This window comes from Oncorhynchus nerka, linkage group LG7, assembly GCF_034236695.1.
Source record: "Oncorhynchus nerka isolate Pitt River linkage group LG7, Oner_Uvic_2.0, whole genome shotgun sequence".
NCBI classification, from domain to species: Eukaryota; Metazoa; Chordata; class Actinopteri; order Salmoniformes; family Salmonidae; genus Oncorhynchus; species Oncorhynchus nerka.
The window spans coordinates 45,521,907-45,666,085 of NC_088402.1; the positions used below are offsets into that span (position 1 = coordinate 45,521,907).

General features: G+C 42.5%; 1 protein-coding gene across 1 annotated transcript; it reads right to left on the reverse strand.

Moving 5' to 3' along the window:
- Positions 1–8,904: 8,904 nt before the first annotated feature.
- On the reverse strand, positions 8,905–98,480 carry LOC115131784 (ephrin-A3-like). The gene is made up of 5 exons (XM_029663769.2): positions 97,729–98,480; positions 30,975–31,285; positions 28,081–28,146; positions 20,330–20,404; positions 8,905–10,750 (listed from the first exon to the last, which is right to left on the reverse strand). Exons 1-5 carry the CDS (start codon positions 97,836–97,838, stop codon positions 10,632–10,634), a joined length of 681 nt encoding a protein of 226 aa, XP_029519629.1. The 5' UTR covers positions 97,839–98,480; the 3' UTR covers positions 8,905–10,631.
- Between the last annotated feature and the right edge of the window lie 45,699 nt (positions 98,481–144,179).

Sequence of the window (144,179 nt, forward strand, 5' to 3'; positions counted from 1 at the left end):
TAAGCTATCATCACCAAATCAATGTTAAGAGGTTCAGACTGGTCTAAATGATATGGCTTGTCAAAAGAAATGTAATACTATCCATACTTTTGGAACCATAACCATTTAAAATGTGCATAAATTAACATGGGTTTGAATGAGAACCATAGGAATTCAGTGGTTGCTATTCAAAATGGTCCTGCTCGTTGGTTAATTAAGATACAAGACCAACTTGTACCAAATACTCTAAAACAGTGGTAATCAACCTTTTTGAATAAAGATCACAGTTTTTTTTTTTACATTACTTAAAAAACGTAAGCCTATGCAACATTAACCTATTAAAAATAGTATTGTAGTAATGAGGTTTGTGCAGTAGGGTATAGGCCCAAAACATTATCACCGCATATTGACTTTGCTTGAATTGCCCTGCCAGTGCATTGTTGTTCTTCTCAGACCATTTAAAAATATATATATTTCAGGTAGGAACATTTGAGGTAGGATATGATCACACCGGTAATAAAGCAGTTGTTGTATTACTTGTGAGGCACAGCTGATTGAGCATATATTTTAATAATTAGCTTTTACATTTTTTACTGGGCTGATAGAGTCTGCATCTGACACTGACCAAAAAGAGATACCGTCTTCAAGCTGATGGCGAAACTCGAGTCAGACAGCATTATTTCTGCCTCATGCACAAATTAATGTTGTTACTCCTATGACCACAGAAAATGAAAGATTCCTTGATATTAAAATTACCCAAGCTGTTAATAATCACAATAACACAAGCTGCAGCTGCAGTGCTGGTGCTGTAGCTGCAGTGCTGGTTTTAGCGTGAGTGCAAGTAGGGTGAACGCGCATTTTATGGTTTACATAAAAATGGTTGGCCGTGCTGAATTAAAACATGAACTCACTCATAAAAACAGCAGCTCTTTGCTGTATTTGTTGACAGTCTCTCTCTAGTCATGGTTTTAAAAATGTAGAAATCTCACAGTATCAACTTTGCTGTAGCTTTCTTTTACACATGCTACGTTACTGCAGACACTGAAATCTGAGGCATCCAATTGGTCAGTGGTAGGCCTATAGTGCACTTGATTTGCTCCCCTGGGCCTGCCGGGAAGGCAGTTTGTACCTTTAGAAGTATGAAATGGTTCAAACTGGGAACACGTCGCCTAACTATAGAAATTGGCATACATTTGCATAATATAACTCACCAACAGTAACTCTTGAACTGTTCAATCTAGAGAACCAAACCAACTTCATCATGTTCAGGTTATCCTAAATTCAAAATCTTAAAAGGTTTTATCAACTATAACTATAAAAAAGTATCAATTAGCACAAATTGACTCACCAACAGTAACTCGAGACACGCTATCACAGTCGGTACAGCAAGCTGGTTTCTTCACCCATCGCGCCGACAGAAACAAGCATCTTTCTGGTAAGAAGAAGTATGCCTTATGATTAACGAGACATGGTGTGATCATAACAACATACAGGAACTCAAGTCCTTCTGTTCACCTGACTTAGAATTCCTCACAATCAAATGTCAACCGCATTATCTACCAAGAGAATTCTCTTCGATTATAATCACAGCCGCATTCCCCCAAGCAGACACATCGATGGCCCTGAACGAACTTCATTTGACTCTATGTAAACTGGAAACCACATGTCCTGAGGCTGCATTCATTGTAGCTGGGGATTTTAACCAGGCCAATGTGAAAACAAGACTCCCTCAATTCTATCAGCATATCGATTGTGCAACCAGGGCTGGTAAAACCCTGGATCATTGTTATTCTAACTTCCGCGACGCATATAAGGCCCTCCCCCGCCCTCCCTTCGGAAAAGCTGACCACGACTCCATTTTGTTGCTTCCAGCCTCTAGACAGAAACTAAAACAGGAAACTCCAAACCAAAGTTGAAATGTTCAGAATGGCCCAACTTAGATTGCTTGACAAAGGATTTTTGATACAATTTATACTTTTTGACTATAGTGGAAATTAGCATAAATGTGTATACGTCATGGATTCAATGCCAAAACACCGGAACATTTTTTATGCTACCGCTCTTAACCATTTCAGCCAAAAAAGCATTAAAACATTAAGATTTTCAAAACCATAAATACATTAAACAAGAGCTTCAACGATTTAAGATATTCAATGAAACCAACTTCCAAATGTGCAGACTACCCCAACTTAGATTTCCTTGAGAATTGTTTAAAATATAATTTATACTTTTTAAACTATAACAATATTTAAATGAGATCAAAATCTGTTTTGATGGTGAAAAAAGAGCCATAGACTTGAATGTAAAAAAAACTCCAAACCGTCGTTGAGATGTTCAGAATGGCCCAACTTTTGATTGCTTGTCAAAGGATTTTTGATACTTTTTGAACTACACCCATTTTAAATATACATCATTTGAAAGAGAGATATAGGAATACAGTGTTAGCTTTTCAAAATGGTCCTGCTCCCTGGCCAACTAATCTACAAGACGAACTTTAAAACATTCAGCCTATCCTAATTTCAACATCTTTAATATCTTTATAAACTATAACTATATAAATGTGCATACATTAGCATAATACAACCCACCAACAATAACCCTTTAACCGTTCAATCAAGAGACACTAATTCTACTTTCACATGTTCAGGATCTCCTAACGTCAAATTCGTTTATCAACTATAGCTATATAAATTTGCAGAAATTAGCATAATATCACTCAACAACAGTGACTCTTGAACCGTTCAGCTAGAGACACAAAACAAACTTTTACATGTTCAAGTTATCCTGTCCTATCCAATCAATCAATCAGCCAATCAATCAATACACGATTAAATAAAGCGTGGATAAAGCATACTTAAGTATTTTCTTATTATGAGTTATTATTATGAGAGGAAATAGGGGTCTTTCAGCAATGTTGAAATGTGTTTGTCTTTCATTTATAAGGTGCTTTGGCCACACAAATGGGGACATATTATTTTTATATTCTAAAAAGGAGGTGATCCATGTGAGAGGCCCTTTAATGATCAATTATCCCTGTCAATGAGCTGTAAAGACATCTGATTTGATGAGTTGTGAATGTGTGAAAAGCCCCCACTCTCGTTTATACAGAGACTTAAGGCGATTCACTGTTTTATATGTTGATTTCGAACATTATGGACATAGTTAATCATAGCAAACTGTAGTTGGTGGCTGGTGACAGAAGTTCCATTTGATATTCTGTGATAAGGGTCTTCCGCTTTTCAACACATTGGGCTCAACTGATCCAGAGGATTGTCAGGAACCCAAATTAATGCGCACAAAAGCCCTCGAGGAATTGATCTTAACGCCTTTCTAATTAAGATACACATTGATATTTCCCCGCTCCGAGCTTCCAGACTGTAGGCCCTTTACAGCAGCATTTCCTTGAAGAACCTAGCTCTACAAATAAAGCCCTTAAATTTAGCCCAAAGCTGTTCGGATGCCATGCCTACCTGGCTGATTCCGCCATGTCAGCTGTTCTTGTAGTCCACTGCCTCCATCATCCATTCATCCTCAACTGTGCCACTCAGAGGATTGGCATCTGTCCAAAGGGTCAGGCACCTCAGTCTGTGACCATGTGTGTGAACTAGCTAACAACAAGGAGACAAGCATGAGACAAAGCATGAAAAACATGATCATCCAAACATGATAACCCCAACCATTCCTACACATGTATTGTGTGAAAAGACTCAAGAATTAGCAAGTGGCCTTTTTCTGTTTTGAAAGCGCTTTTGAAATTGACTGTGTTGTCACTCTCTATAATAGCCTACTGGTATGGTTTAAGATTGAGGCTCGAGGTTGAACAGCCAAAACATTATAAAGGTTTTCCTCAAGGCGTTTTTAATGTAGACGGATGTTTGCTTTCATAAGCGGCTCATGCTTCCTGCCGGACTATGGGCGGGAAGCACGAGTCGCGTAGCCTAGGCCAACATGTAAAATAAATGAGAGGGATGATGGAGGCTGATTTTTGACAGTTAGGTTCTAAATTCTGTCCAGTTGACAATATATTATCACAATAGTGATACAATAGCCTAGGGCTATTTGGTTAACCACCTATGAATAATTAGCAAATTCTTCAGTTATAAAAAATAAATACATTTGAGCAGTTGCCAAATAAACAACAGGCCTACCTACAGCTGGAACCAGCCTTCCATCCGACCAGCCCCATTTTGAAGCATGCTGACGAGATTCTTCATTGATGTCATACGCTCTTACAAGTTCTCAGTGGAACTAGAGTCATTTCATTGTCGGGACCAGACGGTGCAGGTTGTCTAGGGAATTCTACCCGGGGTCCGCCATGCACCCAGTAGGCTAGGTTACAGATGGTTTATCTCACAATAAATGACTCAGAAAACAATAAATGTGTCCAAATCACCTAAAGATTATCTCCCTTTACTAATGGAATGTCACATACAATTGTGAAATACCCTTTTTTTAAGGAGTATAATGTCAATGGATTAGGCTATAGCACTCCCTTGGTAAGCTCTTTTGAAAATCAAACTAACATTAATCATCATTTCCAACGTTCTCCAAACATGCAATCCTCAGGCTAATGTCAAGCAATAACTGATGGTGGCACACACATGAGCTATCATTTTACTTACTCGCAGATGGCGATATTGAGTCGTTTCATCTTACCGTCCAAAGGGAATGTATTCAGCCGGCTATACACTCGTATCCCACGTGGACAGGTTTGTACATCACCATTCAGGCTGCAAAGGCATCGATGTACTCTTTAATTATATTTAATGGCAAAAAGGTGGAAAGAAATGGAGAAAATATGCATACTTTCTTTGGCTAATGCTACTTCCTGACATTGCGTACAGCGTTCAGACCAAGGGTAAACAACAGACTGTTGCAACTTGACTGGCTGAACGCGATACACAACATCCAAGACTAGCATTTAGACGCTAGCATGGTGGAGGAAAATGGTGTTTCATAAAGAAAGCATGGAGGGTTTCTATGTTTTTTCCCACATTCTCATTAAATTGAGTTAAGGAGGACATCGACACCTTTGCAGCCTGAATGGGGAATGTTTTATGTACGAACCGGTCCACGGGGGATACGAGTGTAAAGCCTGCTGCATATATTCCCTTTGGATGGGAAGATGAGGCATTTATTCTTGAAGTGATGATTTATCTTATAACCAGTGTAGCCCAAAGAGCTACAGTACATCCTACCGCTACCCCCAGAAAACATAAATAAATCATACAAAATGTAAGTATTAAATGAATGTACAAGTTTAAAGGAGACTGACTAAGATCCCAAAAGCATGTGCATGCAGAGAGCCAAGGTGACAACTATCTATCTTTCAATTAAACCCATAAATGTCAGATATAATCAGGTTTTAATATCTATAATTGCAACAAGACACCACTTAACGTTCCTCTGCACCTTTTTCACCTCCAGCTCAACAGCTTTGTATTTGGAGTGAAAATCAGGAGAGAGAAAGAGAAAGAGAAAGAGAGAAATAAAGCTAGAAGCACAATCATTCCCAAACCTCATCCTGAGGACACAAAGAAGTGCACTTAGCACTAAGTAACACTTGATTCAACGAATAAACTTATCATCAAGCCTTTCGTTGAATCAGGTGTGTTACAGTAGTCCCAGGGAAAAAACAAACATGCACCTTTTTGGGTGCCCAGGACCTGGATTGGGAAACAGTGATGTAAAACATGAAAGAGAAATTTAACTTGCCCTCTTTTCTCTCTAATGTGGACATTACTGCATCTGATATACAGTTGAAGACGGAGGTTTACATACACCTTAGCCAAATACATTTAAACTCAGTTTTTCACAATTCCTGACATTTAATGCTAGCAAAAATTCCCTGTCTTAGGTCAGTTAGGATCACCACTTTATTTTAAGAATGTGAAATGTCAGAATAATAGTAGAGAGAATGATTTATTTCAGCTTTTATTTCTTTTATCACATTCCCCGGGGGTCAGAAGTTGACATACATTCAATTAGTATTTGGTAACATTGTCTTTAAATTGTTAAACTTGGGTCAAACGTTTCGGGTAGCCTTCCACAAGCTTCCCACAATAAGTTGGGGGAATTTTGGCCCATTCCTCCTGACAGAGCTGGTGTAACTGAGTCAGGTTTATAGGCCTCCTTGCTCGCACACGCTTTTTTAGTTCTGCCAACCAATTTTCTATAGGATTGAGGTCAGGGCTTTGTGATGGCCACTCCAATACCTTGACTTTGTTGTCCTTAAGCCATTTTGCCACAACTTTGGAAGTATGCTTGGTGTCATTGTCCATTTGGAAGACCCATTTGTGACCAAGTTTTAACTTCCTGACTGATGTCTTGAGATGTTGCTTCAATATATCCACATCATTTTCCTTCCTCATGACACCATCTATTTTGTGAAGTGCACCAGTCCCTCCTGCAGAAAAGCACCCCCAAAACATGATGCTGCCACCCCCGTGCTTCATGGTTGGGATGGTGTTCTTCGGCATGCAAGCCTCCCCCTTCTTCCTCCAAACATAACGATGGTCATTATGGCCAAACAGTTCTATTTTTGTTTCATCAGACCAGAGGACATTTCTCCAAAAAGTACGATCTTTGTCCCCATGTGCAGTTGTAAAACATAGTCTGGCTTTTTTATGGCGGTTTTGGAGCAGTGGATTCTTCCTTGTTGAGCGGCCTTTCAGGTTATGTCAATATAGGACTGTGGATATAGATACTTGTGTACTTGTGTACCTGTTTCCTCCAGCATCTTCGTAAGGTCCTTTGCTGTTGTTCTGGGATTGATTTGCACTTTTCGCACCAAAGAACACGTCTCCTTCCTGAGCGGTGACGGCTGCTTGGTCCCATGGTGTTCATACTTGCGTACTATTGTTTGTACAGATGAACGTGGTACCTTCAGGCATTTGGAAATTGCTCCCAAGGATGAACGAGACTTGTGGAGGTCTTGGCTGATTTCTTTTGATTTTCCCATGATGTCAAGCAAAGAGGCACTGGGTTTGAAGGTAGGCCTTGAAATACATCCACAGGTACACCTCCTATTGACTCAAATTATGTCAAATAGCCTATCAGAAGCGTCTAAAGCCATGACATCATTTTCTGGAATTTCCAAGCTGGTAACGAGTGGAGGAGAGAGGAGCCTCTTAAAGAAGAAGTTACAGGTCTGTGAAAGCCAGAAATCTTGCTTGTTTGTAGGTGACCAAATACTTATTTTCCACCATAATTTGCTAATAAATTCATTAAAAATCCTACAATGTGATTTTCTGGATTTTTTTCTCATTTCGTCTGTCATAGTTGAAGTGCACCTATGATGAAAATTACAGGCCTCTCTCATATTTTTAAGTGGGAGAACTTGCACAATTGGTGGCTGACTAAATACTTTTTTGCCCCACTGTAGGTGTATGTAAACTTCCGACTTCAACTGTATGTGTCAGTCCCTTTTGTAGACTTCTCCGGTTAGCGTACCAAGATTAGAGAGAAACTGACAGGGGCACAGGGAGCGAGGGGTGGAGGGGCGGGGAGAAAGACTGAGGGAGATGGAGATGTGTGGAGACATGAATGGCTTGCAGGTGTTTTGTGGGGAGGAGAGCGAGAGAATGGGGGATGGATAGAGAGACAGAGATGGAGCAGTAGGTTGGTTTTCCCCACGTTGTCATTATGTTTTATGGGTGCTGCGTTTGTGCTCTCAAGTGGAGATATATTACTGTAAGCACAGGCCATGTGATGAAGGTGTTAGTGTGGATGAGTGGGTTGTGCGTGTCAGTATGTAGGATGGAAATAGTTCAAATGAGTATACGAGAGAGGGAATGGATTTTAACAGGAAAAGACAAGGACCAAACAGAAAGGGAAGATAAACACACAAACTGTAAGAGTAAGAGAAAGTTTAGGGCAAGGTAAGGTGGAGGTGAGATAGAAGATCAAAGACGAAAAAGAAACATAAATGGAGACTGAAAGGTCGTGCTAAATCCAACAAGCTCTCACAGTCTGTCAGAATTAGACATTCATCCATGTTTCTCAAATGTCAAGTGTTTAGTAACTTCTCCGTATCATTCCAAGGTTAAGTTTAGGCATTAACTCATCATTCTTAAGGTTAGGAATGAACTACAAATGGTTACGGTAAGGGTTAAGGTTAGGGATAGGCTTACATTTTTTTTTTTTTTAAGCAACTTTCTATCGCTGGATTCGAACATGCAACCTTTGGAACCCCTCTAGCAAAACCAAAGCCTCCTTGAAGGTAACAACGCTCACTGCTGCTCCTAGTGGCTGGTTTCCACGTCATCTCCCAACGTCCTTAGACATGGATGGACATCAAATACTGAATTGTATCACGGGTGACGTGCCTGGCTAAATCATTCTTATAAAGAACGTTCCTGACAAAACAACTTAGCAACTGAATCATTTAACTTAGGATATAGATGTATAAAGACTTTTGCTGAAAGTATGATTTTTATTGTCATCATTTTAATCATTGTCATTCTTAGTTCAATTTACATGTTTTTAAATTGATTCTTGTCAAAGGTAAACACAATTCTTGTTGTTGTCTCCAACATTAGTAAATGCTTTTTTAAAATCCCCCCGGCCTCTAACATAAGCTAACATTACTGAAGCACATACTCTCTATCTCTCATACACTCCTGCATATTCAGATCCTACAAACAAGTCCCTCAACGAATACGAAAAGTCTAAAATGCACACATACTCGAAAAGCGCGGACAGTCACACTCCTTATACCTCCATACGCACAACAATGTGTTTTTCTCTCTCAATAATGCCTTTTCTCTCTCACTCTCTCTGACACACCCACACACACACACACAAATCCAGCACCTACCAGCACGTTTATAAAGTTATATTACAATGCACTATCGTCATTTCTCATGTCAAGAATTTTAAGTGCAGCACTGGAGGAGTGATGTTTTTTATCCAGTATCACCTCTCCTCTTATTTCCCCCGTGCTGCTGGCATAAATGCTATGGTTAAATGTAATGCTTTATAACATGTGAGAAGAATAGTTACACCTCTCCTCAAAAGTCTTAACTGGCATACATCCATGTACTGTACTTAACAGAAGCAAATGCTTTAGCAAAAATAAAAAAGTAAAAAAAATTTGGTACAATAGCTTAATGAAAAAATACTTGGAAATGTACATGGATAAACAAGCAAATCAATAAATAATGTAAATACATTTGTAAATAAATGTTAATAAACCATACAGCATTGTCATCGAAAATGCAATCCTAATATTGTCAGACTTTATAGTATAAAACAGTAAATCTGTGGACTGCTGTCTGTCTGCAAATTCACACGTTTACAAAATGGAGACTAGAGTAATCTGTGACACAAATCACAGTTTCCTCAGGCACCTGCCGCACTGTGACTACTGTATTTGGTAGTTACCACAGTGACTGAGATTGTAATAATGAACAGCCCTGATTCGGTAACCTTTGAAAGTGATGGAGGAAAAAATAATAATAATCAGGTCTGGATTTGTAGGGTATTTGTTGTTATGACATGTTTAATATTGTAATTTGTGGCAATAGAAACCATTCTGTTGACTATAGATACAAGATTGCTACCTGGAACCCAGACAAAGTGTTATGGGTAGATGCATCAGGCAAAAACACAGATCTGTGCTTCTGGAAATGCCCTTAAAGCACAGGTGCAGAGTCTCTTTAATTCCAGTTAATAAGGTTTGAAGGCAGATATGAAAACAGATCTTGAAGGGCACCGTCTATTTTGTCTTTGACATGTGGGCTTTGGACCTTTCTATGCACCACAAAGCCACAGTTAGAGTACATCTAGAGGAGATGGATAAGGGCTCTCGAAAGCCTTATAGAGATTCTCTTAAAATATTTCTGTCTTCTGGTCAACATCATTAACACTTGGGCCTCAGTGTGACCAACTCGTATCTATGACAGTAAAAGATGGGTTAACATCCGGTAGAATGGCAGCAGTGTAGAGAAATGGCTGCAAGTATATGGCACAGCACAGTACAGTGAATCTTGGCAGAGTCCAGCATGGTCCACAGTATTGCAGCACCGCCAAGTCCAGTTGAGTCCCGTCCATCAAAGCCTATTGGACAGTCCATTGGTCAGGCTCAGTGGAGCCCAGTCCAGTTATGGCCATCCTACTCCACAGAGCTCAAAGGTCCTTCATATTGGGACAAGCTGAAGACAATGTCATACGAGTTCCTTCGCAGATAGACAGGCAGCCATACTCCCATTACAAATCCCACTGCACATGCCCTACTTTAACCGTGTGTGTGTAGCCAGAGGCAGCCTAGGCATGACGGCTGTATCATGTCTAAGTCTGAATGCCATTTTCTGCTTTGGTCCGTGTGGTGGCACACCAAATGCATGAAATGCAGTGGCACATATGCACGTAGTGTATGTCCGACAATGCATGGACCAAAGACGTCGCACAAACTGTGTATCAACAGTGACTACAGGTGAGTTAAGATAGAATTGAGTGAGTACGATTTGAGAGTAAGTCCTGTTTTTTATGGTTGTGTCAAATTGTTTGTAATTCTGGCTTTTGATTGGTTGAATTGTGTGACATTTACTTGGTTCCCTCTCACTTTCTAATTGAACCCGGGGTCAATGGATACAGAGCCCTTCAGTCTAAGCAGTTCAGATATCCATGTGATGTCACTCGGGGGACAGTCGCTAGGAAACCAGGAGGGCGGAGATGAGCAGTGTTGCCACGGTGAGCAGAAGGCGATCGCGTGATCGGCTGCTGCCACTGACGCTCTTCTCCAGTTTGGGAATTTCAGGGTTAAATTCATCTGTGGAGAGAGAGAAAAAGAGAGAGAGAGACAGAGGGAGCGAGAGAGACAGACAGAGACAGACCGAGAGAGTGCGAGAGAGAGAGAGAGAGAGAGAGAGAGAGAGAGAGAGAGGGTGAGAGAAACCATCAAATGACACATTAACTCAATCAATCTACAGCCGATGTTGTGCAATGCATACAAATAATGCACATCCACATGTAGAGAACAAACAGAGAAATGTAACAAAAATCGGCAATTATCACCTGTGCTGCTACATATGATGCCATATTCCCTCTTGGGAGGAGGAATAAACACACTTTGTTGTTCATCTTTTAAAATGTATGCATATTTTTATTCTAATGATTCGGCTTCATCTAGCAGGATTTGCAATTAAATGAAATGAACATAGAACAAACCCATTGATTAGGCACAATCCTGCATTAGCTGGAGAGCAAGAGAAAGAGAGAACAGGGAAAAAATACATCTCATTCTCAAAGTAAGCTTGGGATGTGTGACCAGAATCCTGAGCCTCCCTATAGGCAGGTAGCCTAGTGGTTTGAGCATTGGGCCAGTAACCGAAAGGCTGCTGGATTGAATCCCCGAGCTGACAAGGTAAAAGTCGTTCTGCCCCCGAACAAGGCAGTTAACCCACTGTTCCCTGGTAGGCCGTCATTATAAATAAGTATTTGTTCTTAATTGACTTGACTAGTTAAATAAAAGGTGAAAAAAATAAAATAAATAGGCCACTATGGGGACAGACAGTGAAGAGTCAACGAACTAAGAGAGACACACACACAAGATGTGACACTGATACGACGAATGACACGTGGCAGCAGACTTTTCCCCCTCGTTGACTCAAGAGAAAGAACAACATCCAACTCGACCGGTTTGTCTGTGCGCGTCTGACACGTCAAAACCATTCTTAGAAATATTAGGAAACATGTCTGTCGGCTACGACGATGACACAACCCTGACATCTACACCAGTGACATGGTCAAATAAAGTAATATGGTAAAGTGATAGGGCAGAGTCCAGTTGAGTACATGTGGTAAACTGAGACTGTTCCAGCTGACAGCCCATAAAGTTAGATAGAGGACTCCAGATGGATATAACCCATTTTAGCATGCCATTGAGGGCCTCTACCCTTTTAAAGCAGTCAACTGGGTGGGGATTCCTATGGATTTTGATCAATCAGCCAAGGATCAGAGCATGGTCTTCTTCAAATTGGATGGCCTATGGTCAGTTAATGGCTTTAAGCTAAATCACCACCATCTATTCTCAACAATAAACACACAAGATTTGATTCAGGACTCCAGCACTGCAGGTGCTCCAATATTAGCTTTACACTTCTTTCAAACACAAAAGAAAAAGACCATTGACTACTTGGAGCCTCAATAGCAATGTCCATGCTGTCACAGATGCCACAATTGCACAAATAAAAATATGAGTTCTTTATTTAACTCTATGAGATTAGCTGACAAGGTATTCATCAATATGTTATCTCAGACAGGGAGGGGCATTGAGTGAGTTTGTTCCATATAAACTGTAAGTGAGTTTTAACCTGAACAGGAAGTTAGTATGCTGCAAAGTTAGAGAATATTGACACGGCATTAGGTGGAATAGTGTCCCTGATTGTGTAAAGTAGTGTTTAAAAAAAAAAGAGATCAGCTTTAATATGGAAGATAGATTGTGACTTCTATCAATGTCATTCTCTGCATCACTTCCAATACACCACATATCTTTGTTGTAAATATATACTGAACAAAAATTTAAACGCAACACGCAGCAATTTCAAATATTTTAATGAGTTCATGTAAGGAAGTCAGTCAAATGAAATAAATTCATTAGGCCCTAATCTATGGATTTCACATGCCTGGGAATACAGATATATATCTGTTGGTCACAGATAACTTTAAAAAAAAAAAAAAGGTTGTGGCGTGATCAGTAAACCAGTCAGTATCTGGTGTGACCACCATTTGCCTCATGCAGCGCAGGACATGTCGTTCTCATAGAGTTGATCAGGCTGTTCATTGTGGCCTGTGGAATGTTGTCCCACTCCTCTACAATGGCTGTGCGAAGTTGCTAGATATTGGTGGGAAATGGTACATTGAGTATGCAGGCCATTGGAGAACTGGGACATTTTGAGCTTCCAGGAAATGTGTACAGATCCTTGCGACATGGGGCCGTGCATTATGATGCTGAAACATGAGGTGATGGCGGCGGATGAATGGCACAACAATGGGCCTCAGGATCTCGTCACGTTATCTCTATTGACATCGATAAAATGCAATTGTGTTGTCCGTAGCTTATGCCTGCCCATACCACAACCCCCACCGCCACCAAGGTGCACTCTGTTCACACATCACATGACGTCAGCAAACTGCTAGCCCACACGACACGGTTGTGAGGCCGGTTCTCCAAAACGACGTTGGAGGTGGCTTATGGTAGAGAAATTAACATTCAATTATCTGGCAACAGCTCTGGTGGACATTTCCACGCTCTCTCAAAACTTGAGACATCTGCGGCATTATGTTGTGTGACGAAACTGCACATTTTAGAGTGGCCTTTAATTGTCCTCAGCACATTACCTGTGCAATGATCATGCTGCTGAATCAGCTTCTTGATTTGCCACACCATTCAGGTGAATGGATTATTTTGCAAAGGAGAAATCTTCACTAACAGCGATGTAAACACATTTATGCACATTTGAGAGAAATTAGCTTTTTGTGCTAATGGAATTTTCTGGGAACTTTTAACATGGGACCAACACTTTACATGTTGTGTTTATATTTTTGTTCAGTATATATATATGTATATATAAAGAATATATTTTAATATATTCCCATTCTTTATTATTTTTCGCAACTCCTACCACTCCTCTCTAATTGGAGTAAACGAATACTTAGGCTTCTACATCCAGCTTATACATACCATATACATTTTACGGACACATTATATTTTACATTAGTTATATTTTTTGTTTGTTTTTAGTCCCACTCTCCAGCTACCCACAACCCCTCCCATATATCTCTGAAGGCCATCCAGTTTTGATTTATAATTGCAATATATTTTCCCACTGTGCTGTGATGTTTCACAACATTTCGGAACCTTTCTATTCTCATAGTTTCTACAGATTTTAAATTAAAGACAAACATTTTTTCTAAGACTATTCTTATGTTATTCATCAATTGACTATGACTTTTCAAATCACGTAGCAGTGCTATATGCAGAGTTAGCTCCAGGTAAATGCTACAATTCTTCAGCCATTGCTGAACCTATGACCAAAAACAAGCTACATATGGGCAGTACCAAAACAAGTGACCTAATGATTCTGTCTTGTCGCAGCAAAATCTGCAGAGCTGGGATGATTGTATCCCCCATATACATACAGTGCATTCGGATAGTATTCAGATCTCTTCACTTTTTCCACATTTTGTTACGTTACAGCCTTAATCATTTTTTTCTCATCAATCTACACACAATACCCAATAATGTCAAAGCAAAAACAGGTTTTTAGAAATTTTAGCAAATATATTAATAATAAAACAGAAATACCTTAAGTATTCAGATCCTTTGCTATGACACTTAAAATTGAACTCATGTGCATCCTGTTTCCATTGATCATCCTTGAGATGTTTCTATAATTGATTGGACATGACTTGGAGGCCCACATATGTCTATATAAAGGTCCCACTGTTGACAGTGCATGTCAGAGCAAAAAACAAGCCATGATGTCAAAAGAACTGTCCGCAGAGCTCTGAGACAGGATTGTGTCGAGGCACAGATCTGGGGAAGGGTACCAAAAAATGTCTACAGCATTGAAGGTCCCCAAGAACACGGTAGCCTCCATCATTCTTAAATGGAAGAAGCTTAGAACCACCAAGACTCTTCCTAGAGCTGGCCACCCAGTCAAACTGAGCAATCGGGGGAGAAGGACCTTGGTCAGAGAGATGACCAAGAACCCAATGGTCACTCTGACAGAGCTCCAGAGATCCTCTGTGGAGATGGGGGAACCTTCTAGAAGGACAACCATCTCTGCAGCACTCCACCAATCAGGGCTTTATGGTGGAGTGTCCAGACGGAAGCCACTCCTCAGTAAAAGGCACATGACAGCAAGCTTGTAGTTTGCCAAAAAAAAACTAAACGACTCTCAGTCCATGAGAAACAAGATTCTCTGGTCTGATGAAACTAAGATTGAACTCTTTGGCCAAGCGTCACGTCTGGAGTAAACATGGCACTATCCCTACGGGGAAGCATGGTGGTGGCAGAATCATGCTGTGGGGATGTTTTTCAGCAGCTGGGACTGGGAGACTTGTCAGGATCGAAGGAAAGATGAAGCAAGCAAAGTACAGAGAGAACATTGATAAAACAAACCTGTTCCAGAGTGCCCAAGACCTCAGACTGGGGCGAAGGTTCACCTTCCAACAGGACAACTACCCTAAGCACACAGCCAATACAACGCAGGAGTGGCTTTGGGACAATGCTCTGAAAGTCATTGAGTGGCCCTGCCAGAGCCCAGACTTGAACTTGATCGAACAGCCCTGCAGAGACCTGAAAATAGCTGTGCAGCGATTTTCCCCATCCAACCTGACAGAGCTTGAGAGGATGTGCAGAGAAGAATGGGAGAAACTCCACAAATACAGGCATGCCAAGCTTGTAGCGTCATACCCAAGAAGACTCGAGGCTGTAATCGCTGCCAAAGGTGCTTCAACAGAGTTTTTTTTATTTTATTTTAATAAATGTGCAAAAATGTCTAAATATAGGGTACTGTCTGTAGACTGATGAGGGATAAAAAAATATATATTTTATATATAAGGCTGTAACATAACAAAAATTCAAGGGGTCTGTCACGCGTACTCCCACTCCCCCACTCGATGTTGCCGGTGTACTACTAACCACCAGTCCTGGCAATCATCATTACGCACATCTGCCCCCATCGTTACGCACACCTGGACCTCATCATCACCTTGATTTACTCTCCCTTTATTTTGCTCTCAGTAGCCCCAGTCATCAGGCAGTATTGGTTTTGTTCACATTCAGTACACTCATGTTTTTTTTTTTTTTCCTTTTCATTAAACTTACCTTCTGCACCTGCTTCCAGTGTATACTTTACAGGGTCTGAATAATTTCCAAATGCACTGCATACATTTATTTATCTATCTCTATGCTGTATATACAGTATATCACACAAGTGAGTACACCCCTCACACACTGAAGAAATGACACTTTGCTACAATGTAAAGTAGTGAGTGTACAGCTTGTATAACTGTACATTTGCTGTCCCCTCAAAATAACTCAACACACAGCCATTAATGTGAGTACACCCCTAAGTGAAAATTTCCAAATTGGGCCCAATTAGCTATTTTCCCTCCCCGGTGTCATGTGACTCCTTCATGGTCGACCAAAGAAGTTGAGTGCACGTGCTCAGCGTCATATCCAGAGGTTGTCTTTGGGAAATAGACGTATGAGTGCTGCCAGCATTGCTGCAGAGGTTGGGGTGGGGGGTCAGCCTGTCCGTGCTCAGACCATACGCCGTACATTGCATCAAATTGGTCTGCATGGCTGTCGTCCCAGAAGGAAGCCTCTTCTAAAGATGATGCACAAGAAAGCCCGCAAACAGTTTGCTGAAGACAAGCAGACTAAGGACATGGATTACTGGAACCATGTCCTGTGGTCTGATGAGACCAAGATAAACTTATTTGGTTCAGATGGTGTCAAGCGTGTGTGGCGGCAACCAGGTGAGGAGTACAAAGACAAGTGTGTCTTGCCTACAGTCGAGCATGGTGGTGGGAGTGTCATGGTCTGGGGCTGCATGGGTGCTGCCGGCACTGGGGAGCTACAGTTCATTGAGGGAACCATGAATGCCAACATGTACTGTGACATACTGAAGCAGAGCATGATCCCCCTCCCTTCGGAGACTGGGCCGCAGGGCAGTATTCCAACATGATAACAACCCCAAACACACATCCAAGACGACCACTGCCTTGCTAAAGAAGCTGAGGGTAAAGGTGATGGACTGGCCAAGCATGTCTCCATTCCTAAACCCTATTGAGCATCTGTGGGACATCCTCAAACGGAAGGTGGAGGAGTGCAAGGTCTCTAACATCCACCAGCTCTGTGATGTCGTCATGGAGGAGTGGAAGAGGACTCCAGTGGCAACCTGTGAAGCTCTGGTGAACTCCATGCCCAAGAGGGTTAAGGCAGTGCTGGAAAATGATGGTGGCCACACAAAATATTGACACTTTGGGTCCAATTTGGGCATTTTCACTTAGGGGTGTTCTCACGTTTGTTGCCAGCGGTTTATACATTAATGGCTGTGTGTTGAGTTATTTTGAGGGGACAGCAAATTTACAGTTATACAAGCTGTACACTCACTACTTTACATTGTAGCAAAGTGTCATTTCTTCAGTGTTGTCACATGAAAATATATACTCAAATATTTACAAAAATGTGAGGGGTGTACTCACTTTTGTGATATACTGTATATAACATTCTATTGGTTGCAAGTTTTGAATCAGGCGTCGTCTTGTGTATCAGCAATGTGCCACGGAATTGGTCAATCGAAAATCTCTTCCCAACTATTTTCAACCTGTTTGGCGCAGCTGTTGTTTGGCAGTTGTTGTCCTTAAATACTATGCTTTTTTATTTATCACAATTTTCTTTAACCAAATTTTGGTCTTTAATGCAGGGCCAACAGACAAGTTCATTACTACCTCCCCCTTCCATTGCAGTAATGCTGCAATCAGTTGGTTGTAATTTTGGATAGAGCAGACATTTCCATATATTTTTGTTAACTGCATGTTCAAAAGTTTGGGGTCACTTAGAAATGTCCTTGTTTTTTAAAGAAAATCAAAAAATATTGTCGATTAAAATAACATCAAATTGATCAGAAAAACAGTGTAGACATTGTTAATGTTGTAAATGACTATTGTAGCTTGATACAGCTCATATTTAATGGAATATCTACATAGGCATACAGAGGCGTATTATCAGCAACCATCACTCCCGTGTTCCAATGCAACGTTGTGTTAACTAATCCAAGATTATAATTTTAAACGGCTAATTGATCTTTAGAAAACCCATTTGCAATTGTTAGCGCAGCTGAAACTGTTGTCCTGATTAAAGAAGCAATACAACTGCCATCCTTTAGACTGGTTGAGTATCTGGAGCGTCAGCATTTGTGGGTTCGATTACAGGCTTAAAATGGCCAAAAACAAGGTACTTTCTTCTGAAACTCATCAGTCTAATCTTGTTCTGAATGAGGAGTGATGGGGAGTGAGGAGTGATGGTTGCTGATAATGGGCTTCTGTACGCCTATGTAGATATTCCATTAAAAATCTGCCGTTTCCCACTACAATAGTAATTTACAACATTAACAATGGCTACACTGTATTTCTGATCAATTTGATGTTATTTTAAATGGACAAAAAATGTGTTTTTCTTTCAAAAACAAGGACATTTCTAAGTGACCCCAAACTTTTGAACGGTAGTGTAACTCCACCAGTCCTATTTTTTTTAAATGTAAAAACAACAACAACAAAAAAACAATCCATTTGTTAATTCTGGTGCTTAAACTGAAATTGCAACCAGATTTCTATAGCTTCAACATGGCCAGCGAGGCCATCAGGGTTGCACAAGTGTTTATGGGTTATGACTTCTATTGTGTCCTCTTTCTGTTGATGCCACTAATCCATAAAGTACAGAAAGATGCATCAGGAGGTCCCAAGGCATTTGGGTTGTTTGGACTATGTGTGTTTACTGTATTTATTTATTTTCCTCCATAAACTCGGTCATGAGCCATCCGGCCACCATTGAACAACTGTGTGTGTGTGTGGTTGTATGTGTTTGTGACAGACAGAGAAAAAGAAAGAAAGAGAAATATAATGTGTGTGAGTGTGTGCCTAGCAAGGTGGTATTCAGAACTAGAGGTCAACCGATTAATCGGAATGGCCGATTAATTGGGGCCGAATTCAAGTTTTCATAACAATCTGAAATATGTATTTTTTTTACACCTTTATTTAACTAGGCAAGTCAGTTAAGAACACATTCTTATTTTCAATGACGGCCTAGGAACGGTGGGTTAACTGCCTCGTTCAGGGGCAGAACGACAGATTCTTACCTTGTCAGCTCGGGGATTCAATCTTGCAACCTTAAAGTTAACTAGTCCAACGCTCTAACCACCTGACTACATTGCACTCCACGAGGAGCCTGCCTGTTACGCGAATGCAGTAAGCCAAGGTAAGTTGCTAGCTAGCATTAAATTGATCTTATAAAAAACAATCAATCAATCATAATCACTAGTTAACTACACATGGTTGATGATATTACTAGTTTATCTAGCGTGTCCTGCGTTGCATATAATCGATGCGGTGCGTATTCGCGAATAAGGAATGTCGTTGCTCCAATGTGTACCTAACCATAAACATCAATGTCTTTCTTAAAATAAATATACAGAAGTATATATTTTTAAACCTGCATATTTAGCTAAAGACATCCAGGTTAGCAGGCAATATTAACCAGGTGAAATTGTGTCACGTCTCTTGCGTTCACTGCACACAGAGTCAGTGTATATGCAACAGTTTGGGCCGCTTAATTTGCCAAAATGTTACGTAATTATGACATTACATTGAAGGTTGTGCAATGTAACAGGAATATTTAGACTTATGGATGCCACCCGTTAGATAAAATACGTAACGGTTCCGTATTTCACTGAAAGAATAAACGTCTTGTTTTCAAGAGGATAGTTTCCGGATTCGACCATATTAATGACCTAAAGTTCGTATTTCTGTGTGTTATTATGTTATAACTAAGTCTATGATTTGATAGAGCAGTCTGACTGAGCGGTGGTAGGCACCAGCAGGCTCGTAAGCATTCATTCAAACAGCACTTTAGTGCGTTTGCCAGCAGCTGTTTATGACTTCAATCCTATCAACTTCCGAGATTAGGCTCGTGTAACCGATGTGAAATGGCTAGCTAGTGAGTGTGGGACGGAAGCTATACTGTTACACTGGCAATACCAAAGTGACTATAAGAACATCCAATATTCAAAGGTTAATGAAATACAAATGGTATAGAGAGAAATAGTCCTATAATTCCTATAATAACTACAACATAAAACGTCTTACCTGGGAATATTGAAGACTCATGTTAAAAGGAACCACCAGCTTTCATATGTTCTCATGTTCTGAGCAAGGAACTTAAACGTTAGCTTTTTTATTGCACTTTTACTTTCTTCTCCAACACTTTGTTTTTGCATTATTTAAACCAAATTGAACATGTTTCATTATTTATTTGAGGCTAAATTTATTTTATTGATGTATTATATTAAGTTAAAATAAGCGTTCATTCAGTAGTGTTGTAATTGTCATTATTACAAATAAAATAAAAAAATTGTCAGTTTAATCGGTAGCGGCTTTTTTTGGTCCTCCAATAATCGGTATCGGTATTGGCGTTGAAAAATCTTAATCGGTCGACCTCTATTCAGAACCCATATAAATAATATTATGCCATTACTGAGGGAGAAAAAGAAAGGGGGGGCAGCAAGAGCGGGGGAAAGCGTCAGAGAGAGCACATCAGGATAGAATTGAGAGCACTCACCAATGTTGTGTATTTTGATATTGGGCCTGACTGTGTAGTCAGGTGGAGTCTGACTGGAATCATCACCATGGGAGACTTAGAGAGAGAGGAACACAAATATGCAAAGTCATTAAATTGCCCACACTACTTATTTTACACAGAAACTTCCCTATAAAGTACACTACCTTTGACCAGAGAGCGGGTTCCGTCTCAAACGGCATCCTATTCCCTATATAGTGCACTACTTACAGTGCCTTCAGAAATGATTTACACCACTTTACTTTTTCCCAATTTTATTGTGTTACAAAGTGGGATTAAAATTGATTGTCATTTTTTTGTAAACAACTTACACAAAACGCTGTAATGTCAAAGTGGATGAAAAACTCATACATGTTTTTTTTTTTTTTTTTTTACAAATGTATGAAAAATAAAACGCTAATATATCTTGATTAGATAACTATTCAAGTCAATACATGTTAGATTCACCTTTGGCAGCGATTACAGTGAGTCTTTCTGGGTAAGTCTCTAAGAGCTTTCCACACGTGGATTGTGCAACATTTTCCCATTATTCTTTTCAAAATTCTTTAAGCTCTATCAGATTGGATGTTGATCATTGATAAACAACTATTTTGAGGTATTGCCAACTCCAACGAAGATTTGGCCTTGTGTTTTGGGTTATTGTCCTGCTGAAAGGTGAATTCATCTCCCAGTGTCTGGTGAAAAGCAGACTAAACCAGATTTGGCCTGTGCTTAGCTCCATTTAATTAATGTTTTATCCTGAAAAACTCCCCAGTCCTTAAGGATTATAAACATACCCATAATATGATGCAGCCACCACTATGATTGAAAATATGGAGGAGTAATGTTTTATATTGGATTTGCCCCAAACACAACACTTTGTATTCAGGACTAAAAGTTAATTGCTTTGCCAAATGTTTTGCAGTATTACTTTAGTTCCATGTTGCAACATTTTTATTCTGTACATACTTCCTCCTATTTATTCTGTCAATTAAGTTAGTATAGCGGAGTGACGACAATATTGCTGATCCATTCTCAGTTTTCTCCTATCACAGCCATTAAACTTCGCCCCCATCATCCTCATGGTGAAATCCCTGAACGATTATTTTAAAAAAAATTTTTTTTTTTGACTAAGTCAACAAAAAACAAATTCTTATTTACAATAACGGCCTATTCAGGTTGTTACACAACAAGTGTGGAAATAGTCAAGGGGACTGAACACATTCTGAAGGCAGTGTTTACATTTACATTTAAGTCATTTAGCAGACGCTCTTATCCAGAGCGACTTACAAATTGGTGCATTCACCTTATGACATCCAGTGGAACAGTAGTGCATCTAAATCTTTTAAGGGGGGTGAGAGGGATTACTTTATCCTATCCTAGGTATTCCTTAAAGAGGTGGGGTTTCAGGTGTCTCCGGAAGGTGGTGATTGACTCCGCTGTCCTGGCGTCGTGAGGGAGTTTGTTCCACCATTGGGGGGCCAGAGCAGCGAACAGTTTTGACTGGGCTGAGCGGGAACTGTACTTCCTCAGTGGTAGGGAGGCGAGCAGGCCAGAGGTGGATGAACGCAGTGCCCTTGTCTGGGTGTAGGGCCTGATCAGAGCCTGGAGGTACTGAGGTGCCGTTCCCCTCACAGCTCCGTAGGCAAGCACCATGGTCTTGTAGCGGATGCGAGCTTCAACTGGAAGCCAGTGGAGAGAGCGGAGGAGCGGGGTGACGTGAGAGAACTTGGGAAGGTTGAACACCAGACGGGCTGCGGCGTTCTGGATGAGTTGTAGGGGTTTAATGGCACAGGCAGGGAGCCCAGCCAACAGCGAGTTGCAGTAATCCAGACGGGAGATGACGAGTGCCTGGATTAGGACCTGCGCCGCTTCCTGTGTGAGGCAGGGTCGTACTCTGCGGATGTTGTAGAGCATGAACCTACAGGAACGGGCCACCGCCTTGATGTTAGTTGAGAACGACAGGGTGTTGTCCAGGATCACGCCAAGGTTCTTAGCGCTCTGGGAGGAGGACACAATGGAGTTGTCAACCGTGATGGCGAGATCATGGAACGGGCAGTCCTTCCCGGGAGGAAGAGCAGCTCCGTCTTGCCGAGGTTCAGCTTGAGGTGGTGATCCGTCATCCACACTGATATGTCTGCCAGACATGCAGAGATGCGATTCGCCACCTGATCATCAGAAGGGGGAAAGGAGAAGATTAATTGTGTGTCGTCTGCATAGCAATGATAGGAGAGACCATGTGAGGTTATGACAGAGCCAAGTGACTTGGTGTATAGCGAGAATAGGAGAGGGCCTAGAACAGAGCCCTGGGGGACACCAGTGGTGAGAGCACGTGGTGTGGAGACGGATTCTCGCCACGCCACCTGGTAGGAGCGACCTGTCAGGTAGGACGCAATCCAAGCGTGGGCCGCGCCGGAGATGCCCAACTCGGAGAGGGTGGAGAGGAGGATCTGATGGTTCACAGTATCGAAGGCAGCCGATAGGTCTAGAAGGATGAGAGCAGAGGAGAGAGAGTTAGCTTTAGCAGTGCGGAGGGCCTCCGTGATACAGAGAAGAGCAGTCTCAGTTGAATGACTAGTCTTGAAACCTGACTGATTTGGATCAAGAAGGTCATTCTGAGAGAGATAGCGGGAGAGCTGGCCAAGGACGGCACGTTCAAGAGTTTTGGAGAGAAAAGAAAGAAGGGATACTGGTCTGTAGTTGTTGACATCGGAGGGATCGAGTGTAGGTTTTTCAGAAGGGGTGCAACTCTCGCTCTCTTGAAGACGGAAGGGACGTAGCCAGCGGTCAGGGATGAGTTGATGAGCGAGGTGAGGTAAGGGAGAAGGTCTCCGGAAATGGTCTGGAGAAGAGAGGAGGGGATAGGGTCAAGCGGGCAGGTTGTTGGGCGGCCGGCCGTCACAAGACGCGAGATTTCATCTGGAGAGAGGGGGAGAAAGAGGTCAGAGCATAGGGTAGGGCAGTGTGAGCAGAACCAGCGGTGTCGTTTGACTTAGCAAACGAGGATCGGATGTCGTCGACCTTCTTTTCAAAATGGTTGACGAAGTCATCTGCAGAGAGGGAGGAGGGGGGAGGGGAGGAGGATTCAGGAGGGAGGAGAAGGTTGCAAAGAGCTTCCTAGGGTTAGAGGCAGATGCTTGGAATTTAGAGTGGTAGAAAGTGGCTTTAGCAGCAGAGAGAAAGAGGAAAATGTAGAGAGGAGGGAGTGAAAGGATGTCAGGTCCGCAGGGAGGCGAGTTTTCCTCCATTTCCGCTCGGCTGCCCGGAGCCCTGTTCTGTGAGCTCGCAATGAGTCGTTGAGCCACGGAGCGGGAGGGGAGGACCGAGCCGGCCTGGAGGATAGGGGACATAGAGAGTCAAAGGATGCAGAAAGGGAGGAGAGGAGGGTTGAGGAGGCAGAATCAGGAGATAGGTTGGAGAAGGTTTGAGCAGAGGGAAGAGATGATAGGATGGAAGAGGAGAGAGTAGCGGGGAGAGAGAGCGAAGGTTGGGACGGCGCGATACCATCCGAGTAGGGGCAGTGTGGGAAGTGTTGGATGAGAGCGAGAGGGAGAAGGATACAAGGTAGTGGTCGGAGACTTGGAGGGAGTTGCAATGAGGTTAGTGGAAGAACAGCATCTAGTAAAGATGAGGTCGAGCGTATTTCCTGCCTTGTGAGTAGGGGGAAGGTGAGAGGGTGAGGTCAAAAGAGGAGAGGAGTGGAAAGAAGGAGGCAGAGAGGAATGAGTCAAAGGTAGACGTGGGGAGGTTAAAGTCGCCCAGAACTGTGAGAGGTGAGCCGTCCTCAGGAAAGGAGCTTATCAAGGCATCAAGCTCATTGATGAACTCTCCGAGGGAACCTGGAGGGCGATAAATGATAAGGATGTTAAGCTTGAAAGGGCTGGTAACTGTGACAGCATGGAATTCAAAGGAGGCGATAGACAGATGGGTAAGGGGAGAAAGAGAGAATGACCACTTGGGAGAGATGAGGATCCCGGTGCCACCACCCCGCTGACCAGAAGCTCTCGGGGTGTGCGAGAACACGTGGGCAGACGAAGAGAGAGCAGTAGGAGTAGCAGTGTTGTCTGTGGTGATCCATGTTTCCGTCAGTGCCAAGAAGTCGAGGGACTGGAGGGAGGCATAGGCTGAGATGAACTCTGCCTTGTTGGCCGCAGATCGGCAGTTCCAGAGGCTACCGGAGACCTGGAACTCCACGTGGGTCGTGCGCGCTGGGACCACCAGATTAGGGTGGCTGCGGCCACGCGGTGTGGAGCGTTTGTATGGTCTGTGCAGAGAGGAGAGAACAGGGATAGACAGACACATAGTTGACAGGCTACACAAGAGGCTACGCTAATGCAAAGGAGATTGGAATGACAAGGGGACTACACGTCTCGAGTGTTCAGAAAGTTAAGCTTACGTAGCAAGAATCTTATTGACTAAAATGATTCAAATGATACAGTACTGCTGAAGTAGGCTAGCTGGCAGAGGCTGCGTTGTTGACTATGTAGGCTAGCTGGCAGTGTCTGCGTTGTTGACACTACACTAATCAAGTCGTTCCGTTGAGTGTAATGGTTTCTACTGTGCTACTGTGCTGCTATTCGGGGCTAGCTGGCTAGCTAGCAGTGTTGATTTACGTTACGTTGCGTTAAAAGAACGACAATAGCTGGCTAGCTAACCTAGGAAATCGCTCAAGACTACACAATTATCTTTGATACAAAGACGGCTATGTAGCTAGCTATGTAGCTAGCTACGATCAAACAACTCAAGCCGTTGTACTGTAATGAAATGAAAAATGTGATACTACCTGTGGAGCGAAGCGAAATGCGACCGGATGTTGAGTGCGGAAGTTCTGTTACGTTAAGGACGATGAATAGCTGGCTAGCTAACCTTGGTAAATTAAGATAATCACTCTAAAACTACACACTCTAAACTACACAATTATCTTGGATACGAAGACAGCAAAGACAACTATGTTGAAGCCCCTTTGAAGCCCCTTTGGCAGATCTGCAGCACTCCACTTATCAGGCCTTTGTGGTAGAGTGGGCAGACAGAAGCCACTCCTCAATAAAAGGCAAATGACATTCTCGTCTGATGGCAGGCAGTGCCTGATGGCAGGCAGGCAGTGCCTTCAGAAAGTGTTCAGACCCCTTGACTTTTTCCACATTTGTCAATCTACACACAACACTCCATAATGACGAAGCAAAAACAAGTTTAGACATTTTTGCTAATTTATTCAAAATAAAAAACAGAAATATCACATTTACATAAGTATTCAGAACCTTTACTCAGTACTTTGTTGAAGCCCCTTTGGCAGCGATTACAGCCTTGAGTCTTCTTGGGTATGATGCTACAAGCTTGGCACACCTGTATTTGGGGAGTTTCTCCCATTCTTCTCTGCAGATCTTCTCAAGCTCTGTCAGGTTAGATGGTGAGCATCACTGCACAGCTATTTTCAGGTCTCTCCAGAGCTGTTCGATCGAGTTCAAGTCCGGGCTCTGGCAGGACCACTCAACACCATTTAGAGACTTGCTCCGAAGCCACTCCTCCGTTGTCCTGGCTGTGTGCTTAGGGTGATTGTCCTGTTGGAAGGTGAACCTTCGCCCCAGTCAAGGTCCTGAGCGCTCTGGAGCAAGTTTTCATCAAGGATTTCTCCGTTCATCATTCCGTCTATCCTGACAAGTCTCCCAGTCCCTGCCACTGAAAAACATCCTCACAGCATGATGCCGCCACCACCATGCTTCACAGTAGGGATGGTGCCAGGTTTCCTCCAGACGTGACACTTGGCATTCAGGCCAAATAGCTACATCTTGGTTTCATCAGACGAGAATGTCATTTGCCTTTTATTGAGGAGTGGCTTCTGTCTGCCCACTCTACCACAAAGGCCTGATTAGTGGAGTGCTGCAGATCTGGTTGTCCTTCTGGAAAGTACTCCCATCTCCACAGAGGAACTCTGGAGCTCTGTCAGAGTGACCATCGGGTTCTTGGTCACCTCCCTGACCAAGGCCCTTCTCCCCCGATTGCTCAGTTTGACTGGGCAGCCAGCTCTAGGAGGAGTCTTGGTGGTTCCAATCTTCTTCCATTGATGGAGGCCACTGTGTTGTTGGGAACCTTCAATGCGGCAAACATTTTTGGTACCCTTCCCCAGATCTGTTCTTCAACACAATCCTGTCTCGGAACACTACGGACAATTCCTTCGACCTCATGGCTTGGTTTTTGCTCTGACATACACTGTCAACTGTGGGACCTTCCATAGACAGGTGTGTGCCTTTCCAAGTCCATTGTATTGAATTTACCACATCGACTCCAATCAAGTTTAAGAAACATCTTATGTAAATAAGATATGTTTTTATTTTGATTAAATTTGCAAAAAAATCTAAAAAGCTGTTTTCGATTTGTCATTATGGGGTATGGTGTGTAGATTGATGAGGAAATGTTTTAATTTAAACCATTTTACAATAAGGCTGTAACATAAGAAAATGTGGAAAAAGGGAAGGGGTTGAATTCTCTCTGAATGCACTTTATATAGTGCTACAGTTTATAGTACACCGTATAGGCCTAGGTCAGAAGTAATGCACTATAAAGGGAATGCGTGCCATTTGGGACACATCTTGTGTGAATGCCAGGATACTCCAGTCCAGTATATAAAGATATCCTATGAGGTGAAGCTATCGAGCAGAAGATGGAGGCATATTCACTGAGAGGGAAAGTATTACACACACTGATAGTCTAGACTTGGCATTACATTAACATCAGCTCAGTGAGGTTTTACATGAGAATGCACATTGCTTATCCATATTCTATTGCACTGCAAAGAGGGATGTAGCATATGGCACAAGATACGAGGCATATGGTAAGTATGTGTATTTGTAGAGAAAAATGGTCTCAAAACAAAAGGGATAGGGCAGAGATAATGAATGGAGTGGAATGAGTGGAATGAGAATAGCAATTGGGTTCAGATGATAGCTAGGCTACTAAGCAGACCTTGCAGAGTAACGGTTGTCGTTTGTAAAGTAAACACTATCACACACATTGGAAAACACACGGACACACACGGACACACTTTATATCCACTTTATGCCCCCCCCCCCCAAGTGGACACTTCAATAGATTAGCCCTGACACTCAGAGAGGAGGTTAAGGTGATGTGTACACAGAAGCTGACACTGGCCTGGGTGTGGGATGTATTAATGCTGACAAGGTTAGAGAAGTAGGGAGAGCTTTCAGCACAGGGCTTTGATCAAAGGCCTGCAGGGGAGAGAGGCTACTGGAGTAAAAATAACACAGAATGTCACTATCAGAGAGAGAATCAACTATCAGAGCGATGGGGAGAGGAGAGAGGGGGGCAAGAGAGGAGTGAGCGAGAAAATGAGAGAGATAGAGAGAGAGAAATAAAGAGAGAGATAGAGAGGGAGAGAACGAGAGAGGAGAGCGGCTGAGAAAGGGGGAAAGCATCAGAGGGAGAGAGCACATCAGGATAGAAGAGAGATTTACCTATCAAACGCTATTAGAGCACTGAGACCCAGAATAACACTGTACATTACTACCAATGCCCTGGAACACAGAATAACATCATACAACCCTGGAACACAGTGAGATAGAAATAACCTCACTATAAGAACACTGGGAAATCACTGTCAAAACATGTAGCCTCAGGTCTCCAGTGTCAACTGTGTGTGTGCGTGTGTGCATGTGACTGAGTGTGTGTATACGAGAGAGAGAGAGAGAGAGAGAGAGAGAGAGAGAGAGAGAGAGAGAGAGAGAGAGAGCGAGACCCACCCGTGGAGCAGCAGACGTAGACTCTCAGTCTCAGGCAGCTGTGGCCGTGGTGATGGGTGGGCGTGGCTTCAACAGAACACATATACAGGTCAGCCATGTGCCATCTAGAGGCCAGTCTATGAACTAAAAAGTGTAGTACATAGGGAATAGGGTGCCAAATGGGATGCAACCAAAGTGAAATGTTCATTATAGTTTATTACAGCAGTTTAACAGTTACTGTATAGTGGTACGTTTATTCACAAAGAACAAATAATATTTAGGAATGTGGTGTAAGAGTTAAATGACCTAAAGTAGTTTAATGACTCACAAATTGAATGCTGTAATAGTCCAACTCTAACTTACTAAGGTATGTGGGTGAGTGCTACACATGGCTAATGGCTGAAGCGAATTTCCACTTACGACGTAAAGTACCTGCACTTGGGAAAGCGCTATATAGATAGCCCATGCAACCTATTGTCATTACTCGACTATGCCACTATGTAGAGAACGAGTATCAGCTCCTTACTTATCATTACATCATTATTATACACTACCGGTCCAAACTTTTAGAACACCTACTAAATCAAGGGTTTTCCTTTCTTTTTACTATTTTCTACAAGACATCAAAATGATGAAATAACACATATGGAATCATGTAGTAACCAAAAAAGTGTTAAAAATTAAAATACATTTTAGATTAATCAAAGTAGCCACTATTTGCCTTGATGACAGCTTTGCACAATCTTGGCATTCCCTTAACCAGCTTCACCTGGAATGCTTTTCAAACAGTCTTGAAGGAGTTTCCACATAATGCTGAGCACTTGTTGGCTGCTTTTCTTTCACTCTGCGGTCCGACTCATCCCAAACCATCTCATTTTGGTTGAGGTCAGGGGATTGTGGAGGCCAGGTCATCTGATGCAGTCTAGGATACTGCATCTCAGTGCAAGAGGCGTCAATACAGTCCCTGATTCGTATCCAGGCTGTATCACATGATACAGTGATTTGGAGTCCTATAGGGCGGCGCATAATTGGCCCAGCGTCGTCTGGGTTTGCCCGGGGTAGGTCATCATTGTAAATAATAATTTGTTCTTAACTGACTTGCCTAGTAAAACAAAGGTAAAAATAATAATGCAGCACTCCATCACTCTCCTTGATAAATAGCCCTTCCACAGCCTGGAGGTGTGCTGGGTCATTGTCCTGTTGAAAAACAAATGATTGTCCCACTAAGCCCAAACCAGAAGGGATGGCGTATACCTGCAGAATGCTGTGGTAGCCATGCTGGTTAAGTGTACCATGAATTCTAAATAAATAACAGACAGTGTCACCAGCAAAGCACCCCCACACCATAACATCTCCTGCTCCATGCTTTACGGTGGGAAATACACACGCAGAGATCATTCGTTCACCCACACCGCATCTCACAAAGACACGGCGGTTGGAACCAAAAATCTCAAATTTGGACTCCAGACCAAAGGACACATTTCCACCGGTCTAATGTGCATTGTTCATGGTTCTTGGCCCAAGAAAGTCTTGGTGTCATTTAGTAGTGGTTTCTTTGCAGCAATTTGACCGTGAAGGCCTGATTCACACAGTCTCCTCTGAACAGTTGATGTTGAGATGTGTCTGATACTTGAAGTCCGTGAAGAATTTATTTGGGCTGCAATTTTTGAACTTATCCTCTGCAGGTCTTCCATTCCCGTGGGAGTCCTCCTCATGAGTCCTCATGAGAGCCAGTTTCATCAAAGCACTTGATGGTTTTTGCGACTGCACTTGAAGAAACTTTCAAAGGTCTTGAAATGTTCCGTATTGACTGACCTTCATGTCTTACAGTAATGATGGACTGTTGTTTCTCTTTGCTTATTTGAGCTGTTCTTGCCATAATATGGACTTGGTCTTTTACCAAATAGGGGTATCTTCTGTATACCACTCCTACCTTGTCACAACACAACTGATTAGCTCAAATGCTTTAAGGAAAGAAATTCAACAAATTAACTTTTAACCTCTCTAGGCTAGGGGGCGGTATTTTCACGTCCGGATGAATTTTCACGTCCGTCACACTCTTTTCTTTGTGGATCTTGATTTCTAAGGTACTTGCTTGCAGTTCCTATCGCTTCCACTGGATGTCAACAGTCTTTAGAAATTGGTTGATGTGTTTCCTTTGAGAAATGAAGAAGTAGGGCTGTTCAGAACGAGGGTCGAGTCGACCTGAAAGCTCGCTCCACTTTGTTTTTATCTGCTATTGAACACAGTTTATCCCGTCTTAAATTTTATAGATTATTTACGTAAAAAAATACCTAAAGTTGGATTAGGAAAGTTGTTTGAAATGTTTGGACAAAGATTACAGGTAACTTATTACATATTTTGGAGTCATGTTGCACGAGTTGGAACTGGAGTTTTTCTGGATCAAACGCGCCAAATAAATGGACATAATCGCATAATTTGCTTTCGCCGTAAAGCCTTTTTGAAATCTGACACCTTGGCTGGATTAACAAGAAGTTAAGCCTTATTTTGACATATTGCATGTGTATTTTCAAGAATGTTAAATATTTACAATTCTGTAGTTTGAATTTGGCGCCCTGCACTTTCACTGGATGTTGGTCAGGTGGGACGGTAGCGTCCTATCTAGCCTAGAGAGGTTAAGAAGGCACACCTGTTAATTGAAATGCATTCCAGGTGACCACCTCATGAAGCAGGTTGAGAGAATTCCAAGAGTGTGCAAAGCTGTCATCAAGGCAATGGGTGGCAATTTGATTAACACTTTTTTGGTTACTACATGATTCCATATGTGTTATTTCATAGTTTGTCTTCACTAATATTCTGCAATGTAAAAATAAAGAATGATTGAGTAGGTGTTCTAAATCTTTTGACCAGTAGTGGACTTCTATATACATTTAGAATATAAATATTCCACTCACATATGTAGTAGTACTCATGACCCACGTTGAACTCGTAGCCCAGGGAGAAGGCACTGTAGCGCTGGAACTTCTCAGAGAACTTGATGGGTGCGTGGGGCGCGTGCGGCCGGTTGCACTCCCAGCGCTTGAAGCCCATCTGGGGGTCGCAGGTGCGGTAGCCGCGGTAGCTGACCATGTAGAGGACGTACTGCTCGGCCACAGTGCGCTCCAGTGTCCCCCGCTGGCTGGCGGCGGTAGTGTTGTAGTGTGGGCAGTAGATGTCCAGGTAGTCGTTCACCGCCACCTGCACCGTGTAGCCCTCCCTCCGTAAACTGGCGAGAGAGGTTGGAGAGGAAGAAGAGAAAGGTGGAGGGAGATGAAGGAAGAAGAAAAAAAGAAAAGAAAAAGAGAATAAAAAATACAACGATGAGTAACAGCATAGTATAAAACTCTTATCAGGGAGGGACTACTTTACCTGTGCATACAAATAGTAATGTTCTCACTCTATTCCCAGTCCCAAAACCAACCAGGGTTGCTGCAGAAAATAATACCCAATCCTTCAAGCCTACTGTTATTCCCATGAGCATGACATAGTCTAGGTCAGTGAGGCGGAAGGAGATCATGCCATTGTAGACATGTAGCTCTTCTACCACAGGGAGGAGGGATACCCTAACATGTGAAGGGTCCCATGCACCCACGGCGACCGAACAGTGTACCAGTGTGTTAGAAAGTACCGAAGGTCAGTCTAGGGTTGGGACATGTGAAGTGTGTGTGCGTGCGTGTGTATATAGTCAACGCTTTAGCCTTAGGTGAGGAAATGAGGTGACATGATTTAACACCCTACCCAATAACATGGCAGTTAACAATACTATGTACAGTTGAAGTAACATGGCAGTTAACCCACTGTTCCTAGGCCGTCATTGAAAATAAGAAATTGTTCTTAACTGATTTGCCTAGTTAAATAAAGGTAAAATAAAATAAAATAAATTAAAAAGTTGGAAGTTTACATACTCTTAGGTTGGATTCATTAAAACTCGTATTTTCAACCACTCCACAAATGTCCCGTTAATTAACAAACTATAGTTTTGGCAAGTCGGTTAGGACATCTACTGAAATGTTTCCAACAATTGTTTACAGACAGATTATTTCACTTATAATTCACTGTATCACAATTCCAGTGGGTCAGAAGTTTACATACACTAAGTTGACTGTGTCTTTAAACAGCTTGGAACATTTCAGAAAATGATGTCATAAGGGTACCATGTTCATCTGTACAAACAATAGTACGCAAGTATAAACACCATGGGACCAAGCAGCTGTCATACCGCTCAGGAAGGAGACGCGTTCTGTCTCCTAGAGATGAACGTACTTTGGTGCGGAAAGTGCAAATCAATCCCAGAACAACAGCAAAGGACCTTGTGAAGATGCTGGAGGAAACAGGTACAAAAGTATCTATATCCACAGTAAAACGAGTCCTATATCAACATAACCTGAAAGGCCACTCAGCAAGGAAGAAGCCACTGCTCCAAAACCGCCATAAAAAAGCCAGACTATGGTTTGCAACTGCACATGGGGACAAAGATCGTACTTTTTGGAGAAATGTCCTCTGGTTTGATGAAACAAAAATAGAACTGTTTGGCCATAATGACCAATGTTATGTTTGGAGGAAATAGGGGGAGGCTTGCAAGCCGAAGAACACCCATCCCAACTGTGAAGCACGGGGGTGGCAGCACAATGTTGTGTGTGTGTGTGTGGGGGGGGGGTGCTTTGCTGCAGGAGGGACTGGTGCACTTCACAAAGTAGATGGCATGATGAGGAAGGGAAATTATGTGGACATATTGAAACAACTTCTCAAGACAAGGTATTGGAGTGGCCATCACAAAGCCCTGACCTCAATCCTATAGAAAATTTACATTTACATTTAAGTCATTTAGCAGACGCTCTTATCCAGAGCGACTTACAAATTGGTGCGTTCACCTTAAGACATCCAGTGGAACAGACACTTTACAATAGTGCATCTAAATATTTTAAGGGGGGGGGGGGGGGGGTGAGAAGGATTACTTTATCCTATCCTAGGTATTCCTGAAAGAGGTGGGGTTTCAGGTGTCTCCGGAAGGTGGTGCCTCCGTGATACAGAGAAGAGCAGTCTCAGTTGAATGACTAGTCTTGAAACCTGACTGATTTGGATCAAGAAGGTCATTCTGAGAGAGATAGCGGGAGAGCTGGCCAAGGACGGCACGTTCGAGAGTTTTGGAGAGAAAAGAAAGAAGGGATACTGGTCTGTAGTTGTTGACATCGGAGGGATCGAGTGTAGGTTTTTTCAGAAGGGGTGCAACTCTCGCTCTCTTGAAGACAGAAGGGACGTAGCCAGCGGTCAGGGATGAGTTGATGAGCGAGGTGAGGTAAGGGAGAAGGTCTCCGGAAATGGTCTGGAGAAGAGAGGAGGGAATAGGGTCAAGCGGGCAGGTTGTTGGGCGGCCGGCCGTCACAAGACGCGAGATTTCATCTGGAGAGAGAGGGGAGAAAGAGGTCAGAGCACAGGGTAGGGCAGTGTGAGCAGAACCAGCGGTGTCGTTTGACTTAGCAAACGAGGATCGGATGTCGTCGACCTTCTTTTCAAAATGGTTGACGAAGTCATCTGCAGAGAGGGAGGATTTTTTGTTGGCAGAACTGAAAAAGCGTGTGCAGGCAAGGAGGCCTATAAACCTGACTCAGTTACACCAGCTCTGTCAGGAGCAATGGGCCCAAATTCACCCAGCTTATGCTTGGGAAGCTTGTGAAAGGCTACCCGAAACGTTTGACCCAAGTTAAACAATTTAAAGGCAATGCTACCAAATACTAATTGATTGTATGTGAACTTCTGACCCACTAGGAATGTGATGAAATAAATAAAAGCTGAAAGAAATCATTCTCTCTGCTATTATTCTGGTATTTCACATTCTTAAAATAAAGTTGTGATCCTAACTGACCAAAGACAGGGAATTGTTACTCGGATTAAATGTCAGGAATTGTGAAAAACTGAGTTTAAATGTATTTGGCTAAGGTGTATGTAAACTTCCGACTTCAACTGTACACTCATTATCATAATTGTACAAAGTATTATTATACAAACTTATTATGCTTATCTTGAAGAGATGGAAAGGACAATTGATGAGATGTCCTTAGCTGTGTCAGGATAAATGGCAGGGGAAAACTGCAACAACTGGAGCGGTATTTACTACTATGTAACATTAGGCGGCAGTATTGCGTTGCATTCAGCCCTAGGGTTTTCTCTCTCACCCTCTTCTTTCTCGCACTCTTTCTCTCAATTACAATCTCTCTCTCTCACACACACACACACACACACACACACACACACACACACACACAGAAAATGAGCAAACGCACACATGAGTGAACAGTCACACACATGCACACACGCACAGACACAATACTAGGTCAGGTCTCAAGGGAGATTATTATTCAATTACAAAATGAGGATCACCTCGCTCTCTCTCTCCCTCCCTCTCATTATAGTGTAGTAACATTTCTCCTTTTCTGGGTATTTTTCTCTACCACAATCGATACCTCTGTCTTTTCCCTTCTCTTTGTTTGCATTACACATATGCATAGAGAGAAGAATATCATATCCCTTAACCACTGTTCTTTCCCTGGCATCAATCTTATCTCATCGCTCGTACCCCACTCCTCTCTCAGATGTTGGATGACAGATTTTTGTCTCGCAGTGTTGTAAAAAGAAACACAGCCATGCTTCAAAGGGACTATATTTAGAGAGAGTGGGAGAGACGGGAGGGAAGAAAACGAGAGAGGGGAAAGAGAGAGAAAGCAGGAATGAGATGGAGAGAGGGGGGGAGAAGAGAGAGGAGACTAGAGTAAGAGATAGTAAAAGAGGGAAAGGAAGAGGAATGATGGAGAATGTGATGACGGGGAAGCTTGGATGCAAATGGGGTATAAATACATAGGGAAAGGAGCTTCTGTCATTGAGAGAGTAGGCAGAAAGGAATGAGTGAGGGTGTGCATTTACAAGTGGGTGTGTATATCATGTGTGCATGTGGGTGTGTGTGAGTGAGTGTTGAACACAGAGGCTTTAGTAGCACACTACGCATAACACATAACACAAGGACAGAATGTTAGATCACAGTTCTGTCATAAAGGCACAGAAAGAGTCAGAGGAGGGAAGAGGATGCTTTGTAGGTGTGTTGAATCACAGGCTTTATATACAAAACAAAAATATGAATGCAACAATTGTATTGATTTTACTGAGTAACAGTTCATATGAGGATATCAGTCAATTGAAACAAATTCATTAGGCCCTGATTTCACATGACTGGGAATACAGATATGCATCTGTTGGTCACAGATGGGCCTCAAGATCTCGTCACTGTATTTTTATTAATTCAAATTTCAATCGATAAAATGCAATTGTGTTTGTTTTCCGTAGTGTATGCCTGCCCATACCATAACCCCACCGCTCACCCACTCAACGCCATGGATTATCTTGCCAATGCTCACTAACAGGGATATAAACAAATTTGTGCACAACATTTGAGAGAAATAATCTTTATGTGCATATGGAGCATTTCTGGGGATCTTTTATTTCAGCTCATGAAACATGGGACCTACATATTTTATATTTTTGTTCAGTGTATAAGCAGTCCACTTAGTGACCCATGACACTTTAGGTGGTGGGGCAAGGACGGGTGGGGAGAAGGGAGGAAGATTTAACAACAGAGAAAGTGAGAAAGTGAGAAAAAGAGGAAGCAGAGGAGGGTTAGTGGGGGAATCTAAGCAGGACAAAGAGAGGAAAACACAGTAAATGATGACAAACACGTGAATAAAATGGAGAGTAAGTGAGGCAGAGGGAGAGACAGAGATATAGTGCACCCCAGGGATACACGTAGATGTAGTAGTGCAGGGGGGAAAAGAGTGATGGTGCCTTTCTTTCGCATCCTGCTCACTCTCTCTCTCTCCCCGCTGTGCATTGTATCTGTGTCGTTTCTGCTGTATCATCATCATTTTCCTATGAGTGTGAAAGCACTTCTCGTTAGTACAGCCGGCAGAAGCTGGTGAAGACAGCCTAGCAAGGGGGGAGCGAGGGAGAGAGGGGAGTGACAAAGACAAAGATAGCACCACTGTACCTTGCACCACTAAAACAAGTATTTTGAGAATACATCCGCTATCAATAAATAACAAAGATACTGTAAAAGAAAGAGACCACAGTGGACAGAAACTAGCGGTCTGTTCTGCAGTGGAAGATCTAAACAAAATCCAATTTCCAACCAAACCAACCTCTATTGTGAACGAGCATAAACAAAATGTCCATTACCGTTACATCACAGACAATAATACTGTTAGAGTAACAGCATTGACTGTTAGTAATAGTAGATCTACATGCTGTTTACATGCAGGCTGCTGTTTGACCATCATATGCAACCAAACCTCTCCATTGTGGATGAGTATAAACAATATGGTCATTACCTTTACATCACTGTCAATACTATCACAGTTAAAGCATTGACTGTTAGTAATAGTAGATCACTAGACCTACACGCTGTTCACATGCACGCTGCTGTCTGACCTAGCCTGACGACTCACACTAAAATTATTCCGTTGCTCTATCATTCACTTCATACTTTAGTCTGAGATTGCCATCGCACACATAAAATGGTCAATACCGTTACATGATTCATTATGTTACATAGTTCATGTCATTATGTTACATTCATGTCCCTGCTGTTACAGTAACAGCATTGGCTGTTAGTATTAGTAGTGTTAGTTTTGATCCCATGTTTCATGAGCTGAAATAAAAGATCCAAGAAATGAAAGAAATGTCCCACAAAAAAGCTTATTTCTCTCAAATGTTGTGCACAAATTTGTTTACATCCCTGTTAGTGAGCTTTTCTCCTTTGCCAAGATAATCAATCCACCTGACAGGTGTGGCATATAAGGAAGCTGATTCAACAGCATGACCATTACACAGGTGCACCTTGTGTTGGGGACAATCAAAGGCCACTTTAAAATGTTCAGTTTTGTCACACAACACAATGCCATACATGTCTCAAGTTGAGGGAGTGGTGCAGTTGACATGCTGCCTGCAGGAATGTCAACCAGAGCTGTTGCCAGAGAATTTAATGTTAATTTCTCTACCATAAGCCGCAGCCAATATCATTTTAGAGAATTTGGCAGTACGTCCATACCATTCCTGCCAAACTATAATCAAAGAACAGAACAGGACCATGTTTTGGTGTGGTTTGCATTCATCAGTGAGCAAATGTTGCAAGATATTGAAGAAAATGAAGATAATATTAGAAGTCCAAAAGGCCTCACAACCGCTGACCATGTCTAACCGTGCAAGTGCAGGACCTCCACATCCGGCTTCTTCACCTGCGGGATCGTCTGAGACCAGCCACCAGAACAGCTGATGAAGCTCAGTAGTATTTCTGTCTGTAATAAATGCCTTTTGTGTGGAAAAACTCATTCTGATTGGCTGGGCTTATGCCCTCCCAGGCCCACCCATGGCTGCGCCCCTTCCCAGTCTTGTGATATCCATAGATTAGGGCCTAATGAATTTATTTCAATTGACTGATTTTATTATATAAACTGTAACTCAGTAAAATCGTTAAAATTGGTGCATGTTGCATTTCTATTTTTGTTCTGTATACATGCCACTCACATTCAGGTTGGTTTCTTAGTCTGACCATCAAACAACCTTCATTCAATCCCAATACAAACATCTTTACATTTTCAATCATCTCCCTCAAGGTCACCATTAAGGATTTACAGTTGAAACACAGGTGCAATCATGGAATAAATGTACCAGTAACATAGTGATGCACAATCAGTTTCTTCCTCTGATTTCTCCAATCGTCGAACTAATAAAAGACCGACAGGCCCCTCTAGCTGCGGGACGAGACAGGGACAGGCTCTGCTGCTTTTCCCCGTACCTTAGCACTAAAAGTCATTACATCGTCTCCAAGTAAAAGTACAAACAGTCTCCAGCAAATCCTCCCTCCACTGATTGGGTTAGCCTCGTAATTAGCACACGGTTTACTGTGTTCCGATCCAAAATGGAGGCTGAAAATAAATGCTGACGCGTGGGGGAAAAAAAGAGCTAGATGCTACAGCCTTTCAGGTCTGGGATTGGCCCTGGATCTGACTGGAGTATACTGTAGTGATGATTCAGAGATGACTCAGAATAGTGGTGGTGGGTGCTGCTCTACACATTACACACACTACACACCACCAGTCTCTGTAATTCAGTCTGACTGCACACATTAGGGAAACAGGTCCCCATAATGGAGCCAAGTCTGGCTGCAGATTGGAGCTACTAAATGAATACCGTCCGATGACTGTAGTGATTCCAGCATGTGACAGTCACTATCTCAGGCAAAACAGCCAATAGAGGGAGTAGGTGGAAACTGTCCGCTCTCTGATTGGTGGAGAGCTGATAGTGAAAGACCACCAAGTGATGTCACACAACAACAAATAAATACCAGACTTTGAAGTACATTCTTTAGAGTGTACTTCAGAAGTACAGAACTACTAGCCTATAATAACTTATGTTCTATCAACAGAGGCATGAAAGGAGAGTGTGCCAGCATCCCAAATGGCACCCTATTCACTATTTTGTGTACTACTTTTGACCAGGGCCCGGTTTCCCAAAAGCTAAGTTCATCACTATTGGATCCTATGTTCTAACAATGAACTTAGCCTTAAGATGCCTTTGGGAAACCGGGCTCTGGTCAAAAGTAGTGCACTGTAAGGAATGGGGAGCCATTTGGGACACAGCCCCATCTCTGAAGGTGAGTCTCTAATTGTGAGTGGATATTAAAAGGCCTCGGTCTCACCTTTACTCATTCTCAAAGTGCCTCCTGATGAAAAGCAGATCTCATTCTCCCTCTCTCTTTCTTCATCTAATACCTCATTCTCTCAGAAGAGCTGTATTGATACCAATACAAAAAGCTGTGGTGCGGACGAGCCTCGCTCTGCTCGCTCTCTGAGAGCGCACAGTAAATGGGTTCTGTCAGAGAATGGAGACTCTCATCACAGTGCATTCTCCACAGTGCCCATCTCAGTGGGAATGTCAGGCACATGTGTAGCGGCGAAGGCATACGAGAACACAGTGCTTATCTTGTAGACATTCCTCCTCTCAGGCTACAGGCCACATTGATGAGACAACGGTGTAGAAGAGCCAAGGGGTAAGAGGACTCCCGGAGGAGGTATGTGGACACGCATGCACGCACAGACACGTGCGCACAATAGGACACACAGACGCACTCTAGCAGCACTAACGCATGCAAACACACACACAAATATGAAATACTTTTTTTGAATCCACAAATCACATTACACTCGAGAAGGATTCCAACATTTCTAAGGACACGGATATTTGGACACTTATGGATATAGATAGCATCTCCTTCTCCACAGAGCTAGGCTGCCCATGACTGCTGACACGGAGCAGTACCTCGTTAGCTGCTTTGCCTCGGTCTTCTGCAGGACTGAAATCTGAAGACCATGTACTCTCAGCCTATGTAGATGGCCGAGATTCCCAAATATCAGCACCACAAGCTTGCACTTTCTAACTTTCTAAGGCTGTTCAGGCGTGACACTGAGGGGCTGGTATTTCAGTAACTTGTCAGCAAAGGTCTGCTCCATGTAAGAGTAAAAAGAGCAACTCACTTCCAAAATGAGCACCTCCCTCTGGCGTCCCCCCTCAACAATAATATCTGCCATAGTTGGTATACAAGAAAACACATCATCGTCAACATCGAACCAGCCTCCAATGACAAGAGAATGTTTGTGAATGTGTGCTGTCGGTGAGGCTACCGGTCTCACCTCAGTACCTATCAAGTCGACAAGGCAGTCATGGCTAGCTATGTACAGGTCTTGTACGAACGGCAACCATTAACAACATGTGCAACAGACTCCATTGCATTTGACTTGTGTAAGACACACACACACACACACACACACACACACACACACACACACACACACACACACACACACACACACACACACACACACAGTCAACAGACAAGCACATGTATAGAAGAACAAAGATTGCCAGCGAACAGCCCGAGGAATAAAAAAGTAAACCCAGGAAGAAATACACTGAAGCCATAAGACAACAGAACCATACCTACTTCTAAGGTTTCAAAGAGCAGTGTCTGAGCTTTGAAGTGTGGGGTGTGAGCAGCTCTCATAGGAAGTCTGCTACAGTGGGGTGTTAGCTTTCACAAACCTAACTCTTTAAGCCTCTCCTTTGGGTTCGCACAGAGAGTGAGACAGAGGATGGAGAGGGAGAATGATGAGAGAGAGTATGAGAGAGCAAGAGAAAGGGAGAGAGGAAGAGAGTGAGAGAGAGGGATAGAACGGAAGAGAGGAAATTGGAGAGAAGTAGAAAGGGAGAGAGAGAGAGAGAGCGAGAGAAAGGAGAAAAGAATGCTACTCATATTGTCTGGGCCTTCAACAGTGCCAGCCTCAGCAAGCCCAATAGAGTACGGTGAACTTTATGTCTGAGCCAGAGTAACTGCAGCGATTTATGCAAACGTACACACACACACAGCTCCATTTTGTTTATTATTTGTCCTGAAACTCCCCAGTCCTTAATTTACAAGCATACCCATAACATGATGCAGCCACCACGATGCTTCAGAATATGCAGATTGGTACTCAGTAATGTGTTGTATTGGATTTGACCCAAACATAACATTTTGTATTCAGGAAATAAAGTAAATTTCTTTGCAATATTACTTTAGTGCCTTGTCACAAACAGGATGAATGTTTTGGAATATTTGTATTCTGTACAGGCATCCTTCTTTTCACTCTGTCAATTAGGTTAGTATTGTGGAGTAACTACAATGTTTTTGATCCATCCTCGGATTTAAACTCTGGAACTGTTTTAATGGTGAAATCCTGAGAGCGGTTTCCTTCCTCTCTGGCAACTGAGATAGGAAGGACGTCTGTATCTTTGTAATGACTGGGTGTATTGATACACCAATGTAATTAATAACTTCAGCATGCTCAAAGGGATTTTCAATGTCTTATTTTGACCCATCTACCAATAGGTGCCCTTCTTTGCGAGGCAGTGGTTGAATCTGTGTTTGAAATTGACTGCTGGACTGAGGGCCCTTACAGATAATTGTACATGTGGGGTATAAAGATGAGGTAGTCATTCAAAAATCATGTTAAACACTATCACACCCTTTGCCATAACAAAGGGGTTGAATACTTATTGAATGAACACATTTCAGCTTTTCATTTTCTATTAACTTGCAGAATAAAAAAACAAACATAATTCCACTTTAACATTATGGGGTATTGTGTGTATGCCAGGGGTGTGAATACTTTCTGAAGGCACTGTATATCACTGTATATATAAAATAATTACAACATACACATACAGAAACAGCAGAAAAGAAAAACACTATGTATGCTCCAGAGAAGGCCTCTTTCTGCCTGGAGCAGTACTGAGGACACTGGGGCAGTGCTGAGGAAAATTCAAGTATCGGCTAAATCTATATCCTGATATGAGTCGGTGCCATACAGGTTTAGAGTAGCAAAAGCAGAGCGGCGGATGATGGACCATGTTTTACTTCCTAAATTGACTGGCACAATAACATTTGGTATCTCTCTTTGTTTATTCCATCTCTCGCGCTCTCAGGGCCATGACTTGGGCGGCAGGTACATAAAGACCTTATCTTAGAGAATACATACAGTCAAGGTATTCTCTGTGATAAATCATTGAAGTGAGTGAACCTATGTCAAGGTCTTTTTTTAAAAATCTTTATTTAACTAGGCAAGTCAATTAAGAACAAATTCTTATTTTCAATGACGGCCTAGGAACAGTGGGTTAACTGCCTGTTCAGGGGCAGAACGTCAGATTTGTACCTTGTCAGCTCGGGGATATGAACTTGCAACCTTTCAGTTACTAGTCCAACACTCTAACCACTAGGCTACCCTGCCACCCCTTCTCCAAAGTAAGTTCCTTATTTTGACTGTCTATGTAATACCCAGACAAAGATGGTCTGCAAGTTTACTGCAAGTTTACTGACTATTTTTCTTCTAATATGGATTCAAGGTTCTTATGAATGGAAATAAGGGACCACAATGTAAATAAGTAATTGACTGTCATCCCTGACAAGTGTTAAAATGTGCGTGTTTTGACAAGACAATAACCAAAAATGTTAAATTGTCAAATAAAATCAATGAACAGTTCATTGGCTGGCTCGTCAAGGACAGCCAACTATATTGAGAAGACAAAGATGGGCATTAGCTGGAATTACATGGCAGAGGAAGTAAACTCAGCAAAGAAAAGGCCCATTTTCAGGACCCTGTCTTTCAAAGAAATTCGTAAAAATCTAGATACCTTCACAGACCTTCATTGTAAACTCTTTCCCATGCTTGTTCAATGAACCATAAACAATTAATGAACATGCACCTGTGGAACGGTCGTTAAGACACTAACAGCTTACAGACTGTGGGCAATTAAGGTCACAGTTATGAAAACGTAGGACACTAAAGAGGCCTTTCTACTGACTCTGAAAAACACCAAAAGAAAGATGCCCAGGGTCCCTGCTCATCTGCGTGAAAGTGCCTTAGGCATGCTGCAAGGAGGCATGAGGACTGCAGATGTGGCCAGCGCAATAAATAGCAATGTCCGTACTGTGAGACGCCTAAGACAGCGCTACTGGGATACAGGATGGACAACTGATCGTCCTCGCAGTGGCAGACCACATGTAACAACACCTGCACAGGATCTGTACATCCAAACATCACACCTGTGGGACAGGTACAGGATGGCAACAACAACTGCCCGAGTTACACCAGGTACGTGCAATTCCTCCATCAGACTGTCCGCAATAGGCTGAGAGAGGCTGGACTGAGGGCTTGTAGGCTTGTTGTAAGGCAGGTCCTCACCAGACATCACCGGCAACAACGTCGCGTATGGGCACAAACCCAACGTCGCTGGACCAGACAGGACTGGCAAAAGTGCTCTTAACTGAAAAGTCACGGTTTTGTCTCACCAGGGGTGATGGTTGGATTCGCGTTTATCGCTTATGGAATGAGCCTGAGGCCTGTACTCTGGAGCAGGATCAATTTGGAGGTGGAGGGTCCATCATGGTCTGGGGCGGTGTGTCACAGCATCATCGTACTGAGCTTGGTGTCATTGTAGGCAATCTCAATGCTGTGCGTTACAGGGAAGACATCCTCCTCCCTCATGTGGTACCCTTCCTGCAGGCTCATTCTGACATCTCATACTTTCCAAATTCACAGAACCCACCATCATTGAAATCCCACTCCAGAACTGGTTGTTACGTTCCCCACCTAGAAAACCAAAAAATGTCACTCAAACAGAAGGGTGAACTAACAAAGAGTCACTGACAACAACCAAAACAGGTGGGGTTATAGGAGGGGTTCCGGAGTCCAACCTCAAAACATACATGGAAAAACCAAAGCCTGTAACACTGGTCATAGAGCACAATGTATAATCTTGTACTATCCTAAAATCGAATGTATTAAGTCCATGTTGTAGTTTGTAGCCTGTACCTATGGTGATCATATTAATGAATGTGTATGCTTTGCCATCTCATCATGGAAAAGCCCAGCCCCCAAACTACAGCACAGTGGCTGTGTCCGAAATGGTACACTATCCCCTCCTTAGTGCATCACTTTTGACCAGAGCCCTATGGAGCATTATTCACTATAAAGGGAATAGGGTGCCATTTCAGACATACCTAGTGACATCAGCTGAGAAGCAGCAGATTACAGCAGATTAAAATGATAGACCACGACAAGTGCCCAGCAGAGATAGAGGCGAGAGAGAGGTAGCCTCCCATCTCTCCTCTCTAGTTGTTGGAAAGTGGCTGGCAGCAGATTCCTGCCTGGCGCGTTGTCACACCTCGGTATCGAGGAGTGTTTGAAGACGATTGCAACAAAGCCTTGGCTGTGTCGTCTGCCTTTGCTCTAGGGCCCAACCTGTGCTGGCCTGGCCTGGGCTGTAGTACCGTGGCCCAGACAACACAAACACTTTATATAGGATAGCCATATCTGTCTGGCTATATTTGGGATGATACAGCTCTGAGCTCTCTCTCTCTTCCTCCTACCCCCACCTTCTGTGTCTCCAGCTCTGTCTCTCTTCCACTCCCTCCCTCACTCTCTCTCCTCCGCTCTCCCCCCCAGAGTGGATGGTACTGCAGCTCAGCAATGTGCTGGTGCCTTTTCATAATTAATATAGTTTTTCTTAGATTTGGGTCTGAATCTGTGCAGCTGAAAGAGTCACTTAACCAAAAACACCCCATGCAGTCAGGGGCTTGGTGTGGCTGAGGGCATCATGCTCGATCCACCATACAGTGGATGCGTCCCAATCGACACCCTATTCCCTATATAGTGCAATAATAAGGGTGCACTATGCAAGACTACATGGGCAACACTTTCAATGGGCAGAATAAACACTTTAACGTAGCCTAATATGGGACCATATCTATTTTGAAGGACAAAATAGCATAGTAGTTTTTTTTTTTTACAGACTGCATTGATATTGGTTAAAAACTGGGGTGGTGTTCATCTGTGAAGGTGGTGTTTATGGAAACAAGACAAGGTGAGAATGAGACAAAGGGGAAAACACACATGCACACGGGAGTGAGCACACACACACAGGCACACACACACATGCGCACACAAGAACAAACACACACACAGAACCATCTGAACTGCCAAGATCCCACAGCTGTGCCTCTCCCTACTCTGACACCCTGGCCAGATGATTGACACTTTCACAGTCTAACACACACCCAGTCTCACATGCACACATACCCACCGGGTGTTTCACACACACACACACGCACGCACACAGTTGTGTCTTACTACTGTATACTTGTGAGGACTTTTAGGGAACCAACTATTGATTCCCATTCAAAATCCTATTTTCCCTAACCCCTAACCCTAACCTTAGCCCCTAACTCCCAACTCCTAACCCTAATTCTAACGCACACACACACGCACGCACGCACACACACACACACACACACACACACACACACACACACACACACACACACACACACACACACACCCTAACCCCTAACCTTAGCCTCTAACTCCCAACTCCTAACTACTAACCCCTAACCCTAATTCTAACCCTAATTTTGGGGACTGGAAAAATGTTCTAAATTCTCTGAATTTTTGCTGGTTTACTATTCTTGTGAGGACTTTTGGTACTAGTAAAATGTCTACACACCGACACTGAATGAGTGTAACTACTTTAATCAGTGTTCATCACTGCAGACTCTCATCTCACTCTCAGACAGACCATATAACAAAGAAGAGAGAGAGAAGAAGAGAAGGGGGGTGAGAGAGAGAGAGAGAGAGAGAGTGAGAGGAAGAGAGAGGGGTGGGAGAGGAAGAGAGAGGAAGGTGGAGAAAAAGGGGCACAGAAACAGCTTGTAAAAATGTGGAATGGTGTCTAAAAGTTTACAGTGCCTACAGAGTCCGAGACCGTGGCAGTTTTGATGTACTTTATCGTATACTTCAAGGTTTATTTCTTAGGCCCATATGGCTGGGCCTTGGCGGGAGAGGTGGACAGGCCAAGCCATCATGGTCAGGTTTTAATTTCAGTCAGGGCCAGGGGGACAGCACAGAGGGTGGGGAGCGAGGGACCACGGAATGCAGAGCGAGTCAGGCAGAGAGATAGAGAAGAGGTGAGGTAAAGAAGGAGAGATGAAGGGATATAGGGGGAAGAGATAAGGGGAGAGGGGGAGGCAGTGGGGGGGATGAGAAAGGAATGGCAGCACAGAAATGGAGATAGAGGAGAGGTGATGTGCTTTACACAGAGGAGAAGAAAGAGAGGCCAAGACGGAGGGAGGCAAAGGGGGAAAATTGAAAGATAAGAGGGAGAGATTATTAAGAAAAGACGGGTAATGTATAAATAAACTTGGAGCGAAACGGGGAAAGGCAGTCAAAGAGAGAGAGGTGGAGGGAGAGAGTTGAGATTCGTATTATTTGTGGATAAACACAATGTGTTTTTTTTTTAAAGAAATGGCTTTGGCCTTCACGTTTTAACCTAAACTTTGTAGAAAGCTTAGCTGCCTGCATAGCAGGAATAGTCATCATAATAGTAATTACTGTGTTTGGTGATTAGAATTTCAGATAGCCTGAGCAGCTGGAGTTCAGGGAGAGACTATTTTGCGAGGCCCTAATGCAGCCAGTTTGTTCAGTGGAGCATGCAGGAACTCAATGTGACCTTATGTGCGTAAAGATAGAAACACAGTTGATGTTGTATGCTATTTAAACAAGCATGTGAGCGTACGAATGGCATGTTTAGGCGTGCATTCAAATGTGCAGCTGGAGCATAATAATCGTAACGTAATCGTGCGTAACATAGGCTACCCTACAGAACACACTGGAGTGTGTGTGGCTCGAGACTTGCCAAACAGCACTAGTGAGGGTTAAGTGTTTCAGATTTGTGTGATCTGCTAGCCAACATGCTTTGTGCTCTGGTGGGCTAGTGTTTATACAGTACAGGACACTTATGTGAGGTAGTGCCTGGTGGATACATACAGACACACACACGGAAAGCCAAACACACACACACGTACACACACAGGTCACAACAACTCCCTGCTCCTGCTACCTTGGCAGTGTGTGTGCACGCGTGTGTGTGATTGACATCTGTCAAACGACAGAGCACCAGGAGGAGGAAAAGAAGAGAGGGAGAGGTGTCAGAGTATATGTGAAAGCCAGATGGAATGACAAAGATAAGGGAATAAGAAACACAGAGGGGAAAGATAGGGATGAGGGATGGATAGATGGATAGATGAGGGATAGATGGATAGATGAGGGATGGATGGAGGGAAGAAGGGCGTGCCCCCCCCCTTCCCTCTGTCAGTGTCTGTGATCATCTATTCCTACTGTTCTGTATATCAGTGACTTAGTAACCCTCAGCACAAGACCCAAGTTGAGATGATGAATTGAGACGCATACAGGAGAAAGGACAGAGATTAGGAACCACAGACAGATGATGAAAAATGACAAACAGAGAGAGGAGGCTTGGAGACAAGGAGAGGAGGAGAGAGGAAAGTGGAAGAGAGAGGGCAAGGTGACATTGAGAGAAGTGTAGAGGTGACTGCTCCTGGCTTTTAGCTGGAGGACGGACACAAGATGACATTAGTGTAACACACTTTGGCTACACCTGCTGTGAGAGAGGCCCACACACACATGCACAGACAGAGACACACACACACACACAGGTAAAAATAAGCATTTTAGGCAGATTCCATACTTAACCTGTGGAGGATCTTGCCTCCCAATCACCTATATTCTAGTAACTACCTATAAACTTCCCATGTGCAGTACAATATATGGTCCCCAAAAACAGTGATGGTAGTTTCTGAAAAGAGTAACCTGATTAAATAAACTATCATTACTCTTTGGGGTGGTTTTCCATACACAGATTAAGCATACTCCTGGATTTAAAAGGATTTTCAATTGAATTTGCTTTTTAGTCCAGGACTAGGCTTAATCTGAGTCTGGAAAACAGTCTCCGTATGTGGTTATAGCCAATACATGGACATTCTTATCGACCATTTTATCTTCATGTCGGTCACATTTTAGTGGATGTGTTGTTTAAACAGTTTAAAACACAAAAAAACATCCATCTCAGATAATGTCATCATCTTCTACTGTTTACCTTCACAGGCTCAATACACCTGGGATTGATAGTAAATGGAAGTGAAGACGCTGGTGGCCATACAAAACACGTGGTCTACCGATGAGGCTGAAATTGGAATTTAGAACGTCCTCTAAAAAACACAACACTACCAAAACAACATTTTCTGAGGGGTACCCTGTAATGGTGACCATGCTTGGTGGAGTGAAAACCAAAGACCTGCCACAAGTCACACGCCAGAGTTTACATGGAGCAGAAATAGAGGGGGAGTAGAAAGATGGGAGGGAGGTGGAAAAACGAGATGGAGAGGACAAAGGAAAAGGGAAAATGAGGAAGAGGGTGGAAAAAAGATGCATTCAATGATGAAAAGAGCATTATTGCCCCCCCTCCCCTCCCCCACACAAACACAGTGGCCTTTACCTCTCCCTCGAAGCGAGACATAAACGAGTGGAATGACAGACAGAGAGAGCCAACGGGCCCCCTCCCCAGAGGGTAAACGCACTCATCCATACTGATCTTAAAACAACAGCCTCACCCCCTCTCTCTCCCTCTTCCTCCCTCCCTCGCCCCTCTCTCCCCTGACTCACGACCTCCCACCCTCTCTCTCTCTCTCTCTCTTCTACACCCTTTCATTCATTCTTCCTTCTCTTCTCCCTTTGTCTCTTTTGTTTATCTATTTAACCACTTTTTTGCATTTGCAATGCTTTCTCATCATCCTTCCATGTCTCCCTCTACTGCTGTGCTTTACCGCAAAGTCAGTCCGAATTATCGTCTTCCTCCTTTATATCCTGTCTTTACATATACCCATTCTTCTGAGTCTCTTTCTCCACATTCTCATCTATCGATCTTTCTTGCGATACACTTTTCAGTCTCATAAGAGTTTGACCCTGTGTCATCCGACTCTTTCACCACAAGCTTCTCTGCCTCCTTTAACGTTCTCTTGTGTTTTCCTCTTCCACTTCAGAATCAATTTGTTACATGAGCTCTCCAAATGGTGAACTTATTTTTCATTGTAAAGCCCGCATTTAACATGGAGCACAGTCAATCTCCTCAACGCTGAGTCACATCTATACTCAGACAAAATAAGAAATCATTTCTCGACTCTGACACCGGTGAAATGCTGCTGATGCATCTCAGCGGTAGACAAATGAGGCAACAAATTGACTTCTCTGAAGCATTCGGAAACAATAAAACACCCAAAGCAAATCTCACTTAACTAAACACTGGAAGAAATCGCACAATAGGACTGGGGGCTTATCACACATTATTTAATTCTCTCCCTTCCTGTCTTTCCTCCTAATCTCCCTATCCCCTCTTTCTCTCTTTCCCATCTCTCTCCCCATCCCTGTTTCCAGTGGTTTGTGCCCAGACGTACATTGACCCTAGCGCTGTGGACCCAGTAGGAGGCCTTGTTCCTCTGCGTCGCTCCACTGCACATGACTGACGTTCTTTGTAAGGGAGGGAGAAATGGAGGGAAGGAAGGAGGGTGGGAGGAAGATGGAGGGAGGAAAGCATAGCAGAGTGCTAGCTGCGCTGAGGGAGGAGAGGGAGCTGAATGTGATTTATGATCAATGGGGCTTCTCCAATTACATTCCAATTAAAGTAGCGTCTCGAGCATGGCTCTAGTACAACGACAGAAGGGCTTTTGTATGGGCATGCTACTATGCCCATAATAATGGGCAACTGCACACAGTCATAAATACACACAAATGTACGCACGGACGACGTATGTATACGCGCACCCCCCCAGAATAAGTCTCTCTCCAATAGTGTTGGTTTGTGTGCGTGTGCTTGTGTGTGGGTGCCTACGAGAGAATGCAGCCCCCCTTATGAGTTTATATAAAGTCAGATTAAGGGCAGTTCAAAGTAGAGGTCGACCGATTATGATTTTTCAACGCCGATGCCGATACCGATTATTGGAGGACCCAAAAAAAAAAACGCTACCGATTAATCGGACAATTTTTAAATAAATAATGAAATATGTTCAATTTGGTTTAAATAATGCAAAAACAAAGTGTTGGAGAAGTGCAATATGTGCCATGTTGTCAAGTCCTGACCTAAATTCCTTTTTTATGTCTCCATTTTGTTTGGTGAGGGTGTGAGTTGGGGTGGGCATTCTATGTTTTGTTCTAGGTTTTGTACTTCTATGTGTTTGGTCTGGTATGGTTCCCAATCAGAGGCAGCTGTCAATCGTGTGCGTGTGCAACACAAAACAGAAAAACAACACAAAACAGAAAACAACTACCCACAAACACAGGTGGGAACAGGCTACGGACTGACGCCTGTCCGGCGCCGCCAGAGTCTCCCTCCTGTTCGGGGCCCCCTGTTCGGGTCCCCAGTCCGGGGTTGGCCACTCCAGAGGCGCCACATAAGTGGGCCAAGACTAAGGTGGAGTGGGGTCTACGTCCCGCACCAGAGCCGCCACCACGGTGAAATGCCCACCCAGACCCTCCTCTATAGGTTCAGGTTTTGACCTGTGCCTTTTTTATGTCTCTATTTTGTTTGGTCAGGGCGTGAGTTGGGGTGGACATTCTCGGTTTTGTTCTAGGTTTTTTACTTCTATGTGTTTGGCCTGGTATGGTTCCCAATCAGAGGCAGCTGTCAATCATTGTCTCTGAATGAGAAACATACTTAGGTAGCCTGTTCCCACCTGTGTTTGTGGGTAGTTGTTTTCTATTTTGTGTTGTTTCACCTGACAGGACTGTTTCATTTCTTACATTCTCGTTGTTATTTTTGTTTCGAGTTTTGTTATATTAAAATATTAACATGGACACTTACCACGCTGGGTGTTGGTTCGATCTTGACTACTCTTCCTCAGACGAAGAGAAGAAAGCTAATGTTTAAGTTCCTTGCTCAGAACATGAGAACATATGAAAGCTGGTGGTTCCTTTTAACACAAGTCTTCAATATTCCCAGGTAAGAGTTTTAGGTTGTAGTTATTATAGGAATTATAGGACTATTTATCTCTATACCATTTGTATTTGATTAACCTTTGACTATTGGATGTTCTTATAGGCACTTTAGTATTGCCAGTGTAACAGTATAGCTTCCGTCCCTCTCCTCGCCCCTACCTGGGCTCGAACCAGGAACACAACGACAACAGCCACCCTCGAAGCAGCATTACCCATGCAGAGCGAGGGGAATAACCACTCCAAGTCTCAGAGCGAGAGACGTTTGAAACGCTATTAGCGCGCACCCCGCTAACTAGCTAGCCATTTCACATCGGTTACACCAGCCTAATCTTGGGAGTTGATAGGCTTGAAGTCATAAACAGCGCAATGCTTGACGCACAACGAAGAGCTGCTGGCAAAATGCACAAAAGTGCTGTTTGAATGAATGCTTACGAGCCTGCTGCTCAGACTGCTCTATCAAATCATAGACTTAGTTATAACATAATAACACACAGAAATACGAGCCTTAGGTCATTAATATGGTCGAATCCGGAAACTATCATCTCGAAAACAAGACGTTTATTCTTTCAGAGTAATACGGAACCGTTCCGTATTTTATCTAAGGGGTGGCATCCATTAGTCTAAATATTCCTGTTACATTGCACAACCTTCTATGTTTTGTCATAATTACGTAAAATTTTGGCAAATTAGGCGGCCCAAACTGTTGCATAAACACGGACTCTGCGTGCAATAAACGCAAGAGAAGTGACACAATTTCACCTGGTTAATATAGCCTACTAACCTGGATTTCTTTTAGCGAAATATGCAGGTTTAAAAGTATATACTTCTGTGTATTGATTTTAAGAAAGGCATTGATGTTCATGGTTAGGTACACATTGGAGCAACGATACGCACTGCATCGATTATATGCAACGCAGGACACGCTAGTTAAACTAGTAATATCATCAACCATGTGTAGTTAACTATTGATTATGATTGATTGATTGTTTTTTACCTTGGCTTACTGCATTCGCGTAACAGGCAGTCTCATCGTGGAGTGCAATGAGAGGCAGGTGGTTAGAGTGTTGGACTAGTTAACTGTAAGGTTGCAAGATTGAATCCCCCGAGCTGACAAGGTGAAAATCTGTCGTTCTGCCCCTGAAAGAGGCAGTTAACCCACCGTTCCTAGGCCGTCATTGAAAATAAGAATGTTTTTAACTGACTTGCCTAGTTAAAAAAAAGATTAGATAAAGGTGTAAATAATAATAATAATAATAATTTTTAAAAATCGGCCAACCGATTTCTGATTGTTATTAAAACTTGAAATCGGCCCTAATTAATCGACCATTCCGATTAATAGGTCGATCTCTAGTTCAAAGGGCTAATGCCCATGATTACATTGATGCTAGTTTAACACACCCGTACACTCTACAGTCAATAAAGAACAAGGGAGAAAGAGGGGAGAGGGCAGCTGACCAGATCAAGGCTGGCTGGAGACTGGAAGTTAGACTGGGGAAAATAAATGGATGTCGAAGACTGTAGCATAGCTTCAACCTGTTTTTTCTGTCTCTCTCTGATTTCAACATGCTACTCACTAAATGTTGCAGTGCATGTAGATTTTGATTGGCATGTTCAATGCATGCGTATTCAGCGGAAATAATCACTCCAAGTTTACCGTGGTACAACCAACCAACAAAGCATTAGGGACTGCACTAGTATGTGGTAGAAACCAGTAATTATTTGTGACAACATGTTAGTCATCACAAACGTCCACTTGGCAATTTGCACTCTAGCATATTGGCATTAGTAACACATAATCATTGGCGTTAATTACAACAAGCAACCTGTAATAATGTTCCAAGATGGCACCGACAGAGGGCTGCCTCGCTTCAAGTCCTTACGAAACTTTGCAGTATTTAGTTTTTTTATGTATTATTTCTTACAAATGTTAGCCCAGAAAATCTTAAGTGTTATTACACTCAGCTGGGAAGAACCATTGGATATCAGAGCAACGTCAACTTACCAGGAATAGGACTTTCCCGAAGAGGATCCTTTGTCTGAACGACCCAGGGCATCTGAACTGATTCCAGAGGCTGACACAAAACAACGCTGCAGGAGAAAAGGAAGATGGAGCGATCTTCTGGTCAGACTTCGGAGGAGTGCACAGCACCTACCGCTTCCAAGTATATTACTCTCTAATGTCTGGTCTCTAAATAATAAGGTCAACGAAATCAGGGCAAGGGTTGCTTTCCAGAGAGACATCAGGGATTGTAACATACTCTGTTGCTGTCGGAGTCGGTACAGCCACCTGGATTCTTTGTGCGTCGCGCCGACAGGTATAAACATTTCTCAGGGAAGAAGAATGATTAATGACTTGTGTAATTGTAACAACATACAGGAACTCAAGTCCTTTTGTTAGAATTCCTCACAATCAAATGCCGAACGTATTATCTCCCAAACAAATTATCTTCAGTTATTGTCACAGCAGTGTATATCCCATTTTGCTCCTCCCTTGCAAAAGGCAGAAACTCAAACAGGATGTACCTATGACAAGGACTATTCAACGCTGGTTTGACCAAATCGGAATCCACGCTTCAAGACTGTTTTGATCAAGCGGACTGGGATATGTTCCAGGTAGCCTCAGAGAATAATATCGACGTCTACGCTGATTCGGTGAGTGAGTTTATAAGGAAGTGTATAGGAGATGTGGTACCCACTGTGACTATTAAAACCTATCCTAACCATAAACTGTGGATAGATGGCGGAATTCGCGCAAAACAAAGCTCGAACCACCGCATTTAACCATGGAAAGGTGACTGGGAATATGGTTGAATACAAACAGTGTAGTTATTCCCTCCGCAAGGCAATCAAACAAGCAGAATATCAGTATAGAGACAAAGTGGAGTCGCAATTCAACGGCTCAGACACGAAACGTATGTGACAGACTACAAAAGGAAAACCAGCCACGTCACGGACACCGACGTCTTGCTTCCAGACAAACTAAACACCTTCTTTGCTCGCTTTGAGGATAATACAGTGCCACCGACGTGGCCCACTATCCAGGACTGTGGGCTCTCCTTCTCCGTGGCTGATGTGAATAAGATATTTAAACGTGTTAACCCTTGCAAGGCTCCTGGCCCAGACAGTATCCCTAGCCGTGTCCTCAGAGCATACGCAGACCAGCTGGCTGGTGTGTTTACGGACATATTCAATCTCTCCCTACCCCACTCTGCTGTCCCTACATGCTTCAAGATGGCCACCATTGTTCCTGTACCCAAGAAAGCAAAGGTAACTGAAGTAAATGACTATCACCCCGTAGCACTTACTGCTGTCATCAAGAAGTGCTTTGAGAAACTAGTCACGGATCATATCACCTCCACCTTACCGGTCATCCTAGATCCACTTTGATTTGCTAACGACCCCAAATAGGTTCACAAACGATGCAATCGTCATCACACTGCCCTATCCCATCTGGACAAGAGGAATACCTATGTAAGAATGCTGTTCGTTGACTATACAGTGAGGGGAAAAAGTATTTGATCCCCTGCTGATTTTGTACGTTTGCCCAATGACAAAGAAATGATCAGTCAATAATTTTAAAGGTAGGTTTATTTGAACAGTGCGGCAGGGTAGCCTAGTGGTTAGAGCGTTGGACTAGTAACCGGAAGGTTGCTGACATGGTAAAAATCTGTCGTTTTACCTCTGAACAGGCAGTTAACCCATCATTGAACCCGTCATTGAAAATAAGAATTTGTTCTTAACTGACTTGCCTGGTTAAATAAAGATAAAATAAATAAATACAAATAAATAAAAGAATAACAACAAAAAATCCGGAAAAACGCATGTCAAAAATGTTATAAACTGATTTGCATTTTAATGAGGGAAATAAGTATTTGACCCCCTCTCAATCAGAAAGATTTCTGGCTCCCAGGTGTCTTTTATACAGGTAACGATCTGAGATTAGGAGCACACTCTTAACCTCTTACAGCTCCCCCCCCTACTTTGTGCAATTTCCGCCTGAAGACATACCCAAATCTAACAGCCTGTAGCTCAGGCACAGAACCAAGGATATGCATATTCTTGGTACCATTTGAAAGAATACACTCTGAAGTTTGTGTACATGTGAATTGAATGTAGGAGAATATAACACAATAGATCTGGTTTAGATAAACAATGAAAAAAAAACATGTTTTTTATTTTTATATCATTAAAATGAACAAGATAAAACATACATTCAGATAGGATGATGGGGACAATTTCAGTGAAAAATATAAGAAGGCAACAGTACATGTGCAAAGTTTAACTTCCAAAATGAGTGTGCTACATGACATTGATCATGAAGTCACCCAGGTGTCCCACACAAGTAGCCCAAATGTACCCAAGTGGCCAAATTGGTGAAGGTATACATTTTGAAACAAATAACTATATACAAAATACCAGAATGGTATTCTAACACCCCAAAAAAATGGAGAAAAAAAATGGAAAAAATAATAATTATTGATTAAAAAATATATGAATATATATATATATATATACATTTACAAAATAACATGGGTAACTATTTACATACTTTCAATATTTGGAAGTCCTCTATCAAATCAAATCAATTTATATAGCCCCAGCCTAAAACCCCAAACAGCAAGCAATGCAGGTGTAGAAGCACGGTGGCTAGGAAAAACTCCCTAGAAAGGCAAAAACCTAGGAAGAAACCTAGAGAGGAACCAGGCTATGAGGGGTGGTCAGTCCTCTTCTGGTTGTGCCAGGTGGAGATCACAGTGGTTGTAGAGGGTGCAACAGGACAGCATCTCAAGAGTAAAAATTAACAGTTTAGGGTTCCATAGCCGCAGGCAGAACAGTTGAAACTGGAACAGCGACAAGGCCAGGTGGACTGGGGACACAAGGAGTCATCATGCCAGGTAGTCCTGACGCATGGTCCTAGGGCTCAAGTCCTCCAAGAGAGAGAAAGAGAGAATTAGAGAGAGCATACTTAAATTCACACAGGACACCGGATAAGACTCCCATTCGGAGTCAGTGTCACTGTGAAATAAAATATTCAGTTAGAATAGATTCACATATGAGCCCTGTATCAACAGGTATAATAAACAGATATATATATATAGAGAGTTGAAGGTTGAATATATTAAGTTGAATATATTATTATTACCTGCTAGATCTACTGTCTCTTTTATATTATGACATTTCAGCTAGATCTACCGTCTCTATTATATTATGACAGATCAGCTAGATCTACTGTCTTTATTATATTACAACAGACCAGCTGTATCTACCTTCTCCATTTCACTTTGGCCATTGATGTGGTCCTGCCCTCTCCTCAACAGCCTCAAATAGGCTATTTCATGTGGGTTGGGGTGGGGCGGCATACACACGCATCTCACATTTCATGACATTACATGTTTTTATATTGCTTCTAAAAAATAAAAAAAAATCACAAATAATATTTTATATTATTAATTTCAAACAAGAGCATTAGCATGATAAGAACTTACCAGTCCAAAACGATGTCCTCTCCCGTTCAAAGAATATTCCTCAATCGCTAAATGAAGCATCCTACAACAATCTCTGTCTCACTTTCCCAATCAATTTATTCTAAAATTGTGTGTACATCTGTATATCTAGACTTAGATTTAGCTTTCCCTGACTTAGTCGCCATAATGATTGATATATAAACAGCTGAATCTGCGTGTTCACCAAACAATGCAGTGCGTAATATGTGCTTCTCTTTCCGGTATGAAACTTCAATAGCGAATAACTCTTGTTACGCTGGAGCTTACTACATGAGTTGGTCTTGCAACACATAAACATGGCGTATTGCCATTTAGCTCAGCTCATTGGCTATCTACCCAGCTAGATTTCAAGACGATCAGTGGTCATTGGGTTAAAAGACAGTCAATCAACGAAACAGCGGGCAAATCATTGGTGCACAATGATGTCATGACTTGTTGTCTTCAAATCGGTTTATTACAGTCAATACGTCCCGCGAAATGGCCCATCACGTTTGATTGTGTTACAAACAAACCAGTTGATTGCAGTGAAACCAAACATGACTGGAAAAGTCACGTTCTGTGTGGGTTATTTACCTGGAATGTGTCGTCGAAAATTGAATGAGACGGAATTCACGACACAAGAGGTTCACAAAATGTTTCGTGTTAGGCTATAAAAACGGATTTGATCAAACAAAAGATAATTCATTGTGTAACAATGAGCATTGGAATTGCAAACAGACGAAGATCGTCAAAGATAAACAATTTATTTTATGCAGTTTGTGATTATGTTACGCCTGTGCTGGTTAAAAAAAATGTATGGGGCTCTATGCTCAGATAATCGCATCGTATTCTTTCGCAGTAAATCCTTTTTTAAATCTGACAACGCAGTTGGATTAGCAAGATTCTAGGCTTTCGATACGTGAGACACTTGTATTTTCATGAATGTTTAATATGACTATTTATGTAGCGATCACCGTATGTTGTGGAATTTCAGCCCGCTAGCGGGTTCCGTGCGCAGAGAGGTTAAAGGGAGTGCTCCTAATCTCAGTTTGTCACCTGTATAAAAGTCACCTGTCCACAGAAGCAATCAATCAATCTGATTCCAAACTCTCCACCATGGCCAAGACCAAAGAGCTCTCCAAGGATGCCATGGACAAGATTGTAGACCTACACAAGCCTGGAATGGGCTACAAGACCATCGCCATGCAGCTTGGTGAGAAGGTAACAACAGTTGGTGCGCTTATTCGCAAATGGAAGAAACACAAAAGAACTGTCAATCTCCTTCAGTCTGGGGCTCCATGCAAGATCTCACCTCGTGGAGTTGCAATGATCATGAGAACGGTGAGGAATCAGCCCAGAACTACACGGGAGGATCTTGTCAATGATCTCAAGGCAGCTGGGACCATAGTCATCAAGAAAACAATTGGTAACACACTACGCCGTGAAAGACTGAAATCCTGCAGCGCCCGCAAGGTCCCCCTGCTCAAGAAAGCACATATACATGCCCGTCTGAAGTTTGCCAATGAGCATCTGAATGATTCAGAGGACAACTGGATGAAAGTGTTGTGGTCAGATGAGACCAAAATGGAACTCTTTGGCATCAACTCAACTCGCCGTGTTTGGAGGAGGAGGAATGCTGCCCACCGTCAAACATGGAGGTGGAAACACTATGCTTTGGGGCTGTTTTTCTGCTAAGAGGACAGGACAACTTCACAGCATCAAAGGGACGATGGACAGGGCCATGTACCGTCAAATCACGGGTGAGAACCTCCTTGGATGGGTATTCCAGGATGACAACGACCCAAAACACATGGCCAAGGCAACAAAGGAGTGGCTCAAGAAAAAGTCTGAAAATCTGTGGAGGGAGCTGAAGGGTCGAGTTGCCAAACGTCAGCCTCGAAACCTTAATGACTTGGAGAAGATCTGCAAAGAGGAGTGGGACAAAATCCCTCCTGAGATGTGTGCAAACCTGGTGGCCAACTACAAGAAACGTCTGACCTCTGTGATTGCCAACAAGGGTTTTGCCACCAAGTACTAAGTCATGTTTTGCAGAGGGGTCAAAAACGTATTTCCCTCATTAAAATGCAAATACATTTGTAACATTTTTGACATGCGTTTTTCTGGATTTTTTTGTTGTTATTCTGTCTCTCACTGTTCAAATAAACCTACCATTAAAATTATAGACTGATCATTTCTTTGTCAGTGGATAAACGTACAAAATCAGCAGGGGATCAAATACTTTTTCCCTCACTGTAGCTCAGCATTCAACACCATAGTACCCTCCAAGCTTATCAGGTGGTCCTGGGTCTCAACCCCACCCTGTGCAATTGGGTCCTGGACTTCCTGACGGGAGGAAACTAGGGAGTTTTTCCAAGCCAACATGCTTCTACACCTGCATTGCTTGCTGTTTGGGGTTATAGGCTGGGTTTCTGTATAGCACTTTGCGACATCAGCTGATGTAAGAAGGGCTTCATAAATAAATTTGATTAATTGATCTTGCCTAAGCCTCTCTGTCATTGCTCATCCATATATTCATATATTCTTATTCCATTCCTTTACTTAGATTTGTGTGTATTTATTTATTTATTTGATTTAATGCAATTAATTAATGATCAAAAACAACATGAGTCATTCATCAGCAGTGTTGCGAAAGGCACCATTTTCCCTACATAATAAACTACTTTTGACCAGAGCCCTATGGGTCCTGTTCAAAAGTAATGCACTATATAGAGATTAGGCGCCATTTGGGACGCAGACAAATCAGACCTGACCAGGCCAGGGAGTTTGTCGGTCTGAATGCTTAGGTTCCATCCCAAATGACACTCTATTCCCTATATAGGGATATCCATTAGAAATACCTTAGTAACCCAACTGCTGCTTCCAATTCTAGACTATGGTGAAATCTATTAAAACAGGCTTACTTTGCGAAATATATGTAATTTATTACAATCTTTGCAGATTCAATTTTTGGAAGCTATAATAAGACCATAAGTGCACAATGTATGGATCCCTAAATTGTCTGTCATGCAAACAGAAGACAACTGCATTGGTACTAATTTATTTTTAAATGTATCAACTTAAATGTCCCTGTATATACAGTACTAAGGAACACCTAACTTAAAAATAAAAATAAATCACACTACTACTTTCAACAACAGCAGCAATTACACATTCAAAGGGTACATCATGAGGTGAGAGTAAGATTTTTCAAATACAAAAGGCCCAAATGACTGGAATCATCTACCTACAAAAATCATGGCATTACAATCACACACTGAATTCAAGAAAGCCCTTTTTCAAATGTTAACAAACAAAATATTTGTAGAAACATCACCATGTGAAGACATTTGTCAATATGGATGTGTGTATAGTACCAGTCAAAAGTTTGGACACCTACTCATTCAAGGGGTTTTTCTTTATTTTTACTATTTCTTCATTGCAGAACAATAGTGAAGACATCAAAACTCTGAAATAACACATTTGGAATCATGCAGTAACCAAAAAAGTGTTAAACAAATCAAAATATATTTGAGACTGTTCTAAGTAGCCACCCTTTAGCTTAATGACAGATTTGCACACTCTTGGCATTCTCTCCACCAGCTTCACCTGGGATGCTTTGCCAACAGTCTTGAAGGAGTTTCCACATATGCTGAGCACTTGTTGGCTGCTTTTCCTTCACTCTGCAGTCCAACTCATCCCAAACCATCTCAATTGGGTTGATGTCAGGTGATTGTTGAGGCCATCTGATGCAGTAACGCCATCACTCTCATTCTTGGTCAAATAGCCATTACACAGCCTGGAGGTGGATTGGGTCATTGTTCTGTTGAAAAACAAATGAAAGTCAAACCAGATGGGATGGCGTATCGCTGCAGAATGCTGTGGAGCCATGCTGGTTAAGTGTGCCTTAAATTCTAAATAAATCACAGACAGTGTCACCAGCAAAGCACCCCCACACCTCCTACTCCATGCTTCATGGTGGGAACCACACATGCAGAGATCATCCGTTCAACTACCCTGCATCTCACAAAGACACGGTGGTTGGAACCAAAAATCTCCAATTTGGACTCATCAGACCAAAGGACAGATTTCCACCGGTCTAATGTCCATTGCTTGTGTTTCTTGGCCCAAGCAAGTCTCTTCTTATTATTGGTGTCCTTTAGTAGTGATTTCTTTGCAACAATTCGACCATGAATGTCTGATTCACGCAATGAACTTATCCTCTGCAGCAGAGGTAACTCTGGGTCTTCCTTTCCTGTGGAGGTCCTCATGAGAGCCAGTTTCATCATAGCGCTTGATGGTTTTTGCGACTGCACTTGAAGAAACTGTCTTAAAGTAATGATGGACTGTCATTTCTGTTTGCTTATTTGAGCTTTTCTTGGCATAATATGGACTTGGTATTTTACCAAATAGGGCTATATTCTGCATACCACCCATACCATGTCACAATACAACTGACTGGCTCAAACGCATTACCAAATTAACTTTTAAGAAGGCACACCTGTTAATTGAAATGCATTCTAGGTGATTACCTCATGAAGCTGGTTGAGAGAATGTCAAGAGTGTGTTTAAGGCAAAGAAGAGCTGTCATCAAGGCAAAGAATTGCTACTTTGAAGAAGCTAAAATATAAAATAAACTATTTTTTAGTTACTACATGATGTCTTCACTATTATGTGAAGACAGGTATGTGTTATGTTATAGTTTTGATGTCTTCACTATTATTCTACAATGCAGAAAATAGTCAAAATAATTGAATGAGTAGGTGTGTCCAAACTTTTGACTGGTACTGTATATTTTATAGATACTTAGTCTTATTAATTGTATTAGTAGTTGTAGCAGTAGTTTGTATTATTTGTAGGACTATTAGTAGTTAGTAGTTGTACATCAACTTTTTTATGCTGTTAATGTAATAAAACAGTAGTTGAATAAATTCTTGTAATTGTTTGTATTTTTTAAACATTCTTGAAAACAAGATGGTGCATCTTAAGAGAATTCATCTTGCAAAATGTCAAGCTTTAAAAAAATATATATAGTGCAATACTTTTGGCCAGGTTCTATAGAGCACTGATCAGCAGTACTGCACTATAATAGTAAATATAGTTCTAATAGTTCTCCATGCTCCCATCTGGCAATACTCAGACCAACAGACTCCGAAACAGCTTATATTTAAGCCTGTTAAATGGCTAACAACTACACAAGTTACTAAGTAGAAACATACAGGGTTCTTCGGTTTGGCCCCATAAGGGGAACCATTCTATGGTATATGGTAAATGGTTCTACCAAGAACCCTCTATGTTAGGAATCTCCTGGTTTACAGGCCACATCAGGCCTGCAAGTCACATTATGCTAGCTTGCAAAGTGATGTGTAATTCCTATTGAAATCCAGCCAGAGTTAGGATATCCAACAAGTGGAATTGTTAATCACCCGGATCCTGCATTCAGAATCACTGCCAGGGTAGGGAAGATTGAATACTGAGACAACCTCAACCTCAAGACAACCTATAGGGAGAAGGTCAGAGACCTGGCCGTGTGGTGCCAGGACAACAACCTCTCCCTCAACGTGATCAAGACAAAGGACATGATTGTGGACTACAGGAAAAGGAGGACCGAGCACGCCCCCATTCTTCTCGACTGGGCTGTAGTGGAGCAGGTTGAGAGCTTCAAATTCCTTGATGTCCACATCACCAACAAACTAACATGGTCCAAGCACTCCAAGATAGTCGTGAAGAGGGCACAACAATTCACAACAACAACCTATTCCCCCTCAGAAGAATGAAAAGATTTGGCATGGGTCCTCAGATCCACCATCGAGAGCCTCCTGACTAGTTGCATCACTGCCTGGTATGGCAACTGCTCGGCCTCCGACCACAAGGCACTACAGAGGGTAGTGTGTACGGCCCAGTTTCCTGCCATCCAGGACCTCTATACCAGGCAGTGTCAGAGGAAGGCCCTAAAAATGGTCAAAGACCCCAGCCACATCAGTCTTAGACTGTCCTCTCAGATTCCGCATGGCAAGTGGTACAGGAGCGCCAAGTCTAGGTCCAAGAGGCTTCTAAACAGCTTCTACCCCTCAAGTTATAAGACTCCTGAACATCTAATCAAATGGCTACCCGGACTATTTGCATTGCCCCTCCCCCCTTTTACGCCGCAGCTACTCTTTTTATCTATGTATTGTCGCTGTAATATCTCTACCTACATGCACATATTACCTCAATTACCTCGACTAACCAGTGCCCCCGCACATTGACTCTGTACCGGTACCCCCTGTATATAGTATCGCTATTATTTTACTGCTGCTCTTTAATTTTTTTTTATTTTTTTTAACTGCATTGTTGGTTAGGGGCTTGTAAGTAAGCATTTCACTGTCTACTACACCTGTTGTATTCGGCGCATGTGACTAATAAAATTTGATTTGACCTAAACTGGAACAACCATCTCAGTAACTGGTACAATAAATCTAATTACTAACAGATTGGATTAGTTTAGAAAAATGTATGTGTAGCATAACATTTATCAATCAATCAATCAATGTAGAACCAATCATTGTAAAAACACAGATTACATTCAAACAAATAATTGTAGAAAATCTCCCTTCAATAGAGCATGTTGGGAAATATTATATTACATAAAATGTATTGATATATTACTGCCACCAATCACTTTTCAGCCCTGTTTACATGTATTTTGTACTTTTTATGTATAAACCCACATCAACCACTCCAGTGCCCCTGCACATTAAATAAGGTACTGACCTGTATATACTATTCTCATGTTTCTTTAACTCACATTGTAGTTATTGTGTTTTATTTTATTATACTTTCTATTATTATCTATATTATTACCACTGCAATGTTGGGAAAGAACTCTCAAGGTAAGAATTTCACTCTACTGTTTTACACCTGTTGTGCACATGGCGAATAAACTTTGAAACTTGAATAGGGAATAGAGTGTAATTTGGGAAACAGATTAAATCAGGCCTGGCTGGTCCAGAGATGGATTGTGTAGAGGCTGAATTTATTGGTCACTCAGAGTACTGTAGTGTTTACTGGCCAGTCATTACTGATGACTAAGGTGAACAGGGCTCTGATTCAAGGGGAAATTGCAGCCAGTTCTAGCCGGTTGGTCACAGTAGAGTAACAGTAGGGCAACAGTAGAGTAGCTACTATATAACCTGGAGGCTATAGATGGGGGCCACGATTCTCTGGACCGAATAACAGTTGGACATGGTCTGTTAGATATATTATGTACGTGATAAATATGTAGCAAATACTGTAGTATTGAAATATAATATTTAATGACTGGTAGCTAGGTAATTTCTTTGACTACTTGGTAAGTGATATCACAATATTGTGTTGACTGCTGTTAGGTTCTTATTTTTTAGAGTATATAACCCACGGACACTAGAGAAGCTTGAACCAAGTTTAATTCTTCCTAAAGGTTCTGTACAGCTGTAATCAGACAGCAAAACATTTCTCACATGACAGTTTATATACATCCTACTTAAGACACTCCCTCTCTCCAATCCTTAGTTTATGCCTAAGATTACTCCCTTAAGGGGAACTGACCTCACCCCTCACCCTTGATCCAGATATCCATATGTCTTCCCTATATCAACACGGTGCTCTGATCCCGTCCCCCAACACATTCCACAGCTATCTGTCCTTCTACAGAGAACCCTTAACTTTCTATTTTGATTCTATGCTTCTTTCTCTATCACTTATTTAATATCTCAATGTTCAAAATGTCAAACCCTACACTAGTGATATAGGCTATTGTCATGGGGATTACTGGGACCAATTCATTTCATGCCTGCCGATTCATTCAATCAATCACCGTTGAGTTTACCTCTTTGCATTAGCAAGTGTTTGTGTGGAGACACAGCAATGAAAGTGTTTCCTCAATCTCTGATTATTGAGTGTTGGATAAAACATTTACACATAATCCAAGGTTTAGGCAACTGTAATGAATCTCAGATCCTATCTAGGATTATTGGATCCCAGACCACATTAATCTCTTTATAATGATATGGAGATGACCTAGGGCACTGAAGATAATCTATTTACTCACTGCTGCCCAGGAAAATATTAATACTGTATTCTTACAGACCGTCACTATTCAGCACCACCAACAGAGAGTACACATCTCTAGCTTGGACTCCTACAAACAGACTGATACATTATATAATTAAGATTGATATTATTTAGAGATTATAATATATCTATTATTTTTGGTTAATAATCCAAGACTCTCGTTGCAGGTTTTGTCTGTCAGTTGAAACCAACGGCCCTTTCAAATGGAGAGAGAATGATTAAAACTCCATTTAATTTCAAAACCCTCCCATTTCATTTCCTATGTCCGCAGGTGCCTCTTTCATGCTCGCTGCCTTTTTACCTCTTGCCCTCCCGATTTCTATTCCTCTGCTCTCCTTGAATTCAATTAAATGCAATTGCATTGAACACAAATTGCTTCATTGGCATGACAAAAGAACATTTTGTGTTGCCAAAGCGTGAACAGAAACAAACAAATTGAGCTCAGAAACAATAAGGGAGAACAATAAGTGGTAATTATGAGGCCCAATTAAAGCTGTAATCCAATGAATGAGGTATATGACAATTACAGTGGAAAAAAGGTCCCGACGGGTCGGCTGTTTTTGCGGTACCTGCTGCTTTTTCAGGTTGTGACAGGTGGCTGCGTGCTATGCTGCCATTCCAGCACACCTCTATACCCCCTCTCCAGAGAGCTTGGGAATTAGTGATAAATTCATATTACAGTTATTTGCAGTTTGAGCACAGCCACTGTTCTCGGCGAGGGGCAAATCATCCTCTTTGTGCGGCTGACAGATAGGGACAAATAATAAACGCCTACACTACAGCCACAATATGTAAACAATGGCACACCATCCCCACACAACTCATCTAAACACAGGCGCGCATACGCATGCACGCACACACACACACACACACACTAGCAATGCGCCATGCCCCACCCAACTGAGGATCTGACTTTTTCAGTGTATTTTCTGTGTTTGAGAGGTACGAAACCCACTTGTCACTTAAATCTTGCTGGATTGATTGCTTTCATTTTACTCCTGTGACTCTTTCATACTCTTTCTTGTGCCTGTGTTTTTCCCCATTAACGTTACCACCGTGGAAATGATTCTAATGACCTGTCAAACACACCCCGGTAATGGCTGAAATGGGCTCAATGGGATACATTGGCTTTCCGTTGGGATTTAATGCACCGTCTCGACACATACAGTTGAAGTTGGAAGTTTACAAACACTTAGGTTGGAGTCATTAAAACTCGTTTTTCAACCACTCCACAAATTTCCTGTTAACATTTACATTACATTTAAGTCATTTAGCAGACGCTCTTATCCAGAGCGACTTACAAATTGGTGCGTTCACCTTAAGACATCCAGTGGAACAGCCACTTTACAATAGTGCATCTAAATCTTTTAAGGGGGGGGGGTGAGAAGGATTACTTTATCCTATCCTAGGTATTCCTAGGTCTGCATTAAAAAGTAGACGTTTATTCCATGCCATAAAATTGCCTTTTACACTGTCTATTCACTCACTGGTAAATGTAAATAGAAAATTTGACTTAATTTGACTTGTTAACAAACTATAGTTTTGGCAAGTCGGTTAGGACATCTACTTTGTGCATGACACAAGTATTTTTTCCAACAATTGTTTACAGACAGATTATTTCACTTATAATTCACTGTATCACAATTCCAGTGGGTCAGAAGTTTACATACACTAAGTTGACTGTGCCTTCAAACAGCTTGGAAAATTCCAGAAAATGGTGTAATGGCATGGGAAATAAGGAAACTGGAATTGTCACATGAAGGGAAGATGCTTAATGCTGAAACAAGCAAGAAACACAGACACAAAGAGCAAAGCAAATAGGCATTTTGAGGAATATTAAATATTGCAAGCCGTTTCACATTGTTGGCTAGTCACTCGCTGCTAACAAGGCACAGATCTTTCTATAGGCTTAGGAGCTTAGGAAAGGAAGAATGCAAACAGGCAAAAAGAGGTACGGTTGTAGCCAATTGCTTTGGCATTTGTCAGGGAGAGTTTGGATGTGGTGTTTCATTAAAGGAATTGCTTTGGTCAATTGATTTTTACACCGTGTCTGCAGTTTAGCCGTGTGTGAATTAAGTGAGGCACTCCTTTATGGTAGTACTCCACTGATCCCCTCTTCCCGGCCAGTTCTCTTATTCCCTGAATGAGCGTGCATCTAGATAGTCAGACATTCAGCCCCCCAACGATTTCAATAGCATCCCTTTGATCAGTCGAGTGTAGAGGTCGACCGATTAATCGGAATGGCCGATTAATTAGGGCCGATTTGAAGTTTTCATAGCAATCGGAAATTGGTATCTTTGGACACCGATTTGTTTTTTTTGTTTTTTTACACCTTTATTTAATCTTTATTTAACTAGGCAAGTCAGTTAAGAACACATTCTTATTTTCAATGACGGCCTAGGAACGGTGGGTTAACTGCCACGTTCAGGGGCAGAACAACAGATTTTCACCTTGTCAGCTCGGGGGATCCAATCTTGCAACCTTACAGTTAACTAGTCCAACGCTATAACCACCTGCCTCTCGTTTCACTCCACAAGGAGCCTGCCTGTTACGCGAATGCAGTAAGCCAAGGTAAGTTGCTAGCTAGCATTAAACTTATCTTATAAAAAAACAATCAATCAATCATAATCACTAGTTAACTACACATGGTTGATGATATTACTAGATATTATCTAGCGTGTCCTGCGTTGCATATAATCTGACTGAGCATACAAGCATACAAGTATCTAAGTATCTGACTGAGCGGTGGTAGGCAGAAGCAGGCTCATAAGCATTCATTCAAACAGCACTTTCGTGCGTTTTGCCAGCAGCTCTTCACATATTGCACTTTTACTCTCTTCTCCAACACTTTGTTTTTGCATTATTTAAACCAAATTGAACATGTTTCATTATTTATTTGAGGCTAAATTGATTTTATTGATGTATTATATTAAGTTAAAATTAGTGTTCATTCAGTATTGTTGTAATTGTCATTATTACAAATAAATAAATATAAATCGGCCGAATAATCGGTATCTGCTTTTTTGGTCCTCCAATAATCGTTATCGGTGTTGAAAAATCATAATCGGGTTTCCAGCTAAACTTTTGTTGCAGAACTTCACGGGACGTCTGGAACAATTGTGTGTTTGTTTTACTTTCTGAGGCACAGAATAGAGACTCGCTGCTAATGCGAATTTGCCCTGGGCCCCGAAATTTCCTCCAACACTTCTTAGAGGTGTGAATCATTGTGACCAGGGCCATTAAGGGCTTATCAGCCTCCACTGTGCTACTGTGCTGCTGCAGCCCACTCTTCTCTCACCCTCCTGTGTGCTTTTGAACAGTGGCAGAGTGCCCGCCTGCTCTCTCTCTCGCTTTCTCCCGTTTGACCCCCGTCGCGTCACCGGTAACTCCAGCTCGCCTTACAGAATGTGCTTTATTTGAATGGCAGTGGCGTCCTGGGTCCGGGAGCTTTCAAGATATGTCAGAATGGCCTAATTTATTTCTGTACTATTCACTGCTAATACGCGAGGGGCAGTGGGGCGGCGGAGCAGAGGGGACTTGGGGTGGGGGGTTAAGGGACGTGATAATGGCCTTGGATCAAACTGTTGCACATTTCTCTTGCCACCTACTTTAACCTTTAATCCTCTTTCCCTCCTCTCTCCGTCCTCTGGCCTCCCACGCACCGCCTTTCCCCACAGACTTCCTTAACAGTCACAATTGGCCCTCGTCACCCAGACGGGGAAAGGAGATTTTAGGAACCTCTGCCAATTCTGCCATGGCAACACATAATTTAAAACACCTGTGCTATCAGACAGGTTTCATTAAGTAATGATGTGGTTATGTAGGAGTCAGTCAACTGAATAAGTGCAACAGCAGTCTAGGGATGGTTCGATACACCGCTTGAGTCCAATTTGAATGTGGAATCTTACAGCACTAGTCTCTCTTAGAACATTTGAAACAAAGTTACCCCTCTCTCTCTCTGCAGATGAAGTCAGCCAATTGTCTTTCATCGGCTCTATTCCTGTGTGTGACCCAATCTAGTCTTTGACTCTGGACCTCAAGATTTTACATGCTGAGTCTCTGATACGCCTAACTCTACATCAGATGTTTTAAAAGCCGGTAGTTCAAACTAATCATGTTTATTCGAAAACCATTTTGTCTGGACCACACAATATTCAAACAAGGAATCTCAATCCCTATAATGAAACTATGTATGACAGGGGACTTTAACTAGTATGAACCCAATAATATGTTTCTTCCCTCTGCTCTTTCCAACCTGTTCTTGCCTCTTCCTCCTTTCACCATATTCTTCAAATCAAAGTTTATTTGTCACGTGTCCAGAATAAAACAGGTGTAGACCTTACAGTGAAATGCTTACTTACAGGCTCTAACCAATAATGCAAAAAAAAGTATTAGGCAAACAATAGGTAAGTAAAGAAATAAAACAACAGTAAAGATATAAAACAACAGTAAAAAGACAGGCTGTATACAGTAGCGAAGCTATAAAAGTAGCGAGGCTACATACAGACACCAGTTAGTCAGGCTGATTGAGGTAGTATGTACATGTACAGAGAGTAGCAGTAGCGTAAAAGAGGGGTTGGCGGGTGGTGGGTAGCGGGACACAATGCAGATAGCCAGGTTAGCCAATGTGCGGGAGCACTGGCAATTATTATTATTTGACCCTGCTGGTCATCTATGAACATATAACATCTTGGCCATGTTCTGTTATAATCTCCACCCGGCACAGCCAGAAGAGGACTGGCCACCCCTCATAGCCGGCTTCCTCTAGGTTTCTTCCTAGGTTCTGGCTTTTCTAGGGAGTTTTTCCTAGCCACCGTGCTTCTAAACCAGCATTGCTTGCTGTTTGGGGTTTTATGCTGGGTTTCTGAACAGCACTTTGAGATATCAGCTGATGTAAGAAGGGTTTTATAAATACATTTGATTTGAGGTAGTATGTACATGAATGTATAGTTAAAGTGACAATGCATATATGATAAACCGAGAGTAGCAGCAGCGTAAAAAGAGGGGTTGGGGGGGCACACAATGCAAATAGTCCGGGTAGCCATTTGATTATCTGTTCAGGATTCTTATGGCTTGGGGGTAAAAACTGTTGAAAAGCCTTTTTATCCTAGACTTGGCACTCCGGTACCGCTTGCCGTGCAGTAGTAGAGAGAACAATCTATGACTGGGGTGGCTGGAGTCTTTGACAATATTTAGGGCCTTCCTCTGACACCACCTGGTGTAGAGGTCCTGGATGGCAGGCAGCTTAGCTCCCGTGATGTACTGGGCCGTACGCACTACCCTCTGTAGTGCCTTGCGGTCAGAGGCCGAGCAATTGCCATACCGGGCAGTGATGCAACCAGTCAGGATGCTCTCGACGTTGCAGCTGTAGAACCTCAGTTACCTGAGGGGGAATAGGCTTTGTCGTGCCCTCTGCACAACTGTCTTGGTGTGCTTGGACCATGATAGTTTGTTGGTGATGTGAACACCAAGGAACTTGAAGCTCTCAACCTGCTCCACTACAGCCCCGTTGATGAGAATAGGGGCGTGCTCGGTCCTCCTTTTCCTGTAGTCCACAATCATCTCCTTAGTCTTGGTTACGTTGAGGGATAGGTTGTTATTCTGGCACCACCCGGCCAGGTCTCTGACCTCCTCCCTATAGGCTGTCTCGTCATTGTCGGTGATCAGGCCTACCACTCTTTTGTCAAATGCAAACTTAATGATGATGTTGGAGTCGTGCCTGGCCATGCAGTCGTGGGTGAACAGGGAGTACAGGAGGGGACTGTGCACGCACCTCTGTGGAGCTCCGGTGTTGAGGATCAGCGTGGCAGATGTGTTGCTACCTACCCTCACCACCTGGTGGCGGCCCGTCAGGAAGTCCAGGATCCAGTTGCAGAGGGAAGTGTTTAGTCCCGGGATCCTTAGTTTTGTGATGCGCTTTGAAGGTACTATGGTGTTGAACGCTAAGCTGTAGACAATGAATAGCATTCTCACATAAGTTCCTTTTTTCCAGGTGGGAAAGGGCAGTGTGGAGTGCAATAGAAATGGCATCATCTGTGAATCTGTTCGGGCGGTATGCAAATTGGAGTGGGTCTAGGGTTTCTGGGATGATGGTGTTGATGTGAGCCATTACAAACCTTTCAAAGCACTTCATGGCTACGGACGTGAGTGCTACGGGTCTGTAGTCATTTAGGCAGGTTGCCTTTGTGTTCTTGGGCACAGGGTGGTCAAGAACCACCACTATGGTGGTCTGCTTGAAACATGTTGGTATTACAGACTCAATCAGGGACATGTTGAAAATGTCAGCGAAGACACCTGCCAGTTGGTCAGCACATGCCTGGAGCACACGTCCTGGTAATCCGTCTGGCCCCGCAGCCTGGTGTATGTTGACCTGTTTAAAGGTCTTACTCACGTCGGCTACAGAGAGCATGATCACACAGTCGTCCGGAACAGCTGATGCTCTCATGCATGCCTCAGTGTTGCTTGCCTCGAAGCATGCATAGAGGTGATTTAGTTCGTCTGGTAGGCTCGTGTCACTGGGCAGCTCGCGGCTGTGCTTCCCTTTGTAGTCTGTAATAGTTTGCAAGCCCTGCCACATAAGACGAGCATCGGAGACGGTATAGTATGATTCAGTCTTAGCCCTGTATTGACGCTTTGCCTGTTTGATGGTTCGTCGCAGGGCATAGCATCTGACTGAATGCGGTCAGATGCGGTCCCAGTGCCAGCATCTGTCTGTGGTGGTAAATAAACAGCCACGAAAAGTATAGCTGAAAACTCTCTAGGCAAGTAGTGTGGCCTGCAATTTATCACATTATACTCTAGTTCAGGCGAGACAAATCTAGAGACTTCCTTAGATTTCGTGCACCAGCTGTTGTTTACAAATATAAACAACCCCCCTCCCCCCTCGTCTAACCGGAGTGTGCTGTTCTATCTTGCCCGTGCAGCGTATATCCCGCTAGCTGAATATCCATGTCGTCATTCAGCCACGATTCCGTGAAACATAGGATATTACAGTTCTTAATGTCCCGTTGGTAGGATATGCGTGATCGTACCTCGTCTAATTTATTGTCCAATTATTGCATGTTGGCGAGTAGTATTGACAGTAACGGCAGCTTTCCCAGTCACCTTCTCTGGGTCCTGACCAGGCATCCGGCTCCTTGTCCTCTGTACCTGCGTCCTCTTACAAATAACGGGGATGTCGGCCCTTGTTGTAGAAAAAAATCTTTGTCTAATCCGGGGTGAGTGATCGCTGTCCTGATATCCAGAAGCTCTTCTTTGTCATAAGGTACGTTGCAGAAACATTATGTACAAAATAAGTTACAAATAACGCGAAAAAACCCCACATAATAGCACAATTGGTTGGGCGCCCGTAAAATTTCTTCCAGCGCCATTTTAACTCTTTGGATAACACCTTTATGTCTTCCTTCCTTCCCTTCACTTTCCTATCCTTCAATATCTCATCTCTCCTCTCTCACTCTCTTTCATCCTCCCTAAGCCTCCCTAAATCCATCACTCATTCACTTCTTCCCCTTCCACCCAAACAGTCCTCCTTTCAGATCTCTCTATCCTCCTCGGTTGTGATGGACTACAGCACCGTCACATATGAGTGATATCAGTGATTACTCTCTTGAAGGCCTGGCTGCAGCCCAGTGCCATGCTTCATATTTCACTGTGATGATCGCCTCCGTTATTAGAGAGAGACTGGCCTCGGGGACAGTGAGGTACAGTGACAGCAGCGGTATCAGCCCTCCATATTGGGGCCTGTGTCCCAAATGGCACCCGATTCCCTACGTAGTGCAATACTTTTGACCAGGGCCCTATTGGGCTCTGGTCAAAAGTAGTGCACACTGTAGGGAATAGGGTGTCATTTGCGACCCACCCTCTGATAACAGCTTAATGTGATTTCCAATAGGCATCCATTATGTTGTCCCTGTTTCAGTGCCCCATCACTGGATGCTGTAGGATTTTAGGGGAGATGGTTGCAGCCTCGATTCCTCAGACATGAAGTACATTTTCTCCATCTTGACATCTGTGCAGCTTGGAAGGATGGCAGGACTGTAATTTAGCTGAAAATATCTATTGATCGGGCCGTTTTAGCTCGTTAATGAATCTTTTCTCTCATTCTTTTGTTTTATGTCTTTTTCCACATGCTTGATTCCTTCCAGGCTGGTTAGTTTGTAGCACAAGCTATTCTTTGGTTAGTATTAGGGCTTATCATTGAGAAATGCACTAGTATGGTTCCACTAAATCCATTATGAATTTCACACTTTCTGTGCATGTGGGTAGTAGACTTTATGCTGACACAATAGAAACGAGACCAAAACATCCTCTTTCTATCTCTCTATTCACCATAATGGACAACACAAGTCACGTATGCATTTTCTGATTGTCAGTATCAGCCTACAGTATACATGCCAGCCATCATAGAGGGGTCATATATTTTTGAGAGGCTGATGAGGTGCACAGAGGACAGCCTTCACCACTCCCTCTCATTTACCATTTTCCTCATTACCTGTCAGTCAACAACTCCAAGGTGTTTTCTCGTTTGTCTACCATAGTATACCGGAATATCAGTCAGCCCAAATCTTTGCATATTTTTGCGTGATAATTAAGAGAAGATTGCGACGTGACGCAGACGATCAATCTGCAAATCAACAGACCAGAATTAATCCAAATTCCAACTCTGTTCGCAGATGGCAAACTAAACAGCCTAAACTGACAGGGCTGTATTCGGGTGGCAGGAAGGACCCCCCCTGCCAGGAAGAGAGGCCCATGTCAGTGCCTGTGTGTAATTTGGAATTAATGGGACGGTAAAACTTTTAATTCAAAATCCCAGCCTTGGGGACAAACACATTTGCATACAAATGAACACAATTTCCTGTTTGTTCGGTATGCAAATGAAAAACAGAAGAAACTTACAGGGGGCTGCAAGCCAATGCCGCAGCTCTTGTCGAGTGCAGAATGCAGGCACCCAACCGAGCACTTCAAACACAGCCCTGTTTGAGATATAAGGCTGGGGCAGAGGGTGAGCAGTGCTACTCCTGGAGGAACACAGCAATCTGTGGGGTTCGGAGAAACCTCTCTCTCTTCAACTAATTTACACCTGGAAATAACAGGTGAGGTGACTTCCTCTCAACATGGAATCCAATTATATGACTACCAATTAGAGGTGGGAAAAAACTATTTTAAAGGCGTTACTTTTCACAGTGTAATTATCAAATTACACTGTTGCGTTTTCTTGTTTTGATACCCTATATGACGCTCTACTCGAAATACACTGAGCGTACAAAAGATTAAGGACACCACTTTCCATGACATAGGGTAACCATATGAATCCAGGTGAAAGCTATGATCCCTTATTAATGTCACTTGTTAAATCCACTTTAATTAGTGTAGATGAGGGGGAGGAGACAGGTCAATGAGACAAATGACACACGGATTGTGTATGTGTGCCATTCAGTGGGTGAATGGGCAAGATAAAAGATTTAAGTGCCTTTGAACGGGGCATGGTAGTACATTAGGTGCCAGGCGCACCGGGTTGTGTCAATAACTGCAACTCTGCTGGATTTTTAAAGCTCAACAGTTTCCCATGTGTATCAAGAATGGTCCACCACCCAAAAGACATCAAGCCAACTTGACACAACTGTGGGAAGCATTGGAAACAGCATCCCTGTGGAACACTTTCAGCACTTTGTCGTCAATGCCCCAACGAATTGAGGCTGTTCTAGGCGCAAAGGGAAGGTGTTCTTAATGTTTTGTACACTTAGTGCATGTCTGTTGCTATTTCTGAGTTTTCACACAAACCACGCTAAAAAATGATCAAATGCTACTAGTTTCTGAATCTTTTATTCAAAGCCTCAGCTATGCCCTGAATCAAAATAGTAAATAGGGAAAAAAGGGCACGATTTGATAGCAAAACAGAATTCATCACAACCAACATGAAAGAGACTGTTGAGGCAAAACATGTTTACATTAAGATGCTGTAAGTGACTGAAGTGTTGAATGGGACACAAACCAACAGCTTATTGAAAAATTACAGGGAGAGGGCTGCCAGCTTGGAATTGATTTAGAGACTAAACTGTGCACTTAATGCTGCCGAGTGTTTACACTGTGTGAGATGTGGGTAATCAAGGTGATATTTACAGTACATGAGGAAGTGCCATAATGTCATTTTCACAGCAATCACACATACACATAAACATAGCCCACCAAGCTATATAAAATTGCAACATTTGTAATCACTGCTTTCCTCGTAATTTAAAACAACCCTACGTATCAGGATAATTTGAAATAAAGCGTCTCCAACAACCACTTATTAATAGGCCTAGCAGCATCTAGCAATTCTCCCCAGAAACTCTGAAGGTGACACAGCACTTTCAGGGGACCTTGATGGGCCACTGGGGAGCTGTATTTCAGATCATATAAGTGCTTCTCCACGGTGGAGGATGCTTTTACAATCAGCCACAACCATTACGGACAGGTCTCTCTCTGGCACAGAAAGGGTGTTTTCTGTCTCTTCTACGTCCTAAACCGGAGAGGCTTGTGTTGTCTGCCAGTAAATTAAAGATGAAACTCTTCCAGATCGTTTTAGCCCTGCTGCACATATAATCCAATCACTAAATCATTCATTAATCAAGTGTTTACATCAACAGTAAATCACGCCTCTCTCCCAAAGGAACGTCCTTGTGTCTCAAGCCTCCTCAGCAACTTAACACACTAAATCAGCAGGTTAGGGGATGTTTGAAGGGGCTTCACCGTCTTCACACAGAAAGGGAGAAGAAAATAAGAAATCAGAAAGTGAGTGAGAAGGGTAATTGCTCATTAAAAAGCTAACTGTCCAGGAATATTTGTATGGACTCCGGCCCAATTTACAAGTCAGAATCAGGGCCTCCTCCCTCTGTCTCGCCCACAAGGCCAATCCTCTGTTACCGGGCTGGAAACCCACGGCAACCCGGCCCACACCGACAAGCCTTCAGTTAACAGGCATTCCGTATTCACATCCCGACTGCCGGCCTGATTAAATCTGTATTTAATTGGATAAAATGTAGTCGTGATGGAGCTCTCCCCCCAGTGTTTAACCCACAGTCCTCTGTCAAGCAAAATATAAAAAAAAAAAAATACTATTGGGGAATTAAGAGCGAGAAATGAATACCAATGATAGCAGTTGCTAATAGTAAGCTGCTCTGGAGGTGAGGACCACGCCTGCAGGTTGGTGCTGGGAATCAGAGGAACTGGATTCTTGGAATCAGAGGTAACTGCATCGAAATGATACCCTTTGCATTTATAGTGCACTACATGAAATCAGATGTAGCTGGCATCTTGGAGTGTGGTCTGGAGTGTTGGGGTAAACAGCTGGATATGTATTGGCACGAGTCCCACTAAATTGCTCCAGTGATTGAGCCTAGATGCTGTGTGGAAGACGGACAGGACTAAAAAGTGTGAAGGGACTGATGTGGTTACTAAAAAGGTGTTGGGTCTGGATGGAGATCAGGGGTAGCCTAGTTCCTCCCACAATGACTGACAAATCTAATTCAAGATTTCAGCAAAAGGAATCAGAACAGAAGTCAAATTGTGATGTTACATGCTATCTACGTAATGCTTTGTTTTGTGCTTCTACATATAAGCCCAAATCCATTGTGTTCAGTTTCTCTAAATCCAGTGGTTGACAGAAGTAAACCTAGACATACTGGGAAAATAATCCAAACAGTAGCATTAGCTACAATACAGCGGCTAGCTAACGTGGGCCTCTGTCACTCCACCTGGGTCCATGCATGAGCCTGGAGTTGAGTGATTAAAGGTGTCATTTCATGAGGTCACCTTGGTGGTCAATGGAACACTGGGCAAGGCTGAGGTATCGAGTGCCTGTGAATGAACTCAAGGTTGATTGAAAAATTGACATTTGCATACAAGGCTATTGAGTGGCTGATAGCGAACTAACCGGCTCTGTGCAGTAGTAGGAATAAGTCCTTGTTATGAAGTAGAAAAGCATAATTTGCTTAGGCACCGAGCACTTCTACACAATAGCCTAACACTAAGGCTCAAATGTACTGAAAACTAAATAAGGAACCTGCAGTGTGTTTACAATTAATGTAGTTCTGCTAATAAATAATACATGTGCTGATAGATTGCTGATGAGCTGTCTAATGAGGTGGGGGGGCTTGTTGCTTAAGAACTGCAATTACATTTTTGGGGGGTGGGGGATTAAAAACTGGAACCTTGTATGCAAAGCACGAAGCAAGAATACTAATGGTGTTGGCATTTTATAATGAGACTGGTATCTTCCTCGTGTCATGTATCAGATATTACATTTATTCTACTGAGAACTAGCTGCACTACATATACTGTATATGTCATCTAGGATGCACATTTCGGTACATTTTGCTTCTGACTAACTGACCTGCATTAACTGGTCAACAAACTGTAAAAAGATGTGACTAACATAAAACACTTTGCATGCATACAAGGAATGAACAATTTTCATTAAGAGTTTAAAGTATGCAACAACAGCAAGCCTATTGTCTTACAGTCAAAAGGCTATAGCCTATTATTAAACATGCAACTGCTTTAATGAAGCAACTAATAATACAAATTAAAAAACATAACTTTCAAACGGTTGCCAAAATGCAACCGTTCCGTGGGAAAACACCATTCTAAACCTCGCACCTAATGTGACACAGATGAAAATCTGTTAGAAACATAGAAAGAGGGGAAAGATACAACAACTAGGATGGGTTGTTAATATGACTAGAATTGAGACTTTGGCTTCTGGACAACGTAAGAAAGTTATTTAATGGCATGAGGAAGTCTTTATAAAATAATTGCTTCCATATTTCTATGGTTGGATTTTGGCTACGCTACTTTGAAGCAAGGTAAGACAATCATCATTATTTTGCAGTAAAGTAAATCGTTTAGGTTTCAAACAATTATACTGCCTCAAGCTCATATTGTAAAGTGGTGGGTGTCGCGCCCACAAATGTACTTGAATGGCGAATGGGAAGCCAATGTACTTGAATGGTGAATGGGAAGCAGGTTTTAATTAATAAGTTAATAAGTTGAGATTGAGAAATAAAAATAGAAGCTCTTTTAATCAAGGCCATCAAAACAGTTTTAACATGTGATTGCATTTAGATTGGTTATTTGTTGCGCAATGACTGGGCTTATAAAAGCATGTTTCATTCCAGTACCAGCTTTTTGAGGAGCTGCTCTCACGCCATCTGACAGGTGATACATCAATCCGCTCCTCAACCAAGCGTTGTATGCTGTGAGCGTGTGATAAATAAGATACATGACGACTAACGGAAATACAAATGCAACCAATTTAATTCCACAAAATTATGCAAATAAACCTTTAGACCGATAAGCATGAATGGTAAAATGTATTTTCAGCAGCTAACTGATTAACCGTTAAGATACCTAATGGCATCACATGATATATCACGTGCATAGAAACGGCTGCTAGAATTACAGAACAGTTAGAATTATGGAACTAGTACAGACCTAATTAATGTTGATTGAAAATTAGTTTGTTTAATTAGATAACAACTAAACAAAATACACAACATCAAAAGTAGAGAAAAATAGCAACTGTAAATGGTATTTAAGCATCATATGGCACATCATATGCACAGAAACAACTGTTGGTGTCACGCCCTGGCCATAGAGAGGATTTTATTCTCTATTTTTGGTAGGCCAGGGTGTGACTAGGGTGGGCATTCTAGTTTCTTTATTTCTATGTTTTCTGTTTCTATGTTTTGGCGGGGTATAGTTCTCAATCAGGGACAGCTGTCTATCGTTGTCTCTGATTGGGAATCATACTTAGGCAGCCTTTTTTCCTTTGTATTTGGTGGGTAGTTATCTTTGTTAGTGGCACTATAACCCTAGTAATAGTCACGGTCGTGCCCTCATTCTTTGTTTTGTTGGCGACATTGACATAAATAAAGGAAAATGTACGCTCCCCACGCTGCACCTTGGTCCGGTCATTTCCACGACGACGAACGTAACAGTTGGAGTTCAACCGTAATGTAACTATTCATTGTAATTCATGTTGACTGCAAATTAAGTTTTAGTGGGATAAACACCACAAAAAGACACAATATGTGTAAAATAATGAGAAATAGCAACTGTAAACAGTATTTCAGCAGCTTTATGATACCCTGCACCAGGAGTGTCCTATACTGGCATATACAGCTTCAATAGTGATTTATGGATATTGGCAGAAATGTACAATGTTGAGTTTTTACAAATCCAGCTATATTTTGAGAGAGACTTGACTGTGAAGTGGGGCTTGTGTTCCAATCTACTTAATGTAACATCAAACAAAGACAATCTTGTAAACTCAGCAAAAAAAGAAATGTGCCTTTTTCAGGACCCTATCATTCAAATAACTGCTCATCTGTGTGAACGTGCCTTAGGCATTCTGCAAGGAGGCATGAGAACTGCAGATGTGGCCAGGGCAATAAATTGCAATGTCTGCACTGTGAGACGCCTAAGACAGAGCTACAGGGAGACACGACGGACAGCTGATCGTCCTCGCAGTGGCAGACCACGTGTAACAACACCTGCACAGGATCGGTACATCCGAACATCACACCTGCGGGACATGTACAGGATGGCAACAACAACGTCTGGGACCTGTTGGATCAGAGGGTGAGGGCTAGGGCCATTCCCCCCAGAAATGTCAGGGAACTTGCAGGTGCCTTGGTGGAAGAGTGGGGTAACATCTTACAGCAAGAACTGGCAAATCTGGTGCAGTCCATGAGGAGGAGATGCACTGCAGTACTTAATGCAGCTGGTGGCCACACCAGATACTGACTGTTACCTTTTATGTTGACTTTAATGTTTTCAGAGACACATTATTCCATTTCTGTTAGTCACATGTCTGTGGAACTTGTTCAGTTTGTCTCAGTTGTTGAATCTTATGTACATACAAATATTTGCACGTTAAGTTTGCTGAAAATAAACACAGTTGACAGTGAGAGGACGTTTATATACAATTAGTTTGGGGATTTTTCCTCAGCCACAGACCTCTTTGTTGCTAATATTAGCCTACTCTGTGCTTCTGGGTACAAAGGGCTTGATGGTATATATCAGGCTTGACCAATTTTCACAAGGAAAACCTCATTGCTTTAATATGCTACAGTTGCTTATCCATCATGAACAACCACCCTAACCACCATATGTTATTTTTTTCCCTGCATCATTTAACAGAATATATTCCACACATCTTCTACCCTTTGACAGTATACAATCTCTCTCCCACCATATTAATTCTGGTTTCACCTTCTCTCTTTCCCATCCCAGACAGCAGTGTGCTTGAGCCTGTCTGTTTGGCAGTCACCCTTGAATGAGAGGGTGTCTCTCCCTCACAAACCCGCCCCTGCTCACATTCTAATTGAATGTGTGTCTATATATATATATATATATATATATATATCAGACGCTGGCAGGGATTTCCAAGTCCTGATACAGCAGTAACTGGTGTGTGGGAGTGAGTCAATGTTTGCGGTCTCGAAGTCGGCCAACTGAGCAGGTGTTCAAGGCCAAAGTTGTAGCACAGGTAGAAGATGGGGAATTAAGGAACGGGTCACCTCTCGATTAGTTAAGAATACATAATGAGTTGAATTATTATGTGTTTGCATGCTAGTTTTGTCTTGTGTAGTGAGTCATTTTGGAAGGACTACAGTATGTGAACATTTCTCTTTCCAAGATTTGTGTTTTAACATTTTGCTACCTGTGGACGATTATTGTGTTTCTGGAAGCATTCCCAATGTGAATTGTCAGTGTCTGATTAAATAGTCTGATCCAAGTAACTGAGTACCCAAGTATTGTGCTTATGTTGTTTGTGTGTAGAAAGATACCATGAGTGTGTGCGAGTGGGGTGCTGGTCTGTGAATAAACTCCACTGGGTAGCAGGGTAGCCTAGTGGTTAGAGTGTTGGACTAGTAACCGAAAGGTTGCAAGTTCAAATCCCCGAGCTGACAAGGTACAAATCTGTCGTTCTGCCCCTGAACAGGCAGTTAACCCACTGTTCCTAGGCCGTCATTGAAAATAAGAATTTGTTCTTAACTGACTTGCCTAGTAAAATAAAAAACTCCCTGACACAGGGACATTAATATTCTATATGCCAACTCTCCCTCTCCCTCCATCTCCTATCTTCTTTTACATCTCTGCCTTGGTTTATAGCTACCTCCTCTACCTCTCTTCCTGCCATTCTTCCAATCTTCCTATCTTTCTTTAGCTGGTTATTTCTGCCTTGCCTTGTTCTACCTCTTTCTGTTGCTCTCCCTCTCTAAGGAAATGGCACAGAATCCTTTAACTGCTGTAAAAGCAAATATATTTATCATAACCATGTATCTCCTATATTTACTAACAGAAATGCACAAAAAACACACACATACACAGCCTGCAGCTAGCACAAATAGATTTTAGCCAACACACGCGCCCGCACACACACAATACTGTAGCATGGTAAATGAAAGGGGGTTAATGTGTGGCAGTGTCCGCTCTCCAACGCACGGCAATGCGGTTTAGTGTGGTCTTCTGGGAATTCCCATTGTCTCCACACAAGGTGAAAACAGAACAGCAACAGAAGGCTGGGCAGAACCACTTCAAATACACCACTGAGAGTGAAGACCTAAGAGAAGGGCTACTCTTGATGTAGGAACATCCCCACATAGCAGCAGCCATGGTCTGCCGTGTACTCAGTCAGAAAGAAAAACACACATCAGGTAGGAGAAAGAGCGAGAGAGAGCAAGACATTGAAAAAAAGGCTGAATCAGTATTCTGCACTCCCAGACAATCAGTCCCAGACAATCACAGATAGGCTAGATATCCAATCATAGACATATACTGTCCCTTCCATGCAAAGTCTTCCACACCAAGACTCAAGACACATGCACTCACACACTCATATACACGTTAATACATTGAGAGAGAAAGAGAGAGTGCAGCAGGACATTGATATTCAGCACACCCACACACAACGTGTTGAGGTTCTGGAACCTAGGATCTGGGCTCATCTCTTTGTGTGTCTCCCAGTTTACATACTGAACTGTTCTGTTCTGCACAATCACTTGACACACACTAACAACACTGCACAAACGCACCCAACTATACATTAAGCGCAAAATCTGAAAAAGACACTAAAGTAACAATTACAGTACCCATTACACAGACATAAGAACATAGGTGCATAGGCAAAAATAACATACACATACTGCACTATCCTTGAAATAGAACAGCAAACAAAGCCACCCACACACACCGGACATAACAGATACTTTTACACACATCCTCACTGCATCGCTTGAGACATACCCACACTCATTTTCGAATTCACAAACAAACACACACACTACTACTACACACACTAGTGAACCAGAGAGAACACGTCCAATGATAGAGGACACTATGAGTGAGATTTGAGTCACATATATTCCTGTATACATCAATGACAATAACACAGAGATTACAACATGTGCATGTGTGTGAAGAGAAAGGCATGATTATGCATGTGCCGTAGCTCATGTATTAACCATAACCAAATGTTTTTAATTTAAGTTTTTTAATTTAAGTTTTTTAACCTTTTATTTAACTAGGCAAGTCAGTTCAGAACAAATTCTTATTTACAATGACGGCCTACCCCGGCCAAACCCAGACGACGCTGGGCCAATTGTGCGCCGCCCTATGGTACTCCCAGTCACGGCCAGATGTTTTACAGCCTGGATTCGAACCAGGGACAGTAGGGACGCCTGTTGCAATGAGATGCAGTGCCTCAGTAGTGACGCTGCACCACTCGGGAGCCCAGAGGGGAGGTCAGCAGTTTGGGAGTTGCAATCTATGCAAAACACAATGACACAAACTTCTTGTCTTGTATGTCAAATAATACTATTAGCTTTTCTGTAAAATGGGCTGCTTTTAGGTTAGTCTTTTGGCTTGGCAAAGGTGGGACTTCTGCCATCAAGGCTCCCCAGCCCTATATGGCTTACTAACAAGAATTCTTCTTCCATCCATGCCTTGAGGTAGTGGCCTCCTGTCCATTCCACTTATTTGACTTTCAAGTTCTAAAGACTTCCCCTATCATATTTGTAATAGAACTGTTTCGCTTGAAGTTGTCCCCCTTCAACATAACCGGACATATTAAACTTCTGGAGGCAGCAGTGGCTGCCTGCTGCCGTTGAAGGAGGTCAAATTACATTTAGTCATTTTGAATGTGCAAAGCACTGGAGAGAGATTTCAATTTTCTTTAGATGTTCTCATTACAGAGACGACAGCTGCCAAAGGGTCTCAGACCTTCCTATAATTACAACTTCAATAGGCAAATTCTCAATTATGACAGAATACCTAATTATTACATCCATATTCAGAATTGGCCCCCTTGATAGATAGACTAAAAAGCACTCCCATCCAATGAACTCGAGGAGACCTTCCGTTCCGCTGCCTGTTCATGTGACTGCATTGTTTTAAAATACTCAGCAGTAATACAGCAAAGACATGGCTTAAGGCCTGTAGGGGGATGTTAAGACAACAAGATATGTGACCCGATTCAGGAAACTAGGCGTATGTCGCAACTCACGACTTCACAGGAGAGCCATTTGAACATTTAAAAAAATGGTGCAGAAATGCCTTCTTGAACATGTGAACTTTCATGTGCCTTAATAACAAACCTGTATGCCATCTGCAAATACGAATACGAGCCTTGTTGGTTAAGCCACAGAAAAAGCAACCTTCCCACTAGACATGATTGGCTGAGATAATAATTGGGCTGGACATGCCGAGAGAGGAGTTTGGATTGGTCTGCCATATAGAAAGCTTCTGTCTATTTGAGCTGGTTAGTCTGTGCTGGTAATCCTGTCGAACGCTGCTTTAAAAAAAAAAGTGTATAATGTAGTGGAGCAGCATAGCTCCACTCTCTGGAGGATCAAGTTTTGAAATCAGTGGAATTAGAGTATGATAGCTAAAGAGATGGTGAAAACACCTGTCTCCGGATTACATCCTCAAACTAAGGGCAACAGGGAGATGCGTCCATCATGCATGATGAAGTATACAGGTAAAATAGCTAGCTACAGTTTCAGTTATTAAACTGTTTTGACAAAGTGGTTTCACTTCAAGCTAAAGTGTACAGTTAGCTAGCTAGCTAACGTCAGCTGGCTGGCATTAGCTCGTTAGCTAATGTGTGGCTCGTTAGCTAACGTGTGATTTTATACATTGTTTACCTAACTAGGTTCCTTGTTTACCTAGCTAGCTACATGTTTTAAGGTAAAGTGTACAGTTAGCTAGCTAGCTAACATTATCTGGCTGGCTCCCTAGCTGACGTTGTTAGTCGTATCCCACAGCTGTTTGCTTCACTAGTTAGAGCCTAATGTTACCTAGCTAACATTGAACCTGGATGGGTAGCTCCCAGCATATTCATGCATTGTAGTAACAACATGATTTGGCACTATGTTCATTGTTGTTTAACTAGCTAACGTTAGCCTGGTCTAAGGCACTGCATCGCAGTGCTAGCTGTGCCACTAGAGATCCTGGTTCAAGTCCAGGCTCTGTCGCAGCCGGCCGCGACCGGGAGACTCATGGGGCAGCGCACAATTGGCCCAGCGTCATCCGGGTTAGGGGAGGGTTTGGCCAGCAGTGATGTTCTTGTCCCAAAGCGCACTAGCAACTCCTGTGGTGGGCCGGGCGCATGCATGCTGACACAGTTGCCAGGTGTACGATGTTTCCTTTGAAAGAATTGGTGAGGCTGGCTTCCGGATTTAGCGAGCAGTATGTTAAGAAGCAGTGCAGCTTGGCTGGGATATGTTTCGGAGGACGCATGGTACTCGACCTTTGCCTTTCCCGAGTCCGCACGGGAGTTGCAGCGATGGGACAAGACTGTAACTACCAATTGGATACCACGAAATTGGGGAGAAAAAGGGGTAAAAAATAATAAACTAGCTAACGTTAGCTGGCTGGCTCGTTAGCTAACGTTACATGTGTGATTTTACATGTTGTTTACCTAGCTAGATTCATTGTTTACCTAGCTATGTCACGCCCTGACCTTAGTATTCTTTGTTTTCTTTATTATTTTGGTTAGGTCAGGGTGTGACATGGGTGATGTATGTGTTTTTGTTCCTGTGTAGGGGTTTTGTATGTCTATGGGTGTTTACTAGCCTAGGTGTTATGTATGTCTATGGTTTCCACCATAATTTGCAAATAAATTCATAAAAAATCCTACAATGTGATTTTCTGGATTTTCTTTTCTCATTTTGTCTGTCATAGTTGAAGTCTACCTATGATGAAAATTACAGGCCTCTATCATCTTTTTAAGTGGGAGAACGTGCACAATTGGTGGCTGACTAAATACTTTTTTGCCCCACTGTATTCCTTGGGTATTTCGTGGGTTATTGTCTGTGTTAGTTGCCTGTGTCTGCACATTTATACTATAGCTTCACGTTCGTTTTGTTGTTTTGTATAGTTTGTTTAGTGTCCGTCTTCATTAAAAGTAACATGTATTCACATCACGCTGCGCCTTGGTCTCCTCCATTCAACGAACGTGACAAGCTAGCAACATGTCTTAAGCTAAAAAGTGTACATCACGTGTTGAATATGGTCGATGTTAGTAAATGTCTGCAAAGAAGCGTAATGAAATTGTTGCCAGCAGAGCTGGTTAGGCTGTTTTCATGTTAACCATAGGTAAACAAATCATTGGCCAGAGCGTCAAGTGTGCGCTCTGAACGCTCCGAGGGCGAAACAAGATGGGTGGGGCTAAAGCTTTCAGAGGGTGTGAACGATGCTGAATGGGTGTAGACATAGAAGAGCTCTTCACTAGATACCAAAACATTCAAAGGTCATTTTCTCAAAAGTTAGCTAACAAGTTTGTCAACTTTCAAAGCAGAATTACTTTCCCATTGTTCCTCAACAATAGTGTGAGACTTATATATCATAGTGTGAGACTCTACTTTTATCCAATGTAAAAAAACAAACACTGAGCCACATACGACAAAGCACAGCCTTGAGATTAAGTGATTTTTCCCACCACAAATGTTCAAGTATAGTTATCTATTAAAGAGGTACTGGCTAACAAAAACTACAGACCCAATCTTCACACCAGAGAGGTTTTCTTATCGACAAACGATAACGTATTTTCCAGGCCCTGTAGCAAATCCATGACAAGATACTATGGCCAGTGACCATCCATTTATCAATGGCGTTGATATTTTTCTACATGGGGAACAATTTGCTTCACAAGAGCAATGCAATTTCCTGGCAGCAACCTAACAACACTGGTAACATAACACACTCCAGAGACGAACTGGCCATAGAGCAGTACTGGCAAATGCCAGAAGGGCTGGTCCATCTTAAGCTTATTTGGGCCTGTCTAAATTGGGGGTTTTGTGCAGAAGTATGATTATTTGGCTATTAATGGGGGGGCCTTGGAAAATAAAATAATGGGGAGGGGCCTTGGAAAATAATGGGCTGGTGTGTGTCGTAGCAGAATCAGAATTATTTAGGTAATATTTATAAATAAAATGTTTTATTCATTTTATTGCATGCTTATGTGAGATATTTGTCATTAGAATGTCTTCTTTTGGATAATACTGTTGGCCGTTTGCAGTTATCTGTTCTCTGTCAGGGTTCAGTTACTTGGGCCACAGAAAGGGGAGAGGTCAAGCTTGTCTTAATATGTAAACATATCTTTTAAACCATGTGAAGGGATGATTGAGGGGGAACCAATTATCTCTTGGCTCCACAAGATCTGTGTGCCAGTCACTGTCTCTCTGTGATCTTGTCCAGGAGGGGGTGTATTTGATATATGCTATTGGGTGAGGTAATGGTGCTGGTCCTGAGTGGTACCAAGAGCGAGATAAGAACATAGTTTAGGAGACAAAGCTGAACGATAATGTATAGCCAATGCTGTCTGGCTATGTGTGTCTTTGCTATAAAGGATCTCAGTTGCAATGTGTAAGCACTCTCAGGGAATTCATTTATAGACACTGAATTGATCTGAGAGTCACAGGTTGTGATGGAGCTCATAATAATTAAAGATGGACTTTATGATAACTCTGACTTGTGTGGTGGTTTGCTCTCATGATTTGGTAAATACAGGAAATTTCCACTAAATGTGTTAGAAATGCCCGTGCCAATTTCTAGTATGTCCTTGCTCATACCACTACTAGCTTAATATACCATACACTGTAGTAGAACTTAGAGGAGGCGGCTCAGGCTGAGAGTTGGAAGGCCTCCTCTGTAGGAGTATTTGCATTCAAATCATTGAGTCTGAAATTGGTTCTACCTGTCTGGATCAGGGCTATCTCCTGTGGGTTTACAGAGCCAGCTAAGTGCAGCCTCTATAACCTTGGAGTGCCTGGAATACTAATAACTTTTGATGGCACGTGAAGGGGCCTTGTGTGTTCTCTCTGTGTTAATCTGAAGAATGCATGCCCTAACTCTCAGATTAGTCCCATGACACTTCCCCAGTAGGGCTCTTGATATGAGCAGAGAGAAAATACACAGTGGTTGTGTCCCAAATGGCATCATGTTACTCAAGAGCTCTCTCCCTCATTATTGAGTGGAATTTTCATGGTGGGAATTCGGTGTGTTTCAAATGGCACCCTATTCCCTATATAGTGCACTACAATATATAGGGAATAGGGTGCCATTTGAAACACACGAATCTTATGAACCTCTTAGAAAGAGCTTTCCATACAAGAGATACGCCTCTTCTCTATATCTCTATATTCTACGACGTGACCAGTCTTCTCATCAATCTATAGCTGGATCATGTCTCAAGAAGTCCCTTTATTGTATAATACAGTAACTGGAAAAACACTACATGATCAGAATGATACTCGTCAAACATCTCATTCCAAAATCATGGGCATTAATATGGAGTTGGTCCCCCCTTTGCTGCTATAACAGCTACCACTCTTCTGGGAAGGCTTCTGGGAAGGCTTTCCACTTGACGTTGGAACATTGCTGCAGGGACTTGCTTCCATTCGGCCACAAGAGCATTAGTGAAGTCAGGCACTAATGTTGGGCGATTAGGCCTGGCTCACAGTCGATGTTCCAATTCATCCCAAAGGTGTTTGATGGGGTTGAAGTCAGGGATCTGTGCAGGCCAGTCAAGTTCTTCCACACTGATCTCACAAACAATTTCTCTATGGACCTTGCTTTCTGCGCGGGGGCATTGTCATGCTGAAACAGGAAAGGGCCTTCAACAAACTGTTGTCACAAAGTTGAAAGCACAGAATCGTCTAGAATGTCATTGTATGCTGTATCGTTAACATTTCCCTTCACTGGAACTAAGGGGTCTAGTCCAAACTAGAGGTCGACCGATTAATCGGAATGGCCGATTAATTAGGGCCGATTTCAAGTTTTCATAACAATCAGTAATCTGCATTTTTGGACACTGATCATGGGCGATTACATTGCACTCCACGAGGAGACTGCGTGGCAGGCTGACTACCTGTTATGCGAGTACAGCAAGAAGCCAAGGTGCTAGCTAGCATTAACCGTATCTTATAAAAAACAATCTTAAAAAAAACAATCAATCTTAACATAATCACTAGTTAAGTACACATGGTTGATGATATTACTAGTTTATCTAGCTTGTCCTGCGTTGCATATAATCGATGTGGTGCCTGTTAATTTATCATTGAATCATAGCCTACTTCGCCAAACGGGTGACTTAACAATACACAAGTATATACACTGCTCAAAAAAATAAAGGGAACACTAAAATAACACATCCTAGATCTGAATGAATGAAATATTCTTATTAAATACTTTTTTCTTTACATAGTTGAATGTGCTGACAACAAAATCACAGAAAAATTATCAATGGAAATCTAATTTATCAACCCATGGAGGTCTGGATTTGGAGTGACACTCAAAATTAAAGTGGAAAACCACACTACAGGCTGATCCAACTTTGATGTAATGTCCTTAAAACAAGTCAAAATGAGGCTCAGTAGTGTGTGTGGCCTCCACGTGCCTGTATGACCTCCCTGCAACGCCTGGGCATGCTCCTGATGAGGTGGCGGATGGTCTCCTGAGGGATCTCCTCCCAGACCTGGACTAAAGCATCCGCCAACTCCTGGACAGTCTGTGGTGCAACGTGGCGTTGGTGGATGGAGCGAGACATGATGTCCCAGATGTGCTCAATTGGATTCAGGTCTGGGGAACGGGCGGGCCAGTCCATAGCATCAATGCCTTCCTCTTGCAGGAACTGCTGACACACTCCAGCCACATGAGGTCTAGCATTGTCTTGCATTAGGAGGAACCCAGGGCCAACCGCACCAGCATATGGTCTCACAAGGGGTCTGAGGATCTCATCTCGGTACCTAATGGCAGTTAGGCTACCTCTGGCGAGCACATGGAGGGCTGTGCGGCCCCCCAAAGAAATGCCACCCCACACCATGACTGACCCAGCGCCAAACCGGTCATGCTGGAGGATGTTGCAGGCAGCAGAACGTTCTCCACGGCGTCTCCAGACTCTGTCACATCTGTCACGTGCTCAGTTTGAACCTGCTTTCATCTGTGAAGAGCACAGGGCGCCAGTGGCGAATTTGCCAATCTTGGTGTTCTCTGGCAAATGCCAAACATCCTGCACGGTGTTGGGCTGTAAGCACAACCCCCACCTGTGGACGTCGGGCCCTCATACCACCCTCATGGAGTTTGTTTCTGACCGTTTGAGCAGACACATGCACATTTGTGGCCTGCTGGAGGTCATTTTGCAGGGCTCTGGCAGTGCTCCTCCTGCTCCTCCTTGCACAAAGGTGGAGGTAGCGGTCCTGCTGCTGGGTTGTTGCCCTCCCGCGGCCTCCTCCACGTCTCCTGATGTACTGGCCTGTCTCCTGGTAGCGCCTCCATGCTCTGGACACTACGCTGACAGACACAGCAAACCTTCTTGCCACAGCTCGCATTGATGTGCCATCCTGGATGAGCTGCACTACCTGAGCCACTTGTGTGGGTTGTAGACTCCGTCTCATGCTACCACTAGAGTGAAAGCACCGCCAGCATTCAAAGTGACCAAAACATCAGCCAGGAAGCATAGGAACTGAGAAGTGGTCTGTGGTCACCACCTGCAGAACCACTCCTTTATTGAGGGTGTCCACCTGTTGTCTATTCCATTTGCACAACAGTATGTGAAATGTATTGTCAATCAGTGTTGCTTCCTAAGTGGACAGTTTGATTTCACAGAAGTGTGATTGACTTGGAGTTACATTGTGTTGTTTAAGTGTTCCCTTTATTTTCTTGAGCAGTGTATATTCATCTCTAGGAGACAGAACGCGTCTCCTTCCTGAGCCGTATGACGGCTGCGTCATCCCACGGTGTTTATACTTGCGTGCTATTGTTTGTACAGATGAACGTGGTACTTTCAGGCATTTGGAAATTGCTCCCAAGGATGAACCAGATTTTTCTGAAGTCTTGGTTGATTTCTTCTGATTTTCCCATGATGTCAGGCAAAGCGGCACTGAGTTTGAAGGTAGGCCTTGAAATACATCCACAGGTACACCTCCAATTGACTCAAATCATGTCAATTAGCCTATGAGAAGCTTCTAACGCCATGACATAATTTTCTGGAATTTTCCAAGCTGTTTAAATGCACAGTCAACATAGTGTATGTAAACTTCTGACCCACTGGAATTGTGATAGTGAATTATAAGTGAAATAATCTGTCTGTAAACAATTGTTGGAAAAATGACTTGGGTCATGCACAAAGTAGATGTCCTAACCGACTTGCCAAAACAATAGTTTGTTAACAAGACATTTGTGGAGTGGTTGAAAAACGAGTTTTAATGACTCAAACCTAAGTGTATGTAAACTTCCGATTTCAACTGTACAGTGTTGGCCAAAAGAATGACAAGAATGACAAATATACATTTTCACAAAGTCTGCTGCCTCAGTTTGTATGATGGCAATTTGCTCCAGAATGTTATGAAGAGTGATCAGATGAATTGCAATTAATTGCAAAGTCCCTCTTTGCCATGCAAATGAACTGAATCCCCCAAAAACATTTCAGCCCTGCCACAAAAGGACCAGCTGACATCATGTCAGTGATTCTCTCGTTAAGACAGGTGTGAGTGTTGATGAGGACAAGGCTGGAGATCACTCTGTCATGCTGATAGAGTTCGAATAACAAACTGGAAGCTTCAAAGGGAGGGTGGTGCTTGGAATCATTGTTCTATCCCTGTCAACCATGGCTACCTGCAAGGAAGCATGTGCCGTCATCATTGCTTTGCACAAGAAGGGCTTCACAGGCAAGGATATTGCTGCCAGTAAGATTGCAACTAAATCAACCATTTATCTGATCATCAAGAACTTCAAGGAAAGTGCTTAAATTGTTGTGAAGGCTTCAGGGCGCCCAAGAAAGTCCAGCAAGCGCCAGGACCGTCTCCTAATTCAGCTGCGGGATTGGGGCACCACCTGTACAGAGCTTGCTCAAGTAACTTCCTCACCATTTTAGATAAGCATGCTCCGTTCAAAAAATGCAGAACTAAGAACAGATATAGCCCTTGGTTCACTCCAGACCTGACTGCCCTCGACCAGCACAAAAACATCCTGTGGCGGACTGCAATAGCATCTAATAGTCCCCGCGATATGCAACTGTTCAGGGAAGTCAGGAACCAATACACGCAGTCAGTCAGGAAAGCTAAGGCCAGCTTCTTCAGGCAGAAGTTTGCATCCTGTAGCTCCAACTCCAAAAAGTTCTGGGACACTGTGAAGTCCATGGAGAACAAGAGCACCTCCTCCCAGCTGCCCACTGCACTGAGGCTAGGTAACACGGTCACCACCGATAAATCCATGATTATCGAAAACTTCAACAAGCATTTCTCAACGGCTGGCCATGCCTTCCGCCTGGCTACTCCAACTAGGCCAACAGCTCCGCCCCCCCCGCAGCTCCTCGCCCAAGCCTCTTCAGGTTCTCCTTTACCCAAATCCAGATAGCAGATGTTCTGAAAGAGCTGCAAAACCTGGACCCGTACAAATCAGCTGGGTTTGACAATCTGGACCCTCTATTTCTGAAACTATCCGCCGCCATTGTCGCAACCCCTATTACCAGCCTGTTCAACCTCTCTTTCATATCGTCTGAGATCCCCAAGGATTGGAAAGCTGCCGCAGTCATCCCCCTCTTCAAAGGGGGAGACACCCTGGACCCAAACTGTTACAGACCTATATCCATCCTGCCCTGCCTATCTAAGGTCTTCGAAAGCCAAGTCAACAAACAGGTCACTGACCATCTCGAATCCCACCGTACCTTCTCCGCTGTGCAATCTGGTTTCCGAGCCGGTCACGGGTGCACCTCAGCCACGCTCAAGGTACTAAACGATATCATAACCGCCATCGATAAAAGACAGTACTGTGCAGCCGTCTTCATCGACCTTGCCAAGGCTTTCGACTCTGTCAAGCACCATATTCTTATCGGCAGACTCAGTAGCCTCGGTTTTTCGGATGACTGCCTTGCCTGGTTCACCAATTACTTTGCAGACAGAGTTCAGTGTGTCAAATCGGAGGGCATGCTGTCCGGTCCTCTGGCAGTCTCTATGGGGGTGCCACAGGGTTCAATCCTCGGGCCGACTCTTTTCTCTGTATATATCAATGATGTTGCTCTTGCTGCGGGCGATTCCTTGATCCACCTCTACGCAGACGACACCATTCTATATACTTCCGGCCCGTCCTTGGACACTGTGCTATCTAACCTCCAAACGAGCTTCAATGCCATACAACACTCCTTATGTGGCCTCCCAACTGCTCTTAAACGCTAGTAAAACCAAATGCATGCTTTTCAACCGTTCGCTGCCTGCACTCAGGCGTGCCCTGACCAGCATCACCACCCTGGATGGTTCCGACCTTGAATATGTGGACATCTATAAGTACCTAGGTGTCTGGCTAGACTGTAAACTCTCCTTCCAGACTCATATCAAACATCTCCAATCGAAAATCAAATCAAGAGTCGGCTTTCTATTCCGCAACAAAGCCTCCTTCACTCACGCCGCCAAACTTACCCTAGTAAAACTGACTATCCTACCGATCCTCGACTTCGGCGATGTCATCTACAAAATTGCTTCCAACACTCTACTCAGCAAACTGGATGTAGTTTATCAAAGTGCCATCCGTTTTGTCACTAAAGCACCTTATACCACCCACCACTGCGACTTGTATGCTCTAGTCGGCTGGCCCTCGCTACATATTCGTCGCCAGACCCACTGGCTCCAGGTCATCTACAAGTCCATGCTAGGTAAAGCTCCGCCTTATCTCAGTCCACTGGTCACGATGGCAACACCCATTCGTAGCACGCGCTCCAGCAGGTGTATCTCACTGATCATCCCTAAAGCCAACACCTCATTTGGCCGCCTTTCGTTCCAGTTCTCTGCTGCCTGTGACTGGAACGAATTGCAAAAATCGCTGAAGTTGGAGACTTTTATCTCCCTCACCAACTTCAAACATCTGCTATCTGAGCAGCTAACCAATCGCTGCAGCTGTACATAGTCTATCGGTAAATAGCCCACCCATTTTTACCTACCTCATCCCCATACTGTTTTTATTTATTTACTTTTCTGCTCTTTTGCACACCAATATCTCTACCTGTACATGACCATCTGATCATTTATCACTCCAGTGTTAATCTGCAAAATTGTAATTATTCGCCTACCTCCTCATGCCTTTTGCACACAATGTATATAGACTCCCCTTTTTTTCTACTGTGTTATTGACTTGTTAATTGTTTACTCCATGTGTAACTCTGTGTTGTCTGTTCACACTGCTATGCTTTATCTTGGCCAGGTCGCAGTTGCAAATGAGAACTTGTTCTCAACTAGCCTACCTGGTTAAATAAAGGTGAAATAAAAAAAAATTCCAGGAACAGGTGACCAACAATGCCTTTTCCAGCATGATTGGAGCACCTTGCCATAAGGCAAAAGTGATAACTAAGTTGCTCGGGGAACAAAACATCGATATTGTGGGTCCATGGCCAGGAAACTCCCCAGACCTTATTCCCATTGAGAACTTGTGGTCAATCCTCAAGAGGCGGGTGGACAAACAAAAACCCACAAATTCTGACAAACTCCAAGCATATATTATGCAAGAATTGGCTGCCATCAGTCAGGATGTGGCCCAGAAGTTAATTGACAGCATGCCAGGGCGGATTGCAGAGGTCTTGAAAAAGAAGGGTCAACACTGCAAATATTAACTCTTTGAATCAACTTCATGTAATTGCCAATAAAAGCCTTTGACACTTATGAAATGCTTGTAATTATACTTCATTATTCCATAGTAACATCTGACAAAAATATCTAAAGACACTGAAGCAGCAAACTTTGTGGAAATTAATATTTGTGTCATTCTCAAAACTTTTTATATATAGTAAAGACACCAAGAGACAACAAAAATACTATTTACAAACTATTCATATATACATTCGTATTCAGTTCTTTAGAAAGATGAGAGGTGCAGCGATACAAGATGTTTTTTAAAGCTAAACTTGCTTTTTGCCTGAGTAACCTCTGGTGGTAGAGCATTCCACGATGACATGGCTCTATATATAACTGAGCGCCGCATTAAATATGTTTTTGGTTTGGGTACTGTGAAGAAACCCATAGTGGCGTGTCTGGTGGGTTATGCATATCTGTTTGAAGTGTATGCAAATATACAAGTGGTTAGGCATTTTCAACACACAAATGTTTCTTGAAAAGACTAGAAGAAAAGTAGAACATTTCTCCTAAACCCTCAACCATGAAAGATTATCATGCATGTAGTTGATGTTAGTTCTGTGTGTGCAGTTAAGGGCAAGGCATGCTGCTTTGTGCGATGTGCAGGGGTACGAGGTGACTAGGCAACAGGATATACAATAAACAGTAACAGCAGCGCATGTGATGTCTTTCATCTCTGACTCATTGAAGTAGAAGTCCTCATCCAAATTAAGGTTAGTTATAGCTGTTCTGATGTCCAGAAGCTCTTTTTGATCATAGGAAACAATGGCGGAAACATTATGTTAAAAAAAAGTTACGATCAACGCAAAAAAATACACAAAATAGCACAATTGATCAGGAGCCCGTAACACAGCTGCTATTCTCTCCAGCACCATTCTCTTTTTCATTCTCTTTGGAATCAGTGTTGCTCACAGATTCCCATTCAGCACTATAGCCATCAACTACAAGGCAGGAAAGAAAGAAATATATAATGCAGTTTGAGACGGTTGCGTGTCACGGTGGTATGACGAATGTTGAAAAGAACAAATTGAATGTCACTGAGTAAGATACATTTGTATGCAAAATTGGCGAGACTGTTCAGTGAGCAAGCCAGACAGACAGCCTTGCATGTAATCAGCTAGAAAATCCACTTGTGTCTCACGCGTTGCGCTGCACAGTATGCATAGGGCCAGACCTCTGCTATTGTCTCCGAGCACTGGTCCACATGAATAACCCTGCGTGTCCACATTAGCACGGGTCACCTCCCATAAGTATAATCTCTCCAGAAACAGCAGCCGCAGCACATTCGCCAAATAACTTTAATTTCCACAAAAGCTCACTGCCTTACTGTCTTTGGGCTCTCTTAATCATTCTCAAAATATCCTCTGCCTCACTCTACCTTCTTGGCACACTTTTCATTACCAGCTCTCCATATTCTCCATCACTACTCCCGACCCCTTTCTTTCAATACCGTTCTCCACATTTTTCCTCTTCTCCATCTCTATTTGTCTCCCTCTGTGTGTTTATCTATCATTCATCTTCCCTATAAATAATCTCACTGAGAAGATCAGAAACCTCTCTACCCAAAGTGTGTTGGGGCTCCCCTCTCCTCCGCCACCACACAGTGCCACCACCTCTGAGTTGCTGGTCCTCCACCCACACATCTTCAGTGGGGCGGTTGAGTAAGACAGCAGCTCCGCTCCACATTGATCATGAGGAGCCCCCACGCATCTTACTCTCAGGGAAGCTATTTGTCAAGGTGATAATTTATTTTGTAACACTGGATATGGTGAGCCAACCAGGCAGGCAGGGAGGGATGCATGCATGTAGGCAGTGTTTTCTTTCTTTCTATGGTTTGGAGGCCTGACAGACTCAATTTCAGGTCTCTAATCGGGTTCACAATATGTCATACAATGAACGCACATAGCGCAATAACACACTGAGGTTCCACATTTCATCTTGTCTAGGAGGCAATGGTAGGCCGATTTTACACCATGGGTTCCTCGCTATTCCCTCCCACACCTGTGCAAAGGACCTGTATGCCCTGATCTCCTGCTAAGTTATGATCCTTAGGAGCGACATTGAGAATGATTGAAAGCCACATTATTGTTTTGATCATGTTAAACATCCAATTAAGACGCTATAGTTTGTGGATGTGTCCCAAATGGCACCCTCTTCCCTACATAGTGCACTACTTTTGTGTACTATATAGGGAATGGGATGCCATTTGGGACTCAGACTGTGTCACTGGCAAGGCCAACACCACTCACATGTGCTCCTCAAGATGTTCCACATCTCCCCTCTCTAATTGGCAGATGGCCTCAGATGCGAGATTTAATAGCCTGCGTGTGTGTTTTTTCCTGCTTCAATCAGCCATTAGCAGGGACATTTTTAACGAGTTGGCTTAGGCATGGCGCTGTGAGCGGAAGCTGGGAGCAACTCTTTCTAAAGGAGATGGAGGTAGATAACTGTGCTGCAACTCTGACTGCTGCAATCAGGGCAGTTCTTGTATCTCCAACTTTTGTTACGGTATCCCAGTCTTTCCTTTTCAAACTAGTCGTCTGTTTTAAAGCGGTGCTGGAGTGGCCTAAAGCCTACGGTCTATGAGGCTTGATGGCCTATCAGTATTCCTGCCATAGCCTCTGTGGATTTGTCTGCTACCTGCAAACTGGGTCAATTTTTGCATTATTCTACAGATACTTATCTCAGTGTAGAGGGGAAGATATTACAAACAAACACACACATGCATACATACACACACACACACACACACATCCCACACTGAAACACTCATTGGAGTATATTAAAATTAAAATATATTCATATAAATGTTATATTAAAGTGCTGATGTGCCAACACTTGATGAATGATTACACCATACAATGCCTGGGTGTACTCCTCACGCTGTGCACGTCATTCTGGATAGAACACACGCCAAATTAATAATGAACAATGATAGATAATACTAATACAGAATGTGACGCTCACAAACCTGTAAAATCCTCACAGCACTTTGAACATGCACTAGCAATGCTAATGAGTCTCATCTAATATACCTCTCCCCTATTCAGATTCTCACTGACATAGTTAATTGCTATCGCAACCAGAGCTGGTTGGAATTTTTATGAGGCGTTCATTTGCACTGTTTGTTGTGTGATTGAGATACCTTGATTATAAAAAACTGTCTGTAAGCCTCACATGCCCAGAATCCTTCATTAATTATCTTTCAGATGCATTCAAACAACTTTATCCTATGTAATTATCTTTGTGTACCTTTCATTCTGGGTATGTGTCCCAAATGAGACCCTATTTCCTATATATAGTGTACTACTTTTTATCAGAGCCCTATGGGCCCTGGTCAAAAGTAGTGCACTATAAAGGGAATAGGGTGCCATTTGGGGTACAACCTGGATTTTGGAGGTGAATGATGAAACAGGAGCAGATGGGGGGTGGTAATGAGATGCACACAAAAAAGGAATTGATGGGGACAGGCTGGCCATCAGAGACAGTAGAAAAATAAGAGAGAAGGAGGAAAATAACCAAGTATGAGATCAAGAGAGGCCATACAGGGGAGAGGCCAGTGTCTGAGGTGAATATAAATGGGCAAAAGGAGGAGGAAAACAAATAGAGAGAAAAAGAAAGAGAGAGCAAAAGAGAGAGAGAGAGCAAGAGGTGGGGTGAGGGGAGAAGATAAAACAATGTGAGAATGTAAAATATTCAATGTAAAATAATGAGAGGACAGAGGCACCAGATACCCAATCAATCTCTGCTGCAGAGGTATTGAGTTAGAGGTATGGAGACGCTTACCTACAGTATTGTAACCTACTGTAGTAGGATGGAAGGGGGACAAAGATGGCAGACAATATCAGAATGGATTGCACTCAAATGCGTAGGATTGTGTGTAAAATGGAGAGAGAGAGAGAGAGAGAGAGAGAGAGAGAAGATACGAGTCATGGTGGAGGAAGAGATGGACAGCGAGAACTGAGTTGGCCATATTAAATATGCATATAGAACACCAGGGTACCCGCTAACATGGTGTGTGTGTGTGTGTGTGTGTGTGTGTGTGTGTGTGTGTGTGTGTGTGTGTGTGTGTGTGTGTGTGTGTTATTGGCAATGGGCAAATTCCGTCATTCACTGTAGAAATAGCCTACAATTTGTGGAAGGGGAAAATAAAGTTATGGCATAAACATAAAGGCTACTTTTCATGCTTATTTTAAAAAGGCACAGTGGGCATTTATCACACAATTGACCGAATGATTTATACATAGGCCTATCAGTTCACATATGAATCCTGTAAAATAGTCACACTTCATGATTTAAACTTGGATTATTTTTGTTTCACGTTTTTAGAAATTAGGGATGATCAATTCCTAATACTGACATCTGTCGTCAAAGTAGGTCCACAGCAACAAATAAAACCAAGATGATAGTCTGTCCTACTGTATTACGCCCATATCTGTAGGCTAGTTTACTTACTGTAAATTTGAGCTGTTCCAATAGACGGCATGTCGGTCGTTGGCACGCGTCAGGTGCAAATGTGTAACGGCGAGCGCTATTAGACAGAGAGAAACGGTTGCGAGAGCCATAATCCCACTGTTCCTCGTTCTCTCTAGCCTACCTTCTTCGCTCTCAGTCCCTCCGTCCCAAACAGCAGGTCGCTGTCAACATCCCAGCGGTAACACAACCTAGTTGAAGTTTCCAGCGACGTTTGGAACGGACGAATACTTCTTCAGCACTAATTCCATTGCGACTACGAACCCGGTTTCCTCCCCAACCCTATGTTTACTTACTTTGCCTGCTGCGCACTTTGAAGTCACTGTGCTTTGAGTATTCCTTTTATGTTCCCTAATCCTCTCCACAGACTGAAACCAATAGTGTTCAGAAGGAGACGTGATAAGGCAAAGTAGACTGCAATATTTGACAATGACAACTGAAGTCCCGTGTTGATGAAACGTTGCAAATCACCTCAATGTAGCCTCACATCAAGACAACCTTTCGTCTTGGACAAGCACAGCTGGCGTTGAAATGGTATCATCAAAGTTCGTCAAAATGTGTTTACATCATCCTCCTGTTGGTAGGTTTTCCTTTTTCTTTTCGACTGTAAATGTAATTGTCTACATTGTCATTTGAAATTAGTCTCAACTCAGTCTGTGTCCGTTGAGGCTTTTAGGTTTCTACCTGCCGCGGCTTCCAGACTAGCCACACGATGCGCACCCGTTGACTCTACATTCCCGCCCTCTGATAGACACGATGCGCTCGCTCTGTCCATCCAGCAGCCCCGCCCCACCACCACTGTGTGTGCGCGTGTGTTTGATGCGCGTGCGCATGTTTAATATCCCAAAGAGATATTAATTAACCTGTTCAATTTCATCAATGGTGGATTGTAAAACCATGCTTTTGGCCAGTGAAGTAATTACTATTAATTTAACTATTTTAGTCATTACTGTGTTTGATTAAATATGCACATTCTGTAGGCCTATTAAAACAGATTTTATCATATCTTTGGTGTAACTTTCATAAAAGTGGTTTTGGTGACGTGAGGCTTGATTTAGTCCCCTTAATGTGGGTGTCTGTAAACTGTCCTTGAGTATAGCCTACTAAATCATTTGTATCTTGTGATTAGTTCTCACTGAAGTTCAAGTTTAAAATACTTAATTGCAGAAAATTCTAAATGCCAAAAGCACAGTAGGTCAGCCCTACTCTCTACTACTCACACCCCTTCTCTCATGCCCAGACACACAAACACACAAACACACACGCGCAAGCACACACACACGGTCTATTTTGCTCTCGTTTCCCTTCACTCACTCTCCCCCTCTGTTGTTTTTGTCAGTGATGAAGCCTCTCTTGAGTGCCCTCCAGGCATGTTGCCGTGGTGACTGGGAAAGGGGGATGAAAGAGAAAGAGAGAGTAAGCTACTAACACTTTTCCCTAACTCTCCCTCTTCTCTGTTGTTGCCTCTGTCTGTTCTTACTATGCCAGATCACTTGCTACTACCATTTGTCATCCCTTCACCCCTCACTGCATCTCCTTGGCAAATCCCTGCATCTCTTCACCAACATTCTCTTTTGTATATTCTACACCTCATATTGTATATACTGTCAATGACGATCCAAAAATATTGAAATGGATATATTTAATATTCACCTATTCCTATTTGAGAAACATGAACCCTACAGTAGCCCCTATACATGGAAGGGTAGGCCTATGTATGTGTGTGAGACTGTGAGCTTCTCAATGTAGGCTTTGTACATACATAGTATGGGAGAGGGAGGCATGGTCTCTGGTGGATTTCTTCATGTCATCAATAATCAAATGTGTTTAAATTTGATGTGTTGCGGATGTGCACGAGCATGTTGTTCTTTCAACGATGCTAGGCACTGTAAGGCAGACATTTGTAGCCTTACACTAGAGTAAGTTGTTACCTTGTTTACTCTATATGCATAATGATTCATTCATGAATGGTATCGGTATGGACATATTGATTATTTAGATAATATGTTATCATCAATCTATCTCTTCGTATTCTTATATCCTCATTGGCTTATTATTCATTTACTAACATAATTAATATACAAATATTTAAATATATGTTTTAAATGTTGCGCTTTGTTTCTCATCCATTTTGTCCTATCTCTATTTACCACTCTATTTTTCTCTCTTTGTTTCTTTCATTTCTTATCTCACTAAATAATATTCATATTTTAAATTCAAACACCAAAAACCCACTTTGAATGAAGTGTTCACAGAATTCTGTGTATGAGGGGGATCCAAAATAAACACATTTAATGAGTGTAACCAACCATTATTCATAAGACAACAACAATATTTGGTCAAAGAAAGTTTAGGGAGGAGGAGAAAGAAAGACAAAGAACACCATAGCGTGGCTGTTATGATTATTGGCAATTAGGAGGATGGCAGGTCTGAACTCCAGGTGGACCTTACTGCTCAAATCAAATCAAATGTATCACATGCGCCAAATACAACAGGTGTAGACCTTACTGTGAAATTCTTACTTACAAACCGTTAAGCAATAATGCAGTTTTAAGAAAATAAGAGTTAAGAAAATATTTACTAAATAAACTAAAGTTTAAAAAAGTAACACAATAAAATAACAATAACGAGAATATATACAGGGGGTACCGGTGCTGAGTCAAATGTGCGGGGGTACAGGTTAGTTGAGGTAATATGTAGGTAGGTAGGTGAGCGTGGTGCTTAACCTGATTTGCTCCAGCAAGTACCCAGCTGTACAAATGGCTAATGTGATTGTGAAGATATCGGCCAGGGATAATGGCATCTGCCAAGCCATCAAGAACAATGTTCTGTATTGTCAGGACATGGTGAAAAGAGAGAGAGAGAAAGTGAATGAGTGGATGAAGGGTGAACCTTCAGGGAATGAGCTGGGGATTGGTAAAGGATCGTGGTGAATGAAAAAGAAGGGAGAAGGGGAATGGGGGCATGCTGTATGTCCTAGCAATATTGATGAGAGATATCACAACAGAGTCACGAGACACATGAACAATAAGTGATTGACTTTTGTGTGTGTGTGCATGCGTGTGTGTGCGTGCAAAATGGTGGTAGCGTGTTTGCAAAATTGAGGTAGTGATAATAATGCAACAGTGGCATACAAACATGGGGGAAAAATGAAATAAATGAGGGCAATCATTGCAGCGAGGGTCATCATCAAGAAACATGATGGTCCCAATGGAGATGATTGAGAAGCAAGGGGGGTGAAAGAGTCAAGGAGCGGGATGTCTAATGATAGCAAATCATGTTTTAACAGTCAGGAGGTGGTAGGGAATGGGAAAACGCCAGAACAGATGCACTTTCAATGGCATGAAATATTGAAGAGAGGAGAGGAACAAACAAGAAATGGGAGAGCAGCATGGGTCTGATGAAAAGACAGAAAGTATAGTGTGTTTATTAGCATTAGTGACGAATGGAGTATTAACAGTAGAAAGAAGGAGGGAAGAGAAAGGAGGGAGATAAGAGGGGGGATGTTCAAAGGTATTGGGGAAAGTCTTAGTGCTCTCTTACCATTGACTAAAAATCAATAGAAATAATACCACATCTCATTGCTAGCTGGATGTATAACGGGGCGGCAGGTAGCCTAGTGGTTAGGCCAGTAACCGAAAGGTTGCTCGATCGAATCCCCAAGCTGACAAGGTAAAAATCTGTCATTCTTCTCCTGAACAAGGCAACCCACTGTTTCTAGGCCGTCATTGTAAATAAGAATTTGTTCTTAACCGACTTGCCTAGTTAAATAAAGGTTAAAAGAAAATGTTTTAAATATGGAGCAGTATCTTGAAAATGTGATGACGCTTACATAAGCTATATACAACAACACTTGACAGGTACAGGAACAAATATTGACAACATGATGGCAGGCTGTAGCCTGGAAGCCATAACTTCTACTTGAGAAAACTGTAGGGTAAGCAAAACAACTTAAGAGATGATAGTTGACTGTACCGTACCTCAAGTATTTGGTAGAGCCAAGTGTGCGTTTCTTTTTATAGTGCTTCTCTCTTATTAAGCTTCTGAGAATTGGTTATGTATAAAGGAAATGCACAATCAACAACAGGGTCAATATCCAGCTCCTCCCAAATCAGCAGTCTCAACTAACCAAGGTTGCATACCAAATGGCACCCTATTCCCTTTATAGTGCACTACTGAGCCCTATGGGTCCTGGTCAAAAGTAGTGCACTATAAAGCATAAGGTTGCCATTTGGGACGTCGCCCAAGCCACAGGACGACAATCGATTACGGAAGCAATTAAGTAAGGTGCTCAATGAATCCATAGATGTTTCTCTTTCCTTTTCACCTCCTTCCATCGCTCTCTTTATTTCTCTCTCACTCTTTCAAATTCTCTGTTTACATCAATTGATAACTGTGGTGTGTAAATGTACTGTAATAGTTTGATAGTGAGCATCATCATTTCATTTGATGTGCTTCTCATTGTCTTGAGGTGTTGATGGTACAGTAGAGTACATTTTGGATTGGCTGAGTTGCACTCTACATCCTCTCTTGTTTCACCACCCAACACTAATGAGAATCTATGAGAAGAAAACTACGCTGGCAGAGTGAACTCACTGGCAGAGTGAATCAGAGTCAAAGGCAATATTAGTCTAAGTCTTCAGGATCAAAGCCTTAGGGCCTGACTGGAACCTGGTTTACTCCCTTGGACACTGAGTTGTAGTGACATCAGCACCAAACAAGAATAGAGACCGAATAGAAATATAGTCACCTAAATGTAGATTGTCTCTTAATATTTGAAGATATTTTTGTTATCCATTCACAACCTGTTAACATCCTATGTCTAAAATAAAATAAGGATATTCCTGTAGCATCCATTCAAACAACAACATGCCGACTGAACTCCAAAGTGTTACGTCAAGGGTTATTTTTCGCCTCCTCTCTCTGTAAATGTTAGGTCAAAAGTTCCGTTTGAAATAATGGAGCATGTGACCGTATTCTCTGTGAGGAGGAGATATTGCTCCTTAGGAATTGGAGCATTTTGGACATCGACGGGGGTGAGGTGCATTGAGGCCCTCCGGTAGGAGAGGAAATGTCGCAATCCCGATCAGACTGGGGGGCTTGGCATGGACATAAACTTTTCCCCGTGTGCTTTCGGAAGGAGGACACTGACAGAATTATGGCCTTACATTTGGAAAATAAACAGCGTATTGGGCTTTAGTAAGAGAAATTATATAAGAATATGACACAGCAGGTTTTTGGATCCAACCACTAAATCACGATTTGAGAAGACATGCCTTGAAGGGTAGCAGTTCACTGTCACCTCTATCAAGGCTTAGTCCATTAACCTTGTCTGAGCTTATAATCAGGTTTGATATGCAAGGTATAATAAAGTTATAGTCAGTATGTAAGATGTGCAACTTCCAGTAAGTTATTATATCTATATGTTGGTGGTTAGGTAAGGTTGCCATGAATATCTAGCACAAAAGCCTGTGGAATCTATGGCCTTTAAAACCCTGCTCTAGATCAATCCATTCCCCTCAATCTGATGTCTGCATGCTATCAGAGAAAAATGAAGCACAGTCCAATCCTTCACGTGGCCCATGGCCGTACCACGTCATATGCCTGGGAACATCGCAGGGTGGGCTGGCAGGTCTACAGTACAGTGGAGGGTCACGAGTTTAATCATGAATTTGGTTAGGTCAACAGTCCCTAGGTGTTGGACCGATTACAGCCAGCGATGTTCAGACACTCCACTGAAGGAGAGTCAGTAGGTCAGTCTCGGCCGTCTTGCACATTGTTCCTCCTGCGGGGCTGGAGGAGCTGACTGACCTAATTAACTGTCTAAATAATTGCCGATGGGCTGGCTTGAGGGCAGGGTGCGGGCGCAGCAGCCAAGGACGGGTGGTCAATGGCCTGACCGATATGAGTAGTTTGCAGCCCTGCCCTCTCAGTCTCGCTCATTGCTCAGCCGACTGGTCAATGAGCGGCCCAGGCAGACGGCCGTGCGGACACTCGTCCGTTGTAATGAGGTCTCGTGCTTTTTGTGCTGCCTGGCCTGCATGGTCCCTGTCTGATGGATAGATGGTTCACCCAGCCTCTCCTCTCCGACAGGGATATTGACCCTATTGGCTGTCTGTGGGCCAGCCGGCTGAAAGCCACAGTGCAATATCTGCCTCTATTTAAACCCCTTTCATCTACCATCTATTGTGCTGGTCAGGGTGAACGACAGGGGGGATAGCCGAGCCGATGCCCGGAGAGCAATTTTAGGCAGGGGACCAGGATCTCTCAATTGTAAGCACTTGTAAAGGAGGAAGTGCAATGCCTTGGAGGAGCATTATTAGGCAGTAGTCTAGTGGTATATAGCAATGAGGCTATCAGAGGGGTCAAGTGTTCACCAGTGACACAGCTTGTATGCCCTATCAGGCACCGCATTGCCAATGACTTCAGTAGTATATAAACATCTGCAGAGATTCAGTACATAGAAAAATAGGCTGTCCCAAATGACAAAAAGGTCCAAAGTAGTCCATTATAAAGGAAATAGATGCCATTTTGGGATGCAGCCATGGATTTAAAACTATGACAGCCATCTTGGTTGAGCATGTTCTCTCCTCTAATGAACTAATATCTGCAAGAGCAGCACTTAATACAGTAAAGCCCTTCACACTTCATTGTTCTTTTTCGCTTTATCTTTGTACCAAATTGAGTCGCTAATAATGTGATGAGTTTGCTAATGCTAATTAAGGTTTTGAAAGAGAGCATGGTAAAAGAGTGAGAGAGGATGAATAAGTGTATGAATAAAGAGGATAAGATGTAGGATGAAAAGAGATACTCAAGGAGATATTTGAGGAGATACACTTACTTTGCAACTCTCCTGTCAAACTTTTCTGAAAGATAAAGGTTGTCAAGTTTTTTTCTCTGATTGAGGATGTCTCATTATTAGAGGTGTTGTGAATCGCACCGAAGCAGCTTATTACCATCATCAGCCCTCGATAATTGAGATGGAGGTGATCCACTACTGAGCCCTGGGCAGAGCAGTTGTGTGCTTTTGATTTGGCTGTGAAGAGGTGCTTGTGTTAAAGGCCACATTGCAGTCTTTTGTTAAGACAATTGCACTCAATCACATTTTGCACACCAATGAATACATTTTCTGATAATGAAGTTGCTTTTATGTTGTTGTTGTTTCTGAGACAGCTCCAGAAGTTAAGTAGCTATGTGCCTTGCTCAGGGCTTACTAGATGGTTAACGAGAAATAAATAATTTCTCAGCCTGAAGAAGAAAAAAAACAGTATTAATCATAAAGTCTCGGCAAGAGACTTGATTGATTTTGTAATTTTCCCTGACAAATTGCAAAAGTTATATTTTAATCTTAGAAACTACTCTGAGTTTCACATGTTGTTTGAATCTATAATGCTAGGAGGCTTTTGAGTAGTGTCTCAAAAACATTGTGGCTGCCCTATCGGCCCTGGTCAAAAGTAGTACACTATATCGGGAATGGTGTACCATTTGGGACACACTTTAGTACAATGAATACACTTGGTTCTGTAGAGTCATGACCCCAAACTTCTCTCACTCCTTCCTGGAAAGTGGTACTCTAGAACCCTTTTTTTGTTGTTGCCAAGGGCCCGTTTTATGGCAAACCATTCAGTATTAGCATTTTCGAAAGGGCAATCGAGTCAGAGCGTCAAAAACAGTGAAAGGTCACCGGGTTTCCTGCCTGTTAGAACCTCCACACTCTATCAAACTCTGCTTGGCTGCCACTGAAGGGCTCCCGCCAAATCGAGAGATGGCTCTGTGTTTTTGCCGGTGACATTAAAAGGGTCATTTAGCACTTCAACTGGAAAATCCTGATCAAATCCTCACGGACTCACACACAGTCTACAGTGGAAACGAGTTGGAGAGGCTGAGTTCCAAATGGCCCCCTATTCGCTATATAGTCCACTACTTTTGACTAGGGCTAATAGGGCTCACCAGGGCCCATAGGCGCACTATGTAGGGAACAGGGTGCCATTTGGCATACAACCATATGTTGCCATTTGGAACGCAACCATCATACGTCTCCAGACAGCAGCAGGACTTGGCTGTGACCTGGCTGACTGGCACCGAACCTCGAGGGTAGAGAGATGGGTGGAGGGTGGTAGTGGTGGTGGTGCTGGGGGGATTTCTCTCTAAGCGCCTGTCTCCCTTCCAGTGAAATCGGCGGTGCATGCCTCTTCGCTCGTCGTGTGCAGTGTGGCAAAGCCAGCTCGGGGCCCCCACGGAGGCTAGATCCAACAGTCGGGAGATATGTACTTACACGGCTGAGTTAGCAAAGCCTAGAGATCCAGAGGGGACCCAGGTGTTGGTTGGGAGAAAGAGGGAGCGCTCCTGCGACTCGCATGGCACTGGCTGAGGATAAAAGTGATGGCTCAGAGGCCCTGGGTTGACCTTGGCAAGCTCCTGCTGGCTGTCACCCCGTCAACTTGTTATAATGATGTTATAGATATGGAACAGCCACATTCTCTCATATCTGGTTGCTAGGAAGTGTTCACTGAGCTTTGTAGTGTGTGAATGGAGAGAGCCAGAGTAATGTGGTTTGTCATCTTTTTGACTCGAGAGTGATTTTCCCAACTTTGTATGATTAAATCATGTCTCGATTCTAACTAAGCTCAATACACAAATGTGAATGAGCACATTGAATCTCGGTCGACAATCATTTCCCCTAACTCTTTGCATCTATTTCAATCTGTAAATCTGAACATAATGTTTCCATCTGTTACACTCATTGTCAGCACATTATCATCGCTTTAACACCTCTCTTTCTCTTTCATCGCCCTCTTCTCACCACACACTCCCAATCACTCTTTCTCTCCACCCCCTCTCCTCACCTTGCTTGCCCAGTCTCTCACTCCCTCTATCACCCTCCCCCCACCTCGCTCGCCCAGTCTCTCGATCCCTCTATCGCCCTCCCCCCACCTCGCTCGCCCAGTCTCTCTCTCTCTCTCTCTCTCTCTCTCTCTCTCTCTCACTCACTCTCTCACTCACTCTCTCACTCTCTCACTCTTTGACTTTTGCCTGGGCATCATACCACCGTAGGTAAATAAATCACTAAGCAGCTCCAGCTCAGATAATGAGGCGATGGGGGATACTCCATCGCTGCAGATGTGTACAGATGCTTCGCCTCAGGCCAAATGGAGAAGGACCATGACGCCAGAGACATTATACACCACTATACTGTATGTTGATTGACTACACCACCAGAAAAACACATGGTACTTTTTATTTATTTTTTATTTCACCTTTATTTAACCAGGTAGGCTAGTTGAGAACAAGTTCTCATTTTCAACTGTGACCTGGCCAAGATAAAGCAAAGCAGTGCGACGAAAACAACAACACAGAGTTACACATGGGATAAACAAACGTACAGTCAATAACACAATAGAAAATCTGTATACAGTGTGTGCAAATGAAGTAAGGAGGTAATGCAATAAATAGGCCATAGTGGTGAAGTAATTACAACTTAGCAATTAACACTGGAGTGATAGATGTGCAGATGAAGATGTGCAAGTAGAAATACTGGTGTGCAAAAGAGAAGAAAAACAAAACAAATATAGGGATGAGGTAGGTAGTTGGATGGGCTATTTACAGATGGGCTGTGTACAGCTGCAGCGATCGATATGCCTCTCTGACAGCTGATGCTTAAAGTTGGTGAGGGAGATATAACTCTCCAACTTCAGGGATTTTTGCAATTCGTTCCAGTCATTGGCAGCAGAGAACTGGAAGAAAAGACGGCCAAAGAGGTGTTGGCTTTGGGGATGACCAGTGAAATATACCCGCTGGACCACGTTCTACGCGTGGGTGTTGCTATGGTGACCAGTGAGCTGAGATAAGGCAGAGCTTTACCTAGCAAAGCCTTATAGAAGACCTGGAGCCAATGGGTTTGGCAACAAATATGTAGCGAGGACTAGCAAACGAGAGCATACAGGTTGCAGTGGTGGGTAGTATATGGGGCTTTGGTGACAAAACGGATGGCACTGTGATAGACTGCATCCAATTTGCTGAGTAGAGTGTTGGGTGCTATTTTGTAAATGACATTACCGAAGTCAAGGATGGGTAGGATAGTCAGTTTTACAAGGGTATGTTTGGCAGCATGAGTGAAGGATGCTTTGTTGCGATATAGATAGCTGATTCTATATTTAATTTTGGATTGGAGATGTTTACTATGAGTCTGGAAGGAGAGTTTACAGTCTAGCCAGACTCCTAGGTTTTTATAGTTGTCCACATATTCTAAGTCAGAACCGTCCAGAGTAGTGATGCTAGTCGGGCGGGCGGGTTCGGGCAGTGATCGGTTGAAGAGCGTGCATTTAGTTTTACTAGCATTTAAGAGCAGTTGGAGGCCACGGAAGGAGTGTTATATGGCATTAAAGCTCATCTGGAGGTTTGTTAACACAGTGTCCAAAGAAGGGCCAGATGTATACAGAATGGTGTCGTCTGCGTAGAGGTGGATCAAAGAATCACCCTCAGCAAGAGCGACATCATTGATATATACCAAGAAAAGAGTCGGCCCGAGAATTGAACCCTGTGGCACCCCCATAGAGACTGCCAGAGGTCCGGACAACAGGCCCTCCAGCAGGTACTTCAGCAGGTACTTGCATGAAATATGGAAAAGACGGCCAGCAGTGCACTCACTGCTTAGCTGTATCATCAGCAGTCACAATGGGACGCATTTTGGCCATCAAGCCTTCGATAACAACCAGATACAGCAACCAGAGAGATAAAGGGAGAATGGAAGAGAGTGTTGCCATTGTTCCACCTCTCTTTCACGCTCTCTGAATCCCCCACTCTTCCAAACGGATTCCTCATTTGCCAACAGGGAGAGAGAGGGAGAGAGAAAAAGAGTGAAAGAAAATCACAATATGTATGCAGAGCAATATCTGCAGCACTTTATACATAAAGAAAATATAAAAGGTATCATTGCAGGAGAGAGGGGAAAACCAACACTGACAGTAGAGTAAGGTGGAGGTAAAAAAAAAGGAATAAAAAAGAACAAATAGAGTGAACATAAGATCTCAGGTCTGGATGGATCCACAGTCATTTGTAGACAATTGGGTGAGGCAGGAGAACAGCAGAAAAAGGGATCAAAAAAATGTGAACGTATAATTAAATCCCCTAACATACAGCCCGATTATTCAGCGCCCATTAGCGAAAGATATCTTTTCCTCATTTGCTATGAGAAGAAGGAGGGGGAGGTAGAGGGGGATAAAGAAAACCATCAGAGAGATATCCATTTACCAAATGACACTAATGAGCAATGAAGAGAACAGAGGAACACCGAGACAAATAGATCGACCAACAGCCAGTTTGGTGGGTAAAAAAGATAAACGAGCGAGGAAATAGTATCTGCGCACATTATACACCAGCACGTTTTCACATGATTACATTATACAGTTATAATTAATGTCATAGTGAATGCTTTGATATATAAAGGACCTAATTATGAAGTGATACAGTGTGTCTGTCTGTGTGGATGTGTGTAAAGAGCAGGCAGAAGTTGTGTGTGAAGAGCAGCCATTGGGAGACCAAAAGGAGGCTCTATTAAGGCAAATAAATTAGGATTAAGGCAGAAATATGGTGCATTTTCACTTGAATTAAATGTGTTTATTATTCCTTTTTTTTGTACGTAAAAATTATAGCAAGGGGAACAAGGGGGAATGAAATGCCCGGCTCGTCTCTAATGCCATGGCACACAGACTCTGACTGGAGAAGTTAACCAGATAAGAAGTTTGTTTGGCAAAAAAACTAAATGGCTACACTGCACCATTAACGATAAATAGGATAAATATCCTTCCATATCAAAACATTAGTCCCTGTGATCATAACCATACTGAGTACATTAATCAAGCCCTGCAATGCGATAAGGGTATCAACACCATATCTTTACACAAATCATATTAGAGTTGCCACCGAGTCAATTCTTAATATTATTGCTGAGTCTCTGTGATATTTGTCCCGAGAAGGAACGGAGCAAGGCCTCACGCTGCGATTGAGAGACATGCCGCTAAATGCCAGTAATACAGAGGAGGGGTGACACACATTGTGTCATCGATGTCACGGCAACCCATCCCTGCTGTCTTGCTCTGTATCATAGCCAGTTTTGGCATCAGCCAAGCCTTTTCTGTCATGCCAATATGGCTGCTTGGTGTATGGCGCTGTACTATTTTGCTAAAGAAGTTAGAAAAGAGGCAATCTCTATTGCAAAACCAAATGTGTCAAATGTAGAATGAGCTTCAGTCATGAAGCTGAAAGTTCACAGTACTTTCTGATTATGATCTGACTCACATGTGGCAATATCACAACACAAAGACCCATATACATATTTTGTGAAGCAGGGGATTAAATCATTACCTCTTTAAGTGTAGCTTTGGAGTTGGTGGCAGGTCTAATACGTTGCATAATTATTCCCATAACCATTTGTCCTGCATTAGCGCCCTCTCTGAATGCAGTAGGAGTAACATGGTAGGTTTTTTGCAAATGTATATTAAAAAACCCAGCAATATCTTATTTACATAAGTATTCAGACCCTTTGCTATGAGACTCGAAATTGAGCTCAGGTGCGTCCTGTTTCCCTTGATCAGCCTTGAGATGTTTCTACTACTTGATTGGAGTCCACCTGTGGTAAAAAAAAAAAAAAACTGGTTTTGCTTTGTTATTACGGGGTATTGTGTGTAGATTGATCAGGGGGAAAAAATCAATTGAATCAATTTTAGAATAAGGCTGTACCGTAACAAAATGTGTGTCACACCCTGACCATAGTTTGCTTTGTATGTTTCTATGTTTTGGTTGGTCAGGGTGTGATCTGAGTGGGCATTCTATGTTGGATGTCTTGTTTGTCTATTTCTATGTCTGGCCTGATATGGTTCTCAATCAGAGCCAGGTGTTAGTCATTGTCTCTGATTGGGAACCATATTTAGGTAGCCTGGGTTTCACTGTGTGTTTGTGGGTGATTGTTCCTGTCTCTGTGTTTTGCACCAGATAGGACTGTTTTAGGTTTTCACACGTTTGTCGTTTTGTTAGTTTATTCGTGTACAGTTTCTTTATCAAAGTACAATGAATAACAACCACGCTGCATTTTGGTCCGCCTCTACTTCACCTAAAGAAAACCATTACAATGTGGAAGAAGTCAAGGGGTCTGATTACTTGCCGAATGCATTGTATGCCTCATATTCTCATTTTCTACTTGGGTGCATACAAACATGAATCAGACCTTCATTAGACTTTCATGAGGGTCCAGAAAGACAACCCACTGCTTTTGCTGTATCTACTTTACATTAGATCCCCAGTCACAAAGGTATCGGGAAGTGTTTGGCAAACAATGATGTATGGCACATACCCACAACCATGCATTATCATAAAGAGTAGCACAATTGTTAGATAATAGGAGAGAAAATCTTTTTTCAGACCCTGAGCCAGACAAAGCACCTAGATTGGGAGGGCAGCTTTTAGAATGTAACTACTAAGTATTGGGTGTAAATTAGGCATTCATTCTCTGGAATGAGACTCTGCATAGCAATTCACTGAGTTGATGGAGGCAAAGAAATTAGAGGGATAATGAGAGATTGAAAAGATATGAGGGAAAGAGAATGAACAACAGACAGGGATCATAGCCTCGGAAAATGAAGTCAGGTAAGAGGAAAGAAAGAAAGAGACGAAACAAGTCCATTAGGAAGCTAGGCAGAGAAAACCGAGGGAGGAGAGGCAGTGAGAGAAAGGGCAGATTGGGAATAATAACAACAGGAAAGGGCATTTATAAACACGTCTCTATAGTAACCAGCTGGTAATTTGGCTGGTGGGAGAGAAAGAGGGGGAGATAGCGGGATTTATCACCGCCACCAGAATCAGACTGGTTATTATAGTGAGAGAGGGAGAAAAGAGAGATCTAGAGAGAAAAAGAGAGTGAGAGGAGAAGGAGGAGTTAGAGGGTGAAAGAAAATAAAGAATAGATCGAAAGTGAGAGACAGCAAGATACAGACAAAGAAGTAGAAGCAGAGGTGAACGAAAAAGAGATAGCGGGGATAAAACATGCAGATTTGCAGAAAAACAAGAGATGATTGTCTTCCTTCCCCGGAACAAAATAAAAAAGGAGGTAATCTTCCCTTGGGTTCCATAATTCTGGTGATAGTGCTGTAGTTTGGCCCTGCTGTGGGAGTGGTTACATCTCACTGTCTGCGTCCGAAGGGGGACCCTATTCCCTCTATAGTGCACTACTTTGACCATGCGGGCCCTGGTCAAAAGTAGTGCACTATATAGGGAAAAGGGTGTCATTTCGGACACACCCTCTTTTTATTACACCGTTCTCAGGGTGCTTTATCCTGGCTGTGTAAAATCACAAGCATTTACAGCCAACCTATACTAGGAGGCAATAATGTTGTTAGGAAGAGACAAAAAGGGGTGAGATTGGGCATTTAAGATAGAGGTCATTTGTACTGTATCACTACGTGTTCAACATACTTCACCATTTCCCTTGTGAGGACATTTCCCAGGTCCCCACGAGGACAAAGGCTATTTTAAGCTTAGGGGTTAGGTTTAGGGTTAGAATTAGGGTCAGGGCAGTGGTCACCAACCTTTGCTGAGTCTAGATCACTTTCTGGATCAAAATGCAAGCGGAGATCTACCACTCAGAGGATTTTTTAAGCATGACTTAACAAAATAAGCCTATGCAACATTTACCAATTAAAAACAGTTCTGTAGCAACGAGGTTCGTGCATTAGGCTATAGGCCCAATACATTATCACTTCATATTGGCTATGCTTCAATTGCCCTGCCAATGTTGTTCATCTCAGATCGTTCCTATGACCAGAGAAAGTGAAATATTCCTTGATATTAAAAGACGCAAACTGCTAATAATAACAATGCAAGCTTATCGAAACACTATACCCATTCTTGCAGCTGCAGTGCTGGATACACTTATAAAGCTTATATGGCTTATAAAGGTGTTGAACAAAAGGAAAGGGGGATACCTAGTCAGTGGTACAACTGAATGCATTCAACTGAAATGTGTCTTCCGTATTCAACCCAACCCATCTGAATCAGAGAGGTGGGGGGGGGGGCTGCCTTAATCGACATGCATCGGCACCCGGGGAACAGTGGGTTAACTGCCTTGCTCAGGGATATAACGACAGATATTTACCTTGTCAGCTCGGGGATTTGATCCAGAAACCTTTTGGTTACTGGCCTAATGCTTCTACCCACCAGGCTACCTGCACTGTCACCAAAGTGTTGACAGTGCTGAATAACAACTCAAACACGAACTTACACATACAAACAGCAGCTTTTTGCTATATTTGTTGAGTGTCTTGTCATGGTTTTAAAAGTTCTGAAATTTCACAGTATCAACTTTGCTGTTCGTTCAAGGCTTCTTTTTTACAGTCTATGGCTCGAGGAAACTGTGCAGACATGGTGAGCTACACTACATGAGTATGTGTACACCTACTAATCGAACATATCATTCCAAAATCATGGGCATTAATATAGAGTTGGTCCCCCCTTTGCTGTAATAACAGCCTCCACTCCTCTGGGAAGGCTTTCCACTCAATGTTGGAACATTGCTGCAGCAACTTGATTCCATTCAGCCACAAGAGCATTAGTGAGGTCAGGCACTGATGTTGGGCGATTAGGCCTGGCTCGCAGTCGGTGTTCCAATTCATCCCAAAGGTGTTTGATGGGGTTGACGTCCTGGCTCTGTGCAGGCCAGTCAAGTTCTTCCACAACGATCTCAAGAAACCATTTCTGTATGGACCTTGCTTTATGCACGCACGGGGGCATTGTCATGCTGAAACAGAAAAGGGGCTTCCCCAAACTGTTGTCACAAAGTTGAAAGCACAGAATCGTCTAGAATGTCATTGTATGCTGTAGCATAAACTTTACAGTTGGCACTATGCATTGTGGCAGGTAGCGTTATTCTGGCATTCGCCAAACTAGTCTGTTGGACTGCCAGATGGTGAAGCGTGATTCATCACTCCAGAGAACACGTTTCCACTGCTGAGTCCAATGGTGGCGAGCTTTACAACACTCCAGCTGGCGCTTGGCATTGAGCATGGTAATCTTAGGCTTGTGTGCGGCTCCTTGGCCATGGAAACCCATTTCATGAAACTCCCAACGAATAGTTATTGTTGCTTCCAGAGGCGGTTGCAACCGAGGACAGACGATTTTTACACACCTCAGCACTCGGTGGTCCCATTCTGTGAATTTGTGTGGTCTACCACTTCGCGGCTGAGCCGTTGTTGCTCTTAGACATGTTCACTTAACAATAACAGCACTTACAGTTGACCGGGGCAGATCTAGCAGGGCAGAAATTTGACGAACTGACTTATTGGAAAGGTGGCATCCTATGACGGTGCCACGTTGAAAGTCATCGAGCTCTTCAGTAAGGTTATTATAGTGCCAATGTTTGTCTATGGAGATTGCATGGCTGTGTGCTCAATTTTATACACCTATCAGAAACAGGTGTGGCTAAAATAGCCGAATCCACTAATTTGAAGGGATGTCCACATACTTTTGTATATATAGTGTATCTGATTGGCCAGCGGCAGGCTTATAGGTGCACTTGATTTGCTCTCTGGGCCTGACAGTTAGGCGGAGATCTACCATGAGACACCTGAAATGGTTAAAATTGGGAACACTTTGCCTTCCCCGGCACTAGGGCTGCTGAATGAAGTGCACCTGCTGCCAACAACATTGGGTTTTTACAGAAATGTTTGGTGATCAACCACTGGGTTATGAGTTAGGTTTACAGTTAGGGGTTAAGGGTAGGGTTTTGAGTTAAGGTTAGGGTAAAGATTAGGGTTGGGTTAGGGTTAGGGAAAATAGGATTTGATTATAAATAAATTGTAGGTCCCACAAGGATAGTAATACAAAAAATATGTGTGTGTGTGTGTGTGTGTGTGTGTGTGTTGTTCCTGTTGCTATGGCTGTTCTGTCACCTCCAAGTTTCTTTCTGTCAGGGGGGTGCAATGCTTTTGTTATGTGACATGCTGCATAAGAAGCACATGCTTTTTCCGTCACACACTCAGACACACAATCACATACACAAATCAAATCAAATTTTATTTGTCACATACACATGGTTAGCAGATGTTAATGCGAGTGTAGCGAAATGCTTGTGCTTAGTTCCGACAATACATTAATATCCAAGGAGTAATCTAACCTAACAAATTCACAACAACTACCTTATACACACAAGTGTAAAGGAATGAATAAGAATATGTACATTAAAAAATATATATATGAATGAGTGATGGTATAGAACAGCATGGCAAGATGCATTAGATGGTATAGAGTATAGTATTATACATATGAGATGAGTAATGTAGGCTATGTAAACATATAAAAGTGGCATTGTTTAAAGTGGCTAGTGATACATGTATTACATCAAGATGGCAAGATGCAGTAGATGGTATAGAGTACAGTATATACATTTGAGATGAGTAATGTAGGGGATGTAAACATTATATGAAGTGGCATTGTTCCAATACACTAGGAGACAAAGAGAACATGTTACAGGTCCCAGTTTTGGGACTGGTGCAGCAGATAATTGTTCCTGTAACACTGGATAAATTATGAAACAGAAGAACGTGGCCTCTCTTTAAAAGGTTCTCTCAATTATTTTATTCAACATTCTCTCAAGTGCAAATCATCTTTCTGTCTTTTCATTGTATTTCAATGTTTTATTTTGTTTTCTTTAAAGTCTGTTTAATCATTTGTCTTGTAAATCCCTGACATATTATTTCAGAAACATAAAAAAATACATAAAAATACTAAATTCCAATCCAATTCACATCCTAAAATTCTTTATAGTTTTCCCTTAAAAACATTTACTCTTAAGTTTAATTCACCTGTTTAGGTTATAATTATGTAGTTGACTGTTGCCCACTGTAGCCCTATAGGACTCTAAAACATGAAAGCCTTTAAAGACTGGTATAACTCATTAAAAATTACTTTATTACTTTACCCAGCTAGCACAGTGGATCTGGTCCGGCTGAGAGTCAGGGCACTCGGCTGAGAGTCAGATTCGGCCGAGTCTGGGCCGCCTTCGGCAGAATTACTTATGGCTAGGATGCGGGGATTGAGCTCGGGCCGATTCCAGTATGAGTTATCTGGCCCAAATGTATTACTTGGGCCTCGGACTGATTCCGGTGAGAGTTATCTGGCCCAAATGTATTTCTTGGGGCTTGGGTTGATTCCGGTGAGATTTATCCAAGAGTTATCTGACCCAATGTATATTGTGTTTGGCGTTGACGGAGATGACGCCTCGCTTCACAGTCTTAGAAAACTATGCAGTATTTTGTTTTTTTACGTATTTCTTACACTGTTACCCCAGGACATCTTAAGTCTTGTTACATACAGCCGGGAGGAACTATTGGATATAAGAGCAATGTCAACGTACATACATTATGACCAGGAATACGACGTTCCCCAGGCGGATCCTCTGTTTGAACCACCACCCAGGACAATGGATTGGATCCCAGTAGGAGACCAAAAACAACGACGCCAAATGACGCCAACGACGATCAAATGCCGACCGTATTATCTACCAAGAGTATTCTCTTCGATTATAATCACAGTTGTGTACATCCCCCCCCTCAAGCAGACACCTCGACGGCCCTGAAAGAACTTCATTGGACTCTATGTAAACTGGAAACCACATATCCTGAGGCTGCATTTATTGTAGCTGGGGATTTTAACAAGGCTAATCTGAAAACATGGCTCCCTAAATTTGATCAGCATATCGAATGCGCAACCCGGGCTGATAAAACTCTGGACCATTGCTACTCTAATTTCCTCGACGCATACAAAGCCATCCCTCTCCCTCCTTTCGAACAATCTGACCACGACTCCATGTTGTTGCTCCCACCCTATAGACAGAAACTGAAACAGGAAATGCCCGTGCTCAGGTCTGTTCAACGCTGGTCCGAACAATCTTATTCCACGCTTCAAGATTGCTTTGATCACGTGGACTGGGATATGTTCCGGATAGCATCGGACAATAACACTGATGTATACGCTGATTCGCTGAGTGAGTTTATTAGCAAGCACATCGGTGATGTGGTACGCACGGTGAATATTAAAACCTTCCCCAACCAGAAACTGTGGATTGGTGGCAGCATTCGCGCAAAACTGAAAGCACGAACCACTGCTTTTAATCATGGCAAGGCGACCGGAAACATAACCAAATCCCTCTGCAAGGCAATCAAACAAGCTAAGTGTCAGTATAGAGACAAAGTAGAGTCGCAATTCAATGGCTCAGACACGAGATGTATGTGGCGGGTCTACAGTCAATCACGGACTACAAAAAGAAAACCAGCCCCATCGAGGACACCGATGTCTTGCTCCAAGACCAACTAAACAACTTCTTTGCTCTCCTTCACCGCAGCCAACGTGAGTAAAACATTTAAACGTGTTAACTCTCGCAAGACTGCCGGCCCAGGCGGCATCCCTAGCCGCGTTCTCAGAGCATGTGGCAGACCAGCTGGCTGGTGTGTTTACGGACATATTCAATCAATCCCTATCCCAGTCTGCTGTTCCCACATGCTTCAAGAGGGCCACCATTGTTCATGTTCCCAAGAAAGCTAAGGTAACTGAGCACTCATTTCCGTCATCATGAAGTGTTTGAGAGACTAGGATCATATCACCTTCACCCTACCTGACACCCTAGACCCACACCAATTTGCTTACCGTACCAATAGGTTCACACATGACACAATCGCAATCACACTGCACACTGCCCTAACCAATCTGGATGAGAGGAATACATATACAGTGCCTTGCGAAAGTATTCGGCCCCCTTGAACTTTGCGACCTTTTGCCACATTTCAGGCTTCAAACATAAAGATATAAAACTGTATTTTTTTGTGAAGAATCAACAACAAGTGGGACACAATCATGAAGTGGAATGACATTTATTGGATATTTCAAACTTTTTTAACAAATCAAAAACTGAAAAATTGGGCGTGCAAAATTATTCAGCCCCTTTACTTTCAGTGCAGCAAACTCTCTCCAGAAGTTCAGTGAGGATCTCTGAATGATCCAATGTTGACCTAAATGACTAATGATGATAAATACAATCCACCTGTGTGTAATCAAGTCTCCGTATAAATGCACCTGCACTGTGATAGTCTCAGAGGTCCGTTAAAAGCGCAGAGAGCATCATGAAGAACAAGGAACACACCAGGCAGGTCTGAGATACTGTTGTGAAGAAGTTAAAAGCCGGATTTGGATACCAAAAGATTTCCCAAGCGTTAAACATCCCAAGGAGCACTGTGCAAGCGATAATATTGAAATGGAAGGAGTATCAGACCACTGCAAATCTACCAAGACCTGGCCGTCCCTCTAAACTTTCAGCTCATACAAGGAGAAGACTGATCAGAGATGCACCCAAGAGGCCCATGATCACTCTGGATGAACTGCAGAGATCTACAGCTGAGGTGGGAGACTCTGTCCATAGGACAACAATCAGTCGTATATTGCACAAATCTGGCCTTTATGGAAGAGTGGCAAGAAGAAAGACATTTCTTATAGATATCCATAAAAAGTTTGCCACAAGCCACCTGGGAGACACACCAAACATGTGGAAGAAGGTGCTCTGGTCAGATGAAACCAAAATTGAACTTTTTGGCAACAATGCAAAACGTTATGTTTGGCGTAAAAGCAACACAGCTCATCACCCTGAACACACTATCCCCACTGTCAAAGATGGTGGTGGCAGCATCATGGTTTGGGCCTGCTTTTCTTCAGCAGGGACAGGGAAGATGGTTAAAATTGATGGGAAGATGGATGGAGCCAAATACAGGACCATTCTGGAAGAAAACCTGATGGAGTCTGCAAAAGACCTGAGACTGGGACGGAGATTTGTCTTCCAACAAGACAATGATCCAAAACATAAAGCAAAATCTACAATGGAATGGTTCAAAAATAAACATATCCAGGTGTTAGAATGGCCAAGTCAAAGTCCAGACCTGAATCCAATCGAGAATCTGTGGAAAGAACTGAAAACTGCTGTTCACAAATGCTCTCCATACAACCTCACTGAGCTCGAGCTGTTTTGCAAGGAGGAATGGGAAAAGATTTCAGTCTCTCGATGTGCAAAACTGATAGAGACATACCCCAAGCGACTTACAGCTGTAATCGCAGCAAAAGGTGGCGCTACAAAGTATTAACTTAAGGGGGCTGAATAATTTTGCACGCCCAATTTTTCAGTTTTTGATTTGTTAAAAAAGTTTGAAATATTCAATAAATGTCGTTCCACTTCATGATTGTGTCCCACTTGTTGTTGATTCTGCACAAAAAAATACAGTTTTATATCTTTATGTTTGAAGCCTGAAATGTGGCAAAAGTTCGCAAAGTTCAAGGGGGCCGAATACTTTCGCAAGGCACTGTATAAGAATGCTGTTCATCGATTACAGCTCAGCAGTCAACACCATATTACCCTCCAAACCCATCATTAAGCTCGAGACCCTGGGTCTCGACCCCGCCCTGTGCAACTGGGTCCTGGACTTTCTGATGGGCCGCCCCCAGGTGGTGAGGGTAGGTAACAACACACTCCACCCCGCTGATCCTCAACACTGGGGCCCCACAAGGGTGCGTTCTCAGCCCTCTCCTGTACTCCCTGTTCACCCATGACTGCGTCGCCATGCACGCCTCCAACTCAATCATCAAGTTTGCAGACAACACTACAGTGTTAGGCTTGATTACCAACAACGACGAGACAGCCTACAGGGTGAAGGCCCTCAGAGTGTTGTGTCTGGAAAAGAACCTCACACTCAACGTCAACAAAACAAAGGAGATGATCGTGGACTTCAGGAAACAGCAGAGGGAGCATCCCCCTATCCACATCGATGGGACAGTAAGTGGAAAAGGTGGAAAGTTTTAAGTTCCTTGGTGTACACATCACAGACAAACTGAAATGGAGAAGAAATTCGTATTGTCACCAAAAAAACACTCACAAAGTTGTATCACCTCCTGGTACAGCAACTACTCCGCCCACAACCATAAAGCTCTCCAGAGGGTAGTGAGGTCTGCACAACGCATCACCGGTGGCAAACTACCTGCCCTCCAGGACACCTACACCACGCAATGTCACAGGAAGGCCAAAAAGATCATCAAGGACAACAACCACCCGAGCCACTGCCCGTTCACCCCGCTATCCTCCAGAAGGCGAGGTCAGTACGGGTGCATCAAAGCTGGGACCGAGAGACTGAAAAACAGCTTCTATCTCAAGGCCATCAGATTGGTAAACAGCCATCACTAACATTGAGTGGCTGCTGCCAACATACAGACTCAATCTCTAGCCACTTTAATAATTCATAATTGGATGTAATAAATGTATCACTAGTCACTTAATATACTGTATAACAATGATTTCCATCACCAAAGAGTCCACCGTCACCATTTTTGCTAAGAAAGAGATTGGGCTTAAGACACAGACACTACAAATGCAAGCAATTCACTCATCTCCCTCTGAAAGCTGGAGAGGGAATGTCCTGTTAATCTCTCTCCTCCTCTCTTCTCCTACTCTCTCCCTTGATAAGAATCCACGATAAGACACCGGTAAACAACGAGAGGCCCAGACTCACCAGTTTACAGTGTCACCAGAGACCAGGGTATCCCTCACAGGGACTAACAAAGGCAGCGATAAATAACAGTGCACAGTTGACTCCTAAGACACAACCGACACAACACAAGACTTGAGAATTAATCACAAAACGCTGTGCAGCTGGGTCCCATTGCCAGAGCCTATCCTGTATGCAGTGGTGACTACAGTAGTATTAGTCAGAGGGTACTTCCCAAATGGCACCCTATTACACAGCCTCAGCATATGGTTGTCTGTGTGATTGATGGTGGTACAGGGTCTCAGGTGAGGTATCTCACTGCTTTATAAACTCCACACGGACGTCATGTGACACCAGCTAAAAGAGTGTGACCCATTCCATCCGCAGCTCTGTGCTGTCATACGTGGGAAGCGTATTCCACATGGACCCTACGGATGTATAGTTTGTGTGTTTTGCACATACCAAGACACACAAGATAGATTAAAACAGTGGCACAAGTCATAGAAAAACATAGATGCCAACAACCGTAATGTAAGTATGTGCAAGAAGAGAAATATAGAATAATTATCCATATGCAAGTGCATTTTGTTCATTCCTTGGTACCTTAAACTAATGTGATCCATAAACAAGTACTCTGAGTGTACAAAACATTAGGAACACCTTCCTAATATTGAGTTGCACCCCCTTTTTCCCCCAGAACAGCCTCAATTTGTCGGGTATAGACTCTACAAGGTGTCAAAAGCGTTCCACAGGGATTGTGGCCCATGTTGACTCAAGTTGGCTGGACCATTCTTGATACTCAAACCGGTGCGCCTGGCATCTACTACCATACTCCGTTCAAAGGAACTTCAATATTTTGTCTTGCCCATTGAATGGTACACATACACAATCCATATCTCAATTGTCTCAACGATTAAACTTTCTTCTTTAACCTGTCTCCTCCCCTTCCTCTACACTGATTGAAGTGGATCAATAAGGGATCATAGCTTTCACCTGGATTCACCAGGTCAGTCTGTGTCAAGGAAAGAGCAGGTGTTCTTAATGTTTTGTACACTGTTTTGTACACAGTGTATTTATGGATGGTAGCTATATTATTATTTTATGGTTTATTATTGATTTGGATTTGGGCAGCCTGCTGTATTATTTATCTTTGATTGGAGAATATAATAATAGAGAGAAAAACAATGTCGTCTTCTCTCCATTATCTGGGGCATTGTTTGAGAATCAGATTACGCTATGCAAATTCAGGATACTTTATCGGTGAGACAAAGCTCGAAGTTTAGGTGCAGAGAAAGAAAATCACTCAGGGAGGAGAGCATGTTGGGCCCAAAATATGGAGGATGTAAAGCAAAGACCATCCATTTTGCATGTGATAAACAAAAGAAGGAAGAATCCAGGCTGCTAGAAGGTGCTTCAGTCTCAGTCCCCTCTTTGAGCCATAGTGTGCATCCTAAATGGCACCCTATTCCCTACATAGTGCACTACTTTTGACCAGAGCCCAATGTGTCCTGGTCAAAAGTAGTGCCCTAAATAGGTATTAGAGTGTAATTTGGGAGTCAGTCCTAGTCCTAAACGCTGTATTACAGAGACAGTGCCCTTACAGACTTCCAGGGCTGCCAGTGTTTGCCTATCTGTCCAGGAGGATAGAGTCCTATCACTGGAGCGTTTGAGCTAATCCCGCTAATCCCAGCTCTCCCCGTGGGCGCCTCGTGGCTCTTGGCTTCCCTCCTTTGATCCGAGGCTGTTGTAAAAAGCGCCCGTATTGTCCACAACTACGGGGCTCTTGCCACTTCTGACGGTTATTCTCAACACGCAGGTCCGAAGGGAAAAGAGGAGCTTGGCAGTAGCCACCTTTCTCTCTCCTCCAAAAATATCCTCATCTCTAATCCTCCTGGAGCAGATAGGAAGAGAAGAAGGGAATGGTGCAGGTTGTCTTCCAAGGTAGAATATTGGATTCTACTCTATGCCCATTTCAATCCCATAGAGCCTTGGTGTGATGAGTAATCAAGTCTAAATGGAGTGGAATTTTACTGAGGACAGCCTTCTTTACTGATTCAATTCCGTACAATCAATAATAAACAATATCAGTTGAATTAGGGTCACAGGATTAGGGTCACTTTTACTTTGAAAGACTGCTGTTCCTAAAGACAAATCTGTTTTTCCTCCATTTAAAGACTGACATGCTGACCACACCGCTTGGCAGTGCGAACGCGAGCGTTGCAAAATAAATGTACGCATACATTATTCAATCATTGCACACGCACTGCTCACACTGTCAAAGAGCGTCTGCGTAGCCAGGCGCTAAAATATAACTTGGTTCTATTTGTGATGCTTGACGCACTGCAAGTCCCGCTTCTCCCATCTCCTCATTGGTTTTTAGGCGCAAATACCCACATGGGTGATTGAAAGATGAACTGAGGTCCACACTCGCTTATATCTGTGGATTAATTGTCAGAGTAAAGGACCTTGTGCATTTCAGGTAAAATACCAACCCAATGTTTGTATCCCAGGACAAATTAGCTAGCAACAGCAAGCTAGCTAGCTAAATTACCATAAATGTTTAATTATTTTCGACCTGTCCCCAAATCAATTAAGTTGATTCGTTTTGATATTTCAAACTGCGTGTCCTGATCGTTTCTGGTGTGAGTGGACAAAATCAACATGCGCCCAATGCCGCACACGTGCGAGTGGTCTGGTCAGTTTATAAGGACAGTCCTTAAAGACTGAATACTGGACCTACAGTATATATTATGCCATTACTAATATTTTGAAGACCCTGATGCAGACAGTTTCGAAGTAACAAAAGTTTATTACAAAAACAGGGGGAGGGCCAACGACAGGTCAAGGGCAGGCAGAGTGTTAGTGTGTTGTAAAACATAGATATGAGCGTATTTTGTTTACACATGGATCAAGCTTAGCATTTTCAGTTAATTTTGACAACAGGATTTCACAGGGATTATTTATCATCATTCCTATCAAAGGGGAAAATCTAATTATGGTTACCCTTTTACACTGTCAATGCGATCATTGCACATTTATGCTAATAGTATTGTTTTTTGCTTTTTTATGTTTGTGTGAAATTGTATGTGTTGGCTTATTTGTATATTAGTGTGTGTGTGTGTGTGTGTGTGTGCGCATGTGTAGATGTCATTCAAGGAATGGACTGTGAATTCTGTGAGGCTGCAATAAGCGTAAAGATCTGATTTCACTTCTTAGTATGCCGCCTGCTTTAGATTTTCTTTTCCTAATTAATACAACATCTTGTAAACATTACATGCTGTTGTTTCTCGTTTCCTGTTCACTCTGAATTATCTAAAGGTGCTTTTTCCCCCTCTGTACCTCGCTGTCAAACTTCAAGGAAATGACCTGGAAGGGGTTTGACCTTTCCTTGTCTAGTTCTCCCCAGCAAGCTGTCAATAACAATGATGACAGTAATGTAATCTGCAAAGAATATTCATAAAAACAACAGAGATTAGATATTGGCTATAAAATATGCAAATTAATAATAAAAAATAATCTGTTTTGTTTTCTATCATATTAACCTCTTAGTATTCCAGTATCTCCTACCACAGAGCACCCATATATCGGTACAAAAACTAAAAAATGTCACTAATAAGCACTTGAACTGTCATTCCACCATAATCCCCAGTGTTCCATTTCAATTGACACCATGATTATAAGTGTCTCCTATTTGCAAATTTAAAAGCCTTTAAATGTCCATATGGTTAAAAAAATGACTCAAGTAAAAGTGAAAGTCACCCAGTAAACTACTACCTGAGTAAAATTATTTGGTTTAAAAAAAAAAAGTAAATGTAATTGATAAAATGTACTTAAAGTATCAAAAGTAAAAGAATAAATAATTTCAAATTCCTTATATTAAGCAAACCAGACGGCACAATCTTGAAGTTTTAAATTTACAGATAGCCAGGGGCACGTTCTCCAACACTCGGACATAATTTACAAACGAAGCATTTGTGTTTATTGAATCCGCCAGATCAGGTAGTAGGGCTGACCAAGAATGTTATCTTCATAAGTGTGTAAATTAGACCATTTTCCTGTCCTGCTAAGCATTTAAAATGTAACGAGTACTTTTGGGTGTCAGGGAAAAAAGTACTTTATCTTCTTTAGAAATGTGGTGAGGTAAAAGTAAATGTTGTCAAAAAATAAAAATAGTAAAGTAAGTTTCAGATACCCAAAACAAACTACTTTCAGTTGAAATCCGAAGTTTACATACACCTCAGCCAAATTCATTTAAACTAAATTTTTCACAATTCCTGACATTTAATCCCAGTAAAAATTCCCTGTTTTAGGTCTGTTAGGATCACCACTTTATTTTAAGAATGTGAAATTTCAGAATAATGGTTGAGAGATTGATTCATTTCAGCTTTAATTTCTTTCATCACATTCCCAGTGGGTCAGAAGTTTACATACACTCAATTAGTATTTAGTAGCATTGCCTTTAAACTGTTTAGCTTGGGTCAAACGTTTGGGGTAGCCTTCCACAAGCTTCCCACAATAAGTTGGGTATATTTTGGCCCATTCTTCCTGGCAGAGCTGGTGTAACTGAGTCAGGTTTGTTGGCCTCCTTGCAAGCACACGCTTTTTCAGTTCTGCCCAGAAATGTTCTATAGAAAAGAGGTCAGTACTTTGTGATGGCTACTCCAATACCTTGAATTTGTTGTCCTTTAGCTATCTTGCCACAACTTTGGAAGTATGCTTGGGGTCATTGTCCATTTGGAAGACCCATTTGCGACCAAGCTTAACTTCCTGACTGATGTCTTGAGAAGTTGCTTCAATATATCCACATCATTTTCCTGCCTCATGATGCCATCTATTTTGTGAAATGCTCCAGTCCCTCCATCCCCACAACATGGTGCTGCCACCCCTGTGCTTCACGGTTGGGATGGTGTTCTTCGGCTTGCAAGCCTCACCCTTTTCCATCCAAACATAACGATGGTCATTATGGCCAAACAGTTATATTTTTGTTTCATCAGATCAGAGGACATTTCTCAAAAAAGTACGATCTTTGTCCCCATGTACAGTCGTAAACCATAGACTGGCTTTTTTATGGCGGTTTTGGAGCAGTGGCTTCTTCCTCGCTGAGCGGCCTTCCAGGTTATGTCGATATAGGACTCGTTTTACTGTGGATATAGATACTCTGCTGTTGTTCTGGGATTGATTTGCACTTTTCGCACTAAAGTACATTCATCACTAGGAGACAGAACGCATCTCCTTCCTGAATGGTATGATAGCTGCATGGTCCCATGGTGTTTATAGTTGCGTACTATTGTTTGTACAGATTAACGTGGTACATTCAGGAGTTTGGAAATTGCTCCCAAGGACGAACCAGACTTGTGGTCTACAATTTTTTTCTGAGGTCTTGGCTGATTTCTTTTGATTTTCCCATGATATCAAGCAAAGACTAACGTTTGTCATCGGAAGGATACCAAGGTACAGCGTGGTAGGCGTACATTGTTTTATTTAAATGTTCCACCAAGAAAACCAATACAACAACCAAACCGCTTCATCGTGCAAACTACATGCACTCAAACAAAGACAAGATCCCACACTGAAGGAGGGAAAAAGGGCTGCCTAAGTATGATCCCCAATCAGAGACAATGAAAGACAGCTGCCTCTGATTGGAAACCACACTCAGCCAAACACAAAGAAATAGAGAACATAGAATGCCCACCCAAATCACACCCTGACCTAACCAAACATAGAGAATAACAAGGATCTCTATGGTCAGGGCGTGACAAAGACGCAGTGAGTTTGAAGGTAGGCCTTGAAATACATCCACAGGTACACCTCCAATTGACTCAAATGACATCAATTAGCCTATCAGAAGCTTCTAAAGCCATGACATTATTTTCTGGAATTTTCCAAGTTGTTTAAATGCACAGTCAACTTAGTGTATGTAAACTTCTAACCCACTGGAATTGTGATACAGTGAATTATAAGTGAAATAATCTGTTTGTAAACAATTGTTGGAAAAATTACTTGTGTCATGCACAAAGTAAATGTACTATCCGACTTGCCAAAACTATAGTTTGTTAACAAGAAATTTGTGGAATGGTTGAAAAACGAGTTTTAATGACTCCAACCTAAGTGTATGTAAACTTCCGACTTCAACTGTAAGTTGTACTTGAAAGTATTTTTACTTAAGTACTTTACACAACTGAGTATAATGTGCTACCAGCTGCCTGCTGTGAATAGGCTGTCTCAGAGCTTCCTGTCCACTTGGCTGCTGGTGCTCAGTGAATCGTCATGGGCCATTCTCTCCCTCTCCCTTCTCTCTCTCCTCTCCATACATATTCTCCTTAATTTCCCTCTTCTTTCTCCTCTCCTTCTCTTCCTCCTCTCTCTCTCTCTCTCTCTCTCTCTCTCTCTCTCTCTCTGTCTCTCTCTCCTCTCTGTCTCTTCCTCTTCTTTCTCCTCTCCTCTGTTCCTTCCTCTCTCTGTAGACTGTAGCCTCGCGGCCCCTATCAGTGTCACCCTCTCCAGCTGCTGTGTTTGCTCAGGGCTTTCTGTGGGTAAGCAAAGCACAACTCCTGCTTCTCACCCCGGATCATGGTGCACCGTGTGAGGAGTGTCTTTATCAGGATTAGGCCCCTGATAAGACTTAAAAATAATGACGAGCATGGGGAGTGGATCGGCCAAAGTCTATGTTAGAACAGCGCTGGGACAGATTAACCCAGCACATAAGTGTTTGGTCGGGCCGCAATACTGTGTTTAAGAATCGGAAGCCTCAGAAAAAAATAAAATAATATGTAGATGTTTCCGAAGGGTTCTGTATATGGTATTACTATAGGGAAGAGCTCAGTAGGACTTGCTCTATTCCAAACAAGCTTCTTAAACCGAACATAAACTAGGCCTACATCTAGTCAACAAAAATGATGGGGGCATCAGATATAAATCAAAAACAAATATGTAGACGTTCGGAGGAGTTATGTGTTTGGTATCCAAGCTGAGTTACTCAACAGTAATTCTATATGGTATGTTCTCACTAGTGTTGCACAGTATACTGAAACTTAGCCTGCACTGGGAGTCTGGGCTGCATCATGTTAGCTCCCCACTCATGCACAGAAGTTAACACTCTTTAATAATGCATCACAGCATATACAAATGTTGAAACTGTTAATGACTGTTTGGAAAACAATGTCCATACAGGCTAGAACACTTTACAATGCAAGAAGCTACCGGTCACTTCCAGCTTTAAAGGCTAAATTCCTTGCTATTTTACAGCTAAAGCTATAACATCATTTCAAAGATGATTGCTAACAAAACTTTATTCATTCACTTAAGTCTTTATCACGTCTTTCACAAAGATTATCTATTGCCTCAGAGAACTGATTGTGGTGTGGATAGGCCTCCTACAGGCGATCTCTCTCTTGATGTTTAAAGAGACAAGGCACACTTTTATAAAATAAGCTACGTCTATGAAAATGTTGTTGATCAGTACAATAAAACAAGTCCCACATGCAAGGGAAACAGGTTGTTTGTCAACTGTAGCCGCATGAAATCAGCCAACAAACTTAATCATTTAATGCATGCACACACTCCTATAGACTGCATTCACCTGTATTGTGAATATGTCTAGGCTACATCTTAATTTCCCTAGTTTATCAATAGAGATGTACCATTCAAATAAATGATTACAATTAGGTTGTGACGTAGTTAAATGGGTAAAAACAAAGTCAAATTGATTGTATTATTGTATAATTCATGTATTAATGCATGCACTGTCACGGATCCCCAGGTACTGCTACTCATTCTGCTTACCAGTTCCGGAGGTCTACGTCACCGGCTTTCTAGGCTTCACTGAACGGGATTCATTATTATCAACCCCGGACTGTCTTGTCTGATTACACACACCTGGTTCCCATTTCCCCTGATTAGTATGCTATATATGTGCCCTCTGTTCCCTCTGTCAGTTACTGTTCCCATGTTCGTTGGTGGTGTGAGGACCTCTGTGTTGGTGCAGCTGTTATGCTGTGTACTATATATATATTGTGTATTACGGTTATCGTGGCGTTCAACAAGGTTTGGGTACAGCCCAGTGTTTTTGTATACGTGCTTGTTTTGGGTGTATTAAAAACCCCTATTGTGTATTCCTGAACCTGTCTCCAAAATTATTTATACCAGCGTGGCATGCACATGGCTGTCACTTCACCTCTTGATTCTAGCCATCCCGGATCCGGGATCGTGACTACAGCCTCAAGCCCATTACCATAACGCAACGTTAACTATTCATGAAAATCGCAAATGAAATGAAATCAATATGCTAGCTCTCAAGCTTAGCCTTTTTGTTAACAACACTGTCATCTCAGATTTTCAAAATATGCTTCTCAACCATAGCAAAACAAGCATTTGTGTAACAGTATTGATAGCTAGCGTAGCATTTAGCGTAGCATTTAGCGTTAGCATTCAGCAGGCAACATTTTCACAAAAACCAGAAAAGCATTCAAATAAAATAATTTACCTTTGAAGAACTTCGGATGTTTTCAATGAGAAGACTCTCAGTTAGATAGCAAATGTTCAGTTTTTCCTGAAAGATTATTTGTTTAGGACAAATCGCTCTGTTTTCTGCGCCACGTTTAGCTACGAAAAAAACCTGTATCCAGGATTGTGTAAATCTATCCGCACGCTCATTAGCATAACACAACGTTAACTATTCATGAAAATTGCAAATGAAATGAAATCAATATGCTAGCTCTCAAGCTTAGCCTTTTGTTAACAACACTGTCATCTCAGATTTTCTAAAATATGCTTCTCAACCATAGCAAAACAAGCATTTGTGTAACGGTATTGATAGCCTAGCATAGGATTATGCCTGGCTCACAGCATGCAACATTTTCACAAAAAACAGAAAAGCATTCAAATAAAATCATTTACCTTTGAAGAACTTCGGATGTTTTCAATGAGGAGACTCTCAGTTAGATAGCAAATGTTCAGTTTTTACAAAAAGATTATTTGTGTTGACAAATCGCTCCGTTTTCTTCATCACGTTTGGGTAAGAAAAAAAACGAAAATTAAGTAATTAAAACGCAAACTTTTTTCCAAATTAACTCCATAATATCGACAGAAACATGGCAAACGATGTTTAGAATCAATCCTCAAGGTGTTTTTCACATATCTATCGATGATAAATCCTTCGTGGCAGTTGACTTTCTCTTCTGAAGAAATGGAACGCGCATGGACCTAGAGATTACGCAATAATTTTGACACAGGACACCGGGCGGACACCTGGTAAATGTAGTCTCTTATGGTCAATCTTCCAATGATATGCCTACAAATACGTCACAATGCTGCAGACACCTTGGAGAAACGACAGAAAGGGCAGGCTCATTCCTGGCGCATTCACAGCCATATAAGGAGACATTGGAATACAGCGCCTTCTGGGGGCATTTCCTTTATGAAACTTCATCTTGGTTTCGCCTGTAGCATTAGTTCTGGGGCACTCACAGATAATATCTTTGCAGTTTTGGAAACGTCAGAGTTTTTTCTTTCCAAAGCTGTCAATTACATGCATAGTCAAGCATCTTTTCGTGACAAAATATCTTGTTTAAAACGGGAACGTTTTCTAGCCAAAAATTAAAAGAGCGCCCCCTATCTCGAAGAAGTTAATGCATACACATGTAAAAGGTTTCAAATGTAATGTTATTGAACTCAAAAGACACCCTACAATTGAACAGAGCAGTAGCTGAGTTTATCTGTCTGGATCCCATTCATATGCCTTCTTATTTTTAGCATGGTATCGTTTTGATATTGTTTTGGTATCGTGATATCAAGTAAGGTGACAACACGTATAATCGCATTACTGCTACACACATTAGTAGTGATTACATTGTAGCAGACATTTATGGGATTTAGTAATGTGAGTGAGCTCTGTGATAGATGCCTGGGACAGAAAGAAAAGATTGTGTGGCAGAAAGAGTCACCTGAGTCCCAAAAATCAGGTGCAACCCCAATAAATATTGTGTCGTACGGCCACAGAATAACTGTCCACTTTAATTTCACATTTTCCTACAGTATTTGCCTGCATAATTAAGACTCTGATGAGCCTCTGAAACCATCTGGTGCAGGTAAACTAATGAGTGCATCTTTCTCTTTCTCATCCCTTCATTCTCTCTCTCCTCTTGGACAGAGAGAATGAAGGGATGAGAAAGATGCACTCCTGAGTTTAGCCATAGACAGTGTTCGTTGTGGAAGAATTACATAGTTTGAAGACTATCGACATGTCCCCTGGATACCGAAAGCCTCGTGCAGTTTCAGCCCAACAGTTTTTGGAGCCAAGAAAAGTTTAGAAAAGTGAATTTTTCAACAGTCTCTCTCTCTCGGAATGTGTGAGTGTGTCTTACATGTATTAATTCAATTTAGAAGACAAACACAGAGGCACAGCAGACCGCAGGAGGGCAGCCAGAGAGAGAAGCAGAAAACATAAGGAGAGAAAAATATCTGGTTTTATGTCTCTCCCAGACTCCCATTATTCAATGAGACTATATTCTTTACATAACTCTCTCCGATACTGTTCATTGGGTTTAGGAGAATATACACCCATAATAAAGTGAGGAAGATGGGACCAACAGGTGAGAAAACACATTAAAAAAGAAAGAGCAGTCAACAGACCTTGGCTGTGTCCTAAATGGCACACCCTATTCCCTATATAGTGCATTTCTTTTGACTGGTCAAAAGTAGTGTACTTTATAGGGAATAGGGTGCCATTTGGCACACAGTTCTCAACTCCCACAACAACAAGCTGGTCCCTAAGGTAAAAGAGAGATGAGAGGAGCCATCAAGACCATTGGGAGGGCTAGAATACATTACTGTCATTCCAGAACACAGATTCGGAGACTCAAAGGAGGTAGAGTAGTGCTAAAGAAATGTAGCAAGAGAGTACGTAGCAAAAGAATGTGGCAAATTCTGAAACATTTCTGTAGTGCTGTAACTGTCAATGGTATTGTAGCAAGACTGATATTGGAAGTTGTAGTGTAAAACGGATATTGAGATGACATACCTCAACAATATATGTAACTGGAAGCTATGGTACAGTATGTTAGACATACAGGAACCACTCAGAACGTGTCAAGGCTAACACAGGTGAAAAAGGTTGGATGTAATGTATTGAACAGTGAATGAATGTAGTAAAACAATGTAGTACAGCACGTAACATCCTGTAGCCTTCAGGCGATATCACTCATACCATATTCTCCATGGACTTTCCACATGTTTTAAAACTGACTGAGCAATGAAAATCATATTTTAATCAATGAATCCATCTGTATTGTTTAATAAACATCTTATGCAGAGGTGAGAAAAGAAATGCATGATCATTTGTCATGTATGATGTCAGTCATGATGATAGATCAGATTTTCATTTTAAATTATTGGTTCAATATGTATGGTAAAACAAGTCCCAGAACACATATCGTTAACATAGTGGATATTATGCTTAGGGTGAACCAGATTACTGTCCACTGTCACTTTTTCAATTAGTAATATCATGGCCCTCTCAAGGTTTTTAAATAGACCATAATGTGATATAGCTTTCAAGGCATCATCTTTTTGATAATTGCATTCTTCCTAGGAAGGTCCTCCTTTCATTTAACAATTATGTGTCTCTGAGATTCTAAGTGGCATATTCTTTGATGCTTCCCAAATGGCACCCTATTTCCTATGGGCCATGGTCAAAAGTAGTGCACTATATAGGGAACAGTGGACCATTTGGGACGCAATCTTGAGAGTGAGTTATATTTGGTACAGTTTTCTCTTTCCTCAGATCTAAAAAGGCTCTGACGAGAAGGATAGGAGGCCTGCGAAGTCTTTGAAGCAACTGTGAATTTTAGAATTTTCAAAGGAGCGGGGGGAGAAGGAGAAAAGGGAAGGAGTGAGAATGTAACATGAGGAATGGATAGAGAAATAGCTTGAGAGACAGTGTGTTTAGGAGAAAGAGGGGGTGAAGGAGAGAGGGAGTGAGACAGAGAGAGTACAGTTCCGCCCTGTGAGAGGAGAGTGCAGTGACCGTGAAAGTTCTTAAATAAACACTGCAAGAGAGTAGGAGAGGGAGCGAGAGGGCCACTCAGAGGAAGAAAGAGAGCAAAGAGAGTGAGAGAGAGCAGGTCATCCTTACGGGCAGGGGAGAAGGCTAGGGAGAGTGTCCACTCAGAAGGAGGGAGAGAGTGAAAGCCAAAGAGCAAGGGAGAGAGAGAGGGAGAGCGAGAGGGAGGGAGGGAGATGGAGGAGGGAAGAAGGGAGGGAGAGAGGGAGAGCCACATAGAAAGAGTGAGAAAGAGCAGGCCACTTGGAGAGAGAGAGAGAAGTTAATCCAAAATCACTCCCTTACCCTTCCCCTCGCCCCATCAAATCAAAATGTATTTGTCAAATGCTTCGAATACAACAGGTGAAATGTTTACTTTAGAAGCCCTTAACCAACAATGCAGTAAGAAAATACCTAAAAAAAAGTAAGAGATAAGAATAACAAATAATTAAAGAGCAGCAGTAAATAACAATAGAGGGGCTATATACAGGGGGAACCGGTACAGAGTCAATGTGCGGGGGCACCGGTGACGGAGTAATTGAGGTGATAGGTACAGTTGTCGAAAGTTTACATACACCTTAGCCAAATACATTTAAACTCAGTTTTTCACAATTCCTGACATTTAATCCTAGTAAAAATGCCATGTCTTTGGTCAGATAGGATCATCACTTTATTTTAAGAATGTGAAATGTCAGAATAATAGCAGAGAGAATTATTTATTTCATCTTATATTTCTTTCATCACATTCCCAGTGGGTCAGAAGTTTACATACACTCAATTAGTATTTGGTAGCATTGCCTTTAAAATGTTTAACTTGGGTCAAACGTTTGGGGTAGCCTTCCACAAGCTTCCCACAATAAGTTGGGGGAATTTTAGCCCATTCCTTCTGACAGAGCTGATGTAACTGATTCAGGTTTGTAGGCCTTCTTGCTCGCGCATGCTTTTTCAGTTCTGCCCACACATTTTCTATCGGAAAGAGGTCAGGGCTTTGTGATGGCCACTCCAATACCTTGACTTTGTTGTCCTTAAGCCATTTTGCCTCAACTTTGGAAGTATGCTTGGGGCCATTGTCCATTTGGAAGACCCATTTGCGACCAAGCTTAACTTCCTGACTGATCTCTTGTGCTGTTGCTTCAATATATCCACATCATTTTCCTGCCTCATGACGCCATCTATTTTGTGAAGTGCACCAGTCCCTCTTGCAGCAAAGCCCCCCACAACATGATGCTGCCACCCCCGGGATTCACGGTTAAGATGGTGTTCTTTGGCTTGCAAGCCTCCCCCTTTTTCCTCCAAACATAACTATGGTCGTTATGGCCCCAAAAAAATCTATTTTTGCTTCATCAGACCAGAGGACATTTCTCCAAAAAGTACGACATTTGTCCCCATTTGCAGTTGGAAATCGTATTCTGGCTTTTATATGTCGGTTTTGGAGCAGTGGATTCTTCCTTGCTGAGCGGCCTTTCCAGTTAATGTCGAAATAGGACGTGTTTTACAGTGGATATAGATACTTGTGTACCTGTTTCCTCAGTATCTTCACAGGGTCCTCTGCTGTTGTTCTGGGATTGATTTTCACTTTTCGCACGTTCATCTCTAGGAGACAGAACGTGTCTCCTTCCCGAGCGGTATGATGGCTGTGTGGTCCCATGGTGTTTATAATTGCGCACTATTGTTTGTACAGATGAACGTGGTATTTTCAGGCATTTGGAAATTGCTCCCAAGGATGAACCAGACTTGTGGAGGTCCACAATTTTTTTCTGAGGTCTTGTCTGATTTCGTTTGATTTTCCCATGATGTCAAGCAAAGAGGCACTGAGTTTGGCCTTGAAATACATCCACAGGTACACCTCCAATTGACTCAAATGACGTCAATTAGCCTGTCAGAAGCTTCTAAAGCCATGACATCATTTTCTGGAAGTTTCCAAGCTATTTAAAGGCAGTCAACTTAGTGGATGTAAACTTCAGACCCACCGGAATTGTAATGCAGTGAATAATAAGTGAAATAATCTGTCTGTAAACAATTGTTGGAAAAAAATTTCATGCACAAAGTAGATGTCCTAACCGACTTGCCAAAACTATAGTTTTTTTAATCAAGAAATTTGTGGAGTGGTTGAAAAACTAGTTTTAATGACTCCAACCTAAGTGTATGTAAACTTCCGACTTCAACTGTAAGTTGTACTTGAAAGTATTTTTACTTAAGTACTTTACACAACTGAGTATGATGTGCTACCAGCTGCCTGCTGTGAATAGGCCCTCTCAGAGCTTCCTGTCCCCTTGGCTGCTGGTGCTCAGTGAATCGTCATGGGCCATTCTCTCCCTCTCCCTTCTCTCTCTCCTCTCCATACATATTCTCCTTCATTTCCCTCTTCTAATTTTCCTCCCTCTTCTTTTTTGTCTCCTTTTTTCTCCTCTCCTTCTCTTCCTCCTCTCTCTCTATTCTCTCTCCTCCCTGTCGCTTCCTTTTCTTTCTCCTCTCCCCTGTGTTTGAAAAACGAGTTTCAATGACTCCAACCTAAGTGTGTGTAAACTTACGACTTCAACTGTACATGTAGGTGGAGTTACTAAAGTGACTATGCACAGATAATAATAAAGAGTAGCAGCAGCATAAAAGAGAGTGGGGGGGGGCAATGACATTGTTCTTCGTAGTCATTTGAGTCTCATGGCTTGGGGGTAGAAGCTGCCTCTTGGACCTAGACTTGGCGCTCCGGTACCGCTTGCCGTGCGGTAGCAGAGAGAACAGTCTATGACTAGGGTGGCTGGAGTATTTGACCATTTTTAGGGTCTTCCTCTGGCACCGCCTGGTATAGAGGTCCTGGATGGCAGGAAGCTTGAACTCAGTGATGTACTGGGCCATAAGCACTATCCTCTGTAGTGCCTTGCGGTTAGAGGCCGAGCAGTTGCCATACCAGGCAGTGATACTACCCGTTAGAATGCTCTCGATGGTGCAGCTGTAAAACCTTTTGAGGATCTGAGGACCCATGCCAAATCTTTTCAGTCTCCTGAAGGGGAATAGGTTTTGTCGTGCCCTCTTCAAGTCTGTTTTGGTGTGCTTGGATCATGTTAGTTTGTTGGTGATGTGGACGCCAAGAAACTTGAATCTCTCAACCTGCTCCACTACAGCCTCGTCAATGAGAATGTGGGTGTGCTCGGTCCTCCTTTTCCTGCAGTCCACAATCATCTCCTTTGTCTTGATCACGTTGAGGGAGAGATTGTTGCCTGGCACCACATGGTCAGGTCTCTGACATCCCCATAGACTGTCTCATTGTTGTCGGTAATCAGGCCTACCACTCTTGTGTCATCAGCAAACTTAATGATGGTGTTGGAGTCGTGCCTGGGCATGCAGTCATGAGTGAACAGGGAGTACATGAGGGAACTGACCACGCACCCCTGAGGGGCCCCCGTGTTGAGGATCAGCGTGGAGGATGTGTTGTTACCTACCCTTACCACCTGGGGCAGCCTGTCAGGAAGTCCTGCTGGATCCAGTTGCAGAGGGAGGTGTTTAGTCCCAGGGTCCTCAGATTAGTGATGAGCTTTGAGGGCACTATGGTGTTGAACGCTGAACTGTAGTCAATGAATAGCATTCTCACATAGGTGTTCCTTTTGTCCAGGTATGAAAGGGCAGTGTGGAATGCAATAGAGATTGCATCATCTGTGGATCTGTTGGTGCGGTATGCAAATTGCACATTCACTCACATCTCCACCATATGCACAAGTGTCCCAAAGCTGAGGGAGTGAAAATTATAGAGGTTGTAGAGGCTAATTACACCCTCCGAGGCTACAGGCAAAGTGCTATCCTGACAAGCACCGCGATACAGTCCCTTGCAAAAGTATTCATCGCCCTTGGCGTTTTTCCTATTTTGTTGCATTACAACCTGTAATTTAAATAGATTTTTATTTGTATTTCATGTAATGGACATACACAAAAAAAACTACTTTTTTGCTGAAGCCCCTAAATAAGATCTGGTGCAACCAATTACCTTCCGACGTCACATAATTAGTTAAATAAAGTCCACCTGTGTGCAATCTAAGTGTCACATGATCTGTCACATGATCTCAGTATATATGCACCTGTTCTGAAAGGCCCGAGAGTCTGCAACTCCACTAAGCAAGGGGCACCACCAAGCAAGCAGCACCATGAAGACCAAGGACAACTTTTGTCAGGGTCAAAGTTGTGGAGAAGCACAGATCAGGGTTGGGTTATAAAAAAATTGAAAAAATATGGCACCAAAACAAACCTGCCAAGATAGGGCCGCCCACCAAAACTCACAGACCAGGCAAGTAGGACATTAATCAGAGAGGCAACAAAGAGATCAAAGATAATCCTGAAGGAGCTGCAAAAGCTCCACAGCGGAGATTGGAGTATCTGTCCATAGGACCAATTTAAGCTGTACACTCCACAGAGCTGGGCTTTACTGAAAAGTAGCCAGAAAAAAAGCCATTGCTTAAATTAAAGAAAAAAATGTGGTGTTCGCCAAAAGGCATGTGGGAGACTCCCCAAACATATGGAAGAAGGTACTCTGGTCAGATGAGACTAAAATTGAACTTTTTGGGCATCAAGGAAAATGCTATGTCTGCCGCAAACCCAACACCTCTCATCACCTCGAGAATACCATCCCCACAGGGAAGCATGGTGGTGGCAGCATCATGCTGTGGGGAGGTTTTTCATCGACAGGGACTGGGAAACAGGTCAGAATTGAAGGACTGATGGATGGTGCAAAATACAGGACAATTCTTGAGGGAAACCGGTTTCAGTCTTCAGAGATTTGAGACTGGGACATAGGTTCACCTTCCAGCAGGACAATGACCAAAACTTTTTGTGACTAGGGGGCAGTATTTATATTTTTGGAAAAATAACGTTCCCGTAGTAAACGGGATATTTTGGCAGGACAAGATGCTAGAATATGCATATAATTGACAACTTAGGATAGAAAACACTCTAAAGTTTCCAAAACTGTAAAAATATTGTCTGTGAGTATAACAGAACTGATGTTGCACGAGAAAGCCTGAGGAAAATCCAAACAGGAAAGGGCTCTTATTTAGAAGGCTCCTATGCATTCCTTTTTCTATGGCTTCCCTAATGTGTCTAGTGTCACAATACATAGTTTCAGGCTTTTATTTTGAAAAATGTGCCTGAACGTCAACATTGCGTCAGTGGTCAGCTGAAGTCTCTCAGAGTGTTGTGTGCGTAAAGGACAAATGTGGCCATTGTTTCTCTCTATCCTACTAAGAAGCCACCAGTCCCGGTTGATATATTATCGAATAGATATTTGAAAAACACCTTGAGGGTTGATTATAAACAACGTTTGCCATGTTTCTGTCGATATTATGGAGCTAATTTGGAATATTTTTCGGCGTTTTCGTGACTGCAATTTCCGGGCGAGTTCTCAAACAAACGTGAAGAACAAACGGAGCTATTTCGCCTAGATAAATAATATTTTTGGAAAAAAGGAATATTTGGCTATCTAACTGGGAGTCTCGTGAGTGAAAACATCTGAAGCTCATCAAAGCTAAACGATTTAATTTGATTGCTTTTCTGATTTCTGTAACCAAGTTACCTGCTGCTAGCTGGACAAACTGCTATGCTAGGCTATCGATAAACTTACACAAATGCTTGTCTAGCTTAGGCTGTAAAGCATATTTTGAAAATCTGAGATGACAGGGTGATTAACAAAAGGCTAAGCTGTGTCTCCATATATTTCACTTGTGATTTTCATGAATAGGAATATTTTCTAGGAATATTTATGTCCGTTGTGTTATGCTAATTAGTGTCAGTCGATGATTACGCTCCCTCATGCGGGATGGGGAGTCACTAGAGGATGCTAAAGCAAGACTCGAGTGGTTTAAGGGGAAACATTTAAATGTCTTAGAATGGCCTAGTCAAAGCCCAGACCTCAATCCAATTGAGAATCTGTGGTATGACTTAACAATTGCTGTACATCAGCGGAACCCATCCAAGTTGAAAGAGCTGGAGCTGTTTTGCCTTGAAGAATGGACAAAAATCCCAGTGGCTAGATGTGCCAAGCTTATAAAGACATACCCCAAGAGGCTTGCAGCTGTATTGGCTTTGGGGGGGTGAATAGTTATGCACATTCAAGTGGTAGGCATGTTGTGTAAATCAAATGATACAAACTCCCCAAAAATCTATTTTAATTCCAGGTTGTAAGTCAACTAAATAGGAAAAATGCCAAGGGGGTGAATACTTTCACAATCCACTGTATATTTGGAGTTGCGCAATGTAATACAAAAGAATGGAGAGGCGTGACTAATTATATGTCATATATACAGTACAAGAAAGGTTTGGACACACCTACTTATTCCAGGGGTTTTCTTTATTTGTGACCCGATTCATGAAACTAGGTGTATGTCGCAAGTCACGACTTCACAGGAGATCTGTTTGAATGTAAAAATGTTTTTATCAAAATGCGTTTTTTGGCAGAAATGCCTTCTCGAACATATGAAATTGAATGTGCCTTAACAACAAACTTGTATGCCATCTATAAATAAAAATAAATAAAAAATGTTAAATTACGAGCTTTGTTAGTTAAGCCACAGAAAAAGTAATCAACCTTCCCGCTAGCCATGATTGGCTGAGATAATGAGTGGGCTCGACATTTGGAGTTTGGATTGGTCTGCCATATTGAAGGCTTCTGTCTATTTGAGCTCATCAGTCTGTGTTGGTAATCCTGTCAAACGCTGCTTTTTTTTGTAATGGAGCTGAATAAGTGTTGCTCTCCACTTTCTGGAGGACCAAGTTCTGAAATCAGTGGAATTAAAGTATGATAGCTAAAGAGATGGAGAAAACACCTGTCTCTGGATTACGTCTTCAAACTAAGGACCATGGTATGGCATTCCTGACAGGGAGACGCGTCCATCATGCATGATGTTGTATACAGGTAAGATAGTCTAGCGTTAGCTAGCTATATTTTCAGATATTATACATTTCTAATTTTGACAGAAAGTGGTTTCATTTCAAGTTAAAGTGTACTGTTAGCTAGCTAGCTAACGTTAGCTGGCTGGCTCCCTAGCTGACATTATTTGTCTCGCAGAGCCGTTTGTTTTTCTAGTTAGAGCCTAATGTTAGCTAGATAATATTGGACCTGGTTGGCACTTTGTTCCTTGTTGTTTAACTAGCTAACGTTAGCTGGCTGGCTCGTTAGCTAACATTACGTGATGTGTGTGATCTTAAACGGTGTTTACCTAGCTAGGGTCATTGTTTACCTAGCTAGCTAGCTATATGGCTTAAGCTAAAGTGTGCTGTTAGCTAGCTAGTTAACATTAGCTGGCTGGCTCCCTAGCCAATATTGGACCTGACCTCAACTTTCCCAAAAATACTGCAGGATGACACACGCTCTAAAGTGTAGTTATGCACAGCAAAAGACGTTGGTAGGGTCTTTTTTTGCCCAATTCTGTTTTTTTTCTCCCAAAGAAAATTCTCGGTTTTGTTTTTCCAGCTTTTGGATTTCATCCATTTCCTTCTGGTTTTCCCCCAATTTTTCACACCTTTTTTAATAGAAAAACAACTAAATTAGATTTTCTGTGTTCACAAAAATGCTTAAACCACATTAAGGGACGACATTTGATGTTGTCTGGGAAAAATCTAAATCAATCAAGTTGGATGCTTTGGTCCACCAGACCTTCCCTACAATTGGGCGAAAGTGCCTGGAAACGAGAGTAGGTGTAACGTGACTAACATCACTTCAATTTATAACGTGTGCCATCCACATATTTATATCATATTCTACATAAGTGGGTTATGTCACATTTGACATTGGTGATTATGTCACACAGTTATGCCACATTTATGAACCCATTATAAAGCATGACATATGGTTGTAGATGATTTGTAATAATTAATGTAGTGCTTATGAAGGCATAATAAAGGCTTTATAAATTGAACGTAAATTAAATTGGTATTTGGTCATGTCTGCATTGGTTAACGTGTTGGTGAATGCCCAATTACAGACATGGGGATTCATGCACAGTGTTCTACTCTCAGTTTATTAGAACCCTCTAGTATTTCTGCGCCCCCGCAAAAAATCTAATTAACATAATACAATCTGTCTGTTTAAGCTAGATATATTTGTTTTAATGCATGTTTGTCAGACCATGACACTTCCCGAAAATCGGTATTCTCACAAAAACGTCCACAAGCCTCACAAGCCTTGTCTAAAGGTAGCCCAGTACCAGATAAAAAACTTGTAGTAAATAATCTTAAAGATTAGGTACACCAACCCATTCATGAAAATGGTTGATTCCTACAGACAGTGAGTCATGTTGCCATAACATGCTATATAAAGGAGGCAGACAGGCATTGAGGCATTCAGTTACTGTTCGATTGAACATTAGAATGGAAAAACAAGTGTCCTATGCGACTTTGAGCGTGGTATGATCGTCGGTGCCAGATCCAATATCTCAGAAACGTCCGGCCTCCTGGGCTTTTCACGCATGACAGTGTCTAGGGTTTACCAAGAATGGTGCGAAAAACAAACAAACATTTAGTCAGTGGTAGTCCTGTGGGGGAACACAGCTCATTAATGAGAGAGGTCGAAGGAGGCAAACAGGCAAATAATGGTGCAGTACAACAGTGGTGTGTAGAACGGCATGTCGGGAACGCACAACTCATTGGTCCTTGTCACGGATGGACTATTGCACCAACCCGGGGTTCCATTCCTTTAGGCTAAAAACGACAAAAAGCGGCTCCAGTGGGCATGCGATCACCAACATTGGACAACTAAGCAGTTCCTGGTTCTGGTTGCATCATCCTGATGGTAGAGTCAGGATTTGGCGTAAGCAGCATGAGCAGCCCCATCCTGCCTGGTGTCAACGCTACAGGCTCGTGGCAGTGGTGTAAGGGTGTGGGGAATGGCACAAAATAGGTCCCTTGATACCAATTGAGAAACGTTTGAACGTCACAGCTTGTCAAATCCATGCCCTGAAGAATGTCCTGGAGGCAAAGGGAGGGGTCCGACCTGGTACTACATCAAAACAAATGTTATCTCACCGTTGTCGGTGATCAGGCTGTTGTGTCGTCAGCAGACTTAATGATGGTGTTGGAGTCGTGCAGTCGTGGGTGAACTGGGAGTGCAGGAGGGGACTAACCACACACCCCTGAGAGGCCCCCATGTTGAGGATCCGCATGTGCAGATGTGTTGTCATCTACCCTTACCACCTGGGTGCGGCCCGTCAGGAAGTCCAGGATCCAGTTGTAGAAGGAGGTGTTTAGTTCCAGCTTAATGATGAGCTTTGTGGGCACTATGGTGTTGAACGCTGAGCTGTAATCAATGAACAGCATCCTCACATAGGTGTTCCTTTTGTCTAGGTGGGAAAGGGCAGTATGAGATTGAGTGCAATTGAGATTGCATCATCTGTGGATCTTTTGGAGCGGTATGCAAATTTGAGTGGGTCTAGGGTTTCTGGGATGATGGTGTTGATGTGAGCCATGACCAGCCTTTCAAAGCACTTTATGGCTACCGACGTGAGTGCTATGGGCTGGTAGTCATTTAGGCAGGTTAGCTTTGCTTTCTTGGGTACAGGGACTATGGTGGTCTGCTTGAAACATGTAGGTATTAGAGACTCAGTCAGGAAGAGGTTGAAAATATTGGTAAAGAAACTTGCCAGTTGGTCAGCGCATGCTCTGAGTACACGTCCTGGTAATCCATCTGGCCCCGCAGCCTTGTGAATGTTGACCTGTTTAAAGGTCTTGCTTACATCAGCTATGGAGAGCGTGACGACACAGTTATCCGGAAAAGCTGGTGCTCTCATGAATGCTTCAGTGTTGCTTGCCACGAAGCGAGCATAAAAGTTATTTAGCTCGTCTGGTAGGCTCACGTCACTGGGCAGCTTGCGGCTAGGGTTTGTCTTTGTAGTCCGTAATAGTTTGCAAACTCTGCCATATCTGACGAGCGTCAGAGCCGGTGTAGTAGGATTCAATTTTAGTCCCGTACTGATGCTTTGCCTGTTTGATGGTTCATCTGAGGGCATAGCGGGATTTCTTATAAGTGTTCAGATTAGTGTCCCACTCCTTGAAAGCGGCGGCTCTAGCCTTTAGCTCGGTGCGGACATTGTCTGTAAACCATGGCTTTTGGTTGGGATATTTATGTACAGTCACTGTGGGGATGACGTCTTCGATGCACTTATTGATGAAGCCAGTGACTGAGGTGGTATATTCCTGAATTCCATTGGATGAATCGAGGAACATATTCCAGTCTGTGCTAGCAAAGCAGTCCTTTAGCGTAGCATCTGCATCATCTGACCACTTCCGTATTGAGCGAGTCACTGGTACTTGCTGCTTTAGTTTTTGGTTGTAAGCAGGAATCAGTCGGATAGAATTATGGTCAGATTTAACAAATGGAGTACGGTGGAGAGCTTTGTATGCGTCTCTGTGTGTGGAGTTACGGTGGTCGAGAGTTTTTAAAAACTTTTTATCTCTGGTTGCATATGACATGTTGGTGGAAATGAGGTAAAACTGATTTAAATTTGCCTGGATTAAAGTCCTCGGCCGCTAGGAGCGCTGCTTCTGGAAGATATTTTTTTTTGTTTGCTTATGGCCTTATACAGCACTTTGAGTGCGGTCTTAATGGCAGAATCGGTTTGTGGCAGTAGACATCTATGAAAAATATAGATGAAAGTTCTCTTGGTAGATAGTGTTATCTACAGTTTATCATGAGGTACTCTACCTCAGGTGAGCAATGCCTCGAGTCTTCCTTAATATTAGCCATCGCGCACCAGCTGTTATTGACAAATAGACACACACCCCCACCCCTCGTCTTACTAGATGTAGCTATTCTGTCCTGCCGATGCACGGAAAACCCAGCTAAATGTATATTATCTATGTTGTCGTTCAGCCACCACTCGGTGAAACACAAGACATTACAGGTTTTTAATGTCCTGTTGGTAGGATAGTCTTGGACGGAGATCATTCATTTTTTTCCAGTGATTGCACATCGGCCAAAAGAATGGATGGTAGAGGCGGGTTAACCACTCGCCGATGAATTCTAACAATGCTCCCCGATGTCTGTCCCCTGTATTTCCGTATTTTCTTCACTCAAATGATGGGGATTTGGGCCTGGTCTCGGAGAAGCAGTATATCCTTCGCGCCAGACTCATTAACTTCTTTAGGATCAGCGGGACGCCCACCTCGACAACATCTGGTGAAATTGCAGAGCGTGAAATTCAAAAAACAAAAGTAGTTATATTAAACATTCATAAAAATACAAGTGTTATATATCATTCTTTACCGTAGAATCTTGGTGATCGAACCGCTTTGTCCGATTTTACAATAGGCTTTACGGCGAAAGCATAGCATTTGATCGTCTGAGGACAGTGTCTCACCCACTTCCTGCATTAACATGAATTCCTAACCTGCACAGGTGTCACAAAACTCAAGAATAGCGATAAAATAAATCACCTACCTTTGAAGATCTTTCTCTGTTGGCAATCCAAAAGGTCCCAGCTACATCACAAATGTTTTGTTCAATAAAGACCTTCTTTATATCCCAATAACTCAGTTTAGTTGGTGAGCTTCATTCAATAATCCACCAGTTTCCCCTCATTCAAAATGCATACTAAATTAATCCCAAACGTTACCAATATACTTCGTCCAAACAAGTCAAACAACTTTCCTAATCAATCCTCAGGTACCCTAATATGTAAATAAACAATCAAATTTAAGACGGAAAATAGTATGTTCATTCCCGTAAATAAATAACCAAGTGTGCGCCCTCACCGGAGCGCGTCACAAACATTTCCAACCAAGCAGAGGCATAACGAAAGTCAGAAATAGCGATAAAATAAATAACTTACCTTTGAAGATCTTCATCTTTTTGCAATCCAAAG

Coding starts and splice junctions, on each gene's coding strand:
- LOC115131784 (XM_029663769.2), bottom strand. CDS start 97,838: ATGGCTCTCGCAACCGTTTCTCTCTGTCTAATAGCGCTCGCCGTTACA. Junction 31,286..97,728: donor TGGAACAGCTCAAATTTACA/GTAAGTAAACTA, acceptor CTCTCTCGCCAG/TTTACGGAGGGAGGGCTACA. Junction 10,751..20,329: donor TATCAAAATACACAACATTG/GTGAGTGCTCTC, acceptor CTCTCTCCACAG/ATGAATTTAACCCTGAAATT.